General features: G+C 47.1%; 1 protein-coding gene across 2 annotated transcripts; it reads right to left on the minus strand.

Annotated features, from left to right (window-relative positions):
• Nucleotides 1-38,666: 38,666 nt before the first annotated feature.
• LOC104035998 (gamma-aminobutyric acid receptor subunit beta-4) lies at nt 38,667-112,143 on the minus strand. 2 transcript variants are annotated; one of them, XM_009489459.2, is made up of 9 exons: nt 112,064-112,143; nt 107,879-107,967; nt 84,882-84,949; nt 62,071-62,291; nt 48,845-48,927; nt 44,457-44,594; nt 42,690-42,842; nt 39,548-39,792; nt 38,667-39,044 (listed from the first exon to the last, which is right to left on the minus strand). In XM_009489459.2, the coding sequence occupies exons 1-9, from the start codon at nt 112,141-112,143 to the stop codon at nt 38,667-38,669; spliced, it is 1,455 nt and encodes a 484-aa protein (XP_009487734.1). The 2 variants fall into 2 exon arrangements, with proteins under 2 accessions (XP_009487734.1, XP_009487732.1); XM_009489457.2 differs by having other exon boundaries at nt 39,536-39,792.
• Between the last annotated feature and the right edge of the window lie 9,753 nt (nt 112,144-121,896).

Consider the following 121,896-nt stretch of genomic DNA (forward strand, 5'->3'; position numbering starts at 1 on the left):
TAACAACAACAACAACAACAACAATAATAATAATAATAATATACAAAGCAAGTGATGCACAATGCAATTGCTCACCACCTGCCGACCAATACCCAGACAGTTCCTGAGCAGCAATCGCTGCTCCGTGGCCACCCCCCCCTCCCCCCCCCCCCCCCCCCCCCGAGTTTCTATACTGAGCATGACATCATATGGTATGGAATAGCCCTTTGGTCAGTTTGGGTCAACTATTCTGGCTGTGCCCCCTCCCAGTTTCTTGTGCACCTGGCAGAGCATGGGAAGCTGAAAAGTCCTTGACTAGCACAAGCAGTACTTAGCAACAACTAAAACATCAGTGTGTTATCAGCATTCTTCTCCTACTAAATCCAAACCACAGCACTATGCCTGCTACTAGGAAGAAAATTAACTCTATCCCAGCTGAAACCAAGACAACAGCCCAGCTCTCTCCCTTGCCCTCCCCATCCGTGCTGACAAGGGTGGCCCTGCACAGAGCAGGTCCTCAGCATAACTCAGGGTCAGATCCCTTTTGCAGGGGATTTCTTGCGATTTCTGCCTCTCCCTTTGCAGCATGCAAGGGCTCCCTGGTTACTGCTGTGTTTGATGACTTGGTTGAAGAAACTTTCTTTCAGCCAGTCTTCAGAAGAGTCCCTCCTGGAGCAATTTGAACTTTTTTTCTCCTTAAGTAAGGCTTTGGCTGACAGCAGTTGCTCCACTGTCAGTGATGACAAATGTAGAGGTACGTGGAGCCGAACATGAAGGAGGAGCAGAAGGAACAGTAATGGAGAGCAGCAGCGTTGCAGTGGCTTGTTAGTTTTGGCATCAGCCAAACTGCAAACGGGGACACGTGGGAAGCAGGGTCAGGAGAAAGTGAACAGCAGAGAAGCTGCTGAACATCTCAGCCAAGACTTTGTACGGTTGGTCAGCACTAGCACTGCTGGTGCTGTTGTGAGGATATTTCAAGCTGTTATTAGTCTCTGATCCTCGCAAGCCTGGCTGCAGCAGTGGAAATGGGGTGGGAGCAGGGTTTCTCCAAGACATGAGTCAGAGCCTCTGACTGCTGCCTTCAGAAGTTGGTGGTGAGTGGTGCTGGTGTCCCCCATGCCTGTGACTGAGGTCAGAGCCTGACCGAGCTCCTTTACAGGCCATAACTAAGACCATCTATGTTGCATTGCATCCCTTGTCCTTACAGATGTGACAAGGATGTATAGGCTGATGGGGTATGAAATTATGGTCTCAGCCATGCCTACAGTCCACTTGGACAAAACAGTGCTCTGCCTTCTTGTCAGGGAACAAATGAGGACTCTTCTGAACACATGTGGGGTCCATACTTACCACACAAACAAACCCTGTGGACTACAGAGACATACTGCCTGTGTTCACATGGACAGGAACTGTTAAATGGGGACAGGCAGTGGCACTCAGGAGGATGGAATACCTTTTTGCGGGAGACTCATTCCCCATCACATACACATGCAGGAGCCATGGTCCCAGCCAGAGACCATCTGTGGCCTTGCTAATGCTCAGTGGAAAGCAGAAGAGGTGGAGGAGGCGTGGGTGCACCCTGGACAGCAGCGCAGGTGTTGGGGGCTGTAAGAACTCATTTGTGCTCGTTTCCAAGCCTAACCCTGGCTCTTGGACTCAGTGCAAAGAGCCTCAGACATCAGGTACATTAACAAGTAGGCTTTAATGGTCCTCAGCAGGAAATCTTGGCCCTGCCAGGCTTCCTGCAGCACAGTTGGGAAGATCAAAGCTGTCATGCGTGAGTGCCAACCTGATTGATGGTGACACGGGGGAACAAATACAATTAAGCAGGAGGGAAAAGGTTCTGCCCTGACAGCAGTGGGAGTTTGGAGAGCAGCTGGTTTGATCCAATGTCCTGTCCTGGGTCAGGAAGGGTGAGGAGCAGGTACAGGAGGAACTGGTCCCCAGCCCAGTTTCACACTGTGCTCTGTAGGAACAACTCAGCTCCTGGCACTGCCCTTCCCTCTCCTCTGAGCGCATGGGGACGGTCTCTCCTCCTCCCCTCAGTCCCCTGCTCCATAATTCGGAGAGGCACGATGGTGCACACTGAGCTCTGGTCTTTTCAAACCCCTCATTGGGAGCCTGAGAGGGGGATGGGGAATTTCTCTGCAGTGATCCCACTTCTGATGCTGACTTTGTAACAGACACTTATCATGAATTAATTATGCATTATTAGCATCCATTATTCATTCCTATTATGTGTACATACATGTGTGGCGCTGCATAATAAGGGAATTATGCCAAACAATTAAATGGCCCTCCACCGAGTAACAGCCTTGAGAGGAGGGAGTGTATCACAAACAGAGGGGGTTTAGTGAGGACTGGCATCAAACTGGGTGGGGGAAGGAGGCAAACAGACCATGCAGGAGGAAAGCCAGGGCAGAAGGCAAGAAACCGGAAGAGACGTATGAAATACAGTTGGTGGAACAGATTATTTTTCATGCAAGTGGCTGAACCTAAAGCAATCAGAGGAAATTTGGGTCAACCATTTTGGCAAAACAAAATAAGACCCTAAAGATCATTAAAGTCAAGCCTAAGTGGTTCCTTCAAAAGGAAGAGAAAAAATTCTGTTATCACCTAGTCTGGGTTTTAATGTTAAACTAAACAAAATTTGCAACAGTTTTGAAATTTAAAAAAAAAGGCCATATTAAAGCATGTCTGTTTGATGTAAAAAAAAAAATGTTTCAACATGTCCTGCATGCTTTTCGCTGAAACTGGTTTTGGAATTTCACCCAAATTTGCACACAGGTTGGGTCTACCTCAAAAAGGAAATTTTACAGCAATTTGGCATATTTGTTTTGATTATTCATGGCATGGTGGGGAGGGGAGAGGAAGGAATCTCCCAGTGCTCAGAGGAGAAAAGCAGATCAACCACATGGCTCAGAGGTGCAGTTTGTGTGCGAAACACCAGAGCTGCAGAAAAGCCGGAGAGGGGAAACTCAGGTTTTCAGAATCTGTCTCAATTGATGGAAATAAGTATAAGTGCCACATTCTCAATTTCTTCCTCTGGGAATTCTCTTCTTTAATAAACTCATTCTAACAAATTGATCACAGCCTCTCCAGCACTCAGCACATATCAAAGCCATTTTTAAATTGAAGAGAACAGTTTGGGTGAAAAATAGGAACCAGTGCCAGACTTTGTAGAGATCTAAATCTACGTCAGTTGTAATACAATTGAATTAACTTACTCTCTTCACATGCCCACTGCTTAATATGTTCATGGATGTCTGCTTCTGAGCTTTGGTCAGTGCTGAAACCAGAGTCAAAAAATCTCAGGAGAAGCAAGGACCAGCAGCAAGTTCCCTGAAAGCTGCACCTGAGCTGGGGAGCCCCCAGCAAGCTCAGATGAGTAACACTGCAGTCACCTACCCAATGCAGCTTGGAGACTCTGTGCTGTTCTAGGCTGAGTGCAGTAGGCTAAGCCCAGAAGGACAAGTACATTCATGTAAACCTTCTGGAGGGGTTTGGGTAGATGACTGCTTGGTTGGGTCTAGATTACTACTTGGTCCTTTCCAGTTCTTTTTTCTATATTCTCAGTGAAGTGTTTGTACCAGCACTAATTCTAGTGAAATAACTAGACAAAGAGCAACCTTTTCACAAGATCATCCAACATGCTGAAGACTGTGTTTTCTAAACCAATGTAATTAAACCAGCTCCAAACAGAAAATCAACAACTGCCTACGTGACCTTTAAACCTAGGCTTTTAAGTGCATTTCATTAGACCTATGCAAATGCTCTGAGGATGCCCTAATTTCCTATTGCAATTTAGTCTGAGCCCATGAGGAAAACCTTACAATCAACTCCCCTGCCTCCAAAATAAACACTTCTTAACCCAAACTGAGAGCACCCAGACCGGCATTGTTCACTTGAATCAACCAGCAGTTCAGGTAACTGGTGTAGGCAGAACCTGAGCTATGTGGAGATGATTTGCTCTCCACAGAGAGAGCAATAACCCATTCAGGTATTTCATCTGTCCCATGTTCTTGCAACAGTCCATGTTGTCAGCTCTTTACAGGAAGTAGAAATACAGGGATAGGGCTTATCCTGGACTGTTTTCCTGGTGTCCAGTTTAAAGAGTGTTCAATCTAACATGGGCTTCCCCTTCTGCTCTGTAAGTAAACCTCGGGATGAGAAAATGATTTACATTCCTCGAGGAGGCTGAGAAGGATCAGCTGAGGTTTGCTCTAAGGGTAACACATCTGAAGGGAGACAGAGGTCCAAAGCTCAGAATTGCACATTTGTCTGATGCAACTATAGCTGGGTTTTGTCATAGTCAGGTCCTGTGGGGAGTTACAAGTCACTTTTCCCCAAGACGCAGGAGCTTTTTTGAAGCTGCTGAAATACCCAGAGTGATAAGGGCGGAATCAGAGATCCCCACCCTCCCCTTTCTGTTCCTCATGCTCTCCCAAACCTGCACCTCTCATATACCCTTTCTGCCCAGCAGAGGCTTCATCTACACAGAAAAGTTGCATCAGTTTTACGTAACATGGAGTTGAAGCCAAGACAGACACCTGCACATACCCTCTTCTTGGCATTTCTTGTGCAAGCTTTCAGTGCCAAAAGCATTGCCTCCTGCTCCTTAATGACAGCATTGGTAGTCTCAGGGCTTCGTAGTCAGCCCCAAGAAAGGGAACAGTCACTCTGTACCTCTCCTTTGCACTCCTACCTCCCTTGGTCAGCAAGACTCAGGTACTGACTGGCCCCATTTCCTTTCAGACTCAAGAGAAGGGCGCCAGGAACATCCCCCAGTGTCCTCTGCTAGGTGGCAAAAGCAGCCCTGCTGGCCTTGTAAGGGGCTGTGCAAGCTCCCATCATGGCCACAACTGTGACACAACATTAATAGCTGGAGAGAGGGATGCGGAGAGCAAGGCACAAAGCCAACTGCCAGCACCACATGCCTTTGGCTGGCAGGAGCTCAGCACCACAGGCGAGTGCATGCAGACCAGGGGCATGGGGAGCAGCATGCATGGAGCAGCCAACAGTGGCTTATCAGCAAGATGCTTCTTGCGGCATCCCACTGAGAGATCAGGCCTTTGTGCAAATAGCAGCAGCATTTTGCAGGCCTGGGACTGCAGAAATGAGCTGCTGGCAGACTGCTCGTGCCCAAAGGGACTTTGCAAAGAGCTAGGTGGGTGGCTGACAGCCTGGGAAAGGAGCCATTCAAAAGCAGAGGGAAATATTTTTTCCAGTTCAGGTGTGGTTTTGATGTTTCATATGCATTTTTTCAGCCCAAATGAGGATGAAAATTTCAAATGGAAAAATAAGTTCTAAAATGAACCAAATAAGCACATTTGAGCTGCTGAAACATTGTCCTGGTAATTTTTGTGTTTCGTTTCCCTGTTGATCTTTTAAATGCCATGTATTTTGAGCTATGAGTGGATACAAATTTATGGAAAAAAGATTCATCTTTTTGTTTAGAGCATGTTTATATAGGGGGGATTTTTTTTTTTTTTTTAAATGTATAATTTATTGAGACCTTCTCTGTCCACACCTACTTTTGGCTTTACAGAATTGTTCTTTGATTACTAAAAAATAAATCAATTCACCAAGACACTCACAACCCCTCTCTGGCCTCCTGCAAGGACTGTGTAAGGCAAGGCCATGACTACATTTATATACCCAAGGGACCCTGTATCTAGACTCCCAGAGGAAACGAAAAAGTCAGAGGCCTGTGACGTGAGGCTCATCTTCAAGTAATTCAAAAGTGCTTGGTGAACTAAGGCTAGATTTCAGCTTCATAATAATAAGTGAAGGAGGGTAGACATCATTTGCTCTGTTGGTTTTACCCAGTGGCAGGGATCAAAGGTAAAAACAAAGCCATGACTGGGTTAAAAACAAAGCTCCCAAATCCAGAAAAGCCTGGATTTTGGTTTATAATGGCAGAGGGGAAAGCTGGTGGAAGACCAGACAGCACATTTGCTACCGGGAACCGGTCTACTTTTGCCTTACTGCCCACCTGAAGCTCCATGAGAAGCATTAGGGCAGCACCAAGAAACCATGAAACAAATCCAAAACATGCTCGTCATTGCACAAATGTGAAGGAGAGAGACTGCCTTGTTCCTGAAGGCTTGCAGCTGCACGTCACCCACTCTGCAGCAGCCACTGCTGTGCTGCCCTCTCGGGGACACCGCATCCCCCTGGTCCAACCCCAACACGGTGGCAGTCATCTCCCTCTCCTGGTGGGGACAGCAAGAGCAGGGCAGGCACCATGAACTGCCACAGCAGTATTTGGGCAGAAAAGGCCTCTTCTGCTTTGCAGAGCAGTGCCCAGCCTTAGCGCTAGCTGTGCCTGGCAAGCTGAGGGACTGAGAGCTTTTTGCTGTATATTTATGAAGATGCTATATGGCCATTGCTCTGGTGCCTTTCCTTGCCACTGCCCTCATGCAGCCTCTCAGCCCTCTTCTTGTACTCCTCTGTGTCCTTGCCACCACCCTGCTGCCAGTCCCTCCCTGCCCACCAGCACCCCAGGCCTGGGGGACGGGGCTCAGCTGATTGGGGAGGAATGCTTTTCAGAGAAACTCCACAAGAGACAGATGGCTCGCACCTCCAGTGAAAGCGAGCACACAGGACACCCAGCTGTACCATTTCCCCTCCAACATTGCTGTACTCTTCATTTTTGGCTGGGGAGGGGGGCCAGGGGGAATTTCATTTTGCTGCTTTAAACACATGCAGGCTCATCTGAAATGAGAATATTGCTATGGTCATTAAAAGCAAACAGAGCACGCTGACTTCCAGCATCAACACTGCCACAGAGGGACAAGGTGAGAGCTGGCAGCGTTCCAGGGAGTGTATGACTTTTCCAGGATGGGGACAACTGACCTATCTGACCAAGGTGAAGACACTCTCCAGACCAGCCTCCGGATAAGGAGCCCAGCCATTCTCTGGAGAGCAGGAGAAAGAGCAAACCATCTGTCCCCAAGACATAAATAAACAGTGCAAGATCATCAGCTGGAATAAAAGCACGCTATTCCCTTGGCTTCCCATTGCCACTGCTGTTTCATCATTTCACAAGACAAAGCCACACTGACCTGATCTAGTGATGGTGGCAGCCCTGTGCTGACGTTGGCCTGGATGGCCCTCCCCACCAGTGCCTAAGGCATGGAAACCCGGGGGTCACCTGAAGGGGACCCCTTCACCAGACCCCAGCAAGACTGGCCAGGCACCCTCAGCATTGCTAACAGCAGAGAGACAGAGGGTTCTACCAAGCTGAGCAAACCCTGGAGCTGGTGGGCTCTTCTGCACTGTCAGCTTGGCTCACAACCTCGTGGCAGAGGATACATTATGTCTGTGACACAGCAAGGTTGAACTGTGGTGTGGTAAGGCCCCAGATTAGCAGTGTGTTAGCAAAAAAGCACTGGCACTGTGCAAGATCAAGCAAGAAAGGTCAAATCTATTACATCAACTTCTATTTTGGCTGAAAATGTATTCGCTTTTAGCATTAAAAAAAAGTTTCTCCTGGGGTTAGTATTTTTGTGGCATTTATAGGAAAATCAGACCACCTCTGTCTTGCTTTTCAGGAATATTTTTGGATTTGTTAAGGCTCCTGGGGCGTCCAAAGCTAAAAATATTATTTGGGTTTTGGTTATTACTGCTGCCAAAAATAAATCAAAACCAAATCCCCAAACAGAATCTCATTAGGGGTTGTTTAAAGGTCGATTTAAAGAGTCCCTACAAGATGGATTATTAAGTTTATGTTAGGACAACCTGGCCTGGAGCTTGGCATGGGTCTTGAGAGGTGCAAGTTGCCCTCCTCTCTGAGAGCACGCTCCGTTGCCCTGGTGCCTACCAGAGCTGAGAGCCATCCATCACTGGCTTAGAGCAGCAGTGACAGCAAATAACAAAATAACTAAGTAAAAAATCTGAGCGCCCCACAGGGCTGCTGGTCGCCCAGGGCGCGTGTGAGCACTGGCATTTGGGAACAAGATGAGCACATGGAGAGGGAGCTGGGGGTAGGGCAGGAAGAAATGCAATGGTGCAGATGAGCCACAGAAGCCATGGTGGGACATCACAAGTTCCCCCGAACAATCTGGTATATGCAGAGAAACTCATTATGATGAATTCCAAGTCCCAAATTTACATCTTTGAAACTATCATCATAAGGGAAAAGGTTAGACTATTTTTTGTTTGTTTGTTCATTTTCTTAAGTGGCAGCTTAGATTAGAGCTGACACCACAAGGATAAACACTGAATCCTGGACTAAATATTTCATTTCCACAGATGCTGACATCCAGTTGGTTCCAAAGAAACTCTTTTGCGTTGTTTTATTTGTTGTTGTTGTTGTTTCTTGTTTGCAGGCTTTCACTTAAGGTTTTTTTTCTTTTCACACAACCTTCTGCTAAATTTTGGGGTGGACAAGGGAAAAGATATTTGAGCTCAAAACATCGACTTGGAACTGGAATGAGGCAAGTTACAAGGAAAAAAAAAAGGCTGTAGAAGTGAAACCACATTATCTCTGCCTTTCTTACAATTTTTGATGTGCTCAGCTGATCTGCCTCATGCAAAGGTCAAGGAGGGTTTTGCCCTAATTCATGGCAAAAACGACTTTTTTCTCAAGTATCACCAGAGATGGGGTTCAAATTTAGGCAGAAGGGACTTCAGCCAGGGTCATGGTAGGCCTTCCAGTTTCTGTTGCCTGTGCTATGACACTGATGTCAGGGAGCTCACCTAGGACATGCTTGGCTTTAACAATCCCAAAGACGTACTCCTCTGTGGCACTGCACCTCAGACACACAGGTAACATATTGCTTCTGATACAATCAGCAAAGGGCAGCTAAAGAAAGAAATGATGCTGAGGAGCCGCAGCTTCCTTTTGTTATATTTCAGAGAATCACTATAAAACTTCACAAGGGAAATTATCTTTATGCTTCAATACAGTGAGCAAAAGCATCCCTTTTCCCTCCTGTGCCATTCAGGCTAAATTCGGCTCTCCCTGACACTGGTATCTTTGGAACACATCCACTGAATTTATTCTGAATTTCTACAGTGGCATCGGAGAACAGAACACGGAACCTTATTTATTAAGGCTATATGGGTTTGAGATCCGTTGCTGCAGGAGGAAACTTCCTTGCATTTTTTGTGCTCATTTGCAGAGGATTCAGTATTACATCCAGAGGAACAAAGCCAATTAGCAGAGACAGGGCTGCAGCCGCCTGCACACCGCAAACCTCCCATGCTGCTGCTGAGAGCGCCAGCTTCCAGGAGATCCGACCAGGGTCTTTCCTGGCTGAGGAGCCTTTGACGTCGGCACTGATGCTGAGGCAAGGGAGACACAGATGGATTAAAATAGCACAGCTATTATCAGCTTCACTCAAAATTCTGGTTCAATTTAAATTCATTTGTCAGGAGAACAAGAAAACTGACTTTTTCTTCGAGCGGCTGTTCTCCCTCCTGGCTGCAGAAGCATCTCAGTACCAGGAACAGCAGACTCCAAGGCCTCAAAGCAGAGGCACCATTTGGCTCCCACGGATGCTCCCAAATTCTTTCCAAACACGGCCAGGTGCTGGTGGCTCAAGTTGCCTGTCCTACTGGACAGCAGTGAAATATAAGAGGCCAACGCTGTCCTCCTGCCCAAATTACTTTTGAGGTAAGGAACCAGCCCACACAAGGAGAAGTCCCATGGGTCTGCTGTGGTCAGAAGATATTCTCTGTGCCAGGAACTGGAGTGCCAGTTTCACCTTCATTTTGGGGCAAGTGGCTCCTTCTCTCTTCCACTCTGTTGCAATTAGGAAAACAGCCATTAATGGCACTTTCCATTTTGCAAAAAGTGTCATCTCTAAATGTAATTCTCTCTGCATTTGTCCAAGCTGGGATGATCTCAGATTGGTCTTTAGGAGCTGGCACATTAGGTTTCCCTTACAAGAACATTTATGTACTTGGTGCTCCAGAGCTTGGGGACATCCAGTAGAACATCACAGTTGTACGTTGGTCTAGCCCATGAGAGTGATCCCAGTGTTTCCTCCTCATCCCAGCTCTGCCCTCCTGCCTTCTCACATTATATTACTGCAAGGAGACTATTTACCTCCCTTCCCTCGCCACTCAAAAAAACAGGACTAACATCAGTATGGGGAGCCTCAATACAAACAAGCCTCTGAGGAAGTGGTTGAATTTTTCTTGCTCCTTCTGAAAGGAAGACATCTCTACAGAGCCCAGTATGATCCTAGCACTGGGTTGGTTGCTTACTTTCCCTGTGGTGTCTGGAAAGTCCCTTCATCACCCAAGGCTGCTCTCAAGTAGTTGACTTGGTAATGGTGCTGATGTGTCCTTCTGTGCTTCCACTTAGGTGGAAGGGGGTGTGGTGGGTTGATCTTGGCTGGATGCCAGGTGCCACCAAGCTGCTCTATCACTCCCCTCCTCAGCAGGATGGGGGCAGGGAGAAAATGAGATTGGAAAGAAAAACTCATGGGTGAAGATAAAGGCAGTTTAATAAAAGCAAAAACAAAGGCTGTGTGCAGAAGCAAAAGGAAAACAAAAAATTCTCCACTTCCCATCAGCAGGTGATGTCCAGCCACTTCCCAGGAAGCAGGGCTTCAGTATGCATAGCGGTTGCTCCAGAAGACAAATGTAAATAACGAATGCCCCCACTTTCTCCTCCTCATTTCTCTTAGGTTGTATTGCTGAGCGGACATCATATGGTATGGAATATCCTTTTGATCAGTTTGGGTCAGCTGTCCCAAGATCTTGTCCACCCCCAGCCTACTGGTGAGAGGGGGGCGGAAATGTTGGAGATTAACTCCATCTCAGCCAGACCCAATACAGGAGGGAAAAGAAATATCCGGGACTTCTGGACAAGAAGGGTTTGCTTCTTTCTTCCTCTGAGTTTCCCTTCAGGAGGAGGGGTTGCAAGCCCTCATACCCTTTAGTTTAGAGCTTGCCTCAGCAGCACCTGGTTTTACAGTGGTTTGACTTGGAACATTAAAAAAAAATTCCTTCCCTTCCAGTCCAGCACATCTCCATTAAATATCTCCCTCCTGCTTTGGAGGCCATAGGGAAGTGAGAGCTGTGTGTAAAGTTATCTCGCCCCCACACCTCATTGCATGTGGTTCTTGCTTCAGTCCTCCCCACTTGCTCTGCCTGGCTGTTTGGCAGCATCACCTCAAATACACCTGCATGCCCAAAGGGAGTCAGTCCTGGGCACAGCCAGCTGAGATGCCCACCCAAGTGGAAATATGGATGCCACTTGCAGTTGCTGCATGCCTGTTTGACTATCAGCCTGCCAGCAGGGGCCTGGCAGGTCCTGGGAGGAAAGCAGTGACAGAATTGCAGGGCAGCAAGGATCTGGGGTCCACCAGCTAACGCTGCAGCTTGGGTCACACCTTCAGTGCAGGAGAAAGCACAAGAGGTGGCTTGTGGACTTCTCAGTGAGGGCAACCTGCTCCCAGGACTTGGATCTCAAACTTTGCCTCCTGTTTCGAGCCAAATTCCCATCTCTTTGGGAAGCTTACATAGGAACAGAACAAAACCTGCCCCTGGCCTCACACAGCCTGCCTCCAAGTCTGAAGTAGGATAGGATCTGCTGAGTAACAGCAGCAAGGAAGAAGCTAGCACTTGATTCATTGTTGCACTGCTCCCTGAGTGCTCCGGTACCATGAGGGATGGAGAACCATTCCAGATCTGAAACCAACTACTAGTCCTCAGTGTGCACGTGCCAGAGCCAGTTTCTACAGCTGGGTTTTGGCCATCCTCCCCACCAACAGGAAGAGACTCAATGCTCGTCCTGCCCTCCTTGCTGGAGTGGCATGGCTCCTTCCTTGGGTACCTCAGACCCCAGGATGCCAGCTGCTAAACAACAAAAAAATACAGAAAGGGTGACGCCAGTGCCCACCATTTTACTTCCTGAACATGAAGGTACTTGTCCCCACCATCCCCAAGCAAGGAAAATGACAGGAATATGACATGACTCGGAGGCAACTGTTCCTCCTTTCAGTATAAGGTATATTAACATCCTGTGTTCAGCGGTGGCTGCCTCCAGCTCACAACATGTGGGCAGGACAGGGATGTGCTGACAGGCAGAAACCCAGCCAAGGAGGAGTAATGGGTAGACACGGCTGGACCTGGTTCTGAATGGGGCCCATATGTGGCTCAGCCAGGCCACACACACACATCACAGCCCACCCAGGGGAGCTTCATGCACACAGCCATCCCCTGCTGCAGCTGACACTCAACTCAGGATTCAGGGTGGTGAGCTCCTGTATCCCATGAGAGGCAAGCTCTGCCTGTGGGGAAACAGGGAGAAGCATGGGCAATGAAGGAGGAAAAACCATCACAGACAACAGCCAGTGGGTTCACAGTACCTCTGCTCTAACAGCTACACGCTTCCTCAATTGCCCCCCCTTCTCTCCTCTCCCTCCACAACTCTGCTTCCCCCTCACCCAACCTCAAGATCAGAAGATATTTTCCTTTCTCCTTCCTCCCTTCCCAGCAGTAATTCTTACTGAATTAGCGAAAAAAAGATGAATACTTTTCATACACAGCTGCCCATCTCCGGAGACCACTGGAGTGAGAGTAGGAGCTGCATTGCTGGGTACTCTGCAGTGGAGCCCCTGGGGCCCGTCCTCCCCTTCCCCAGGGACAGGGCTGCTCTGCTGACGTGCTTGGCTGGGCATGAGAAGGGCTCATTAGGGACAGAGGACTCCCGCGGGTCCTGGCCACAACGCAGGCAGTGCATTCCCAGTGCACCCCTCGCTCGCTCTCCTCTGCACGTCTCTGAGGAGGATCCACCTCCTCTCAACCCTTTCAGAGCCACTCCTGGTCTCCAGTCAGAGACGGACAGTTCCTGGTCATCCAGCCCCCGCAGCATGTGGGCAGCCTGTCCAGGGAAAGGGCATTTAGGATGGGGAACCTGGGTTTTCATTTAAGTGCTGGAGATAATTCCCAGTAAGGAAATACTGAGCATGTGAAATGTCTGCCCTCCTCTAGAGCCTTTCAGGAAGTTTGTAGAGGACCACTATAACCCTCCTCTGAGGAAGGACTCTCCAGGACCATTTGCCTTCCCAAGTGGCTGGTGGCGCAGCCCACAACTCGCTGCATCCCTGGCTCTCACTCTGCCAGTCCTTGCTGTGCTCTGCAAACCCCTTGCCTCTGACATGATGGCTATCAAGGCTCTTTCTAGGTCTGCTCCCTAATGTCCTGGAGTCACCTTGTTGGATTTCAGATGTGCTCTGGGCCTCACCTCTCCATCAAAAAGGAGGGGGTAACTCATCACCATGTCAAGGGGCTGCAATGGGCACAAGCAGAAGGCTACCAAGGAGCATTCAGCTGCCTAAAAGATGAGTTCAGCAGATGGCAGTGATTTTGCCCAGCTCCCGATCACTGCTGGCCACAGCCCTCTGCAAAGCAGAGCTGACAATGCAAATTTTGGGTGGGGATAGCTGCATTTGCCCATAATGGCACTTGATGCTATTCTTTTTGTGATGCCAGTGCCTCAATGCCTCTGAGTCTTGACCCCACCATAAAGCTGGTCCCCGCTGGGTGTTTAAGTGTGGCCCAAAGTAGAGCTGACATCAGGAGCAAAGTGCACTGGCTGGACTGCTGAACTGGCCCCATCACTAACTGCAGTGACACTACATTTAAGACGCTTCCCCAGACACCACTTGTGCATGAAGAAGTCTCCACTCTGTGCTCTTTTGAATGCCAGAAACCTTAGATTGTTCCCTTTCACTGTTTACTCAGATAACCCAAGCAGGATTTCCGCCTTCCAAACACAAGAAGCATCGTGCTGATTTGGGGCAGCTATGTTGGTGTGTTAATTTCTCCCCACATCTACCTTATGAATGCAAACCATGGGCTGCTACTTGCTTATATGAGAGTATATGAAAAGGCTGGTGTGATAGCTCTTCAGCGGCTCTCTCCAAAAAACCAGGGACGTCACCCTTGAAAAGCACCCATTGGTGAAGAAAAGGCCTCTGGCTTCTCTGAGGAACAGTGCTTTGCCCCAGACCACACACTAGCTGCAAAAACATGCAAACTCTTGACCAACCCATCTCATTTGATTAAATCCCAGAGCTGTTGGACGAGAGCTTAAAAAGCAAACAGGGGAGAGGAAAGCAGGATTATTGCATCCCTTTGGAAAGATTTACTCCCTATGCAGGGAAAGCCCCATGCTTCCCATTCCCCCTCAGCTTTGGAGGAATTGCCCACAGTTTTGATTTGTTATTTCCCACCCTTCTCCCTCATTTCAAATTCTTGGGCCAGCCAAACCTTCTGCACTGGAAACAAAGCCTTAAAATAGATTAGAGGAGAAAGGGAAAAGAAAGCACACTGATCCCCCAGTTAGCACGGAGCACTTAGGCAGTCAGATCCTTGCATTTTAATTGTAATCACTCCAAACACAAAAAGCTGAAGTGACAAACCCCACAGCTATTCCAGCTGATTAAGTCACCCCCCCATCCCAATGCTTGTGTACATTTCTGGTTTAATTCCTTGGCCTCTAGACACAGCACATTGGTAAAGTCAGTGCTTTATTTTTACTCTCCCCCACACAAATCAGTTTGCTTCACTGAATCCTATTCTAGAGTCATCTCTGCACATCCGAGCTCTTTCCCCTGGTCTGGACCATACCTTTGGGTCTTGTGGTACCAGGGACATCCCCAGCACTGAAGGCTGGTGGTGTGGGGTGAGGAGCAGGTGAAAGCAAGGCAAGAGCCAACACAGAGTTCACAACATCCCAGAATAACTCAGGTGGGAAAGGAGCTCTGCAGGTCTCTGGTCTAACCCCCGACCAAAGGAGGACCACCTTTGAAGTTAACTTAGGTCCTCTGGTCTGTCCAGTCAAATAATGAGTATCTCGAAGTACAGAGATCCCACAGCCTACCTGGGCCTGTGTTTTGATGACTAACTGCCTTCCCCATGGAAATTTTTTCCTTTTATCTAATTGAATTTCCTCTGTTGCAATTCTGCCTCTCATCCTATTACTGTGAAAATTAATTAGGACCAAATCAAATCAGAAAGGGAGTACATAGACCCAGGAAGAGCTCTTAATCCTCTGTGAAAAGCAGGGTGCACAGCATAGCCTTAGCTTTGAGCACAGCAGACTTAAACCAAGTCACAGATTCAGTAGGCATCTGCTACTGACCTCCAAACCACGATGATAAGGCAAACGAAACAAGGTCACTTAAGCAAGATTCAGGTCAGCAGAACCTGGTTCTGATGGGTGACTTCAACTACCCAGACATTTGTTGGAAGAACAATACAGCAACTCACATGTCATCCCTCAAGTTCCTGGAATGCGTAGAGGACTGCTTCCTCATATAAATGTTAGATGTGCCAACCAGGAAGGAGGCACTGCTGGACTTGATACTCACAAACCAAGAAAACCTGCTTTGTAATATCTTGGTTAGACATAGCCTTGGCTGCAGTGATCACAATATTGTGGAGTCTGGGATCCTGCTGAGCATGCTGAAGGTTAGTACTAAGACAACAATTTTAGATTTTAGAAGAGCAAACTTCAGCTCGCTCAGAGCTTAGTTGGGAGGATTCTGTGGGAAGCTTCCATGGAGGATAAAGGAGTCAGTGAATACTTGGAGATTTTCAAGAATGCTCTCCTGGAAGAAAAAAACCAGTTCATCCCCTTTAAAGATAAGGGAAGTAGGCGGAGCAAGAGACCCCCTTGACTTAACCGCGAGCTTCTCAGCCTGCTCAAAGCCAAGAGAAGTGTACCAGGGATGGAAAAGTGGATGAATATCCGTTGAGAAGTACAAGGGCATGCCAGGGCGTGCAGAGATGCAGTTAGAAAAGCAAAAGCTGAGCTCAAATTGAAATTGGCGAGAGATGTCAAAACTACAAGAAAGGGTTCCTCAGGGATGTAAACAACAAACAGAAACAGAAGGAAAATATTGGCCCACTGTTAAACAAGAGAGGTGAATTAGTCACCAACAACACTGAAAAGGCAGAGGTTCTCAACACTGTCTTCACCTCTGTCTTTACCAACACTGTTGGGCTGCAGGCCTTGGGAACATAAATCCAGGTTGATGCAAACACAGACCCACCATCAGTGAAGGAAGAGTTGGTATGCGAACTATTAGAGGAGATTGAGTCCTACAAATCGATGGGTCCTGACAACACCCACCTGAAGGTGTTAAAAGAGCTGGATGATGTCATTGCAAGGCCGCTCTCCATAATCTTGGAGAAGTCATGGAGATCTGGGGACATCCCAGAAGACTGAAAGAAGGCTAATGTCACCCCTTATGAAGTTCAACAAAGAAAAAAATAAGGTCTTGCACCTGGGAAAACAATCCAGGAGTGCAGCACAGGCTGGGGTCTACCTGGCTGGGGAGCAGTTCTGTGGAAAAGGACCTGGGGGTCCTTGTGGACAACAAGCTCAATATGAGCAAACAGTGTGCTGCTGTGGCAAAGAAAGCCAACAGGATGCTGGGTTGCATCAACAAGGGCGTCACCAACAGAGATAAAGAATTCATTATCCCATTCTACTCGGCACTTGTCAGGGCACCCCTGGAATACTATGTTCAGTTTTGGTCCCTGCTATTCAAAAAAGATGTGGACAGGCTGGACAGGGTCCAGAGAAGGGCCACAAAGATGATCAAAGGACTGGGAAGCCTGCCATATGAGGAAACAGTGAGAGAACAGGGTTTGTTCAGACTTGAGAAAAGAAGGCTTAGGGAAGACCTTATCTCTATGTTCCAGTATTTAACAGGTGGCTACAAAGAAGATGGAGACTCCCTTTTTACAAGGAGTCACATGGAAAAGACATGAGGTAATGGGTGCAAGTTACTCCTTGGAAGATTCCGATTGGAGACAAGAGGAAAATTTTTCACAATGAGAACAATCAGCCATTGGAATAATCTCCCCAGGGAAGTGGTGGACTCCTCAACATTGAACGCTTTTAAGATTCAGCTGGACAGGGTGCTGGGCCATCTTGTCTAGACCGCGCTTTTGCCAAGAAAGGTTGGACCAGATGATCCTTGAGGTCTCTTCCAACCTGGTATTCTATGATTCAGACTTCTTGAGGATTTAGCTCCAGATCAAGACGTGTAGCTACATACACCAATAGCTATGACTCTCAAGAAGCAGTCTTTCCATAGCCTTCCCCAAAAGGGGCTCTTCTTTCCTGTATTCAGCATAGATACAGTGGTGGATCTTCTGAGAGGGTCAGGGAACTCTTCCCACCCCCTACACAACACAGTGCCACTAGTTACCCTTTTAACCACAGGGACACTCTATTTGAACCTGATGTGCTCTCCTACTAGCCACAGACTCCTAAGGTAAAATCAGGATGGAGACCAAAAACGATGATGTTTGTCACCAGTTGAATCAACATCACCAAAGCAAAACCGTGTGTGGAAGGACATGCAGCAGGGGATTGCATATATACCGGACCAGCGCAGAAGGAGACGTGTGAAGAACCCAAGGTAGAGCTGCACATGCCAGGTCAGACTCTTTGCATTATTATCGCTACATCAGGTCCTAAAGATGCCAGATGACGTCACGTATCAGAGCAGGATCAAGGTGCGGACCTTCAATTGTGAGGCTGGCAATTCTTTTTGAAGGTCCTGACTGAGAAAGCTGGGACAGATAGTGAGAAGAAAAAGAACTAGGAAAACTGTGTAAGACTATACAGAGCCCTGTAACCCATTTATTAAAGAAGACAGTACAGAAGCAGATAGGAGGTGTAAATCTAACGTGACATTACATAGGAAACTCCCTCTGAAGTGGAATCTGAAGGGCAGAATGACCAGGACCCCACTGTTTCATGACAAGATGTTCTGGGGTAACCATGGCCCTGCTCAGGAGAAGCCAGCTGTTGAAGGACCTAGACGTTTTGCATGAAGGTTTACATGATCTCTCTGGTCCCCATTATTCCTGTTGCTTCAGCACAGGAGCCAGCATTGAAATGTCAAGCTGGTCTTTTGAGCTTAGATGCAATGAGGTTCTGCGACTGTTGTACAGAGCTCACAGAAGGGTTTTCTTTGCTTATTGTTGCTTTGTAAATTATTTCTTTTAATCAAAGTGTCCTTTACCTAAGGAAGCAAAAGCATAAGTAGATGTGAGGGCTCAGTTCTCCTTTAGCACACATCCCTCTCAGGTCCTGCAGCTGGATGCAGGGGGGCTGGTGCAGCACAGCTCACGCCAATGAGCAAGGGAGAAGCAGATTCCTGGTCATCACCACTTCACATGACAAGGGATGCAGTGTCACCTCAGCTCTGCCATTTCCAATTCTGCAGGCGCTCAGCCACACTTAGCATTAGGTCTTGCATAGTAAAACATGCACTACATGCACTTCAAACATACCCCTTTCTGTAGAAGGGATGGCTTGGACTCTTTATGTTTAGCACACTGTGTTCAAGAATATCAAAGCCCAAAACCATGGGTAATGCTGAACTTTCATTTCCTTCTGTAAGTAGGGCTGTGCTCACACAAACACATTATTTTTTTTTTAGTCAAAGTAAAGAAGAAATTCTCACAGAAGGGTGGGAGATGAAGAGTGTATGACTTTACACTGAATCAGACATTTTATATGAAAGGTTTAATTCTTTTTTTTTAGCCCCATAGGAAGAAAAGAAATAAAGAAACGAAGCAGTCTCACAGAACTGGGGTGGGAGGAAAAATCCTCATCCCAACATAGGCTCAGTAGTTACAGTCAGGATGTGGGCAGACTCAGCTTCCTCCTCTGCCCAAAGGGGTTTGAAGCAGCAGGTCCCACATCTCTTCAGTGGGGAGGGCATACCAGGCTGCTCCACCCCTCCCATTTTGATGGCTTTCCAGTTTGCAAGAGTAATAAATGTTCACTGTCACAGGAGGTAGAGGCCATGAACTGCATCCCCAGAGCATGTTCTCCAGCAGCGGGTAGAGAGTGGATTTGACCTTGTGCCTAGGAAAGGATCAGGAAACTGTAGGAAGCAGGCAGACTCAGTACCTCCTCTGCTATTCCATTGCCTGTCTTTAAGTCCTTTTTTGCTGTGTGTTCAGGGAAATTCCATACCTGTGGAAATATCATGAGATTGCCCCATAGAAAACTTGCTGACCGAGAAGAAAAGCACCTGCACACACCCCCTTCCTCCCCACTAAGTGGAGTGAGATGCTTAGCATGATAAATCCCAAGATGCTCAGGAAAAGGCCACATTTACTGCCCAGATTTCTCACTGCACAGACCAGCTGGAGCCAGACCAGCAAGTCATGCAGGCTTCCACCACACATAATACAAAGTAACCACATCCAGGAGAGAAGTCCTCAAGCCTTTCTGCCAAGGTCCCTCAAAAGAGCTATTTGGTCTACGAAGAACTGAGGAGCAACCCATACACTTGGCAATATTGATCCCTCACCTCCTGATTAGGAAGACAGGACTCCCCTGTGAGCATGGCTTGGGGAGGAAATCAGGCAACCTTCAGCGATCGAAGGGAGCCCTCTCTGCTTCAGTCCCTCTCACCACTTTCCTTCCTTCTTGCTATGTACTTACAAAAATAAATCATTTAATTAATCAGCCTTAAAGGAGAAATACAAACCCATGTAGGTAATGGATTTTAACACTATCTGTGTTTCTAGGGACAGAAACACAAATCAATTACTGGAGCTCACCATTCATTCATCTACATTAGCAAGTGCATTTGCCTGCTTTTCCAGGTCCTGACCACCCAGGTGCAGTGCCTGCAGGAGTTGTGCATGGTATTTAATAATGCCTACTGCCTTCACATTTTCCACCATTTTATGAGCAAGAAGACAACAGATTTCAGCAGTTTCACTATCAAGAAACACCCTGTGCAAATCTGAAGTGCTGGACACCATGGAGGACATTCAACATGCCTCAGGAGGTCTCTTGCACAATTCAAGACTTCCTTAGATAACTTCTTCCGCCCCATCCCTTCTACTAGAGCTCAGGGCCTATTGCATCCCAGCCTCAGAGGGCAGGGCTTTCATCAGATGTGTTTTGGCTGTCTCAGATTTTACCTTTTTAAAGTGAGTTGTCCCAGCAGTCCTGCTACCAAATACCACTAGATCTTCTGTGATGATGAGAAGCAGCAAGAGCAGAGCTGCTCCATCAGTTGCGACAAGGGCAATTACAGTCCCACAGTATCCAAGCAGAGCAGGGCTGGCAATGAGATCAGCTGACAGCCTGGTAACTGTGAGACACATATGAGGTGAAAAGACAAATCCAATGCCAATTCCACCAACAAGGCAGGACAGAGCTAAGCACAGACCCACCAGCAGCACAGCTCATACCAGGACTAGGTCCCAGGTGAGGCTGTTCAGGCTAATTAAAGCCTGTTAGTGCAGACAGGGCCCTGACACAGGATAACAAACAACATGACTCAGGTGTGCATCCCTTGCAGGTACCCGGTTTGCTTTAGCAGGTTTGCCTGCTGGGCCCCAGCATGCAGCCTGCTGCAGGAGGGAGGCCCTGCACCTTCTGTAGCTCACTGCGGTAGCACAGCAGCTTCAAATACCTGCCAGGGAAACAGAGAAAAGCCACCTTTCTTCCTTTCTCTCTTTGGCTTTAAAGTCCCCTATGCCAAGGTCTGGTGGGAATGAAGGTGTGTTGGTAAAAGGAGTGGAGAAAGGGCAGAGCATAGCAATGAGCTGCATGGCTTAGTCCCTACAGCTGAAATGGGGAGATGTAGGGCTGGGTTCACAAGAAGCTCCCACATCCCAGAGACACAAAAGAGAGCAAAAACCAATCTCCATGGGCAAACTTGGTGTGTGTGTGAGTCCACTATGGTATCGAAAAATTCACAGCACATTAAAGAAAACAAAAGTATTCAACCTGCCAAGGGACTCTGGCCCCTGTAACCTGGTTAGCTGTCACTGGTACCAAGTTCTTCCATCCCCAATCTTACTCACTTATTTTCTAAGTATAACTGATAACTATGCATCTCCTTTGTTTCATTCATAGTCTTAGGACCCTTTCTCCTCTCTAATTTTTATTTCTGCTCTGTGTTTTGCCTTGGTATAATGCATCTTGTCTTCTCCATTTGCCTTCTGTCTGAAACACTTAACCAGCTGAGATTTCCCCCTCCTAAGATTTTTCCCTCCTCCTGGAAACCTTACAGAAGTGCTGAGGCTGCAAGCTTTGTCCCTTCCAGGAAGGTGCATGGAGCAGGTAGCGTTGCTGTCCTGGGACTGTGGAGTACTCTGAGGTTAATTTGTGAAATTAACTTCAGACTCAGCAGCTGCTGTGGCTGCTAGTACTTCAAGGGAGAAGGAAAATGCTGATGGTAACAGCTGCCTCTATAATTTATGAGCCATAAAGGAACATCCGGCAAGCTCTGGAGAGCTGCATATGGAAGGGGATATTCCTGTGAATGACCTTCTTTAAGAAAAGATACTAGGCACATGTTTGAGAGGAAATTGCAAAAGACTTCCTCAGGGGTGAGCAGTTTCATCTTCCTTTTGACCATCTACACATCACCCCCCTCTCTGCCATAAGGAATTATGACAAAGTGGTGATCTGAAGACACTTTCAGGGAAAGGATCCTCTTCTGTAAAACACTCTCCACTCACTTCTAAGGTCTGTGAAGATGCTTTTCACTATCCCAATACCTCAATGTGACTTTGTCTAGGAACTTCGCGTAGTGGCAAGTAGGTCAATATGTGTGCAAATATGTAGGGCGATGAGAAGACGGGTGAAACATCCTCTTTTGTTTTATCCTTCTTGACACCCTTCTGTGGACAGCCTTTTCATACAATTAGGGTGACCCAGGGTGCACAACAGCTTCTGCCAATGCAGCACTCACATTGTCATAATCGGTTGTAGGAGTTTCTCCTTAAGTTGCACAGCCGATACCTTATCCTACCTCCAAGGACAGTGCAATGCTTCCCCCCACTCCAGCTGGACAGCTCTACCAGTAAATCAAGTCCGCTGATTGGGATGACAGTCCTATCTCCTCTTTCTGAACCATCACTGGAGGGGGAGCAAGCTCTTCTCTGCAGCAGGAATCCTTGTAAATACTCCATCAAGACCACAAATGCTCTCTGATTCTGCCATGCTCCAGTGGATAGGGTACTGCATCAGGGGACCTGGAGACCCGAACTCTACGTTTCTGTTTTTCTTGTTTATACCACTCTTGGGTGCTCCCTCTTGCTCTGCTTACTTACCTCCTGGGGCATTCACATGCTCCTGTAGTGTGAATCATCATTGTGGTTTCATAACATGAAGCCAGGTGGAAACTTTATCCAACAAAAAAGTAAAAATGAGCAGTCATGTACTTCTATGCCACCCTTGCTTCCACTGCATAAATTATGGTTATTTCTTTGTCCAGCAAAGCTGCTTAGAAGCACTGTTGCGAGAGAGTCCCAGATGAGAAAGTTAAATTCTTCTGGGGGGGTGTGGGTGGTGTACACGTATAGGTATGTTGCAGGGGAAGGGAGCTCAGGAGATTTTGGACTGGGTACAGAAATATCGTTAGACACAGATAGTCAATAATCATTAGTTATTTGCATTTTCACTTCTCCAAAATCTTGATTTTGACTTGAAATTTATTACCTGATTAATAAACATTTAACGGCAGATTCCTTTAATTTACCTTCTGATAACAGGCTCCAGCAGTCACATTTATGAGAGCTTGTCTCCATGACAGAAACTTACTTTTTGTTTTTAAATGCAAACACAGCCCTGGATGTATTCCCATGAATCGAAGAACATGTTGTTGCTTTTTTGAAGAAGGACTTAGAACTAGGCTCATGATTAATTCACCAAATTAAATTAAACAAGTTGGCAACCCTGATTTAAAGTTGGCTCATTTTCACTCATCTGACTTCAAAATGGCAGAAAGGATTTTGCTCAAACTTTAGGGAAAAAAAATAGAGCTTGCCTTTGGGAAAAGCAACAGAGACTAGAAATAGAAATATGAAATAGTAATAGTATTTGTGTATCCTTGGTCATCCAATGTTAAGCAGAAGAACTGGCTTGCCAGCGGCTCTGCCTGCAGGTGTGTGGCAGGGGAGGGATGTCTTTGTCAGCTGACAATGATGTCCAGGTGCGGAACTGAGATGCTGCAGCAGTTGCTGTTCCAGCAGGAGTGCGACCAGCCGGTGCTCAGCAGAGTGCTGACTTTCCACCCCGCTCCTAAAAAGAGGTTCCGCCTGTACCTGCAGCACCCACCTTTAAACTCAGTATTTTAACAAACTGGGCAGCAGCTCCTGTTGTGATCTTCACAGCTCCCTGAGGGGCATGTGTCTCTGCATAGCAACTGCAACATGAATCCAGCTGAAAATGTACTCATCATTCACCAATAAACCCACAGAGGGAAAGAACATACAGTGTGAGGATGTGGGTGGGTGAGGATGGATCTACCCTGTGGGATTGGGTACATGGTAGATGGGCCGTCTCAAAACAGTACTGCTGTGGGCTCTGTATCATGCCGCCAAAATGCTGGCTTTTTCTGCATGGGGAGACTTCTTTCCTGAGGGCTTGTACAGCAGAGATTTTAGATGTGGAGCATGAAGAACACAGCCTCGTATCTGCCATATCTGCTCATACTGCTTCTGATTTCAATGACTTATACTTTCTAATTGGTCTTGCATGTTTACCTGACAACATCTAAGAGAGCGGTGTGAGTGCTAAAGCTGAACTCTTCTGTTGTCACATGAGTGGAAGTGCAGGGGAAAGTGATGGGTAGATCTTTTTTCCATATAGTGGATACAGGCTGAAGTAGAACCTTCCTTGACACAGTATAATGAGTTTTAAGGAGCTCTTCTAAATCCTTATTTAGGACCTGACCTGTAAATACACAGCACAAACGAGGGTGATATTTAACATACAGACTATCAGCGGTAAATTTTCAGTCCTAAAACTGAGATGATCATACAAAATCACTGTCCATAACAACTTATATAAATGACATTTTTAACCAGGAACTCCTCTGGAGACTATTTTTCCAGCTACAGACCTTGCTATCATAATTTGTGCCTTCATTATTGCAAGGCCAGCCTCCTGCACTGTGCTTAGTATGATGTCAAAACTTAAACAAACCCATTAACCAAAGCTGGTGCAAATCCTAACGTGATGCTTGTCAGCGAGATCCTGACAGCTTGGGCTGTTTGACCCCAAGCACACTAGTTTCCTGGTGGTTTGTAGGAAGCAGGTTTTACAGTTTGTTTTTTGGGGCTAAGTAGCTGAAGGCCTCAAACCTACGTGTTTTGGAGGTAATAGGTGCTCAGTTTCATGGAGAAGGAGCCTTCAGCCCTTCAGCAGACATGTCCTGGGATGCCGAGTTACTTTTGCCTTGTATTTGCAGCAGCCTGCCCAAACAGACCCTGCAGTCATGAAAAAGGCCTGTCTCCCTACATAGCCCTTTTGCTGTAAGAAATGGAGTGACAGAGCTGGCTGTTGGAAGGGAATGTGGGCTATCTCCAGGCTGTTCATGACTGAACAGCTCTATTTGGGGGGAAAAGTCCATGAGCGGGATTCAAGGTTGAATCCTCTGGCTGATACTGCATTTCCCGCGGGCTGGTGAGAACACATGGAACAGTTAATATTTAAACTGTTGACACAGTGCCCGATTTAGACAGCTGCTTCAGTGTCACCCTCGTTTGGAGAAGTGTATTGTCTGGGGGAAAGCTGCATGATCTAAACAGCAAGCACAAAAAGTCTAGGCTCCCTCAAACCACGTGTTTGGGTTGCAGCTGAGTCGGCTCGGCTCCTTCTACTCTCCAAGCAGAGAGTGACTTTCAAGGGCCTTTCGGCACAGGGTCTATTAGAAGAGACTTCATGAGACAACTGGCTGGAAAATGTTTGTCGTTCTTATTTTTTCCTTCAAAAATCTGCATGTTTTTCAAAAACTGTAAAAAAACCCTGAAATCATGGTGATTAAAATGAAATGCTTTTCAGATGCTTTGAAATAAAATACTTTATTTCACTTAAGTTTTAGTATCCATTTTGCTCTCAATTTTTCTTTTTCTGAATTTCCCTCCTTCTGCCTCTGCCTGCCTGAAATTAGTCAATGAAATTTGTGTTGATACAGGTCAAAACATAATTTATTCTTTGACACAAAATGCTCTGAAGGTATATCAACAAAAAAATTAAACCTTTTTGACACTGAAGTTTTCACATGCATTAAAGACATTAGTATGAAATTTCCAAAACAACTCTTTTTTTTTTAGAATCTCTGTTCTTTCTCAAATGTAGGAGGCTATGTATTCGCTTTAATGCATGACAGCTGGCAGAGCAATGCACTAAACTCTGCCTTGTTGCTACCTTCCAAACTTTTGGAGGTTGATCTGCAGTGGCATTTCCTGCAAATAGAGTTAGGGGGGAGTATACTGATATTCTTGCATACTGTTATACAAACTGATCTTGAGGATTTCTTCTTTCCAACAGCAAGAGAATTTCCAGAGTAAATGAATCTGAGCATGCTATTAATGTTTTTACAAACTTTCCTTATCACTTTTGATATTACTATTACGCAACTTAAATGCCCAAGCCATTGAAAAGTCAGAGGAACTTGGATGCTTTAATCACTTAAGGGCTTTTGAAAATGTGGACCTCTGTCATTAACTGACTATTCAATAAGTTTACTAGCACCATCAATGATAACATTACCCCTGCTGTTATTACAAAAAATTCTTTCAGTACCGTATAACAGAGGTGGGCAGGTATTGAACTTAATGGGGTGTTTGTTGCTGCAAACAGTGTAGACCTGTCCTATCTGGGCTTTCAGGATGTTTGGGTATATACTGGTGCCAATAACTAAGGATATGGATTAATACAGCAAATTGCTGAAATTCTAATCTACACAAAATATTCTTCATAAAAGGACAGAGGGTAGTTGTCTTGGGCAGGTGTGAACCCTGAAGATTGCCTATAGATGTAAAGCAGTTATTAGCACCTTGTCCTGAACTATGACTAGAAGAAATCATTAAAGCTTTTTCCCTGTTGCAGTATGAGATCTTGTCATGGAAACCCAGAGGACAATAGATTAAACAGAAGCGAACAGGAAGGTAAAGTGAGATTAACAGGGCTAAAATCTGACTTCAAATTAAATGAGATGGCAAGATGAGGAGTTTTCCCAGCAGCTAAACATACACACAGTTATCTCTTCAATAAAATGAAGGCAAGAGGAAAAAGAGCATCACAGAAGCTCTCCACAGTGGCAGGTGAGAGGAACTGTACCTTACCATCACAGCTTGAAAAGATTTCCATTGTTCTGCTCTCCTCTGTCCTATTCTCCCATTATTTAAGCATAAACATGGCAGACACTATCCACTTGCTATTTCTCTTTTAAAGCTACCAAATAATTGGCTTTTACTGTTTCTGTTGGGGAGCAAAGCCTCTTTAGCTTTCATCTATGATTTTGGTGAGGCTGAGATCCTCAAGAGTTTGGACATCCAAGACTGAGACCAGTCATCTAGCTCACGTGTTAGGTTTCAAAAAGCTCCAGCTTTAAGCAAATACAGGGTCAGTAGGAGGGAAGTCCAAGAGGAGAGGGCAGCAATGCTCCCAGGGCCTCCCCACTGCTGCAGCTGTGCCAGGAAAGGGCAGCCTCTCAGCTCAGCAGGGCTTCAGAACATTTAAAGAGAAGAACTGTCCTAAAGGCTGGTGAGGAGAGCTAGAAGTTGAATTGTCATATTTGAAGAAAGCAAGGTAATGTTTCTTTTATTTTGTACAGACTTCAGTGAAAAAAAAATCTAAAGGCAAAAAAATACCTTCCTCCCCATCACATGCCAAATATCATGCAGTCAGTTTGCTGAATGGGTGGTGGTTTCAGTCAGTGTTGGAGAGGGGAACAAGGACTGGATTTCACATGTTGTGTGCTGAATGCAGTTCCTAGCACAATTTTTTTCCTGACTTTTCATCCTTGCACCCACACTGATCCTACTGGCAGTAGGTCCCAGCTAAGAAGAGATACAGATACCTGAATGCCCAGCTGGAGCATATCAGGCAGTGTAAATTTTCCTATTTTCCTGCCTGAGTGGGGGAGAGACAGCATCTCTCTGCTTCAGGGATGTAAGCATGGTCCCATCAGTGGCAAACAGACTTACATCATCCCACCAGTGTCCCTGCACTAGTCATATTCCCTGTATTTTTAATCCTTAGATATTGCTTACAGCGTAGAGCCACAGAGGCGTGGAGCAGACCAAACTGTGAGGAACGCAGCCAGGATGGAGCATGGGCACCCAGTGAAGCTGCGGTGAGGGACTTCGCGTGGTAACATCTCTTTGCACCACAGGGAAGTGGGGATTCAAAGCCACCTCCCTCCTTTTACCTGCGGTCACAGTTGACCATGTGTCCCACCTCCCTAACAGCAGCCCCCCATGTCCCCACAGTCCCTCGCTGAGTGATGCTGACATGCTGCAACACCCCGGCCGCTCAACACACTTGCCCACTCTGCAACGGCTGGCTGAATAGCCTTACTTGCACATCCAAAACTTCTAGATGACCTCAAAAGGCCAAGTCTTTTAAACTTTTAAAAAGAAATTTAGGAGCTTAAGACTCAGCCTATTAACATGGAATACCTCAATGTCTTACTGTAAGTGGACCCGGAATTTCTAAAAATGGTGCTGTCTAATCCACTTTTGGTTAGCACGGCAAAGTCTAGAAGTGCTTGAGTACTTTATTTGCTTGTGGAAATAGGACTCAAGAGCCTTTGAAAATGTAATCTCTGATCTTTGTTCCTCAAAGTTAGGGTCAGTTACTCACCTTATGGTGAAAAAATAAGACTGAGGACTTAGTCTAATTTTCCCCTCTGCTCTAGGCAGTGTCATAGAGCTTGTGAGTATCCCAGCTCTTTGTTCAACCCAGCAGAATGCTTGGACATGCAGGAAAATTTGCTTAAGTCTTAGCATTGGACACACACTTCAAATGGCATCGCTACAGTTATGTTTAAAGTTAAGGACAAGTTTGAGTCCTCTGGATGGTAAGGTTGATTAGCTTTTCAGAAGTCAGTAATACAGGTTTGGCCTAAAGACAGTGCCTTGAACATGTACCAGCAGAGAAAATGTTGACTGTTTCCCCTTTAAAGGCTGTATTTTATAGGTGTTAGTTTTGTTCTGGGTAGGGAAAAAAAAGCAAACCCAAAAAGCCCAAGAAAGATTCCTAACCAATTAATAATTAACAGCGTTCAAATACATTTATGTCCACATACAGCATTTGTTAGAAAAGAAATATTTTCTATGTTTTAACACCTTTTTTCAAAAAAAAAAAAGAGAAGAAATTAATGTTCACATTACATTATTTTGGTACTGGTATGGACCATTTTCAAAAACATTTGTTGTTAGTATTTATAGTGGTTTGTACAAAATTGTAAACTATTTTCAAGTTTGTTTGTCTTTACTTTTGTTCATCATCACCTTTCAAAAACTGTCACTGCAGGAACAAAAATACCCCAAACAAAACCCCAAAATAAAATCAAGGCAACTGTCCTTGCCCCTTCCCATTCTTTCCCCTGCCCTCCTGCCCACTCTCCCTAAAAGAAGATGAAGGAGACAGTTTTTGAAAGCACCCAGCAGTAATTGGTGAGCACACCCTTCCTGGGAGCCCTCCGATGGCATGGCATGGGCTCCGGCGCCTCTCCAACTGACACACTGGCTCTAAGAGCAGAAAGTGCCACCCACCAATCACACCTTCCCACCTCTAGAGTAGACAACGATGGCTCTTTAGGTCATTTTATTTTATTTCTTTGTTGTTTTTCCCTTTTTTTTTTCTTTTTCCCTTTTTTTTTTTTACAAAAATTTCTACATCTAAATCACTTTGCTAGAAACATTATTTTTCTTTCCTTTTTTTTTTACATTAGTTAAAGCAGAATCTGCTTTTGTGAAAAAAGACAAGGATCAAGGTCTTATTTCATGCAGAAAATGCAAATTAAAGATGATAAAAATGGGTATTTTGTTCTGTGGGGTTTTTTTGTTTTTTGTTTGTTTTTTTTTTAACACTGTACAGGATGCAACACAGCCACTCAGAGTATGTTAAGATGGTTCACAGCAGTCCTTTTGATAGTATACATTGACATTGCCATTGATCTCTCTGTCCTGTTGTCATTGTTCAGTTAGTGTTTGTCTGAATTTCAGGCCGCATAAGATGTCCCCAGTTAGTGAAGACGTTGCTGCTTCTTCGTCTTTGAGAGGAAGATGGATGAGTGCAGTTTGAGAGGATGCTACATTGGCATAAATGGTCTAGATTTTCCTGGGAAGGATGCCCTGGCCTTAGAGGTCTAATCTTGTTTGCTTTCATACCTCCTGGCATAACATCCCTGTGGTGAGCACATTGTGAGTGGGCATTTGTCCTTCAGAAACCAGTTTCTCTTCTGAAAGGGGACATGATTTCAAACAAAGACACAATATTATGACATGCCAGGCAATGGGAATTAAAAATACCACAGACTGGACAATGGTCCTGCCACCAGGGTCCTATGTACTCGCCAACAGATGGGATTTTTCTAGGTAACTCTTGAGGCTCTCCTTTATTCTCAGGTTTTCCATTTCTTCTCCAGCACCTAGCTATTCATCTTTCCAGATGTTAGAAACTCTTCTCTGTGACAACTGCTGAGCCTTTCTTGGGCGTTGCTTGCTAAGAATCTTCCCTTTTGGTCTGCCAAGAACATTGGCCCCAACCCAGTGAAGCTGTTGGATCCAGGCATGATTTTAAGTAGATGCACAGTTGTCAGGACTGGTCCTGTGCTCTGAGTTGAGCAAGGGATGGGGCTTTGCTGGACTGGGGCACTGTGTGGGTTTAATCCCGCTGTGTTTCTCTGCTTTGCCCATCCCCTTCCTGCTTCAGTGTGATTGAAACGGGAGAGGGGAAGGTTAGGGCAACCTCACCTCCCTTGCTAACCTCTTCCTTCATCATCACTTAGCCTTGGTGGGGGCTGGAACTTGGGGATTTATGTCCAGTCTCTGTGAGAGGCTCTGGGACACATCTCCCTTCTCTCTGCCTCCAAACTCACGGAGCACAAGGCTGGTAACATGTCTAACAACAGCCTGGAAGCTGCACTAGCAAAAGATATATCCCTGTTCAAAACACCCCTGATGGGTCCCCAGATATCCCTGAGGCAGGTGGCACAGTGGGCCGCAGAACTTCAGGTCCTGTGGGCCACTGTCTCTGGAGAAACAAGGTTAAGCATCTCCAGCTATGTCAGCAGCAGCTCTCTGATGAGGTGCGCCTCCTCTTTGGCCTCACACCTGACATGTCATGATATTGCGCAACAGCCACTGTTGCAGTGAGGATTTACCTGCTTGCCTCCTGCACTCACCACTGAGACCCTCTGGTCTCGTTGGGAATGGCCATTGCCTCAGCAAGGCTTGGTGCTGAGTCCTGGGCTCAGTCAGGGGATGGTGATGAGAAAGAAGAGACCAACCAAATGCACCATCCCCTACAGGTAAAAATAAAGAGGACCTGCTCAAGGACTGAGTGGGGTCAAGTGAGTCCATCCCAGTGTGGGGCAGAGCATCTGTCAGCGAAGAGGCAGTGCTGGTTCCTTTCTCTGCAGAGGAGAGTTGAGATCAGCCACAGAGAGAAATGCCTTTGCTAACCTGAGACAGGGCATTCCTGATGCTGAAAAACAGGCCATTGCCCCTTGTTTCAGTCCTCAAGCAGCATTGACACCACAACAAAAGCAACCACGTTTTCCTTCCTTGCTGGCCTGGCTTCTCCCAGCCTGTTGGTCCCCAAGCCCTCCTCACCAGGCTCAGCAGTGCCAGGGCTATCTGTGCAGCTGGGCAGCATGAGCCACATGACGGCATACCCAGTGAAGCACACCGTGGTCAAAGACATGACCAGAGGGGTGGGAAAGTCAGGGAAAAGATCTCTGACCCTCCTGCCTGGACACTCTATCCACTGGATGCCCAGCAAGGTCCCCAAATAAGGCCTGGACCCAGCATCTAACTGAATATGGCAATTAAACCTGGAGCTGCCCCATGTCATTCAGCTGGCATAGCACTGAGAGCTGGGAGGCATTAGCCTTTACAGAAGGCAAACCAATACTGATCCACTGTTTAAAACACATAGTGGAGGAGAAATTATCACCCTTTTCAAAAAGATAATGTTACTCACCACTGTGCTATCTCATCCTTTCTGGGGAAAAGTCTGCAGGTATAAATGCCAGGCTCAGCCTGTGCAAATGATAAAATGTGCAACCCCGCATCACAAATGGGTCTACCACCTCTCATCTCCCCACTTTGTCATACACATATTCAATATTACTCTGTGCTTTCTGCCTGTGGCATAGGCAAGTCCTGGCTATCTTAGACGGGAGCCGGCAGCCCACAGCATGGAGCTGAGAACAGGAGGTTTGGGATGGTTTGGGTCCATTGTCTATAGAGTGGGATGATGACAGCATAAGCTTCGTGGAGCAAGGGACTGTATTTTGTTCCAGGGTTTTCTAGTCTAGAGCACAATGGGGTGCAGGAGGTCATGCTCACACAACTCCTCCTTGTTTTGTCTCTGCAAAACACCTGTCCTTGCTTACCCACCAGTCCTGCTTGGCCTGCTCATCAGCAGAAATGGCTGAGTCAGGGCTGTGTGGCTGCACCATACTGATGCACTCTAGCTGGAGTGGCAGCTGCAGTGGAGAGAAGCCTTATTGCTGAAGAATGGCCTTTCCTAAGAGGATGGAGACTTCCCTCTGGTCTGCCTTCCATGTAAAGTTTTCTTCTTTTAGCATCACTTTAGTAACACAAACAATACAATATTCATTGGCCCAGCTGCAGAAAGAAGCCACACTTCTGCCCCATGGAAGCAAGACTGTCCTCTGCTTTTCCAAAGCACTAAACATAAGATATGACAGGCAGGCAATTGCTCATATTGCTTTTTACCCTTGACATTCCTCCCAGTCCAGACAAAGATGGATTTTAACACAGAGGGTTACCCATGTGTCTCAGACCTACTACCATCATCATCCTTGGCATTCCCCATCATTCATTTCTTCTAACTAGAAGCTGCACAGAAACCAGGTGTCCCTCAGTCCAAGTTCATTCAATGTCCTACACTTGAGCCCACTCATTTGTACTTCTGGCCTTCTGTACTTCTGCTGAAGAATTTGTCTCTGCAAGGTCAATGGCCACTAAAACAGGTAACTAAGCTTATCACAAGGTCCCTGCTTTGCAGTTTCTTCCAAACCAATCTTTCACAAACAGCCAGGAACCCACAGGCAAGGTTCTATTGATTTGTAAAGGGTCTTAAGATAAATCTTTTCACATGGAGGGCTTTCTTTGTACCTCTTCTGAGCAGCTGGACATTTCCTAGTACTTGTCACCCTGGACTAAGTCACAGGGTTGAAAACAGCAGAAGCAACAACAGTTTCTCAAAGAAAGTTCAAGCTCATGCTGCCTTTACTCCATCTGCATTACTTCACTTATGTAAGTGATACCTGATATCATCTTCTCCCCCTTCACTACATCCCAAGACACAGTAAGGCATAGTGCAGGTTAGCTCTCCAGGAAGAGACCATGTCCACAAGAGATTAGGGTCTAATATATAGCCTCCTCCCGTTGGCCTCAGGGATGGTGGGATGAAACACTGAAAAGTTACTTACATACCATCACTTCCACCTCTGCTGCCCACCTCTTCTTTACTGAGCTTGGAGGTGGATCAGGGAGCCAGCCCTAAGGTCACCATCTCGGCGGGCTGCACCTCTGTGCAGGCACAGGCACAGGTTTACCCTCCAACCCCTGTGGGAAAAGTCTGGGGAAATGCATTATAGTATCAGCCTGGAGGACAGTGCTTCTTTATTACACTTGTCACTTTTCAGCTGTTCTTTACTTCTGAATGTACAGAACCATTTTTATTTGGTTTACATCAAGACATTAGAAATCAAACATCTTTTTTTTAAAAAAAAAAAAAACAAAACCAAACAAAACCCGAATGAAAAATAAAACCCAAGCCCCAACACTATATACATCTCCTCCCCAGTCTCTGCTCTGCTCCCCTCCCTCCCTCCCTCCCACTCTTCTTCCCTCCCTCCCTCCCTCCCTCCCAGCATCTGCGTTAAGTCCTGCTTCCAACACATAGTTTTCACATCTCTTACCCGACCCATGTCCCCGACCCAATTTCTATGTCTACTGTAAAGACATCCCACCCTGCTTGGTAAGCCCAGTCTCATCTCCCAGATAGCATTTGGTAACCCGCACAGCGTTTCTTGCCAGTTGGCTCTGATCTCTGACACCAGGGTAGAGCTCAGCCATTGCCCCAGCTTGGCACGGCAGTTGCTCCCCTGCGCATCCCAGCCCAGCTCCTGCAACATTGTCTAGATGCAAATGATTGTCCCTGCCCAAAGGGACTGAGCTCATACTGATGGCAGAGCACTGTGAGTCTCCCTCCCTTCCCCATTCCTAACCTCACCATCGCCCGGAGACCGGAGACCGCAGTCTCCACCCACCATGGCTGGGTTTCCTTGAGTGCTGCCTGCAGCTACACCCAGCCTGTCTGACTCAGTGGAGGTCCCCGGTTTTCAGTGCTCTAGTCCCTTCAAACCGATTGTATTGCAAGTATATTTTCACTACCTCTCTCCTGTTTGCTCTGCTTCTGAAGTTACAGCTCTCTCCCAACAACAACCTCTTCCTCATCCCATCTTCTCCATTAGTAACCACCTTCCCTAAAGCCACTGTCCTTTGGTCTGCAGCTGCAGAGGTTTCTCTTCTGCCTGATAACAGCTCAGAGATTTAAAACCCCTTCCTCTTCCCCATAAAACCAGAAAACAAAACCAACTCCCTCCCCCACCCCTTATCTCTTCCTGCCAGAGCCTCTGGAGCAGATCTGGTCAAACAGACTGGCCAGATCAGTTCCCCATGTGGCTCTGTTTCTGGGAAGTGGATGTGCTGTCCATTGGACAGAGGAAGTGCCAAGCCTTGGCAGGTTCCCTACTTATTTGCAAGACATAAGCTGCTGGCGTGGTGTCAGATGTGCATGCAAGAAAGCTGGATGTCAGTTAAGACCTACAGTCCTGTTTGTTTCATGCACTGTGAACTTATCCTATATACACTACGGGCTGGTTTATGCTTGAAGACATGAATATAAAGGTATACATTTTCCTTTTACCTTAGCAACCAAAGCTTTACTTTTTCACCCATGGGATAGCAGGGTTTTGCTACCAGGGCTCTTACTGTCCTCTTTTGCTCTTTCTCTCATTCTCTCTTCAGTTCTTAATACTCAAGGTGAAGGGGGGATAGGAGGGGAACAGGTAGGATTACAGTCCCAAGGTCCTAGTTCCTAGAGGTCCCTGAGTGACAGCACTATACAGTATCAGAAAATGAAGTGATAGATTTGCGTTGGCCACGTATATCCTGAGAGACATTTCATTTCTATTTCTCCTCCTCTTTCTCCTCCTCCACATGCCCATCTTAGGCTGTTATGCATGGGAAGGGTGCAAAACATTCTCCCCCAGCCCAGCTCCGTCAGCCAGCCTAGACTGTCCCTTACACTCGTGTTACAGTCTCTGCTAAAAAACACAACCCAGCAAGCAGCAATCCTGCCCCAAGCTGCAGACAAACCAAGCCCTCATCAGAATTGCCTCCTGCACCACTGCAGCGAAAGTCAGAAGCAGCTCCACTCTGGAACAGCACTCACACTCTTTCCTCCCTCTTTCCCCACGGCTCTCGCTTCATGAAGAAAAGGTGGACAGCAGCAGGCACACAAGCTGCAGCATGGAAATCCCCTCCACCTTTCCAATAACATGAGCTTTGTATCCATTGCATGAGAGGTTCACATCTTTCCTTTCCTCATGCTTGTGATGGCTTGAAACCTCTGAGCCTTGAGTATGATTAAAATACCTTTTTTTCTCCACTCTCTCCTTTCTGGATCACTGGACCTCAAAACGAGACATGGGTTTGTTGCCTTTCTCAGGGGTGGACACAGGCTGCTGTGGAGGGGGAAAATGGAGGTGCCACCTCAGTTCTGGAGGAGGGCATTTCTAAAGGCCTTCAGCATTCTTCCCTCACCCCTGTATGGGAATATATTTTCTATTACTCATTACTCATCCAACTCACAGGACACAGGAGTTTTTTTCCAGCACTCCACCCCGTCACCAGAAATTATAAGGCAGTTCCTGAACTGTGAAAAGTCCTGACTGCACACTCTTTGGCAAAGATTATTGTGTAGGACCAAATAGTCCAGATGTCTGGATATACTAAGACTGACTCTATGAAGTAAAACTGACCTGGTAATACCAGGTCAGAAACATTCAAAGAGAGAAACTAGGATGACTCCTGATAAGAAAGAGAACCCAGCCAACAGAGAACCGAGGCAATAGCAAAGGAGTCTGGCTCCCAGTCCCAGCAGGTGAAGAAAACAGCTGAGCAGTGCTTTTTCCCTGGAAAGATTTTGGATTGTCACTATGAAATTCTGGGCTCAATCTCTGATTGAAGCCTCAAATTTTAAACACAGCCCCCCTGTGCCTGGTCTCCAGCTGCTGGAGGCCCTGGGCTGTAACCTGCAGGGTGCTGGATGGGGCTGGTCAGGACCCCACTCCATGTGGGGCTCAGCATCCGAGCAGCAAAGAGCATAGGTGGGTTTTGCATCATCTGTGTGTCTCTGCCAGTCTTTGGGATCAGCTGAAAGAGCTCTCAGGTGCCTAACTCCTACCACACATTTGTCAGGCTTTTACTACAACTATCAAGTTACTGGAGTTCCTGAGTCATTTCCCTCAGCTTCATAATTTCTTACCACATGGCCATTTGTTCTCCCTCCAGTCTTAATAGGCTTCTTATAACTGTCTCTTTTTTTTTCCCTCCTGTTGTTCTGACCATCCTTTACATTGCAACCACATATATAAAGGGTAAGTGTTTAGATATTTTATTTAATCATCAATCAGCTGGTTAGACTCCCCTTGAAAACTGAACCTGCTGATAGGCAGCCTCCATCTGGGAACTACAGTCATCTGACATGCATATATCCACCTACATTATACTGCTGATGTCATAAAACACAACTTTATGACTTCCATTAAAACATTTAAAAGCCATTTCCAAACAGAATCCCACTAGAAAGCGTAACTTCCTCCATTAGCCAAGCTTTAACTTCCTGCATATCGGGTAGACAAAAGTACCTGATCCTGCCCTAGCCGTATCATCCAGCTCCATTCACTCTTCAAATTCTTATTCCTATACAGACCCAGCTAGACTGTAAACTGCAATAACATTGGGAAAAAACATTTTCAACAGCATCACTCTTGAATGTAGAAAACAGCAAGAGACTGTTCTGCAGGGCAGCTGGGAATCTAAGTCTGACTTAACAATTGTGCTAAAACCTTGGTGAGCCCAGGGAGGCCTGGACCGAATGTGTGCATGCATGAAGATGAGAAAAGGAGACAGAGATTGGGGGTGATTGGGAAAGATGGATGTTCTACTTTTATGCTTAGGATTCTATTAGTGTAAAATGCATAAGACTCATTACCGATATAAAAATAACAATACTTATTACTCTGATGAGGCCTGATCCTGCTTCATCCAAGTCAAGGCAAAACTTTCCATGACTTCAGTGCTACTAGGTCAGGCCTCCAGTGATTCAGATTTTCATAGCACTCTACAGACATAAATTAGTGAATGAAAAGATGTGCATTAGATGCATCTGTCATCTGAAAAACAGGAGTTTCCCTGGTCTCAGAGAATCGCTCTGCTCTCCCAAGCAATGGGAATCAAGGAAAAAGGAAGAGAATGCTAGCAGGAAAATAAAGGAATGGTTGGATTCAAGGCAGAGAGAGAGAGAGTGTGTGTGTCTGGCACGTAAAAACCTCCATCAGGTAAGAACAAGGTTCTCATCATTACTCCAGAAATGGCAAAATGACCCTAGGGTTAAAGTTTTGCACTTGTGAATTCATTATTTTCATGGCTTTTATTAATATTATAAGGGAGATTATCAATCATCAGTGATTGCCAAAGTGGCCAATAATTCGGTGATTTTCCTGAAAGTCACTGGCTCCTTTGGAAAAAGGTGACCTTGCTGTCCAAGGCCAAGTTACCCTTCTGTACCTTTATAATGAGTGCCTGTGGATGGAAGCTGCTACAGACTTAGGGGCTTCCACAAGCACTGACAAGCTCAGCATTTTCATTGCAACCTTCACCCTGCCCAGTCTTTGAAGACCATCATCTTCCAGTGGGATGATGCTCCATGGAGCTCTGCTGCATCCTTAGTTACCTCTTATGCAAGAAGGGACACAGGGTGCTCTTCTCTACCCTCTACACGTATTAACAGACATAAAGCAAGGCATGACAGAAGCAGTACAGATCAGAGGGTGCCAGCCCACCATTTGCTTCTGAACTTCTTAGGAAAGGGGATAGTTGTCATTTCTGGATATTTTTATCCTGAAGCACAACAAAGTTAAATGACATCCACCCTTTCCTGCACTTTGCTGTAGACAATGGTCACTCAGTGGGCTGGAGCATGAAGTCCCTTGTCTGGCACAAGGAACAGGTAGAGGAGGAGAAGGGTTGAGTTTTCAGAGTCCTGCAACTGCTTTTCTCCCCAGACTCAGTAAGAAAGATGCAGGGTGGGAATGATTAGGAACAACCCCTCCTTTCAGGACTGAATCAGCTTAGACTACTAGAGATCAGATGCCAGCAGTGAACAGCAGCACTGTCCCACTGCTGATCCCCAAAGCCCTCTCTTTCCTCAGCAAGTGTATATTTGCACAATCTACCTCCCCAGCTCTGTCTCTCTAACACAAGCTGGGACTCTGACCTCCAACATCACAAAGTTGCAATGATCAAATAAAACCCTGCTATTCCCCCAAAACACTGCCGGTTAAATGTCATCTGTGTTCTCTTTCTACAAAAGACATTACAAAACCCCCCTCCCCAGTTCCCCTCCCCAGAAAACATGCTTGCACACACACATCCGTATCTACATACATACGCACATACACACACAGAGATGTGCCCCCCCCACACGCACACATTCATACAGGAAAAACAGCTTGCAAACTCCTGAAGGTGGAAAAAGGCAACTTGCAAATGTGCCTTTGTTTTTGATAAGCTCCCTCCTCCCCCCCCATAACCCCACATTGTCCCTTCCCTCCCAAATAATAGCTTTGTCCTCCCCCCTTCCCAGCTCTTCCAAAATAAATATTCTTTTATTTGTTGGTTTAAAAGATTCTTTTAGGCTTGTAAGCAAGAGAGAGGGAGAGAGAAAAAGAAAAGAGAAATCTCATAGCATGAGAATGAAACCCCACCATCTCATGAATCCAGGAAAGAATAAGCATGAAGGGGTTAAGAGCAGTGACAGAAGAAAGATTAAAAAAATATAATAATACTGAGAAGAGAAAGATGAAATTCAGTAGTGAAATGGAAGTGAGGATAGCGCATTAGTGAGCACAGCCAAAGATAACCCATCCCTCCACCAGTTTTTGACTCAATTTCTTTAAATCTCCCTCCCCCCCTTTTTTTTTTATTTTCTTTTTTTGTTGTTTTTTTTGTTTGTTTTTTCTTTTTTCTGTCCTTTTTTCTCTTTTTTTTCCTTTCTTTTTTTTTTTTGTTTTTGGTGGTTTTTGGTTTTTTTACAATGGTTTAAGTCCTTCAGCAGGAAACCAAAATCGAGACAAACACATCCCTCCCTGAAACCAAACCCCCTCCCATATACCCTTCTCTCCCTTACCGCCCCCCCACACTCCATGGTTCTACATGTGCTGAAAAGAGAAGAGTAAGCTTAGAATAAATCTAATGAATCAAAGGAATAAATGATAATGATAGTAAAGAGTAAAACCCAAACCCAAAAGACCACAACACTCCTGTGTTGTCATTGTCTGAGTGTCTGTCCCTATCTCTCTCAGAGGCTGCAGGCATCAATTTACATAGTACAACCAGTAAACAAGGTTGAAGAATCCAAAGGTGATTGGAAAAATGATTCGTGACCACTTGTCAATGGTGCTGACATCTGTCAGGTCTGGGATTTTGAGCTTCAGCTTAGATGACCGCCGGCGGAGACGGCAGTTGGCACGGTTGCGGGCCGCAGCGTGGTGGGTCAGCGGGACGTGGCGGTCCAGGGTTGGGTGGTGACCAAATCCATCCCGAGAGGCCAGCTGCTTGCGGAACTGGATTCCTGAGCCTTCAAAGGACATGACAGAGTTTCGAGAGTCGCCAACGCTGCTCATCATGTCCGTGGCCAGCAGCTCGTTGTTCATCTCCAGAGTGCTGAGGAGGATGTTACCATAAGGGTCAACCTAGAACAGGGAAGACAGAGAGAAAGGTAGCAGAGATGTCCTGTGCACAATGTGCACAGGGCCACACCATCAGGGATGATTTTGAACTGTTTTCTGTGTAACAATACCACTGGTTGTGTCATTTGTGAGCTCTGAACCTGGACTTCTGCATTTGAAAATGTTGTCCACTGATGCTGGAGTTGAAGGACTAGCCACATGTGCTCGCAGCAAAATTTTGAGCGGGGTAGTGTGATTCTGCCAACACCGTAGGACCAAAAGTCACAGGGATACTTTTGGGTACACCTTCCCTGTGCAAGAGGATGGTCCTGATGAGACTGGCTTGAGGATGATGACAAAATGATCAAGGAGAAAAAATTCCCAGTAATCACCAGACAGGGGAACTGGAGTTCATCTCTCATGATGAGGAGAAAGGCTGCTCCACAGCTCACCCAGGACTGAATGAACAGTGGATAGTCTGAATTCTCCTGCCACAATGAAAGAAGGGGACAAACCTGCTCTCTCACCCTCTTCTCCTCATAACGGTGGCGCTCATTATTGGCCTTGCTGATCCGTTCACTCTGTTTCTTTTGCTGCCGGGGGCCTCGCCCGAAGAAAATGTAGTTGACAAAAGCATACTCCAGGAGCGCCAGGAACACAAAGACGAAGCAGCCCATGAGATAAACATCAATAGCCTTGACGTAAGGGATCTTGGGGAGAGTCTCCCGCAGATGGGTGTTGATGGTAGTCATTGTAAGTACCGTGGTGACCCCTGTAAGGAGAGGGTAGGTGCTCTGTTACCAAGGTGGGATGGTTTCCTGAAATGCCACTCTCAGCTTCCCCATCCCTCCTCCCAGCTGGACAACCTCAGGAGGGATGGGAGCAGTGCATCTAGCAAGAAAATTGTCAGTATTCTAAGCCCAGCTGCCCAGTACAAATTGCTGCAGAAAATAAACGAGCTGCCAACAATGGGAGAAAAAGTCAAAGCTGAGTATCATCAGGACGATGGGGATCAACATCCTCTGGACCTTGGTTCTTTAAGTCCTCCCTGATCCTCCTTCTTTCCCTCAGAGTTGTAGGAAACATTCAGCTTTGCTCTCAGTCTCTCAACCTCTTCTCCTCCCTTTTTTCCACTTCATGAACTCATCAGGCCTCCCCAGGCACTACTGAATGCATCAGTATCCTTGACACGAATTTATAATCTGCTGTGTCTTTCCAGTGCTATGAATAGGAGAAAGAGTGAAGAGATTCCCTCTTCATGGCTCCCTCTTTTTTTGCCTGCCTCATAGGCTTCTGTCTACATCCTTGACCCCATCAATTCCACCTTCTTCTCACCAGCTTTACCACTCACTATTCAATTATCAACTGTACACACTCCTCCCATAGTTCTCATGCTCTCCTTTCTAGGCCTACTCATATTTCCTACATCTTAAATAAACATTTGTTGGTCTCATTGAACACTTTTTTCCCCATCTACTCAGTCTCCAAGAGCATGGTGCACCATGATTACTCTCACAGCTTCAGTCCTCTTCTTCAATTTCTTCTCAGCCTCTTCCATTCTCTGGACTGTCAGAGTGGCCTCAGATCTGTCTCTTTGACAGTCTTCTGCCAGCTTCAAAAAGATGGCAATGAGCCTTCATGCTTCTTTTGGGGTCAGTAAGTTTTCCTCTTCAACCTAGTCTTCTTTTCCCACTTCTCTATCTCAGCTGCCCTGCTTTTCTTACTACCTTGCGGATCTTTTCTTCTAGTGTCCCTCCTCCTCATCTCTGTTGGCAGGTCTCTTAGTCTCCATGACCCTAATTTGCTCTTCTGGTTTCAGCTCTACCTCTACAGTGATGGCTCTCAAACCTCTCTGGACCTGGACCAGGACTTCTGCTTGTCCTGTTATTCCCCTTCACCCTCATCATGTCTTTAGTGTCATTCCTGATAAAAGATTTAAAGAACTAATAGTCTTCAGTTCACAGAAGAGTAAACAGAAGGGAGATATATTTATATACATACAATGTATTATATTGTCTATATTTAAACAGTAATCTAAATATTCAGAAATCTGGGGCAAAGAAAGGGGGAATAGAATGTTCTCCACATCTCCATTAAGAACTGGACAAATTGCAATGGAGACTTAGGACAGAGGCAAAGAAGAGCTTTTTGACTGTATGAGCAGGTAAATCTGGGGATAAAGTGCCCAGAGGAGGCTGCAGAGTCTCCTTCTTTGGAGGTTTAAGGACAAGTTAGAGAGCTAAGGACAAGATTTAAGGACAAGATAGCTTTAAGGACAAGATAGAGAGCTGTCAGGAATAGTTTAGGGAGATCTGTTCCAGTCTTGATCTACAATGTTTTTCTTCTGTCTTCTCCTTTGAATCCAGATGTCAGCAGAAATTCAGCAGCTGTGTATCTCATGTCCACCCTTCTGCTTGTACTTCCACTGTGCCAGCAATGCCTGCCATGGTCTCCTTTTCTTCTCTCACTGATTATACTCTTGTCAATGCAACTTACCTTTTTAATTTACCACGTTCTTGTTGTTCCCTCCCTGTCTCCCTGCTCCAGCCTCTCCAAGCAAGCACAGCCAAATCATCTATTTTATATCTTTGTACAAACCATCCCTCCTCTGAGTCTTCTCAAACTCTGTCTTCTCAGAGCTAATTTAAGCCCCCAACCTTTTCTGTAAGACCCAGCCTCTACGTGTGCTCTATTGCCCTTCTGAGCCTTTTCCCACTCACAGATTAAATCCTTCTCCCTCCTTGGCTCTCCTATTTCATTTGAACTTTCTATCATGTTGCACAGCCCCATTCTCATATGCCAGCCATCCCCCCTTTCTCCTGTTCCTTCTTCAAAATCCTCATCTGCAATCCACCCCCACTTCCCTTCTGTTGCTTAAAAGACTTCATTTTTTTCTTCTTATAGGAAAACATTCTTATTTAGGGGAGCATGTGCTTAAGAACTTGGACTTTAACTGCTGTCCCACATTTGCCTTGGTTATGAAGGTCTTCAGCTACAAAAAGTGTCTGTATGGGGCCTAAACTATCATTGTGTAATGCCACTTCATTTTCTTTTTTCTTTTTTTTTCTTTTAGCCATTCACTCACCATCCTTACTACTCTTTGGGTACCCACCCTCAGCATTTATCATCCAATAACCAGTCCTGGCACACCTGTTGACCAAGAGGTGCCCAGACTTCTCTTCTTAAGAAAACAAGTACAAACTAGAGTGAAGGAACTGGTGGGCTCATGGCACGTCAGAGTCTCACATGTCTGAGAAGCTGTGACCATTATATACATACAATATATTATATTGTCTATATTTAAACAGTAATCTAAATATTCAGAAATCTGGGGCAAAGAAAGGGGGAATAATAAAACCATTTATGGTTTTGTTATAGAGTTTAAACTTGCACCCACCAAAATTTATGGTAGAACTTTTACTGATTCAAGTAATACAGACTCAAGCTTGGGAAGCACTGATACTTCTGAACAAAAAAAGTAGCTCTTCTGACTGAAAATTTGAAGTTTGCTCTTAGAAAAAACGTCCTCCATTTGGGACAAATTTGACAGACTATGTGGCTTGCTTAGCTGCCTCCTCATAAAGAAAAAGGTATTTTCTTTCTTACATCCATCCTAGCTGATCTCCCTCAAAGACCACCTTCTTCAACATACAATGAAAAGGTACATACCCAGTGCCACTCGTGCAGCAGAAGCATCGTAATTGATCCAAAAGGAGACCCAGGACAGGATGGTGATGAGAATAGATGGCATGTAAGTCTGCAGGATGAAGTAACCAATGTTCCTCTTAATCCGGAAACTCAAGGATAAGCGTAGATATGAACCTGTCAATGAGATATTAAAGGGAGACGTTGTTTGAGAGGAGGGCAAGGCTGTATTTATGGTAAGAGCTTAGGTTAGGAATTGAAATTTTATTTGGCAAATGGTCTCAAGAGGCAGGGATAATGAGAAAACTCTCTTTTTGTCTTCATTTGGTTTTGCAGACTCATCAGTTTTTGGAAGGGAGCTCTTCAGAGTCTGCTTAGTTAGCTCAGAAGATTAAGAAGAAAGGAAACTCTACATGAATTACATTATTATATCAGACATCACAGGAGAATGTCTGTTCAGTGCTGAAATTGCTATTATGGTACGTACCAATTTGATACAGGTTTACACAGGAGACTTTAACCCTATATCTGGATGCAGTTAGACGATTTTCCAGTGTTTCATGTGCTAGCTTTTCCACCAAACAGCAATGAAGATCTGAATCATATTTTTCCCATGCTGTTCTAAAAATGGGTTATGGTCAGACTGGGTAAATTCATATGCAAATAGAGTACTGTTAGTTAATCTGTAGGTCTTTGTTTTTTTCCAAGTTGTTGCAACTTCCTCCTAATCTTTTAGCAAACCTTATGGGGATAGTGAAGACAGTAAGTGTTTTTACAGTCCTTCCACTGGAGCAGGGTCATTTTGACAGGGACAAAGCAGGGCCTCTCTCACTGCTGTGAAACAAAGTCCAAGTCATTCCTCCTTCCCACCTCCGTCCCTTAGGCAACACAGCAGCCTGAAATATGGATGTAATCGTGGGCTGGCAGCTAAATAACAAGAGAACAACGGTCTTTAATGATCAAGGAGGTAGACTGGGAAAAAGGAGGTTATGTTCTCTCACCATTATGTGCCATTTGTGTAGCTTGAACACAGTACTTCACCAGTCTTTTTTTGAAGGTCTTACCTATTTAGACTGCAAACATCTTTTGGAGGAATATTGCCTCTTGTTGTGGGTCTCTAGATTACCATTGCAATGGGACCCTGCTTCCAGCATGTCCCAGAGGCACTATTGTAACAACATCACCATCTGCCACCACTGCTGATAGACTCAGGCTGTGATTTCATGGCATTTCAAAAATTGTCCTATATAACAGGTGTGTGGCACGCTGTTTTGGCAGTGAACTCCATGCCAGATCAAAGTGAAGATAGCAACCAAAATCCAAATCCCTCCAACTTTCCAACTGGCAGTTTCTGAGTTGTCCAAGGTATTATCTCCAGGTCTTTTTATTGCCATGTACAGATGGGTTTGCATCATTTCATAGACCACTTGCTTTTCAACTGATATATTCTTCTGCTTACTATTGCACTTACATTAGCTTTGAGAGCCAGTTGCAAACCACATAAAAATAAGGTAAAGGCTGAGAAACTTCTAAAGAGGTTCTGTTTTGAGCTCAGTTGGTGTTTTGACTAAGAAATGAAAACAACTGCAGCAAAAAAATGATCCCATAAGTCTCCAAAGAGAAACAGCCAAAAAAAAGCAAACTTGGTGGACACAGAAAAGGAACAGGACCCTAAGTTGAAGCCTAGATCCTAAGTTAGTGCCTCGGCATCTGAATCAGAACAACCACCACACTGATGTTGATTAGCAGAAGGTTTGCACATTCCATCGCATCCCTTCAGCAGAGACTTACCGGTGGTGAAGACCACTTCCCTGCTGACGAGCCTCTGCTCAATAATGGTGAACTGGGGCAGTTCTAGCACCTCCATCCCTGTGACAGCAGAATCATTTCCTTGCCAGAAGAAGACAATGTCATCAACCGTGTAACCATCTGCAGAGGTGAAGAAGCACAGAGAGAGAACTAAGCTGACAAGCTGAAGCAGATGACAGCCCCATTTTCACTAAGGTGATCTGGAAGAGGATCCAAAGGAAAGCCCACACCAAAGCATAGCCCCTCCCTGCTGACGTACTTTTCTTCTCAGCTGAGCCTGGCAGTACAGTCCCCAGCAGAAGAGGAAAAAATTGGTCAGAACTCCCACTTCTGGCTAGAACTCAGAAAAAAATGGTGAGAAGTGGTCCATCAAGCCTTGACTTGCACTACATAATCTCCATGGCTGACATGACAGGGACTTGGGCATCAGAAACTTCTGTCAAATGCACCAAACTCAGCACCTTGCTTTTCAAAAAACTGCCTACTTTTACCAGAAGGGGGAGACCACACAATACATTCTAGTGGGGACTAGGTAAACAGGGCATCAAAGTATTAAAAATTTCCAGAGAGAAAAAGATTTACAACAGTGGTTGAAAAGAAATTTGAGCATCAGATCATCTCCCTCTTCTAAGTACTCTCAGTCAAAATTTAGAGCTGGAAAGTGGACAGCATCCCTGAGATTGGGGTCTGCTTTTACCAAGTGCTGTCTGAAAAGAGCAGTAGTGGGAGAAAAGAGGAGAGAGAGACAGGCTGGTAGCAAATACTCATCCCTTGTGTTTCAGGGTAATGGATTTGTTAACTCAGCCAAGGGTACAGCCTCTTACTTTAACCCCAAACTATACATGCCAGACAGGGCTGCATGGGCTGGAAGTGCTGAGACAGTCCCAGGAAAAAGAGTCCCCACATGCTCTGGACTCATGGGGAATGAAGCCCAGGGGATGAAGTCATGCAGCTCCCCTCCCACCAGTGTGACCTTCAGAGCCCTGCCCGCTGCCCTTGTGGGAAATGATTAATTTCCACTTGAAAATTAATGCCACTTGTGGCAAGCTGGGTTTTGAAGCACTGTGGCTGTTGCTACACAAGGGGTGGCCTCTTATTCTAAGCAAAGTGCAGAGCTGCATGGGAGCACCTCTGTGTACAGGCTTTGGTAGGGCATGGTGCAAGGCTTCTTTTAGAGCATGAACTTCAACTATGCCCACAGACAGCTTTTATTCACAACCTGTACTGCAGCATGACAGCCTGCCTTGTCCAGAAGCCCTTGCAGCAGAGAGGCAGTTGGCTAGCAATACCCAGCAAGGCTAACGTCTGCTAGGGAGAGCTGCCACCAAAACCAGCACCAGTATAGTAGTGGGATCAGGGGAATGAAGAGCTATGGAAGAGAAATTCTTCTACCTAGCCTTAGGGGCAAGGGTTACCCCAGATCAGAGCTGAACCTTTGAGGGTGGTGTCATCCTGCCGCTCCCGAGTGGACAAAGAGCTGAGCAACCTGGTCCGATCTCATAGCTGACCCTGCTTTGAGCTGGGGGCTGGACTAGAGACACCCTGAGGTCTCTTCCCAAACTGAATTATTTGATGACTGTGTAGTCTCCAAGACCACATCCTGTGGTCTCATTACTGCTTTTATTCATGGGTACGAAAAAAACAAAACAAAACAAACAATCTTCCAAATGCCATGCTAGATCTGCTTCTGGTATAAATCACCTAAGCCAGGGCTCCACTTCCTCCCACATAGCATGCTCCTACTCCCATGGCAGTAAGTGGTAGAGCACTCATACCCACAAGCCCACAGGTATTCAGGACCCTTAGGTCCACCTTCTGCAGGCACTGGGGTGTCACATGCTGTTGCACTGACTTGAGTACTCCAGCTTTGTGTACAGGAACTGGTATTTGCATCTGGCTGCAGCGTCTCTCCCAGAACACTGAGACCAAGTGTGGAAAGCAGCAAGAAACAGCCAAGTCCCCCAGCCCTCCCAGTGGTTGATTCCAGTGGCTCAAACACTCTCAAAGCTAAAAACATTGTGTGCAATTTTACATTTGAATTCATCTGGCTCAGACTTTCAGGCTCTGGTGGTTGTTCTGAATTTTTCGAGGAGGTTACCAAGCCCTTTTCACCCAGCCCACCCCCTCTGCAGAGGTGCACCCAACCTGTAAACAAGTCACCTCTCCACCTTCTTTGCAGTAAACAAGCCAGATTGAGCTATTTAGGTTTCTTACTGCAAAACATCTGCTTTAGCCCTTGAACTGCTTTTTAGCATCTTTTCCCAACCTTTTCTGATTTCTTGACTTTCTTTCGAAATTTTGGAAACCAAATATAGATAGAGTCCCTTTCCCCATCTCACCGGCAACATATTCAGGGGCCAATCGATTCCCTGCTCTGACTCACGGCTCCCCTGGTTTATATAACCAAGGCTCACTCCAGCCATTTCTGTCATAGCCCTGCTAGAAAACCTCCAGCAGCGGTGCTCGGGGCTGCCATCCCTTTATCATTTCCCCCAGTCGATACCCATGTGGGTATGAGTCCCTCAGTCTGGCAGCCTTGCCTGCACTCCGGCACCCAGGCACAGACCTCCACATTTATCTGTATTCAAATGCATTCTGGATGTATTCAGATTGGGAGGTATTCAAATGTGCAGCAAGCAAGCCACGCAGACTGCTATCTTCATCATCCACAAATTTAACAGCAGTGACTTCAAATTTACTTCCTGATCAGCAATGAAAATGTCAAATTACAGTAACTAATTTTAGGAGATCTAGCAGTTAACTAGCTCTATTCCATTTATTCTATGATCTGCTGGTATTGGGTACCAATTTTTGTATATTTTTTTTATTATGGCATTATGCAATATGAAATCAAATGTGTTTTTTGGGAAGCCATTTTTTAAAGTGATTCTAAAGGGAAAGGTTGTTCAGTCTAAAAATAAATGCTTCACTTTGATTTCTAGCTTTAAAAAGAAAACCAAATTTCCATTTTACCTTTAAAAAGTAAAAGAACTTTCACAAAGACAAGTCATTTCAACCTGAAATATCATAAAGTATTGATACGACGTCTTAAAACGTCAGATTAACAGCCTGTTTGCTGCCTGCCTCATGAGGTTTTTGTTGAATCCTGGCACACAGCTAGGCAGGGGTATGCACAGTGAGGGCTATTTTCGGGATGGAGGGCTGGGATCAACAGGCAGTACCAGCACCGGCTTATCTCCCGCAGATAAGTGCCCTGAACCACTGTGGGGAAGGAGACCCCAGCTGCTCGCTGCTGCTTTACAAACCCAGCACCCCTGCACCACAAAAGGGCTAGTTTGGTGGTTTGTTTTTGGGGGGGGCTTATATACTTTGTTTTTCAAGCCAGCCATGAAAGGACTGTTATTCCAGAGTTTTGTGGACTTGGAAGCAAACAAAATTAAACCCTGCGGATTTCAAATGTGCAAGTGTTTGAAAGACAAAAGCTCTGAGGAAGGAAACGATTGAATCTTTTCATCTCTGCGTGGATCTTAGAAATATTGTAAGGAAACGTAGCTCCGACTAACAAATTGGCTTGACATGTCCCATTAAGAACAAAATTGCAACATGGGGAACTGTGGGTAATTCTCTGCCTTCTGTTTTCTTGGTTGTACCATGAACTATTCTCAAAATGCTAAGGAGTGCCAGAAATGACATGTCATTAGTGTCTCCAGCAGGACCTAATTTACATCCCATTACCCGCCACGCCAAGTGCTGCGATGGCTGCACATCCCGAGCAACCCAAGCGGCGAGCAAGAAGGGGGCTCCCAGGCGCAGACAGGGCTGGGGAGGCGGCACGGTGCCTTCCAACTATGGATGCTGTGGGACCTCTTTTATGAAAAAAGCAATTCTCTGATAATCACCACTGAAGCTGCATCATCATTACTGTGAGATCTGCTGCTCTGGACCGCTCTTGCGGGGATACTGCAGTGCATTTTTATGAGGGAGAGCCGGACCTCGTCCATCAGTGCAGTTGGGAGAGATTTCCATAGGAGTCAAGGGAAGATCCAGGCAGGGAGGGACTGCGGGAGAGCTCGGGTCCCACCTCCCATGAGGAGCGGGGCCAGCCAAGAGCAAGGGCTGGCTCCCAGAGATTTCTTGGAGCTAAGGGAGGCTTCCACCACCCTTCTGAGGGTGAGAATGATTTTAATGCCTAGCCTGCTGCTAGACCTCCATTTTCCTGGGCATTTCACCCACGAGGTTCCCTCAGGATGGAGTTTGGATGAGGAAGCCTGGTCCTGCCCCAGGGGACATCCTCTAGGAGGGGTGGCCCATAACACCCCTGGGAGGCATCCCATGACTGGGAAGCTGCAGTTGGGGTAGGTGGCATTGGGTGGCACCACGTGGCGGAGGTGGGCACGAGGCATACGCACAGCTCTCGATCTCCAGTGTGCAGTTCTGCTGGTCCAGGGGGTACCTCCGCAGGTCCATCATGCAAGCAGCTGTGGTGGTGATCCTGAAAGGGGGAGGAAGAAAAAAAATTAGTTGTACATTTTTTCTTACAAAAAAAAAAAAAAAAAGGAGAAATGAAAGGCAGACATGAAAGTCAGGCAGCATTTGGGGCCGCTGTTTCCCTGGAAACCAGGGAGATCCATGGTGGGAGGTGTGCGGGGCGGGGGGCTGGATGCAGCTTACACTCAACTGCACAGCTTAAAACCTTCGTGACTCACGTCAGCAAGGCAGTATCTCTATTAACAGTGTAGGGAGGGATTTGTGTTCCTCCTCTGTCTCTCCCTTGAGAGAGACAAAGAAACTGGGAGTAGGCAGAGCTACAGGCAGTGGGGGGAAGAGGAGAGGCATGTCAGTTTGTAAGAGGGAGACAGCCGACACGTGTCCATAAAGCAGAAGATGAATTGATTAAATTGCCCAGCAATGACCCATGGAGAAGAAGAGCTGACCACATTATCACCCCCCTTTACTCCTGAGTTGTCCCAATGACCCTGCTTGCAGCCCCCCACCCACCCATGCCCCGTCCATTGCACCCACTTTGGCATTACCAAATCCAAAAGCCCAGACCCCACTGACGGGCCCTTTCTGCTCCTGTGGCCTCAGGGCTCTGGTAACGGAGTCACTCTTGTGCAACCGACTGCATGATCAAGATTCATGAAAGACACATGGATGTGTGTGCATCCCCCCGAAAAATAAATATGGGGAGAGAATGAGGGTTGGTGTTGCTTTGGGGGTGTCAGAGCATGGGGTGGGGCAGAGTGGCACAGTGCCCGCAGTGAGGTTCACATGAGGGTGCGAGGAGGGTTTGTGTGTGTTACATGTTGTACAAGAAGGAGCATCGCTCTCTGGAATAGCGAATTTTGGGGTGGGATAGATGAGGGAAGAGGGCAAGAAGTGGGGACACAGCAAATCAACGCCTAACTCACCAGCCTGGCAGCATTGTCCTGGAGTTAACAGGCTGTCCCTATTTCTCAAATATATTGCTCCCCTCACCCTTTAATGCAGTTTTCTTCCTGTGCAATGTATGTGTGCAGAGTGCTGAAGAGAGGGGAGAGATGGTGCATTCCCCCCCTCTTTTTTTCAATTAACCATCTGGAAGGCATTAATCAAGCTACACATTTTTTACTATGTAGGCATAACCAGTGAACTGTTAACGAGAAAGCTTTATCTTCTGAGCCCTGTGGCCTAGGAGAGAGAGAAAAGAGAAGAAAAAAGGAAAAACAAGAAAGCAGAGAGGATGAGATGGCAAACCAGCAAAAAAGAAGGGAAAAAAAAAAAAAAGAAAAAACATCAATGAAAGAAAAACAGACCAGAAAGGGGAAAAGAATGGGTGAAGCTGGACAGAAAACTGGAAACAGGGAGGGAGAAGAAGGGGGTAAGAACCTGCAGGAGAGGGCTGCCCCGGTGGGGGGGGTATCAGGGTGGGGGCTGTAGCAGGGCAGGCAAGCAGCCCCGCAGAGCTGCTGGCTCTTTAAGAAATCTCGTGTGCTAAATTTATCTCTCTGCTGTCTGTGAAGACTGTTTGTAGGAGATGAAGCCTTGAGGAGAGCCTTTGCCACTGCCTGCCGTGCTATAAATAGATCCAAAGAGACGGAGGGAATTTATATATATCCTCACTGGGTCTAGATACAACATTGCAACTGCCCTCTCTCTGAGCAGGGGGCTCAAGTGAGCTCTTAACCCTTTTATCTGTAATGCAGTTGGGGTGGAGGAGAAAGCTCAGAGGGGGAGAAGGATAACAGGACAGGAGCCACTTAAAAATTATCACCATGGCTTTGGGATTGCATGTATTGCTTTTACAGCCTCCCAGTTTGGCATGTCTAAGAGGGCTGCTGGAAACTCAATGCCTCTCCCACCCTAATCCTACTGGACCAGGGTAGCTGGACACAGGAGACCATGGTGGAGGAGCAGATCTGAAGCACACCTTGGGGGAGCTCCACCTTGCCAGGAAAGCCCGAAGTGGCAGGTGCAGAGTCCATCCTGGCCAGGCACTGAGACCAAAGAGTCACGAACGGGTATGACTCATCCCTCTATGCCGCACACGGCATATACTGTATATATTATACTGCACCCGTGGGAAATAGCAGTTACAAATGCGTTCTCCTGTTTTCCCTAAAGTGTGAGATGCAAAAATGTATTAAATGAAAATTTTCCACCCCATTTGTGGGACCCTGTGGGCTAAAACCTTTCCACAGTGTCCATCCCAAAATTGCAGCCTGGCTGGCTCATTTGGCCACACAAAGGACATCCAGAAGAAGCCTCTTCTGGTTCAAGAGGGACCCTCTCGTCTCTTGACAGGATTTGCTTATCACCTGCAGTGCTGGCTGGAAATGCAGAGCACGACACAGTGAGCTATGGCTACCACACTCCATGCGCCAAATCCTGCTCACACTAACAGCCAGCATAAATCCAGCGACACTCCAACGATTTTTGCAAGATCACACCAATTTATATCAGCAGAGACTTACATCAGGGCAGAATTTAGCCCTGTTGATTCAAAAAGAAGAGCACCTCAGGACAGGTAGGACAGAAAGGAGAAAAACAAGATTAAGAGGGCATCTGTCCTCAAAAGTCAGATAATTTCTCTTTCCTTCTGATTAAAGGGCGGATGTATCCACACTGTACAGTTCAGCATCCTCCAGAGATACCCCAGTTGGCTGCAGGTCCCAAACTCCTTCTCCTGGTGATCTGCCTATAGAATGCTGCTCGGGCGGGTGAGAATTGGGACCGTGTAGGGTGAAGGTTTTGTTCTGTTTTCAGAGCCGCACGCAGCTGTCCTGGGCTGTAGCCACCTGCTCATATGGCACGTTTCAGCTGTGATGCCGTACCCATGGTGAGGTGCACCCGACAAGCCCGGAGACACCAGTATCACAGGCCCGCCTGGATGTGGGGCACCTGGATGTGCAGCATGACAAGATGCAAGGGGAAGCTGGCCTGGGACACCAGGTTCAGCTCAGGCCCTGCCTCTGGGCTTCCTAAACCCTGATCAACCAGCCCTACTTGGGATAAAGCAAGTGGTATCCCAGAGAGGAAGGCGGTGTTTAATTCTTTAGACTTCAGATCTCAAAAAGCATCCTGGGCACCAGCTTCCTTTTGCCATACCTTGTCTGAAGTCCATGGGTGACCCTGTCCCTGACCCTGACCACAATCCTGTCATTGCTTTATACAAGCACCTGCCACTGTTGCTGAAACATCCACCTGTGGCCTCTGTGACTGACTCAACATCCACTTGCTCCTAGAGAGGCCAATGAGATTTCTCTAGCTCCTTTGGTGGCTGTGTACTGTGGGCAGGTGGGACTCATAAAGGGATGAGAGGCTCCACTCATCTCTCGCAGCCAAAGGGGAATGGGAGCAAAACTCAGGCACCCCAGCAACCTTGTGGGGTCACAGCACATGCCACCTCTGGTCCAGAAGGCCATAGGACCAACCTCTCCCTCATGCTTTGATGGGTACAAATGTATTACCTTGATATGCTCTGAGCTGTTGTGTGAAGAGATGTGTTTGCTTGGCACATAGAAGACAGCATGGGGAGGGCTGGATGGAGAGATAGATGGTGGGGATTGACACTAAAGAGCTCCTGGGTGTCTCAAGAGAGTTAATAGGCAATAAAGGTGGAAGGAAAGTAAGAGGTGGAAAAATGAGAAGATCAAAGAGTGATGATGGCATGAGCACTGATGGAGGATGCAGGAGTGGAGATGAGGGACAGGAGAGCAGATAGTGCAGGACAGGAGGTAAGGGGTAAGGGAACACAGGGGAGGTATCAGGGGAAGCAAGGGGTAAAGCAGCCTGGGGAAGGAGAGCTGGAGAAGAATGAGAGGTTAAAAGACAGAAAGCAGAGGAGGAGTGGATACTCACTCTGTGAGAAAGGAGATGAGGAGACAGAGAACAAACCATCGCCCTGTAAACAGCTCTAGACAGAGCGCGCTGCGCCTCCAGGAGATGCGACCAAAGTGAAAGGGAGCAGGGAGCGCGGAGGCCGGAGGGAACACTGGGGAAGGATGCCACCTTCCCTGTGGCGTTAGCAAGAGGCGCTGGCACCTGGCCAGGCTGCGTCTTCTCCCTCTCCCTCCTCCTCTCCCACTTCTCTACCCACCTCCCTCCCCTTATAAATTCAAAAATTTGTGTGGTGTGAAATTTCATCTGCTTTGACGACGATTCACAGAGACACTGCCCATCGGAGGGGAGAGGCTCGCCTGCGCTTTGCACGATGTGCTCAATGAAGCGGTCCCGCTCCCTCCAGCTGCCGAGCCCAGCCACCATCACCATGTCTCCAGCTCCCCTTTCCTCCCTCAATCTCTGCCCACCCAGTGGGCCTCTGGGTCAGCCCCCTCATATGTCACAGCCTTTACACCTCCTTCCCCACAAAAAAGACATTCATGCCCTTGCCCTAATCATTTCTCCTGAGGTCTGTAGACAGTCATGCTACCAAGCAGCCAAGTCCTCACTGCCCTGCTATTCTGCTTCACAGCTGGCAGGCAGACACAGTTCATCTCGGGGGAGACAGGGCTGTGGAGAAACCACCATACATCTCAAAAAAAGAAGGAAAAAAGGGACATGCATGCATGAGATGTCGAGCATCTCTGTCAGGCTGTTGGCTGACAGAGATCCCCCTTCTCTGCCAGCACCCAGTGGATCCAAGCAGAAGCCAAAGTAGCACGGAAACCTCACTCAGGAGAGCATCCTTCAACCCCAGGAGAGGTAAAGACCATCTCTAGAAAAGCAGCCATGAAGCTTTAAGTCACACAGGGTGAGTGCTTGGTCTCTGTTACAATGAGGAAAGCTCTGCCCACCTGAGGCTGCTCCACAGAAAGGGTAATGCAACCACACCCTGCTGTCCCTCCACCACTGCCTGCTCCACAAGCTGAACCCGGCAGCGGCAGAGGACTGTCCCACCACAGCTGCAGCTCAGAAGGGAATGCTCAAGTTTATGCAAGCCATCAGTCCTCCACAAATATTTCAGTTCTCTGACACAAACACCACCAGCCATTTCATTCCCTCTCTGATCCTCCTCATCACTGTTTACTTATTAATGGCTTCTTCTGTCTTATTTAGAATTATTATATAAGTTCACAGACACACAGCAGCATAGAGCTGCAACCTGCTATTAAAACCTGCCATAGTTGAATGTCTTTTTTCCATCTCCTCCTTATCCTGTTGCTGGCTGCCTCCAAGGTAGCTGCCCTTTCAGCTCCTGCTCCAGTCAGATCTCCCTCTACCAAACTTCATGTCTGAAGGCCCTCAGCTACCCATTCATCCTCTAGATCATCTCCATTCTTTTGGTAGAACCAAATTCACCAGCTACAAGTGTAAGAGGCAAAACCCAACTTCCCCAAAATACCATCTGATTTCAAAAGGAGCAGGTCCAGACTCTCTAAGGAGGACTGGGTGGGAGAGAGGGGAAAACTATTACTCTTGAGGGGTTCCTAAAGCAAGTGGGGTCCCTTGCCCCTTAAGCTCATCCTTACAAAATAAACTACTGTGCTGTCTGCATCATAACTGTGTCTATACCAGCAAACTAAACATGCCTGGCACTGGTTTCTGGGCCAATGTCAATTGGTACGGAACAGCCTTTGTCTACACTTAGATTCTTACCCTCCAGAGAAAGGGTCTGGCTGCATGCAAAATGCCTATTGAGAATGGTCACCAGCCTCTGCTGTGCTCTAACTGGGAAATGCCCAAGAGACTGTGGACACAGACCAAAACCAGGAAACAAAATGACTATGAGGCCACTGATGTCCAGTGCCCAGGAATGTTCCCTGATACCTTTGGCTTCGAAAGGATGCTACCTAAAATTCAGTATATGGATGAGAATAGAAGGCGTATAACACAAATACCCCCACCATTGCCTTCCTAATTCAAGGGGAGACAGAGCCTGCAGTTCAGGCACTTACCCTATTTTGCAGGTATGGGTTAAGTGTCATTATGCAGGGACTAACACAAACATTCTCACAGCAAAAGATAAACAATTTTTTAAGTTGCTGGTTGCAACTTTTTGGATTTCAGAACTCCCAAGAAGCTGAAGATGCTCCTGTCCCCTGGGATACAGAGTCCCAAAGCTCACAGCAGTTTGCAGCAATAAGGAGAACGGATGGAAGCAGCCTGGGTTTTGCAGGACTTGTGCAGGCTCACCCCATGGGGCAAGTTAGACTCGTAAGGGAATTCTGGTGACTAAGAGGAGAGAGAGAGGCAAAATTGCTGTTTTGCTGAACATGGGGGAAAAAAAATGGAATTTTTACTCTGTACATTCTGAAAGTCAGTCACAAAAACATGCTGGCAAATGTCACCTTCTTCCTGGCAGTAAGCACAAACTTTGAAGGGCCTGGAGGGATTTATAAACCCGTGGTGAATTTTGCCATTCTTTTGACACGGTCTGATCTTTGCAAACTCCTGGAGGTCATGTTAGAACCAAGAGCAAGGCAAGGATATGGAATATTTTCCCCTTGTGTCTGTTTGCCTAAAACTGACTCCATAAGCCTTGGCACAATCCTGCTAAGGTCACTCTGTTTCCAAAAGCATCTGTGCTTGCATAGGCATCCTTTGACAAATAACAGTGTGCACTGCACTCAGATGGGGGAGGAAAAAAAAGCTCTTGTAAACTAGTACTCAGGGTACCAGTCATCTAAATCAACTGTCTTTCCACCCTGGGAGTGTACAAAGCAGAGTTACCTTGGCTGCAAGGTTCTGCTTTTCTGCCTCTTTATTCTATTCCAAATGCACTGTGCGTCTGGCAAATTGTCAGCTGGACTAGGGGACAAGAGAGACCCAAGAGGAACAAGTTTAAAAAGAGACTCATTTGTTACAGTTGCTTCAGACAACAGTGACCTGCACTTAATGGAGCAGGTGGTCTCTTCCTTCAACATCAGGCTGAGATGAAGTTGAATTAATAAAACAGTAACCCATGACTTAAACATGTGGGCTTTGGCCGAAGAATAGACAGGGTCTAGGGGTGGGCTCAGATGGGTAGCTGGGATAGGATAAGCAGGAAGACTAAGAGGTGCTGCCAGGGTGAGATGGGGTTCAGGGCATGCAAGCTGTTTCAGTGATCTGTGAGGAGACAGTGAGAATCAGCTGTTTGTGGATATTCCTTGACCTCTATTTTTGCTAATAAACAAGTCAGACTTATAGGAGATATAGCACAGGCAGCAATTCCAGCCAGGCCCTGATGATGCTTGCCTCTCTTCTTGCAACATTAAGGATGGAGAAGCAGCTCTGGCTTGCTGCTTTATCCTGTTTTAGTGAGCTCCAACTTCTTCCACAGCTTCTAAGATTATTCTGAAATTCCATATTATTAAACTTCCTTCCAGTGTTTCCAGCTAAGTCCCTCATCCCAACCCTAGGAGCCAAAAATGCAGAAGGGGATCTGTCCTTAACCTCAACTGAGGAGCTGAGCTCCTAATTAAATTCTTGTTTCCCCTCACCCACTTAACAAACTCTTCTCCCACCCCCATATCTTTATGCTAAGGAGCTGGCCCAAAGCAGAGGTCCATGGCGAGAACAGTACAAGGCTGCAGGACTAGCTCCAAGGGGCCAGCTGGATGGACATAAGCCCAACTCTTTGCACCCTAGCTGCCAAATGAGAGATTTCTGTTGCCTTTGCCTAACCTGTGGAGGGAGCAGGCAGAGCTACTAAAGACAGGTAGAACCTGAATCATCTCTCACATTTCCAGAGAAACCTCTCTCAGGGAGGGAAGAGGAAGCAAAAATCATGGATTTCTTCCCTTCTGGCCTGTGAGATGGGAGAATAAAATTGCTCAGTGGCCTCAGTACAGAAAAAAATCCTCTGTCTTAACTCATCAGGCCATTTTCTCCACAGGAAATCAAATAACACCCACAGAGAGAACAAGGCCATGGCTGCAAACAGCAGGCTTCAAGTGAGACAGGAGCAGGAGAAACCTTTCTACCAGCTGGAGAACCCAATAACCCCAGTCTGGGACCTGGGAAATGTAATACGGACAGGGCTGGGTCCTGATCAAGAGAGGTGCTGGAGATGGGAGCTATGAAGAAGTCCCCAAGATGAGCTCCAGCAGAGCCCCAGCCATGGGGAGCAGGCAGGGCAGCCCTGGAGGCATCACACAGCAGGGTGGCATGGGGGCTCTGACAGCGTACCTGGTGCTGGGTGAGCAAGCAGGTGGGATGCTTGACATACATCTGTTAACCTGCGTTGCTTCCCTATGTAAGGTGAGCTAGAAGTGCTGCTCTAGCTGCTGCCTCACCCAGAAACAAGGTCTGGTCCACAAGTGGGTCAGCAGCAGCTTGCTGCAATGCGAGGGCTGATGTCCCCCAGGAGCTGCTACCTTGTGGGGAGCAACTGACTGATGGAAGCTGACCCCTGTGAAAAGCAGAAATTAAGTGCTGCCAAAGCAGATATGCCCAGTTTCTCTCAGTTTAAAACGGGAGATTTTGAGCTGATTGAAGTATGACAATTCTTTCCCCCTTGCTCTAAGCACTGAACAGGTATTTACACTGATGAGGATAGCAGGGGTCTGCTTCCCCAGGAGAGCACTTCACTGGGCTGAGAGCCCCACCATGCCTTGGCACCTTTGCATGCATCCAAACTGCCTCATCTCTAAAACACACTTCATTGCAGTGAATATCATGGACAGGAATAAAAAACCCACAAAACACATGTACATGATCCCCACCACCACTACCACCTTCACAGGAGGAGATCCCTCATTCTCTCTGCACAGGATTTAGTCTCCCTCATCAAATTCCTCTGCAGTTCTTCAGTTGCTCAGTTTACATTGCCTGGGCTCCTCGCCAGCCAGGCACTGCATCTCGCTTGCTGTCCCCCCGGCTTCGCGCCTGCTTCCCAGAATCCCAGCCCACCCGCTCCCCCTGTGAGCTCAGGGATGCAGTCTGGACTCCTCAAAGCACCTGTTTTGCTGGAATCCAGTTTCGTCCCTAATTAGAATGAAATCAAATAGCTTCAAGATTTCCATGAAGGATGTTTTAAAGCTGGTTTCTACAATACAATTTTAAATACAATTTCCATACAGTTGTTTCTAATTTTTAGGTCTCTGAAAACAGATAGCAAAATACTGATGACATCAGCATTTAACAAGTGTCAACTTGTTTCACTACCAAATGGATGCTACATGGTCTAGAGAAGGAAATAAAAATCTCAGACCGTAATGTATAGCTTGTATGTGTGATAATGTAAAGCTTATTGAATATTGTGGCAAGGCTGGACTAGACAGTCCCTGGAGGTCCAGAGAAAGCCTTTGACAATTCTCTATGTTACTCTCAAATGTCAGTAGCGGTAGTAAAGCAGCTTGAAATAGTGAGGGAAATATTGACATAAGTGAAAAATTCCCTACATAAAATTAGGAGTGAAACATCAACATTCTCTGAAATGCTTTTTCTTAAAAGAAAAATTTCTCCCTAATTTTTTGTTTAAAATTTGATGAAACCAATGCAATTTGTGACAAAAAGCCATTAGGAGGAAAAATATATTGAATTCAGCCAGTGCTATCCAGCTCTTCCTCACTATTTTATCTGCCTTCCTCCACTCCCCAATAGTTGACTGCTTTGTCTTTGTGGGTAGCTCCTTTAAGGCTCCCTTCATATTGCAGACTTCCCACATCATTTTAGCACTTCTCTGCTGCGTGCCACAGGTGACCAACTCTCCTATGCTTCACAGGCACTTTTAATTCCTGCAAGGTGTTTGGGGGGCAGACGAGTTCAGGCACCATCATGCCAGGTTACACCTCCTAAAAACCCTGTCAGCTCTGCCGTTTTGTATCCTCCCATCGCAGACCACACATCCCGCTTCGTGTTTGCAGAGATAAGAATACCCTCTGGGTTGGATCTGGGCTCCAGGCCCCCATTTGGCCTTCTGGGATTTATGCGATCTGCTAACTCATTGGGGAAGGGGGTCGGGAACTCCAGTCCTGACTCCAGCCCCGCAGCAGCCCAGCATCAGCGCCCCGGCGCAGCCTGCTGCTGTTTATGCATTTCTTTTGTTGGAGACCTGGCAACCTGCTTTTAATCTGAGCCCAGTGTGAATTAATTTTGGAGTAAGCTGTTGTATCGAATGCTTTCCTAAGATGTAGCTATATTACATCTGCTGCACTCCCTTCATCCACTAATTTGCTAATTCTACCAAAAACAAGCATATGCTTTTCTGACACACAACTTTCACGATGGAGCGGAGCGGGGGAATAAAGGGCTTCATTTACTCATGCAAACAAGTTATCTGAAGCCTAATCTGTTCTCAGTGAAGTCAGAAACAAAATACCCATTGGCTTCCATGTGAGCTAACTTGGACCTTGGGGTCTGATCCAGCACTTGAGCCTGATCCTGCCGGTCACTTGAACGCTTGCTAAAGGCAGGTACCTGCCAGGGTGTCATCCTCCCCAGTCTCTGACATCAGAGACTGCTGGAAAGAAAAATGACTGTTGTGCCACAAATAGCATGATTGAGTCACTTTGCTACAGGATCAGCTCAGAGGAGGGGGAAGCGACTGGTGAGAAGGTAGCAGGAGATGGAGTAAAGCTGTGGTACCTTGCTCGGGGAAAAACAAACAGGCAAACAAAGGAAAAGAAACAGAAATTGCCTCCTTTGGCCTTCTTCCATCAGGGCAACTCCATTTTATGAATCCTTCCAAAAAATGCAGGAAAAGACAAGGACAGGCTTTAAAACACAGGGAGGACCTCCACTTTTCTTCCTGTCTGCAGGATAAGCATGGGTGCATTTTTACAAAAATAAAGGGAACACAGGTGAATATTCAATGACTGTTTTCTTACACCTGCTGTGCACATGGCTATGTATTTTTGAATAGGATCACAGTTATTTGCACCTGCAAAACTGCACCTAGCACTTCTGTTGTCAGCAAAACCACAGGTGCAGGAGTCAGCACAGAAAGCAGCCCTAAAGAAAATATTGCCCATACCACTATGAATAAAGCTAGAAGGACTTCAAGCATTCAGGGCACCTGGCTTCCTCCCCCCTCCTCCCCCGCAGTGCTTTCAGGACAGTAAAAGCCAGCCATCCTGACCTAAGGTACAGTTCAGGAACAGAGCCACAGTTGCTCAGTGCTTCATTTTTGCAATTGCCATTTTCTCCAGGGGCAAGAGAGCAGCTTCCAGGAAAACCAGCCAAAAGTTAAAACAACACAGGCAGCTCTTACTATGGCCCTGGAAATAACAGGGGCAAACAGCTGTCATTTTCTTTCTTTTGGCCTGGATGCAATTTTCCTCCTCTCACCCATTTACACAGATCATGCGAGGGAGCCAAGCTCCCTTCCCCACGCTGCTGGGCCCTGCAGGAGGGGAAGGGAAGGCACAGTGCAGGAGGTGCTTGTGCAGTGTCCCAGCCCAAGCCAGCTCGAGTACAAACCCTCCAAGGACTTCCACTGCCTGTCACCTGTGCTGCAGGGTTCATACTGCTCATTATTTGAGCTGACTAAATGGCAGCTGATAAAAATATACTAGCATTTCTGCTTCTTTTGCTGTGCAGGTGTGTGCAAAGATTTCCTACCAGCGTGGGGGAGGCAGCTCTATGCTCAGGTGGGCTGGCTCAGCAGCAAAGAGCAGCCTGAGCTTAACAGCACTCTTTGCCCCCTCATTCCCAACAGACTGAATTTATGCTCCTACCTACCCCAAGCCAAAGCATCTTCTTGCCTAGCCTTCACTCGTGTTAACACAATGAGGAAATTTGGGGTAGTCAGCTGTGGAAGGCTGCAGTCTTTCTGGTGGGTCAGTAAAGCTGGCTCAGAGCTCCCTGGCAGCATCAGCCAAACAACATCACTGGCCCAAGGCAGAGAGAGGGATGTACGTGTCCTGTGAAGGGAGAGGCAGAACTGGGACAGAGTCACACTGTTGGCCTTGTTGCCCCTTTTGCTGTCTCTGGGCCTGGAACAAGAGGCATCCACTAATTGGAAGGAAAAAGTAGTACATACATCACCCCATGTAGCGCAGCCTGTCCCTCAGCACCAGCAGTGATTGCTGCTCTTTTGGCTTCCCAGGGCTCTGCCATAGGGAATGCACTGGGCATAGCCACCTTGCTGCCCTGGCAGAATGATGCCCTGGGCAGCTTCCTATTTTGCTATGCCTACACCCAGTGCTACCCTCCCCAAAACACCCCTGCTACTTAAAGATGTGGGAAAAAAAAATCATAAGAAATCAGACTTCACTACAAAACACGAAGCAGCAGAAGAGCTGGTACCGTAAATGGGAAGGGTGGGTGTACCCTCTTTGAAGGAGAAAGGTCTTTCCTCCCCCTTTGCTGCACTGGAATGTAAGCCCAGAGCTGCTATCACAATCATTTGTGAATGTGGAGGCAGGTCTAAAAAGCCAGCTGTAAATTTTGGTAGTCAAAAAGGAAAAAAAAAAAAAAAAAAAAAAAGGAGAAAAGCTCGAAGCAGACAAATACAGGGTTGGGAGAATTATTGCCTAAATTTCAGCTACAGCATGCAAAACCTGCACTCTTATCTACAGCTGCAAACTCCCCTTTTAGCCCTCTGCCCCCTCCACTGAACTTTCTTACCTACCCTGGCATCTACACATATCCAGATAAATACAGTAAGGCCAACCTTTGCCACCTCCACTGCACAAAAGTACAGCACTTTCATAGGCTGTGGACTTGCCTACGTTAATTTATTCCAGACACCACAAAAAGCCTCCTCACTGAGGACCATTCCCCTACTAAATATCAACTTTCAAGCCTCAATCTTCAAAATTGCTCTGGTAAAGAGACTTTTTTTTTTAACAGTACAAAAACATGTCTCCTATCTCATATTCAAAAATGACTAAAGTGATTTGACTCAAATGCTACACAAATTCGGCGTTAGATACGAAAGTAACAAAGTCTCATCTCCATAGGCCAAACTTGCAGAAAATTATAAGCAACGGAAAATGAGTGTTTCAAATGGAAGTGTTATGCAACATGAATGACAGTGACCTGAAACACTCAGAGCAGACTATTCCCATCTCCAACATTTGCCTATAGCAGTACAGGAAACTTTGGAGGCCTGAAGGAAACAACCATTTCCAGCTTGGAGAAAGAACAGATATTTAAAACCGTGGAACACTTGAGTATCTTTTGGGCTTTTGGGTCCTTGCCTTACCAGAATATCTTTGGAAATGGGGGAAGTTTAGATGAGATGTCATTCTCGACCGCAACCAACAAAGATTCCCCTTAAACTTACCTCAGGCCATACAGGACAGTCCCATCAGGATGGAGCCGAATCATGCGATTCTTCACCGTCACCCCATGCAGAAAGGACTTCTTGTCGTTTAGGAAATAGGTGTCAGGCAGCCACAACTGGTCAGCCACCCGGTTGTCCAGGGTCAGGTTGAGAGGAAGGTCATTATATGCCAGGCGTTTGTCCCGCCAGCTCTGCTGGAAGTACATGGTGATGGTATAGTCCTGGGAGAGAAATATGCAAACATCAGCCTGGCTCCAGGGTAGGGACGTAACTCAGTCCCTTCACTACTGCCACTGCCGAGACCTTTGGTGAGTCTCCAAATTCCTTGGCACCCAAATGTTTGCGTCCATACCTCCCATGGTTGTGAGGACTGTGCTTTGTTCTGGGAAAATGGAAACAAGCCTGAGCGTCGTAGGGGACAAAATGACATTACATGACTCTAATCAAACAAAACTGCATCCCAGTCATGTTGTCCCAGCCTGCTTAGAGTTTGGCTGTAAAACTAGCAGTAGTTAGGACTACAATAGTACTAAAGGATGTCAACCAACAGTGGGCTACACTGTGCCAAAGACTTCAAGGACTGATCTGCCAATAAAGTCACATAAAGGTGTCTGGACACAATGCAGTCATGCTCAGCCACTGCCTGTTACCACACAATTGGTAAAAGCCAATTTTCTTTTGAGCAGAAACTCAGGAGATTCCCAAGGGCACATGGAGAACCTCACCTCGAGGCCAAGGTTTCAAAGTCAACCCAGGCCAGCCGTGACAAGCTATTAGCACTTGCCTTGTTACATGAGCTAAGTTGGGAGTTCATTATGATTCTCAGGAAGGGACATATGTGGAGGAAATCTGTCACCAGTGGAGCATAATCCACTGGTAAAGGGGCAGTTCCCTAACCATCCCCAGCTAGCCCAATGCCATACATATCTCCTGCTTCTCTCCCACTCAATAGTAACAAGTTGACACTTAAAACTGCTGCTAAGACAGGAATTTTATGGAGGGCAGGGAGGGCTGTGGCCCACAGCTGTAGCTCTGCAGAAACCATACTAGCTGCTGGACAGTAACAGCACATCCAGGGGAGATCCAGAGGCCCCAGATCAGCTTGTTCAGAGGCACAGTATTGTGGCACCATACTAGAAGAACAATTATTTCTTCTCAGGTAAACAGTAGTACAGGAAGGGGTCTTGTACACACCAGTGACAGAAAACATTCTCACAACAGGTCTTAAATAGGCTAGGAGACAAGATTTTTGGGGGTAAACCAGCTAGCATTAAAATAACAGGATGTTGGTTAGAAAGTGGACACAAGTCTTGCTCACAGTGTGGCGTTACAGAAGTCAGTGATTTTTCACAAGTCCTTAAATAAAAAGTGTTTTTGCAAATGCTTGCAAATGATCTAGAACAGGTGGGGCTAGAGACGCATTGTGTTTTCCCAAGCAGATACCTACAGTGCCACAGGAATCCTCCTGACCACACAGATTTGCATGACGGGCTTTTCTGCTCTGCAAATTCCAGCTCTGTTCAAGGGGCTGGTGAGAACCTTGCTCATGCACTAACATCTGGGCTGAGCACAGAGGCATCCTGCTTGCCTGTCTTCTCCCACTGACTTCACTCAAAGCCAGGTTTGATTAGCACCTCTGAAAACAAGCTCAAATAATCCCACATTATGGGCATGCCAGCTTTCGGGTATCTAACTATGATTCAGAAATCTAGACCCACATGCCTATCTGAAAGGTCACAGAGTAAATCTGTGATGTAGACTGGATACAAAAGCTATATCTGTCACTTTCTGTGTTATATTGAAAAGAACAAAAACACAGTGACAGCTTTCTGGCCAAGAAACTGTTTTGCTTTGCTTTTTAAAAGACTGCTAAACTTCTACCTCAGAAGCCTCACAGTCCATCTCTCAGGGGCACAAACATTTTTGTTTTGGTCAAGACCTTGCAAAGGAAAATGTTCTCCCCTGTACCCCTTCCAGGGTGTTTGGACCTGCATTGCAGTCAGAGCACGGGGAGCAGAGCACCTGTTACTCTCCTTGGTAACAGACTCTTCCCCTGTTTGTGAGAAACTCAGCTACAGAGGCATCATTTCCATTCTTCCCCTTTGAGAACTCCACCCGCACGTCTTGTCAAGCTGCTTTACTGACCTGCATTTTCCTAATCCTTGACAGAGTCCTACACCACCTCACCCCTAACCAGGCCACCCTGCTGTCATTGCAGCCTTCAAGCAGCAGCAGACAAGAGGTGGCACTGATCTCCAGAAGTCAAAAAGGGCAAGCTACATACAAAGTGAACAGACATTAGCACCTAAGTGTTATGCCTTCTAAACACATCTTCTGTATTTCCAGGATTGATAGGAACAAACTCAGAAGCGTGCAGAAATAAAAGCCTACACCCTAGCCATCAGGCTAATGATGTTCTTCAGCCACAGAAACCTTTCTGGGGAAGAACAGCCAGCCCAGCCCTAGGCTGAGCTCTGTTCTCCAACCTTCCTGGGCTTCTTGGCATAATAGACTTCTCTAGGCAGCATCACAGAAGTCTGGAGCATGGGATAATCATGGTTCATCTAGTGCCTGAGGTTTCTCTCAGCCCCTCTCCCTGCTGATTCCTGTGCTCCACTTCTCATTCTCCTGCTCTCCCTACCCCATCACATTGTTGAACAGTGGGCAGGATTTCTGGGCAGAAGGAAAAGAGCAGGGCAAGTGTCCATCCCAGACAGGTCGGTCTTCCCTGGGAGGACAGGTGCCGCTGACACAGCCGGTAGCTCACAAGCTACTGTGCCCTATGGGCACACCCAGTAGCTCACAAGCTGCACAGCTCCAATGCTCCTTCCAGCCCTTCCATTCACCACAGTACTCCTGCGTTGCCCTCCCTGCCGTGCAAGGCAGACCTTGCGGCCCAGCTGCGTGCGGGACAGCACTCAGCACTACGGCTCCCCTTCAGCCCCTCACGAAGCCGAGATGGCACCTGAGCCTGCTGGAAAGCTGCTCAAGCGTTACCATCCCCCTGGGGCCCCCCCTCCGCATGCCTCCATTCAGTCTGCTCCTGCCAAGCAGCTCCTTGTGAGCTGTCAGTCCCAGCCCCCCTCGCCTCCCCCACTCCCAGGTTTTGCAAAGACTTTGCTCTCTTTTTCTCTCCTCCTTGCTGCGTGTGACGCACGCAAAACAGAGGTGAGAGTAACACGTGTACCCAGCAGACACTTCGTGTTGCAGAGGTGCCTTGCTGCGAGGAGGGAGAACAGCTCACCTTAGAGGCCCACAAAAGCCCCAGAGAAGGAAGAGGAGCCTTCTTGAGGGCCTTACATGCTGAAATGACAGTGCATCCTACCAGATACTGAGGACACAGCTGCTAGCACGCATCTCCAGACAAGAGAAGGAGACTGATAATTACAGCCATTCCTGAAACTCAGCAGAGACCCCCAAACCAAAGAGAACTGAACAGTGAAAGGCTGAAATGTTGACGTAAGAGGTGCATGGATGGAGGAAGGAATTTCCTGCAGTACCCCAGAGGCAACAAATTCAGTCAAGCATGCACAGGAATTCCCCAGTTTCTCAGAGGACAGGGTAGATACATCTAAGGGAACAACAGCAGGGGCACAGCAAGAAGGGAAATAAGCTGGCACCATGAGTATGAATTCAAGAATGAATTTCCACTGGCTTACATTCCAAACACCTTTATTAGCATTTACCATAGGAGCCCCTCCACATCCATCTCACAGAGCCCCTTTGGGAGTCCAATGCTCACCTATCCTTAGAAAGCAAACCTGGACTCACCCTGGACCCTTCCCCACTTGTGCTGGCTCTGTGCAGTCTGGGAGCAGAAATGAGCCCACTGTCACAGGAGACCAAAGCTGCCTCTGAGCCTAATGGGAAAAAACCCACTTGTGCAGAGGAAGGGAAAGTTTAAGGAGGCTGAGTCAGTGAAGAGGACATGTGGGTGCAGGAAAGGGGACTAACACAGGAGAGCGGATCACTCCTGGTGCTGTGAGCACAGGTTGATTGCTACTGAAGCACTGACAAACCACAGGGCAGGAGGAAGCTGGAGCACTTGGGGGTAGCAGATACTACCTGAAGCCACCACAACCCAGCTGAGGACACAGGCATGTGGCCAGTTGCTTGTGGGCCAGCCACATGCATTAAGCAGCATGCAGGGATGTGCCCAGACCACCAAGGGAGACAACCCTTCAGGGAGTCAGTTCAGGGTGGGAACCTAAACTTCCTTGTCTACAGATCACAGAACAGCAACAGGTAGAGCAGGACCAGTTAAGGCACCTCAGTAACAAGGGTAGCACTCTGCAGAGAGCAGCTTCAGTCTTTAGCAGGAAAGCCACCTAAGGCACTCCTCCTTTGCACACAGTAACATGCTGTTACAGTCCCTAGGCTCAAGCATGCCCCTGTGCAGGCATCCTGGTTTCAGCTGGGATAGAGTTAATTTCCTTCCTAGTAGCAGGCATAGTGCTGTGGTTTGGATTTAAGATGAGAAGAATGTTGATAACACACTGATGTTTTAGTTGTTGCTGCTTATGTAGCAGCTTATGTACTGCTTATGCTAGTCAAGGACTTTTCAGCTTCCCATGCTCTGCCAGGTGCACAGGAAACTGGGAGGGGGCACAGCCAGAATAGTTGATCCAAACTGCCCAAAGGGCTATTCCATACCATATGACGTCATGCTCAGTATGTAAGCTGCAGGGAGTTGTCTGGGGGGCAGTGATCACTGCTCGGGAACTGGCTGGGTATCAGCCAGTGGGTGGTGAGCAATTTCATTCTGCATCATTTGCTTTGTCTAATATTATTACTATTATTATTATATTGTTATTATTATCATTACCATTTTACTTTATTTCAATTATCAAACTGTTCTTATCTCTACCCAGGAGTGTTTCTCACTCTTACTCCTCTGATTCTCTCCCCCATCCCACCAGGACAGGGGGAGTGAGCGAGCGGCTGCGTGGTGCTTAGTTGCTGGCTGGGGTTAAACAACAACAGGAGAATAGCATCATGTGTCCCTTTCTGCTCACTGTAGTGAGAGAAGGGGTCCAAAATTAAGAAGCCCCTCTTCACCAGAAAGAGATGCCCTTCTCCTGCACAGTCTCATGTCAGCATGCAGAACACAAACATGGTGCATGTCCCAAGTGGTATTCTTACAAGTGTGCTTATGCTGATTTTGGAGACACAGTTGTACTGTGTCAGACCATAAGTCTTTCTACATTAGTATCCTCTCTTCAGTAGCAGTAAAGACAATAGCAGGGAGGTTATAAGCAAAACAGGGTCTCTGTTGTGATACTTAATTCTCCAGCTATTTGAGGCTTTGGGATCTCCTGAGCCAGAGCTGGTACCTTCTTAATTGAAGATACTCAGTTTCTCTTCTGAGAGTTTGCCTTATCTTGGAATATTCAGCCTTTGTCACCTGCAATCTTGTCGTAACGAGTTCCGCAGTTTAGCTCTCCACTGTATTTACATCACTTTGAAACAAGTACAAATCTGTCTTACTCTTTTCTGATTCCCTGCAGTGCTTGCATTAAGTCAGTAAATAATCATAACCCTGTGCAACTCAAGCCTACAGGGTCCCACCCGTTTTAGATACTTAAGGGTTACTGAGCAGAACACAAATAAGTACATGGACTTTCAGAAGTAGTAGAAAGGCTCTGATAGAAGCAGGAAGCAGCAAGGGCAGGGGAGAACTGCTGCATGGGTTAAACACAGAACAGAGCTGTATGATGACAGTATCTGATATTCTGCAATGGGTTGTTGCACGAAAACAGACTAAATGCAAGGTAATAGAAATAACTTTCCACAGAGCCTGTGGAATTTGCTGTTATAAAAGCATGACGTCAGGACCTTAACGGTATTTTGGAAGGTCTAGGCATTAATGTGGAAAATACAGTCCAAGTCATAAAAGGAAGGGAATAATAGGAAAGAATAGCCCAAGGACACAGAGCCTCCTGCTGCAAGGCAGAAGCTCCATCTTCCAACAGAAAGTCACCAGAAGCATTCCTCCTGGGCAGGCTTCTTCATAAACCCTCAGCACAGCTCCTGGGAGATGTGGATCACTGGCAGGTTGGGTCAGATCATTTTCCTTTGTGCTGTGACCTAGACAGGCCCCAGTACTAAACTCATCCAGAGGCAGAATTGTGCATGTTCATTGGGAGCTACACTAGACTCAGAAGCCAGGTTTAGAAATGGAAGGAATAATGTATGTGAAAGGGTCAAATCTTTGCTCAGAATACAGTATTTATGGCAACATGGATGTCTCCTGTGCCTAGTCCATTTTTGTGTATGACGAATGACTCGGATACCTTTTGGAGGGGCTTTGAAAGTGAAGGTGACTATTCCAGGCTGCTAGTGGGGGTTGTGTTTCACCAAGCACTTGTAAGGTACTAGAAACAATAACATTTCTGCAGGGTAGAATGCACACTGTTTTTCTGCTGCTGCATCACTTTAGGCATGAGGGATAAAGGAGGTTTTGCAGCTTGCCTCTACCACTAGCTGTGCCACTTGACTTTTTTCCCCCATTTCCCCTCCACCCCAACTTTGATAAAGCACCTCCTTTTGGAGAAGTGACCAAATAAAAGTCCTTCCCCATATAAGCAAATGACATATGGTCTCCTTGTCCAAGATCACAAAAGAACATTAGGAAAGCCAAGATGCTCCAGAAAGAGGGAGAAAAATGGAACATCTGACTTAGTAAAAACCAAGCTGCCACTGCCAGAGACTAATGAACAGTTTGTTGGCTTCAACTTCTTTGATGATTAAACACCAGCTCCTGTTCCCGTCATTCTTGGGAGAGAAATTAAAGGACAAAGTAGTCCTCAAGTATGTTTCATTTTAAGGACGGGGTAGGGGAAATAAGAGAAATTATTTTTAAGGGGAGGAGACAGGATGTGCCTGCAATCAGTTGCAAAGAATTGGAGCAGTGTAAAATGTACAGGAGAATACATGAAGGACAGAGCAAGACAGCCACAGTTCTTCCTCAGCAAGCTTGTTTGAGAAAACTACTTTGCCCTCATAAGGGATTGTCCATTTCCACGCAGATAAATCAACGGGTCGCAGACCTTAACGAGCACCAGTTAATCTGACATAAGTAAATACCTGACAGCAGTCTTTCCAGCCCTAAGACAGCACAAAGTCTGTTCACTCTCACCTTTGCTTAGGGCAGGAGGAAGCAGGCTCTTGTACTTACTGTACTTTTCATGGGGAGAGTATTCTGCCAAAATGCTGCTTTTAGTTTCTCTTTTGGTGCAAGTCAGTGCCCAGTTTACAAGTACAAAGTTCTGCATGATAACTGTTCTACATAAAGTGACAACTATTTTAGATACTGCCCTTCTCCCTCCATTTGGGCTTAGCAGGTGAGAAAGCCACAATCTCTTTCCACCTCCCCTATTTTTGAATAACCAGATGTCAGCACTGACTTGGGGATCAGGAAGAGCACCTTCCACCTGCAACCTCTCTGCCAGTAATGCAAGGGGACAGGAATGTGTTGGCCTCTAGGATATGCTCTGTGCCCTTCTGTGCTGCAGGTCTTTGTGCTCTTGAACTCATTTTCTTTAGGACCTGAGAAGTACTTTGCATGGAGATGTTCCCCTCACTAATCTGATCTACTTTTGTAGTAATTTGCATGTGTTTAATTGCTGAATGCATGTCCAGAAACTGGGACAGATATCAGCTATATCCTCAGCAACTAGGGGTGTGCAAGTAAAGTGCCACTTTGTTGCCCTATTTCTCTCCTGCCATGCCCTATCCTTGCAGCACCTGGATTGGTGCTGGTCCTGCAGGTATAAGATAGAGGACATACCTAGCTGGGTCCTAAGCCAAAAAGGCGTTGATCTGCCCATGACAAGGCTTTCAGACTTCTGAATCTGTATATTAATGTCCTATCTGAGCAGGAGGCAGCACCGTATGTCATCTGCTTAACAGCCCCAGTCATGCTGGAAGCAGAGGTCAAGAGGAGAAAGGCAGAACTGATGGACACAGGGATGAATATCACCTGCTCTATGAGCACATGCAAAACAGCAACCTTGTTCAGTGCTACAGGCAGCAATCCTGAAATCACCACCTGCAGCATGACATCTTCCTCAGGCAAGCTCTTAGAAAACAATGCCAGGCAGTTTCTGTTCATAAGCCATAAAATCTGTGAGCTACTGCATACCATTTCTGCTGGTCTGGTCTCCTCACTCGGTTCTCCATGAACTAGTAGCTGGGCAAAACCCAGAGTCAATTCTATCCCCAAAAGCAGGATTGTTTGACCTTCCCATTTCTGCATCACCAGCTAGCTTTCACTCCAAATCTCATGATAACTTGAGAAATTGTCTTTCCCAGAGAAGAACCACTTAATGAGAAATGGTCAAGCTCATTTTTCGTTCCTATACCTTCCCATGCCAAACCAGCACAGAAGGGCATGCTTTGTCCAGACAGCCAACTAAGGCCAGAGAAGCAAGGCCATACATTAAGTTCAGAAAAAGGTGATGCATGAATTTAATCAGCTTTCAGGCAGAAAGTCAAAGGGATGGGGCTTACATTATCTTTGCACTGACAGATGGGCTGGGAACTGGTAAGGACTCAGTGTAGTACCAAGAGAACTAAAAACAGGTAAGATGCTCACTTAAACAAAGAGGGAGCTCAGGCAGCAAGTCCCCAGCTGAGTAATTTCCTCCAGGAAAATGGCAAGTTAGAGGGGTGACTGGCTTGAGATACTGCAGGGAGGGCAGCAAGCTGACACCCCCTCCCACCATAAGAAGTACGATGTATGCTTTCCCAAGTGAAGGATGTCCCAGGAATGACATGAGTCCCAGACAGTGCAGGTACCATGGGTTCTTCCCCCTCCTGGAGATCCTTAAAGGCTTATTGTTTACATCTATGTTCTGCTAGTGCATCAGGTGTCTCCAAATGGCTTCATTAAGTCTTCCCAGATCCCTTCTCTCTCTTACCATATTTACTTAAGGCAAAAATCTTAACTTAGCCCCTTTTACTGGTTCTTTTAACCTCTCTCTAGGTATGCACAAGGTCACCCATTACCACGGTGTAAGATACACAAGCATTAGTGCACTATCTCTGTGGAGTCTCAGAGAAGTGCTATGATCATATATTGCATAGCTGGGAAAGGGAGTCCGAGAGCATGCTTATATTACAACAAGCTTTCTGGCTTGAAGTACTTGGTGATTTGAAACAGATTATGCTGCCATAGGCTTCTGCTGACCCATGACTGGGAAAACATGGTGCTTTCAGAAAGGCCAACTTTACCTTCCACTTTGCCTTCACTAATCTAGTATGCTACACAATTGCCTTCTGCACACCTACAAGCAATGGGACAGTGCTGGGTGCCTGTATCCCACCTCTTCTCCTCCCCTCTCCCACCTAGCTTTGCCCAGCTCATCTTTTCGTACTTTCCTGGCACTACCCTTACTGCCTTACAGCATGTGTTGCCAGTGCCCTCCTGCATACACATATGGGCATATCTAATATCCAGCCATTAAAGCTCAAAAATGTTTTTAATAATCACGTTGTATTTAATTAAACATGCAACAACTAGCCTATTAGAGTAAATTGAATTAGACTGAGACATTAGAACAGTGACTGGTGAAGATATCAGTTTCTAAAGCCCTCGGAAGGATGGGGGAAGAAAAGTGGATTATGCCAAGGGAAAGGTGATGCTGGAAAACCAGACCTTTTCAAAGGTGTTTCACAGGCTCTGCATGTATCTTCAGAGAATTTTCACCCTGTAGTGACTTTCTTACCTCTTGCTTGCTGAGATGCTCACTTCAAGTGGTTAAAACTCAATAGGTTTTCTAGCAGGAGCAATGTGGTAACAGAAAAACGTAATTTCTCCAGAACATTCCCAGAACTCTACTCCTCTGTACCTTTCTTTTTTTTTAAATGAAACATCCTCTTCACCTTACCAAGAGTTTTACTGGACACTGATCCAGTCAGACTCCACCCCAAGCAGGAGAGGTTCTGCAGCCCTCCACATAGACACTGACTAGTAGAGATCTTAGGGAAAATAGGCTGGAGGAACGTGGAATTAAAGCAATTAAGGGGCTTAGTAGCCCATTGGAATTAGGTACTCTAGAAAACACCTCTGGGTATCAATTTCAGCTCACACAGTGATAATTCTGTAGGAAACTTTGGGGCACTTTCACCTATGCCTCATTTTCTCTTATCTGTAAAAATAAGACACTGATGCTAACTTGCCTCCATGCTGCAGTTTGGGATCCCCACATCTCTAGACAAGTGCTAAGAGTGTAATGAACAGAAATGACTTTTTAACCCTGGGGAAAAAAGATTAAATAGAGCTTGTGGCAGTCAAGACCACCAACGAAGCTTGGGGCTGCATAGGTAGGGAATCATGCTAAGAATGGAGCAATATTACTACTTTGCATGGCAGAATAAAATTCTGTATATACAGCTCTGAGCACGCAAACCATGAGACTCTGCAACAATATTAAGGCACACAGTGCTTTAAAGACACTGTTTTAACTTATAAAAGGAAGGTTTAATATTCCAGGTTCTGAAACTGCCACAAAGATGTCATTTCCCAGGAGGTAGCCAGAGGCAAAGAAATTCTTTAAATGGTGTAAGACCACTAACATGTCCTGGGTGGCACAATCACCTCAGCTAGGCTGGCACAGATTGGTTTGACCAAAAGGTTAGAATGGTGTTTATTTCCTGTAGAAAGCAAAGTTTGATCATGTAGGAAGAATAACTGGCAGTAAGCAGATAAGATGGTGAAATGCAGAAGAGCAGAACTTCAGAACTTACTTCTGGCAATAGGGTTCATTTAGGTCAAGGGTGGTCTCCTAAGGGTAGAGGATGGCAGCGCTGTGGTTTGAAGAACAAGGCCTACTTTTCAACAAGTCCAAGCAAACTGGATGCAAACTATTGTGCTTGAAACTCCTAAGACTCCTGCACACAGAGACCCAGTTCTATATCTGGGGTGACTGCTTCTACATATGAATATTCTGCATAGCTGCATCTGTGGCCCCTAAGTTGACAAACTCAGTAAGATTGAGTTATCACTACAGAAAAGGGCTAGCAATCAACTGTCTCAACTGTGGTGTGAACAGAGCACTGTATAGTTGTGCTGGGACAACCAAAAAGTACAGGAATACCAACTGATCTGTTCCAGGAAACCATTTCTATTGTCAAGGGTACTGGACAGACAGTGTATCATCATGGATTTAGTCTACCTCCGCCTCCATCCATGGGTTAGTCTGCCCTGGGGTTGTTCAGGCTGGAGAAGAGAAGGCTGCAGGGAGACCTTATTGTGGCCTTTCAGTACTTAAAGGGGACCTATAGGAAGGATGGGGACAATCTTTTTAGACAGGCCTCTTGTGACAGAACAAGGAATAATGGGTTTAAACTAAAGAAGAATAGATTCAGACTGGATATAAGGAAGAAATTTTTTACAATGAGGGTGGTGAAGCACTGGAACAGGTTGCCCAGAGAGGTAGTGGAGGCCCCATCCTTGGAAACATTCAAGGTCAGGTTGGATGGGGCTCTGAGCAACCTGATCTAGTTAAAGATGTCCCTGCTCACGGCAGGGGGGTTGGACTAGATGATCTCTAAAGGTCCCTTCCAACCCAAAACATTCTATGATTCTATGATTCTTGGTTATGCCAGGGTAAAGCCAAGGGAACCAGTCCAGGCTGACACCAGCAGCAGTGCACACAATATGGCCGATGCTATCATTCTTCCACATCCAAGTCTTGGCTGTGGGATCATAAACCCAATGGACGGGTGCAGTATAGTTAACTGACAATAGCATTCAAAATGCAGCTGTATGAAACACTCCTGATTCTGCTGAAACAAGTCAAGCTTATTACAGGATGCATGAAGAAAAAGATTTCAGCAGGCTGTGGAGGTCCACAAGCAAGCAGACATGGACTTCATGGCCAAGTGGATGGCAGAGAACAAGCTGCAGTCTCTGTCCATGCTGAGTGAGTGCTCTCTGCAGTACCAGGACCAACAGTCCTGGAGCCAAGGATCTCTATTTGCAGAGCTGGCTGAAAGTTATTGGCAGGGAGCCCATGTGAGCTCGGTAAATAAAGTATCCAGATAATAAAAATACCCAAAGGCACTGTTTAATTTTTCTGAGGGTTCTGATACAGCCAGTAATATTGAGAGGGAACAGAAATCTTGCAGACAGGAACAGGAGCACAGGGCAAAGCCATCCTTCCAGAAGAGCGGACCACAAGGCATGTGGTAGGTCTGATAGCCTGTACAGCTAAACACCTGACATTCATTTATGGGGGGAACAGCTGAAAAGGAAGTGGGTTTGTGTTCAGGAACTAGACTGGGACCCAGGAAAACTAGGCTCAGACAGGAGCTTGTGTACTGTAAAACCTCAAGTCCCCTTGAACCTTAGCTGCACACTCTTGATGGATAAAAGGGTCAACTTTCTGTATCCATGACCTAGGAATGCACCAAAGGGGATGGACAGGGAGATACAAGCCACAGACTGCCTTCCCCTGCAGTCACACTGAAGTTAAAGGACATACTGTGATAGCAGGTTGCTGCAGTGGAGAAGGGAGATGAGGTCCGATCTGTAAGCAGTGAGTATGGTTTGGGTTTGCTTCCCTCTTTACTAGAGCCTCAGATGGGAGCTCAGTGCACCGTGCAAAGTGGGGGCAAAGGATGTATAAGACTGCATACTCCAGCCTGTTGACCCACTGCACTGTGGCACAGACAGCAGGAGGCCAGCTGTGCACACCGTGCAAGCAGTGACGTGGAAGGGGGCCTTTTACTTGATCTTGCCTTTTACTCCCTCCTCTGCCATTTTTCTGGCTGGAGCTGGCCTGAGACTCAGCTTGCATCAGGGCAGCAGGGACTGCCTGCATTTCATCCCACATGCATGCACACCCTCCTTCCCCAAAATCATCCCTTTCATCTGACTAGAGGACCTTTCTGGATCTCCAAACAGCTCAGCAGATCCTTTTCCTTTTACCATCCCTTTTCCTTGAATGTTCATTTTTATCTGTAGCCTAGCAACTCAGCACAGACTCAGAATATTAACAACTCCTGTCCCCACACACGATCTTCTCCAGAGGCCTGAAAAATGTGATAGCAGAAAGGCTGAGAGGGGTAGGAGCAAGCACGAGAGATGTAGGGCGCATGCAGGGAACTTCTACCAGCATTCAGAAACAGCAAAGCTATTCAGCTGTTGTATCTGCCAACTTCACTTAACATGTACATAACATATAAAGCTATATATAACCCCATTTATTTACATATTCAAATAGCAACATGACACACATGCACTTGTATTTGGATCTAGGTTCTATATTGAGGTGCTGGCACTCTTGTGCACATACACACTTTATTGCTAGATGCTTTAAACGTATATATGACAGGATGTCAGAAGGTCAGATTCTCAAGATCTAATTTGGTTTTCAATCAAACCAGATGAAGCTTTCACTTGTGGGAAGATACTTTAGCATTCTGCAGTAATCCTCTCCAATGCTGGAGCATTGCTATTGAAACAGGTGGCAATTTGGAACATTGCTTTCAAATACAGACAGCTTTTTAAATATATAGATATAAAAAAATATATATAAAGGCTGTGGGAGTTCTGCCTGTGTAAAAACCTGAATAAAAACTTAAGCAGGAAAATAAATAATTAAAAAAAAAGACACTTTTATCCTGGGCAAAGTTTTCTGCAGTAGCAATTCTAACTACTACAGGAATGCTGGGGTGCAAGCTGAAGTGCTTCATACCACCACCATACAACACTGGCATGTTCAGATCTAAAGATAACTGGGCTGATACAGGAACAGATGGAGCACTGCAATACATAGCACTGTTCAGCTGAAAGCATGCTGCAAACGATACAGCCATGGACTCCCATCCTCTCCAACATGACTTCTCTCCTGCTGTGGGGTGGAGTCGCCTACGAAATGCAGAGTGAACTTAGCCTCTTCACTGAGAGCACAGAAATGTTCTCATTTGGGAAATAGCCTAGTGAGCAAAACATGTGAACTCTGTTTCTCAGTACTGGAGCAGCTTTGACTCAGCCCTCCTGAGGCTTGAACTTGTGATACTGCAGGACTTGCAGAGCTGCTCCTTAGGGATAACAGCATCATGGAAAGATGCACGGTGGGGATCATTTGCAACAAGCATTGCCACCACATTTTATTTGTGCTGCAAAACCCAAGGGCTAGGCTAGGAATCAGCCAGTCTACCCAACAACTTTCCCATAACCAAGAATTTCCAGTTAGGCAGACGAAGAGCTTTCTGCAAACTCTCCTATTAAGATATCATGTGAATGCTACAAGATCCCTAGAAAGAAGCCAGCATGGTAGAATAGAAAGCCTCAGGGGCAGAGAGTCATCCTCTAGTCCAGCAGTTCACAGTCTTTCTTCCACTGAGAGCTTGTTTCAGCAAGGTTTCCACAGTTCACCATTTTCCAATCTATACACATGGCAAAATCATGCAATTGAGCCAACAAAAATATCTCATTCGAGGACATCATTAATGTTCAAAACCTCAGAGCCCTTCAACACAAAGCATAGGGGAAGTGATAAAGCTGTTCCCTCTCACATGAGGGCACCTCCAGGCAGCACAGTGGCAGGGACCTGGCAGGACTGCTGCTTTACCAGGCTGCTCTCTGCTACACATACACTGATTCCTTGAGACCTCTGTCTCAGAAGGAATTGCTGGTACTCTGTGCAGATCCTAGCTTTCAGCTGGCCACAGCGTTTGAAGAGACTGTATGGTGATCTTTGGGTTGTTACTTAGCAACTTGACTCTAAGATGTAGTGAATATATTGGGCTGTCTTTGCAGTGAAGCAACACCAGGACCAAGGGCATAGGGAGAATTTTGTCATGGAAATGGGATATTCTGTGAAATATTATGGAAGACAGATAAGATTTTTCCCTTCTACAAGTTGCCATAAATGCAGCAAATATTGACATATGAGTCACATTGACCTATTTTCTAGTTTTTAAGCTGGGACAATCTCTTTGCGACCCATTTCAGAACCAGTGAATGGAGAGTACTTCAGGCCCCTTCACAAGTTTGCTTTATTCTTAACTATTTTGTGCAAGAACCCTACCCTCTTGTGGAAGGACCATCCCTGTCTTTTGGGCAGAAAGGGGACCACTGCTTGTTTAAACTTGAGCATCCACTCCCCCATACCAGCATACTGCAGAGCGCCCCTGAGGTCAGATGCTTTACTTGTCCTCACACGCTACCTTAGTCCAAGGGATCTTTCAGCACAATCAGTGGGATTTCTGTTAAAGAAAAGCATAATGTGGTGTGAGCAGATATCCACATCTGATTCTTGTTTTTTTAGACTGTATCGGTGCTGGTGAAAGTCATGCTGAGCCTCAGCAGTCACAGGATGTCACCACTGCAAGGATAGACAAAGTAACCTCAAATCTAGCAATGGCAGATAAGATGGGTCCCTGACATCTGCCTTGTTGCAAAGATGTTTCTAGGAGTTCAATAGATTTCTACTCTTACCATCTATCTGGATGAGCCACAGAGCAGGCAGTTGTACCTCCTGCCTGCAAAAGAGATCAGCTCAAATCTGCTATGTCTAGAGTGGTTTGGATGTTACTCTGCAGCCCACTACAACCATCTTTTATTTCTCCAAACATCCCTCTAGCAGAAGGAAAAAGCATCAAGATGCTGTCTCTTTCCTTCAGCTAGCCAAATGGTTGTGTGTTTATGCACAAGCTACTTCCTATTGCTGGAGAAGCAGAGATGTGAGAAGGCCACCAAGGTGACCATATGTAACTGATGGCAGTGTGCACAGGACACTCACTACACACAACCATTGTGCAGGACTGCCCTTTGCATCCCCTGGTAACTCTCCCCTTCAGGAGAATGCTGTTTCACATGTACAGAACTGCCACTGTTTGATTTCCCACACAAACAGCCATCCAATGCATGGTGACCCTGCACACCAGGACTTGAAGCGACAATAGATGCATGACCTAAGTTGTACTGAAACAATCATGAGCAGAGGAAGGCGCAGACACTTGCCAGCTCTGAAGAAACCTTCCATCTCAGCTGCACGTTTGCAATACCTTAGTTTAAATCACAGCACACAGAAGCCCCTAGCATGTGAAGAAAGGGCATAACCCCTACCTGTCCATGCCAGCACAAAGCCTGGGGATATCTCACCCTAAGTCAGAACTGTACCATTCTTACCATGCCACACTGGTAGGATCTGGCCCTTCTCCAGCATCAAGGACCCACCGCATCCTCTGCTACCTGCAACATTACATCCCAGGAGCCTACAGCAATCCAACAGGACTACAGCCCCAGCAGTACCATTGCAGCACACCATCATTAGCTCAGTACCAAAGCTGCGTCTTAGTTTTACCATATTTTGGTAGTTTTCAATATTCAGCAGCCTTAAATACCAAGATGTAATGTACACACACACTCTCAGTTTAGATACTACAGTGTCACAGCGCTGGAGATACCCTAGGCTACACAGAAACATTTACAGCACTGGAGTGTCATGTCATACTTGTATCTCATAGTACATAACTCCAGAAACCTCTGACTGTAGGATTTAAATGCTTTAACCTTTGCTTTTTTAAAACCTTTGAGTATCCAGGGACATAGAATAGACTGACTGGGAAATATCTGTATATCATTTCTCCATTGAAAAGAGATGGCAACAAAACAGAACACTTTCAGTTAAGAATAAGAAAAATGCTGATATATTTGAAGAGAATATATGGTAGTATAAGGTACAGTATAATAGTAGAAACCTCTTCTTAAAAATCTTGGGTTTTAAAGCTCAAGACATCTATACCAATGGAAAATCCTTTTCGGGGCATATTGCAGCAAAGTTGTTTCTTTCTGTCCATTATTGCAAGCATACAGAGGGTCTGCTGAGGGTCCTCAAAGGCTACTGCCAAAGCTGCATCAGCCCCAAGGAAACAAGGGTTTTGCATACATAATTTGACTGTCAGAACAGTTCGAGAATGGATTGGACATCATGCATCCAGATCAATGATCCCACATGGGTATACATTTTCCCGCCTTTCCCTTCCCCTTTCCTGAAAGGGCCCAAAGGTCAAGAGCTCTGACCAGGAGAATGTACAGCCTAAGAGGCTGCTGTGTTGTGTACCAAATAAAGCCTCTTTCATGGAGCCTAGCCATCCACACTGCCTTCTTTGATCAGCTACACCCAGCATAGAGCAGTCAAGCATACCTATTACTGTGCATGGGCTACACTGAAATTGAGATTCAACTCATCACTGCATATTCATACTCCAGTGAAAACAGAACTGCAAAGCTTGATCAGAACAGATTCCACTACAAAGCATGCCTAATAGATGGAAAATTTTACATAGTGAGAAGAGCGATGCCCCATGGATGATGGCATAACAGGTTGTAAGATGAACTGTCCAGGTCAAGAACACCCTCACAAACAACCTGATCCACTTTCTTTTGGGTTAAAAGCAAATTGAAAACCCTTGCAGCTCATCTCTGTCTTGGGACATGCTTACATCTCTCATAAACAGGAAAAACTTCTTTGCCAAACAAGACAGCTTGTTTTTCAAGCAAGCTTTGGGAAGTTGGGAAATAGCAGACACGATGCTTCCTTCCATAACCCTCCAGAGATCCAGTGCAGTATGCCAGTGCAAGTGCAGTCATTCTGACAAGACAGCAGTGTGGCAACAGGTGATACAGGAGTAGGGAGCAGGAGGCAATGAAGCAAAGCATCAAGGTCAGCTTTGCCAAGTGTCCTGCACCAACCTCTAACCTATCTGCACTGCAGACTGTCCCCCAGCAAAAGGTATTGCCAATCCCACAGGCATAGTTCCTTTGACACATATATTCCTGCAAACATTTGTATTTGGAAGCCTTATTTCTTACACTAGCCCTCTACAACAATCCTCTTGTAACTTTTCAACTTGTCACCAGGTTTATAAAACTTTAAAGCCAGTGCTATAACAAACTGAAACAATGTTATTGCAGATGTAGGAGAGCATCTTGGGATGAATAAATTATAGGAGCCACAAAGAAATCACAACTATAACGGCTGGATGCTCCGAGCTGTCTACAGTGTGCAGATACACAGGAGGGAGCAGGTTTAGGACTGCACAGATCATAGGGCAGGAAAATTGAAGCGTTATGAAGGGTAACCATCTCTTATTTCAAATGCATACAAAACTCCTGGTTGTTTTCCTTATTGAAATTGTTCATTAATGCTTGAAGGGAGTCTGAACTGTCTGGTACTAGAAAAATATGTCCCCAAAGATTACCTAGAGAGAGAGAAGGCTACAGTCTGAAGTATTAGCCTCTAGTCCCAACCACGCAGCAAGTACAATATACCCTGAACATGCCAGTACTCAGCTGTCTGTTGAAAGGACATGCAGGAGTTGGGGAAGAGTTCCAGCTCCTTCTGAAGCCCTTGGTACCAGATACCATCAGAACTGGGTCCACCAAAGCAGGTTGGTTGAACCAGACCATTAAGCTGATAGTGACTTTGGGCAGCATTCAGGCCACGTACCACAAGGACAGAAGCCCGCATGCTGCTTCAGCTGCAGAGTGACTTGAGCTCCATGCTGCCAGTGCTTTTCATTCTCCTGGGTCAGAAGTACTGCTAGACTCCTCAGTAACTTGGGTACCGTACTAAGAGTTCTGAACATAGCACTGTCCAAGTACCACTGTACACCAACAAGCATCTATAAATACCTGCATGTTGTTCCATGCTTACTGCAATTCAGCCACCTGGAGCAAAATGGCATTTACCAGATAACTTATCCAGCCCATTTCCTTTAAGAACTAGGAGATACCATCCTTCCATTCTTTGCAGATCATCTGAGCTACTGAACATCATTATGAAGACGTTCTTCCTTTCAGCCTGCCTTTAAATCCCCAACTTGCAAATTCATACAGGATATGAAAAGACTCCAGCTAGGCCTTTCATCTTCATGGATCAGCACTTCCCAGAGGGTCTGCCAGTCAAATGTACCCTCCCCAATACCTATTTGTCCTGGTCCTTGGCAGCCTTTCCCAGGCATTTCAATTGATGTCACTGATCTTGGCTCAGCAAATAATCCTTCTAATCACTGACAAGAACAGAAGCTGCAGCTCAGCGTTGCTTAGCAGGGCTAAGGGGAGTACACAGTAATAAAGCATTACTCTAGCAAGTGAGCTTGAAAATACGGCTGACCACACACAGGCAGCAGCTGCGATGAACAAGAAGGTGCCATTTTTTTTAAAATAAGGACTGTAGTTTTGGTCCCTCATCATTGGGAGATCATTACAAAGCCAGCACTGTGCCTATGAACATCCTGCACCTTGGCATGACTCCATCTTCTGAGCTGTACCATGGCACAGTATTTGGGCACAGCCCCCAAGGAGATGGAAATGCATCACCTTTGTATAGCAAGGCACCAGAAAACACGTAGCATGTACAGGCAGCTGCAAAGCATTCTGTATATCAGAGTGTCTGGGAACTTCCAGCATGAAGACATAACTGTGTTGCCTTTGCAGAGAGCCCTGTAGCCTCCAGGATTGAAAGGTCACCACATCATCATTTTGGGAATACAGTTCCCATGGGAGTGAAGGCAAGGAGTGCTTCTTAGATCATGGGTGGAGCTGTATTCCTCCACAGCACTGCATCCAGCTGGACTCTTGTGGAAAACAACTTTTTGAATCATGCAATGGCTGGTCACTGGCAGCACTTATTCCCCACCATCATGCAGCCTGCAGACACCAAGAGTTCCAGGGAAAGGCATGAGAGAGCTGGGGGCTCTCCTCAGCCTGCCCAGCACCAGGGCCATTGTTCCCAAAAGGATGTCTGAGGATTAATTAATTATCCTACAAGGGGCAGTAAGTAATAACACTCCTTGTGGAACAATAGAAGCTATTTGGTTGCCATGGCAACCCAGCTTCACTTGTGTGCCTTTAATTTATTCATTGCACAGTCCCTTTCCCAATCACACATGATGCCAAAAAATGCCTTGTTTTTCTTGCCAGTATCCATGTCCAGAGCAGGGGTAAGACATAGCCCTTTCCCCAGGGCATCTGTCACACAGAAGAATGATGCACATAAAATCCCTTCAGCTTGGAAACTTACATCACATGAGAACTCTTCTGCTCCCTAGATGTTTATTCTTTAAGATTATTCTGATTTTTTTAACCCCTGTTTGAAGCTGCCTCACCATGGTGCTTATAGATCTTGATCTTGAGTAGGTTCTCACATATAGCCACTTTGTCCCCTATTCCCCCACCCACCCAACATATGTAGAAGAAGGATGGACAGGAGATTATGCTTGTCAAGTCAAACAGAGAGCGAGGAGGGATAATCAAAAGCCCAGAAGTGACATGCCTTCGCAGTATCAACAGGAGCAGGGCATGGATAGTGCCTGGTGCCCAGCCTGATTACAGCCACGCCACAACCATCAAAACACTCAATGTCCATCAATAGTGCTGCCCAAATTCTGCAAGATCCAGAGCAGCATGTGGATGAAAGTCCATGCCAGGAAACCTGCTCTCCCATGCACCCTACAGATATTATTGTTGCTGTTTCTCCCCAGCCCCAAGCACCCTGCAGCAGAGGAAAGCAGGTGTTCACTGGAGGGGAGAGAGCATCGCATTCATATGGCAAGGGTTGAAAAGTGTTGCTAAGAGAATGGCTGCTGGCCTAGGACACAGCATGCCTCACCACAGCTGCTCACAACAGGTGTATGACACAGCACTTGATCAGCCTTTATAGTCCATAGACACATCTCCATCAGGAGGTTCATCCTGAACCAGCCTCTGCAGTGCTCAGCTATCTCCTCAGGTCTACAGAGGAAGATCAGGGCAGTTGTTACAGGTAAGCTGAGAACCAAATCCCTCACTCTCCCCCAGTTATGTTTGTGCAATCTGGGGTCTTAAGCTACAGGCCCAGACACCAAATTGTTCATGCTGGCTCTAGCAAGGAAGGTGACACCTGGTTCACCACATAGGAAAATGCAGGTCCAAGTTAGGACTGGGGGAGGAGATGACCCAAAGTTGAGCTCTGCCGTGACATGCAAGATAGAAGAGCCAGATGGCTCCATTTAAGTTGAGCCTAACCTCAAGCACAGCTACCCAATGCACTGGGGACATAGGTCTGTACCTAAATTTCCAATTGTACACACTGTCCAGTGTCACTGTTACTAGACTGAGGTGTAACATGCCATGCAGATAATTACAATATTGGTGGGATGATAGCAGAGAGTCTGCAAAAGAAACTGTTCCATATGAGAACCTGAAGGTTCATGGTTGGCCCTTCACCCTGGGTCGTATCAATATATGCATTCAGGATTTTCAAGGAGTTTGGAAACCAAAATGACTAGTCAGATTGTCTCACTTCCCCTCCTCCTCTCCATGCAACAGCAGAATAGCTGGTAGGCCAGAGAAACAGGGCAGGGGAGTCCAGACACAGATAAATAGGACAGGAGCATTGGGAGACCAAGCTTTTAATTGACTTGAACAGCAAGAGCTCCAAATCGGCCTAGGATTCTCCTGCATGCATCAGGAACCAAGGAACAGGACAGCTGGTGCCAGGAGATCCCTACCAGCCTTCCACTCTACTCAGCCTCTTGGAAAGGAGAGGTGTTTGGAGGAAAAGCCTCTGGGCAGGAGGGAGGAAGGCAAGGTTAGGCAATGATAGGCGCAATCCATGTCCACTGCTGGGTGCTAAGGGCTTCTGAGAGACAAAAAGCACAGGCCTGGTTGCGTACCCAAACCATGACCAAAACAATTAACAAATTTCACCCCAAACCATTGCTACCTGAGCAGATAAATTTTTTCTTCTCAGTGGTATGAAAAGCTCCAGTTTATCAATGCCACCCAAAACCAGATCTCCATTAGATGCCATACCTTTCCAGTACAGATCTCCAAAGAAATGCCAAATTATCACCAGCAAGCATGAAAAGCCACTGACTGTTTTTCAACTTGGTAGGCACAGGCTGACTGTAAAGCCACCACTGCCTTTGTGTCAACTGAAAAACACAACTCACATCTACTCTTTTAAGGCATAAGCATTAATGGCTCAGAGAGGTGGCTGTGCAACCAGCACAGAAGGATAAGGGATGAGAATCTACTCTGGATAAGATGCCACTAGCTCCAGAGATGCCAGCAGACATCCTCCATCCAACTGTTCACAGATAACACTGGGGATACTTCAGTATGCTGGTATAGACACTCACTAACCCTACTAGAATTTACCCCACATTAGGAAATGAACTACAGTCTTTCAGCATGTCCAACCACATCACAAGTACCACCAGCAGCGGTAGAGGTCCCACATGCCAGTCCTGTCTTGCAAGTGTTGTTTCAGTGAGTTCAGGATTGTTTCAGCCTGGGACTGGGCTGAGGGGACAACGGACAGGCAGTCCCAATGACACAGGCCACTCAGCAGAGGTGGAAGGAGCAAGGCTCAGACTGAAACCAGTATGCTGAGAAAGAAATTTGGAAAAAAAATAACCCTCATTTCCTACAGCCCAGTTAAGTGTTTGATTTTCTTTTTCATCACACTACACAAGGAGAAATCATCCTTGAATTCCTTATGCTTTAGTGAGGAAGAATTCTGTCTTAAATCGGAGTTCCCATCACCCCACAAAATTCTGTGTGCAAAGCAAAAGAAAAAAAAATACGTCTTCGGTACCAGACAAATGTCACTCTTCCTCCAACAACTTCCCAGCTCCAGGGAAGATATGTAGTAGGAGGTGAAGGAGGCAGAGGTGTGACTACCCTGCTTTTCAGAAGTGTACCCTGAGATCTCGGGTGACTCCAAGGAGCCATTGTCTTGGAAGCACATCTCAACTAGAAAATGAAAGAACAGTTTATTAGGCTTTTTGTTTGTTTCCAAACTTACCATGTTGACTTCAGAAATCTGGTCAATGCTGGAGATATGGATGCTCATTCCCACTGTGACAGGGTTACCTGAAACACAAATGGACCAGGTTAGGACCAAATTCAAGCCTTCCTGTCTTATCTGATATTAAGGAATTTCCTAGAAATGCATGGATATGATTTGAAGCAGCCTCACATTCCCCAAGTATCAAGGATTTCCAAGTCACATGTGCTCAAATGATTAGAGTAGATTTCTCTAACTCCTAGCCTTACAGACTCACCCCTAGGAGTAGTGCAGCCTAAGCTTGGTTCTTTAATTCCTGGAAGTTAATTACCCCCTAGTTATACAATTATCTCTGGTTATTCCAAATAATGCCTTCAGAGACCATCAGTAGGCTCCCAGTGGGCTTGCATAAGGTGTTACTGATTGACCAAAGAACATAGCAATCAAGCCCATGCAACACATGGGCAGGAAAGATACTCCAGCTCACTCCTCCATCACTCTGTCAGCTCTGAGTTCTCAGTCTGAAAACCCAAGTGAATTTTAATACCCAAGATACCAGACAAATACAGGGACCAGATCTATGAAGTGAGAAAGCAGCATTTGTATAATGGCTTTTCAGAGCAGAGCAGCACTTGGATTAGAGAACAGATTCCTCATTTTACCATGGGTATCAGGGCACATGTGATGCCACAACCTCTTGCCTGCAGCCACGGAGCTGTGGTAGACATCTGTGCACAAGTTTGCTGGGAAATTCAGGTATTCCCTTACCCAGTGACCAAGCTACCCTCATATGGCAGTAAGAGCCACTGACTGCGGCATGCAAGATGAGCTTGTGAAGAAACACCATACAAGGACAGTCACAGCCAGACCTATTGCCCTTTCTTGCCCAAGTGCAGCAAGAGCTGTATTACCACTTCCCACAAACCTGTAGAGTCAGGGCAGAGACCAGGCATTTCAGCCAATTCTTCCAGGTGTGTGGGCATCCAGATGCATACCCAGTTCTACCTAAGACCCTCTGACTAGCAACTCCCACAGCCAGGCAACAGGACAGCCCTTTCAGTGGGATTTAAGCCACATAAAATAATTTGCAGAGATACACATCCACTACTAAAATCAGCAAAACCCCTCCTGTAGCTTGAGATAGAGTTTCTAAGTGCTACCCCTCTCCTGTCATCCCCACAGCCAGAGCACAAACCCAATCCCACCACAAGCAAAGCCCCTTTTCTCACACATGCAAGGTGGAAGATGATTCCTTGTAATGCAGTACTAGAAAGGGAATGGCAAGAAGTTATGCCACTCAAGGTATTAACTCTTCCATGGACTCATTAGTAGATCTAAGTGCTGAAATATTTACAGATAATCATGAAATGGCTTCGAAAGCAATTAGGAGATTGGGGGAGAGGGGAGAACTACACAACTGGAAATGAAGTGATTTTTTAATTATGTGTTACCAGAAGTAGGGAAGTAGTGTCATTAGGGCTGCCTTGTGATTGGGTGTACTGTTAACCAAGACCCTCTGCTGCAAATTAAGCGGCATTATCCTTTAATGGAATATGAACAACACTGAAAACATCAGAATCAACAACTGTAATTAGGCCCTGCTATGTAAATCTCCTTAAAGAGGCAGTGCTCTTCTCCAGCACTCCTGGCTCGCTGTCAGGGGTGCCGGAGGCAGGGGTGCTCAGGAGACCTTGCAGAGCCTCTGAAAATCCCTACACAGGCACACTCCTAGCCACATCTTTGCTGTACTGCTACGTTCATCTTTGACAAGGGAACCAGGTGGGAAAATAACCAAGAGTCACTCCGGGGAGAGCCAATTCTCCTGCATCCTCCCTTGTGCCAGAGGCTGACAGTGGCACAGGAAAGCTTTTAAGGAAGTCTCACTTTGGTAGCTTGTCTTTTTTCCTGAAATCAGGGCCTTGTGATAGAAGCCATAGCAGGAGGAGGAAGTCACTGCTGCCCTGAGGATCTTACAGACTAATTGGCTACAGGAGGAAAGACGAGGCCATGCACAGGGCTGCAGCAAAACTGGGGAGAAGCCAGCTCCCGACTCATGAGCCTTTCTGCCATGCAGCGTTGTTTTCTCCAAGAGTTGCCCTACTACCTGCTTTGCTTCCAGTCTGTCACCACCAGTACTTGTGTCACTGTGGTTGCATCCCCTCCCTCCTCAGTGCAAAAAGTGGTCCTTCCCCCCACTGCTGTGTAGGAGACCCACTGAAACCACCAGGCTGGGTAGTTATAGCAGGGGAGCACTGATAGTGGTGATATACAAATATTTGTCAAATACAGAGTCTATCCAATCTAATCTGTCTAGACATTTGTGCTGTGTTCATCACCATGGTATCTGAGCGCCTGAGGTCATGCAGTGACTCAGTGTCAGCAGTGGATAAGATCCAGACCTCCCAGCTCCAAGAGGAACGCTGGATCAGCCACGCTGCTCCCCATCAGCCAGGGCTCAGCTGCACCCAGCTCCCATGCGCAGTCAGCAATGTTCCTCTTGGCCACTCTGGGCACTGCCAAGACCTCTACACCCCATCTATCACTGCAAATGGGAGGCTCCACTGCCTGCTTGCAACCCCTGGGGTGTGTGCCCATCAACCCACAGGCAGAAGCATGTGACTGTCATACAAACATTCCAAAGATGAAGGTGGGCAAAGTCCTGCCTTTACTGGACTTTCTCTTAGCTTGATCACAGGGAACCCATTTCACCTTCTCCATCCCTGTTGTGAAGATTGGCTTGCAGTCTCCTCAGAAAAGGGGTGCAAGAGCATGTACACAGCCAACAGGAAAAGCACACCCTACCTCTTACTGCAGCCCAGTGAAAAACTAGACCGTCTGCTGTCCAACATTCAGGCTGAAAGTAGTACACAAAATAAACAAAGGACATCAATTCTGCCAACGTTAATAGCTTCAGGCAAGAGGGATACAAAAGTAGGGTATTTAAAATATGGGATAACGTCATCTGTAAATTTGTCCAAAAAGGCAGAACTCTGCATTTGTAGATCTGAGACAAGGCAAAAGAAGCAAACCTGGTAGTAAAGGTCCATGCTTTTATCTGTACCTTGCCAATGGGTGCAAAAAACTAGACCTTCTCCCCTTAAAGAAAAAGCTCATGCCCTGAAAAGATTTGTAGGCAAGATCACAAGTGAGGGAGTGTGAGAAATTCTGCCACTTTCACGAGTGAACAGCACCCTCACACATCCCTGTTTCTCACCACCACTGGAGAAATCACCAACATTTTGTCCTGAAAGTAGTTTGATGCCTGTGAAAAATATACTCGGGAAGTTAGAAGGAAGCAGACAAAAGAGTTATAATAAAACCTGTCCTTTTTCTGCAAGTGATACTTGTCAAATATAAAAACAGTCAAGGTAGAGAACAAGTTGTGCTAATCTGCAATATTTTCCCAGCAACCAGTTATTACTTTCACATTTTATTTTACAATGCTTAAAAGCCCCAGAACCTAGAGTCATGTTGCTACAGAATTAATTCCTATGGCACGACTGCAGAAGAAAAGTTGTGTTTCCAAGCCTGTATCTGCCTGCACTACAGCCAGAGGCAGGCCTGGATCAGGACATCTCTTCCAGATCTCAGCCTGGTACCTCAGCTGTGGAGAGCAGCAAAGACCATAGCACAAAATTCAGTATAATAGGTCTCCAGGCAGTGCATGCTTACTTGGGCAACTGCCCTGTACTAAGGTCCAAGCTGCCCTCTCTTCACTTCTACCCAAGAAAGTTAGACTAGACCAAGCTTGGGTTTCTCTGCCATCAGATCGCCAACTACAATACAGACACAGCCAAAAAGACTCAAAAACAGTGGACAGATAAACAGAGCTTACTTTATATTATCATCCACTGAAGCCACGCCATTTTTATGAACTACAGCCAATGCTTTGAAGAGTCTGGTTCATGCATTTCTGACCACATGAACTTGGCAATGCTGGCAGAGCCAAAGCTTGTGGTTGCTAAGGGACAGGCGTCAGCCTCAAACCTATCCTTTAGCAGGAACAAAGGCACTAAACAGAGATCTCGGGAGGCTGCACAGCCCGTATCTTTCATGGAAGCAGACTGGAGTTTCTTTAAACCACCAGTGTCAGAAATTCCAGAGCTCCCTTGGACAATCTCTTCCTGTATTTCACTGCACCGAAGACTTTTCCTAAATACCCAAACTAAACCTTCTCTGCAGTATAAAGGTAGTTTTGTCTCATCATTTCCCCCCAATGATAATAAAAGAATAAATTAATCATCCTTCCTTAACAACAGCTTTTATGTACTGAGAAACCATTGCATCCCTCTCCCTCCCCCACCAGTACTGGCTTGCCTAGATTAAATGCACCTGATTTCTTCAACCTCTCCTCAGAGGTCATGTTTTCTAAAGCTCTGACAATTAGTGCTGCTCTCCTCTGGCTTTTTGCCAATTTGTCTACATCTCTATTTTAAAGCATGGTATCCAGAAACCAGCCACTGAAGCAAAGATGATATGCCACCAGTACAGAGAAAAGAAAAAGCAACCTCCCATGTACAGCATTCTCATAAAACCACAGAAGCCTCTCCCAACTCACTGCACCCATCCTGGGAGCTCCTCATTTTGTGTAGGAGGTTAGAGATGTTAAAGGGGCAGCCTAGATCTTGCCATTAGAGTGCATCACACATGCAGGAAGAGGGAGTGCAGCACTGTCTCTTTTGGACAAGAGGGAAGATTATTCAAGACAGCTTTGTGCATGAGCCCCAGCGTTCCGTGCTTGCACCCTGCCTGTGGCGTCACCAGTCTCTGAGATCCCTACAACAGCAGGAAAGTCACTTTAAGGTCTTCTGCTGAGTAAACAAAGCCAACCAGAGAAAATTAGAGGTTTCAGCCACTAAACCTATGTATAGAACAGGTCTGTGCCTTACCCTGCAATGGTAAATACCCACAGGCATAAGAAGCCTCAGTCCCTACAAAACCCTGCTCCTCATTCCCAGCTCTCCAGAAGTCAAAGGACAGCAGTGGCACTAGAGCCCAGAAACAGCAAGTCCCAGACAAGATTGCCCTGCACTAGCTGGCAGAACTGTTTCTGCAAATGCAGGGTGATACAGGCAGGCACAAAGAGGGCAAGGTTTGCTGATATATGGAGCTACGGGACTGCGGTGCCTTACTTCCATTTTCAATGACCCCACACACCAAACAGGATCAGCAGTTAGGATATTCTCAGGCTTGCCAAAGGTGTGACCAGCACATAGACTGTAATTTCTCTCCCAGGACTTTTTCCTTCAGTCTTATCCCCGCTTTCCTGAACAAGGGAGAACTGTTCAGTATCTACTTGCTCTTTCTGCAGAAAATGGTTTGCCCAAGCTGCTGCCTCTGCCTTGTTCACAGCACTGAACCTCAGGGCACCCTGGCTTTATGTTTACAACTCAAAACCATGACCCACGTCACTGCTACGTGCAGCGATGACTCGGTTACACAAGGGCTGATGGACATGGTTAGTTAGGAGGCAAGAGCTCCCAGGTAATCAGAGGTGCAGAAGGTGTCACATTCAGCATGAGGCTTGTCACTAGCTGAGGAGCTGCTGCCTGGATGCAACCATACAATCTCTTAAGAAATCCCACTCTGTCCCTCCCAAAACAGATACCCTTGAATAATTTTCAGCTGATAGACTAATTAGCCCTGAGCCATAGTTTTTTAAACCCACCCAAAAGATAACTCAGAGGCCAGCCTACTACCAGGACACTCAAATTCACTGTGGAAGAGTCTATACCTACCCCGAGGACAGTGAGAATGGAAATGCTCCTGGGTTTTCACCATATAGGAGGATTATAAGAGGAGGTCACAAATTGCTATCTGCATAATAGCTGTGCTCACAGATCAAGACTGAGGCTCTGCTATAGCACTTAATAGGAGAATGTCTAAAAGATGCCATCCCAGCAGGCTACACAAGCCAAATCACAAAGAAGTTTCCCAGCACTAAGTCTCCTGTTCCTTTTTAGCTTAGGTACAGCATCAAGCACAAACTCAGTAAGTGTTAACATTGCTTCAGGAGCAGGAAATGTTGACCATCATGAAAGCAGAATTGTTTTGGGAACCACTTTCATCCAGCATCTCTGATTTGCAGTGACATCTAGAAGTGCCAAGTTCAGCAAGGTCTCTTAAGAATCTACTTAAACTTTTCCAACAAAATCTAGGTTTAAATACCCATTAAACATACTCCAACCCTTTTTCCACCTGTGGGTTGGTTTTTTTTTTTTACTCTTATTTCCATAACCTCTCCCCCACCCGCAGCCAATGCTGTGCACTAAGCTTGCCAGGCTCAGCACAACAGCCAGGAACAAACCCATGCAGAGGCTGATATCAAAGCTTTCCCCCTATTCTTAGCAGGTCACTCCATGACATCCATTGAATTTAAAAAGAGCAAAGCATACCATGAAATTATGCTTTTGGCCACTGTTATACGCTATCAGAAAGAGAGATGGCCTCGTGGCAAGTCAGCAAATATGACATTGCCCTCTTGTGTGTGGGGGAACAGGGAGTATGAGGGACTTGCTTCTGCTGAGGAATCTTTTCCACATGAAGCAAGCATGGTATTTTGGAGCTGAAAGACAGGGCTCTGGTCTCCAGAATATTTGGGGCTGTCAATGCCTGCTACTGCCCCATGGACTCATTGTTCTGCAGGGGCAGGAGGGGTATCCGCCACCACTGATTTGCATGGAGATTGAAGCTAGTCTCCAAGTAGGTCTGGCAGAAAACAGTTTCTTCTGCCTGACAGGTTTCCTGCGTTTTACCATACTTCTTTAGGGAGCGCTCAGCACTTTTTAAACTGCTGAGCCTGCGCACAGAACAAGACTGTGCCTAACCTTGCTAGGCTTCCCATTCATCCACATCAGACCAGATACAGCAATACCCTGTACAAGGAGGCTAATGAGGATTTCCAGCCTGTACCATTCTGCTCTCTCGGCAGTCTGGCTTTTCACTTCATCCAGTCAGATGACCGAGTCTGCACTGTTCATTTAAGAAGGGGGAATACTAGGGACTTGCCAAGAGAAATGAAAAGTTAGAGCAAGCTCTGACCAAGATGGTGATATCAAGGACAGCACACAGGTTTGATGGAACATCTAAGGGAGGGTACAACCATAGCAGAGCTTTTGAGCAGACCTTTGAAATATCCAAACACTGAGCAAATCAAGAGCTTCAGTAAGAGACAGCCTTTCCTCCGAGCAAGCAATGAGGCCAATTCCTCAACAAGGAGCCAAGAGACACAGCACTTGCAGAGCAGGCAGAACTGACCACTCAAGTATTGCTATCCTGTGATGCTCTTTGCAAACACACAGGTTAACCTTGATAATGGCAGCCACATTTCCAGCATGTTATCAGATGAAGCTGTCCCGGTAGATCTGAATAGATAAAGAGGATTTTCTCAAGCAAGCTGGGCCTGCTTGTGAGCCACTGCTGAGGGATCCTTTTGGAGGAACAATGCTTTCCCAATGCAGATGTAGCACTCATTCTGTGACTGTTTTAAGGAAAGCAGAGAGCTAAAGAGCACAATCTGTGAGGTACAGTGGATTACCTAATCTATCTCATGGGTATTTTTAATGGATTAGTAGGTATTAGAGTGGGATATTGCAAATATCCCATGGAAATTTGGAAGTGAGAGAGAACAATGAACCGGCTGCAAAAACAGCGTAAAGGTTGTCCCAGAGGTATTGAAGGATTACAGAGGAAGCTAAATCAAGGATGATTTTAAAAGATGTTGGTAGACAGCTACCCAAGCTGAATAAAAACAAGGTCTCAAATGTACAGGCTTAAAAATGGAGCAAGAGAGTAGACACCAACCTTTACAGCATCTGTACTACTGGTGGACTCAGTTTAGCAAAGCACCTGTACACACACACAGGGCTTTCAGCATTAAGAAAAATCACTGACTACTCAGAATACCATCTGTTCTTGGGAGAGGCCTAGGTCAATATTCAGGAGACAGAATTTTAAAGCTGCTTCATCCTCAGTGATGAAAATAGTCTTCCAAAGCCTTCCATATGCATTGTCTCTTGCCTGGGTGATGCACACTTGGTAAGGTTGCAGCAAAACAAGGGGAAAATAAGTTCCCAGGTTTATCAAACTGCATATTTGCTCTCATTTACAGACATACACAACTGCATCACCTTACCAGACCTGATCATTATCAACCTGGCACCACCAGTGGGTCCCAAGCAATCAACTCTTAACAAATGACTTTACCAGGAAAACCAATTCCCAACTACCACCCATCCCTTGAAGTAGATAACACCCAGCTCAGACCACAGACAGTTTATTTTGCAGGGCTTCCCCAGCTATCAGTTTATTTGTCAGAGCAGGGTGGTTGCAGAAGGCAGATCCAGATCTGACCATCAGGAGATGAAGACAATGCCCTGACCTCCTGGTGCACTGTGCTGCTAGAGCAAGGATTGGTTACCTGCCCTCCCCCTCCAGGGACATTCCTCCCTGTGTCCTCCAGGGCACCCACACAGACCAGCTCCACACAGACCAGGCTTTGCAGTCTGTAGGGCACACACTTTGTGTTTTCTTTTATATCCCTCCCTGCAGAGCAGGGCACTGCTATGAAACACTGCATTTCCCTGTGGTTACACTGAGCTAACCCTGGGAAAAGCAGAGGCATAGAGCATCCCAGATCCCTTCAGCTCTCACTCACCATCAAGAGTAGTAGCAGGAAGGCAACAGGGCTTCCTGAGCAAGCATATATTGTAGACTGACAGCAGATCGACGCAAGCCAGGCATTTTTTCCCCAGCAGCAATGGGAAGCATCAGACCCACACTGATCAGCCACCCCCACATTTGTCCACCTGAGAAGACTTCCCTCCTACCTCTGTCAGGATCCTGGCAGGCAAGTGCATCTCCCCTGTGGACCCTGCCAGTGCAGCTGTGGGCCACAGCTCTGCCCACCTGGGAAGCTGTGGGAGACTTGGGAGGAGTCCAGCCCTTTGATTTTACTCAGGCCCTCAGAGCTCATGTTTGCTCCATCTCCTCACAGCCAGCCTGGGCACTTGTCTGCACTCCCAGAGCCACCACTGCCCCAGCTCGGGCAGGCTCAGAAGCCTTTGGCACCCTGCTGCTCCTCATTTCCTAGTCCACCACCTGCTACCCTGCTTTTTAAGGTACACAGAAGAGGGCAGATCTTCAGAAAGGATTGCACACAGACACTGAGTATTTTGAACCCCATAGGTAAATGTGCAAAAGGGGCAGGGTATTTAATTACATCCCTACAGCTTTCCACCAGAGCAGACTCACCACAAGCCTCAGCACAGGCAGCTGCCCCCCTCCTGCCTCATCTCCAGCTTACCAGCTTAGTCTCAGAGCACACCCACTCCCAAGTCTCCCTCACAGCCTGGAAAACACGCTTTACAACACAAAATGCTGCATTCCTGCACAAGCTCCAGTGCTGCAAGGTCCACAAACACACACAGATTTTAAGCAGGGCTGAACCCCTAGTGACCCCCACAGCACCATGACCCTCCTGGAGTAATTCAGCAGGTAGGAATGCAGCTGAGGAAACCACAGGACCATCCTCCTACCCACAGCCAAACAGCTCCCAGTGGCAGAGGTGGTGCAATTTGTGGGACATCCCATCCCAGCACTTGCTGGGGACTGACACAGGATCCTCCCCACCCACCTCAGGTGGGGCTGCCAGGGTGGCACACATGTGAGGCCATTTAGCAAATTTTCCTGCATACCAGCTGGCAGTTGTGGAAATTTCTCCCATGTTGCCCATCAGTCTGTCTCACTTCTCATCTGCCCACTCAGGGCACAAAGGTCCTGACCCACCTTTTTGGTGGTGGGCTTTTCTGGCACATTACCAATAAACGCCTGCCACGTGGAGGAGCCTCTCTCTTATGTGCACTGGAAATATCATCCCCCAAACAACTGCAGACCTGGCCTGTACTTGAGTATGTGACCTGTCTGGGAAAACACTCACACATTACCAAATCCTGAGCCATCTAATCCCCTTAGCTGAAAATGAGCCAAACCAAATTAATTTAAATGGGTTAACACAAGCTTCTCCATTCATGTCAAAACCATTACTCTGTCTTGGAAGTATTTGTAACAAGAACAACTGGACTTGTCTTTTTTATCAAAGTGACAAGAAGAAGGTGTTTTCCTTTTTTTCCCTCTGTTTTCAATTTTTAATGAGTTAGTCGCACCTCCTGATCACTGTTTACGGACTCTTGTCTTTAAAGGATACCACAGCATCTAACTCCTGGATTGAATCCAGTCAGACATGCACAGCATGCAGGGAAAAAAGAAAAGAAACAAGATGGCCAGGTCAGGACATGCCAGACTTGCACAAATAGAGAAATCAGGGCTGGGACATCCAGGAGCAGCAGGGGACAGCCCTGCTGTGGACCCCTTGCCATACCTCCATGAGAGGATTTTTTGAGTGCTGGACATGGTTCTTCATCCCCCAACACAGCACAAAGTCAATGGCTGGGGTCTCCAAGGGAGAGAAGGTCACTCCTTTCTTGTTAGGTCTGTCAAGTCTGTTGTGGAGATATAGTGCTTTCCTGGCACCCACCTTATCCTTCCCGATACAGCCTGCTATTAGGGCTTTTGTTAATGTTGTCTTCAGAAGCCTCCCATCACCACCTCCCCATACTGTGCACCTGGTCTTTTCCTTACCCTATGAAGGGCATGTGGCCCTTTGGCTCAGCTTGGAGGCAAAGCTTTGGGGTCACACAGTGCCCAAGGTTTATGCTCAGTAACAGTCAGGACAATTTACAGTGCAAGTATTGAAAAAAAGGAGTGAGTCAGGCCTGAAAATATCATGACATTCACATTAAAGTAATGAGTCTGAGTTAGAAATCATGAGAAGCAAAGCACACACACAAACAAGCCTCCCCTTTTCCAAATGCTATACATGGGATTACAAGGATGTGCCTTGTTCAGGTTGTTCTGCTTTTTCTCCACAGTCTCAAGACAGAGAAAATCTTACAAACTTCAGTGATGACTACGAATTGCAAGAGTTTTGTTGGAAGAAGAATTCAAGTTTGTCTGTTGGTCACTTTTGAAAGACTGACCCCTGCACTGGGGTTTCCATCATTTTAGTAATGATCGATTTGCAAAAGTGTCCTGGAAATTCAGCAGGACAAAAGTTACCAGGTTACCTTTTACCCCAGCACCTCTTATTAAGAGATAGAACTAACTGCCATTTGTTCACCAAAATAATTGCTTTCACTCAGGATGCATGGATGAGCGAATCTTGCAGAGCTTTTACATATATATTCATCTTCAGCAATTCATCAACATAATAATCACGCATTATTAACTTGAGTATTCATCAATTTTTTTTCCTCTAGCTTCAAATACTAGCAAGGAGCTAGTGTGTAATAGGTAAGAAAAACACATAGGGGAACTTGTGATGACTGTTCTATTTTTGCTATGGGAGGAGGATAAGAAGAAAAATTCAGCTCATAGCCTACCCTCTCCCTCACTTCCAAAAAACACCTACCAAGCTGAGACCCTTGCCCAGAGGCCAGCAGACTGGGCTTTCCTGCAGACCTTCTCCCCAGCTGGAGGAGGTTTCCTTCTTCAGGTGACAATGTCCCACCAGTAAGCTCCCACCTATAACCTGGGTGGCCTCTTCTCCTGGTGTGACAGCCTCTGATGTCACACCCAGAGCTTTGCCACCTGCAATGGGGAGCCCCCTTCTTTATGCATTCCCTGTTGAACTGCCCGGTGCAGCCACCAAACCTGGCCTTTCCCAAGGCACAAGTGTCCCCCAACCTGGAGGATTCATCTGCTGTTGTCTCACTAACACAAAGCTCCTTAAAGAAAGAAGCCTGCAGGTGGATTTTCTTGCTGTGGCAAATAAGTAAGAGAAGAGCGAGAACACCAGGAAGCTGCCTGGTAGCTGAGAAGCTGTGTTTGGAAAGATGTCCTGATCAGAAAACCCATCCTGGTTCTGAGGCGCAGCTGCCGTTACAACCTGTGGAAGAGGAAGGGGCAGTTGGTGTTCTCACTTCTTAGCTAACTGATCAGCCTTAGTCCAAAATGCAAGCATGGGATGATAAACTGTCATAGAAACCAAGTAAGGCATACTACTTCTGGGTCATTGCTCTTGGTAAGGGTTGGTCTGCGTAGCAGATAAAAGCCTAGCCCAGATAAAAGCCTAGCCTACCACAGCTTTTATTGGCTGAAATGACCCCGCGAGCTTAGAGAGCGGAGTCTTGCACTGGGACAGGGAAGGCTCTGATGTCCCTTCTTGCTGACAACCTGTAGTGAGATTCATTACCGAAGCACAAGGAGAGTAAAGTTTGGAACTAGTGCAATAGCCAGGACACCCTTCCCACTTTTTCTACTATATGACATAATCATACACAGTGACTATATTATCTGCCACATAAAACTTTTTGAAATATTCAGCCAATGATCAAATTTTCAGAACTTCATTTTTTTCTGAAAAGGATGGTGGGGAATGCCTTCCTGCTCCATCCACCAGAAGGGGAACTATTTGTGAACAAAATTAATGCCCATTGCATGTGACAGCCTTTCCTATGGCTATACCACTTCCATTTCTCTGCAGCAAGAAGTGGGCCTACATGCCTGTTCCCTTTGGGAATTTCACAGGCTACTGCAGTTGAAGGAAAGGTCATGGTGTGATGACCACTGAAGGCACTCAGGTCTGTTCTCATGAATAAAGAGCAATAGCAAGAAGCAGAACTTCTCAGTGCTATTCCTTGTGCTGCCACAGGTTTTCTGTGTCATCCCCAACAAGCTGCCCCCTCTTGCGTCCCTTAAATGTAAAATGGACCTAGCGGTGGCCCATCATCCCACAGGTAGTGGGGAAGATTTGTTAGTCAGTGTTTGTACAGCACAGGAGCCTTGCTGCTATGTCACACAGAGCCCGTAATACTACCTGAGAGCAAATTATATTTGTGCATAATCACAATCACATCCAGCTCAGCCCTGACTCGAGAATCCTTTTTGGCTGGTGATGATGTCCAGAGCAGAGAGAGCACAGCTTGATTTCCAGAGCCCAGGCTGAGCTGGCAGAGCTGGCAGGTAGAAATATCTTGTTTTGACTGGTAAACAGAGCAAATTTGACATGGAAACCACTGAGGGAGAATAAATATGGAACAACAAGATGCAATTTTTACAGAGGTTCTTTTCCAACTATAACTGTACTCAGAGCCATCCCAGACTTGAACTAAGAGGTCCTGAGGTCTGGGGAGGGAAATTCAAGCTGTGGTAGGTTTGGCTGAGGCTAACCCCTGTCACAAGCACAGACATCAATAAGTGCACAATTACTTAATAGCACTATTCCTGCGGGAATGCAAGGAGCAGGAGAAACAGGAAGGGGAGGGGGGGGAAGATCAGAGAAGAAAATGAGTTTTTAGCTCTGACACAGAACCAAGGATAAATGCCAAAACCAGAAGACCAGCCTATAGGAACTGCATGGTCAGTGTTCCCCAAACCAGTCTGAAATTCATACCCTGCTCAAAGCAAACAGCAGTGCTCCTACAGCCTGGGAGGAAGGGCTGACTGAGAAGAGCTTTGTTTCTTTCCATTTAACAGGAATCGGATCAATCACAAGACCTCCAGAATACCTGTTTATTTGACCAATCTGTTTGTGCTATAGGGCTGCACCGTCTAAGATTTCTCTTTCTCATATATGTGATGTGAATTCCTTTAATGGGCTTTATGCCATCATTAAGCACATCATTTGTCTTGTCCATGTTTCTGGTCATGTTTTAACAAGTGCATTATATTTCACATGAAATATCAAGATATAAATAGACACTTAACAAACCCCACCAAGGGCTATCTGCAAGAATGGATCTTACAGACTTCCACACCAAATGCTGTCACAACTGCTGAAGAACCATCTTACATCAGTTCAGCCTGACACTTTAGTAGCCTCCAACTTTTTTTCTTTGAACCAGACATAGGTGAGAAAAGTGACATGCACAGACAATCTGTCTTTCATGTAGCAGTAAAACTACAGCATATTCCTTGGCTTTTATATTTTGTGCTACGTGGGTTAAAAACATTTTTCTGCCTGACTGGAATATTGGGAGTCTTACGAAATGAACAATGCAGATATGTAAAGCTGCTCTGATGAACAGCTCTAGGGCTGTGGGAATATATTTTGAGTAATCAAAAGGACTTGTACTAATGGGTTTTACACTCTTTTTACATTTTGCTTTTAATGGCAGTCCCTCGAAGGCAAGTTTACCAGCAGGAATAATCTCAGAAATGGTGTTATGTAGATGTTAGTCAAGGAGGGAGATGGGTCCAGGTGAGATGGAAGACATCCTCCAGACTGGCTATAAACAACAATCTGCTTTTAATCAGTTAATTAATTAAGAAGTATTGGAATTATTCTACTAATCAATAACTTGACTGAATTGTATTCAGTCACAAGAAATCTATGACTAAGAAAAGAGGCAAAATTCATTGAATAAATGCTTTTTTAAAATGATGATGACATCTTTCTTTTAGAGAGATAGCGCAGAGCTCCTCTCTAGCCACGGTGCACTACGCCTTGCTAGCCACGGTGCACTATGGTGGACTAGCTCCAGCAGCGCTGGAAAGCGGCTGTGTCAGGGGCTGAGCGGAGCTGCAGGGAAAGACTGCACCAGCCAAGGGTGAAAAGGAAGGAAGGGCAACTGGATGCAATTATCCAACATGGGCTTTGGCACAAACATGAGAATCAACATCTTCTCCAGTTCCTGTGAAACTATACTGGCTTAATGGATGACAGCAAGACTTCATGTCCTCCACCAGATACCAAATCCAGAAAACAATGCTTGGTACTGCCAAGCACAGCTCTAGGGCAGGCACACAGATTGCTCAGAAACCCAAGTCCAGTTTGACTCTGGGCTGAGACTCGGGGGAACTCATCTTTATTGCTGTCTCTGTCACACCACCCAAAACTCCCTCCACTGCTGTGTCAGAGCTTCGTGTCTCTGAAAGAGGATAATAAGGATCTTGTGGGGCCACAGATGAAGGCACAAATATGTTCAACATCCAGCAAGAACTTCACAAGCTCTATCACATTGGAGGAAGGGACTGGTCTCATATTCTAAAATATTATTGCACTCAAAAAAAATGCATGAGAAAACAAAATGGATGAAAGTTAAGTAGAAGGATGCCCACTGCTGAATGGATGTTATGGAGGCAGTTCCACAGGATCCTTGTTCATTCCTTTTTCTTGTTTGACAGAGGATGGATTTACTCTAAGGATGATGCAGGATTATATACTGGAGGACAGCCCTGACTGTGGGGTCCCTGCCTGATTTGCTGAAGAAGCTGATAGCCATGTAGTGAGTGAGAGGGACGCCTCCAGGAAAGGAAAGAAGATGTTTGTGTAGCTGAGTCCTGTTCTCCAGGACTGGATGTGTCACAGGGGTTCCTATGTGCACTTTCTTATGCAAGTCACCTAAACCTCACAGGTTTTCATGAACTCTGCATGTCTCTCTCTCGGGGCACTGGGGCTGAGCACTTACAGCTGTGGCTGAAGTCAATAGGAGTTGTGCTTCAAACATGCAGTGTGTTGACTACAATGCCACTAGGTATTCTGGAAAATCAGATGTTTTGGCTGGGCACCCAACAGCACGGGATACCTTTGACTCCTCAGAGGGGATCTGTGAATGTGCTGTACCAGTGTGCTTGACAACAGTTATAAAAACAACTAATTCTGTGTTGTGAGCAGGTCTGAATACAGAGCAGTCAAGAAAGCATGAGTCCAAGATGGTCTTTGCCTGCTCAGTCCCAGGCTTTACATCACATATGCATGTCACTCCAGTCTGGCTCAACCTGTCCTAATCACCTGCCGTGACCACCTCAGCTAGTCCCCACCATCATGCTCCCAGCCTCTTGAATGAAGGGAAGAAAGATCAGCTCCATGTGTAAATGGTATCTCTTGTGTGCTCTGTAGAGGTGTTCAGGAGGAAGAAACTGTTGGACCTTGCCTCCTGATGCACCCTCACAAGGGGACCAAATATAGATTCAGGGAGAGACCCCAGTTCTGGCTTTCCTGGAGTCCTGAGTGTCTGACTTTACAGCCTCAAAGTGCTTTTCACAGCATGTATTTCCTATAAAAAGAGCAAAGTGAAAAAAATAGAAATTCCATCATGTGGCAATGTGTTAACATCCACATATGTCCCAAGAAGGACTGGATCCTTTCATTTCCTGCCACTTCAGTTAATGAAGTAAGACACAACAGCAGGAGGTTGTCATCTTCCTTCTGGATTAGCCCTAGAGAGGATGTGACCCATGGTCTGGAGCCAGAAGTCACGTAAATGGGCGAGGAAGTAAAGGCTGCACAGCTGCAGTCAGTTTTACTGACCAAGAACATCCTTTTCTTAACACCCTTTCCTCAGGAAGGCAAGTGGGACTACTGGCAGCCCTGGTGGCATATCCACCTTTTCTTTGGCCCCAGGTGACACTGGGGTTTGCAGACTTCTCCAGACAGCTCCTGCCTCCCTCAATTTACTCCTTTACGCAATGTGATCCATATTCTCACCTCTGCTTTCAAATCCAGAGCTGCTCGTCTGCCCTGCCAGGTTGTAAGGAAGGAAGGGTGATATTTCCCACTGCAGTAAGGCTCTGTGAAGTGCAGCATTTCAGGTTAACCCTGTGTCCAGCTTTGGGCAACTTCTGCAGACAGTGAAGGAGATGGCCCTGGTGGGAGGAGTGCCTTCCTGCTAAGTCTCAATTCCCTGCCCCAAAGTGTGCAAAGGAGTTGGCTCAAGGCATCTCAGAGGCGTAGGGGAAATTCAATCTGGCTGCTCTGAGATTTAAAGATTTTTGCCACAGAAGTGGAGAGGAAGAGAGCTGGAGAGCCGAGGACTAAGCCCCAGAAAGGCACATTTGCAGCTCCTACTGGCCCCAGGACAGGTAGCCCAGGACCAGTGCCTGCCCTCCCCGCTGGGCTTCCCCCTTCCCAGCCCCACACCCTGGCCCTCCTGCAGCAGCACCATCACTCTGGGATGTTGCACCAGCACCGGAGATGGTGGGCCCACAGTGCTTGTGCCAGCTGGGTCACTGGCAGCCCCGGGCACCTGCCTGCTAAACATGCACTTGGTCCAGCCCTGCTGGAGGTGCTGCCAGTTTCACCCCCCAACATTTTAGGAGAAAAAAAACCCAGCACATATGTGCCTTGGCTTGTTCTCAGAAATGTCTGAATCATTTTGCCTAAAATTTCCCCCCTCCCATTCGAAAAGTCAAAGCAAGCTAGCTGCATGGAAAAAACACATCCACTGTGGCTGAACCTTATACGCAGTGGGAAATAGGGATATTTTCAGCAAGTCTTAACAATGTGTGATATCACCAGTCTTGACTACATAACAAGCCAAATTGCCATTCCTTCCAGGACAGGACCACTAAGACCAGCTGTTCCCAGCCGCACAGGGATGGTGGGCCAGGGCTCAGGCCCCCCCTCCGCCTCCTGCTGCATTCGTGCCAGCCAAAGCAGCCGCTCAGCCTGCCAGTTTCGGAGCCCTGAACTACTGGCGATGCTTCACTGCAACACTTTATGCATCAGCAATCATTTATTTTTACAATTCTGTGTTTTAAGCAATGCTGTTATGCAGGGAAGGGCTGAGGATTTAATTCCCAGGTCCACTGAATTTGGAGTGGTCTTTGAAGAAGAAGCACTGGGGAACAAGCAGGATGTGGGAGCGGGCTGGGTCCCCAAGAGGGTGCAGGTGTGATGGAGCAGAGAGGGGCTGAGGGCAAGAGGGGCAGGGGAGAGAAAGGAGGGAGGCCAAGATATTGCAGCTAAGGGGGAGTTTGGGTGTCAAAGGAGAGGGGTGAGACTGGGCGAGGGTGATGAGAGCTGGGAAGCCAGGTCCATGCCGCAGAGCAGATGAGGAGCTGGACACAGGCTCATTTCAATCCAAGACCCCCTAAGTGCTAATTCTCCTTAGGGAAGTTTGAATTAAAAATGGGGCAGGGAAAGCTGCTGGATCCACAGGCGTGGAAACACAGGGTTTACTGTGTAATCCTGAGGGCTTCCCAGGCATTTTCAGACACTGTACATACCACCCAGGAGAAACACTAGGAACCCTGCATTCTAGGTGGGCTGGGGACAAGGAGCAGAGAACACCCTCATCTTGTTTTTGGCTAACAAGATCTCTAAATGATGCTAGGAAACCATAAAGGGTCCCACTTCCATCCGCTCCTGGGAAGCAGAGCCATCTGCTTGAAACTCTTGCAAAGTTTTGGGCTGGAAATGTTGCACCAGCAGAGAGCAGCTGAGTCACTGAGTGCAAGTGGGATCCTCCTGCCATTCCTTCATTGCTTTCTCTACCCTGGGGCAATACAGTCTTCGTTTGCTTTCTCTTTTTTCTTTCGGTTTTTTTTTTTTTTTCCTCCTATAGAACTAATGCTTCTGAAAGCGAGTGCCTAAGAGCACTTACAAGATCCAGGGTGCTACTCTGAAAGCTCCCTCTCTCCCCCACCCGTGGCCCTGCAATGCTTCCCAGACCTGATCTGCAGCATCCCCTGCTCATCCAGTCCTAAATCATGAGCATCCTGCTTGCCTTACTGTGATCTGGCTTGCAACATACCCACCAAATATTGCCCCCCGTACTGTCCACCCCCCAGGCCAGGGCCAGCTGGATGACACCCACCTGCAATTTGATGTCCCTGTCAGATATGCTGCCCTCATCCCCCAGAGCTGAGCAGGCTTCCTAGCACACGCTACCAAAAGACCTTGCTCTGCATCATTGCTGATCTTGCAGTACCAAGATCTCCCTCTTCAGCAGACCAAGAGCCCTGGCTGGATCTTCTTCCTATCCTGCAGATCCCTCCTCCAAGGCTGTTCCAGATCCCCACCACAATCCTGGCTAAACCCTTAGACCCACTTTGCAATGACCCCCTGCACTTTCACTCCCAGGCCATATCCTTGCTCAGCCCATGAAAACTGGGCTTTGTGGTCCCTACGTGTCCCACCCTGCCACTGTCCCACATCTCTCCAACCTGGTGTGCTACTCTAGGGCTTGGGGGACTGTGGCTGAGAAGTAAGAGGGGACTGTCCAGGGCTCCCCAGGCTGGAAGGGTTTATCATCTGCACCCCAAGGACTGATATACCTGCTGGCCCTTCAATGCCACCCCTCCACACCACCTCACCTGGTGCCTGACCCCCTTGGGTTGTCCCCACTGAGCCAGGATTGCTTTCTGGAGTTGGGGTGGGATGGCTCCCACATTTTTCTGTCACTTCCACATGGCTCCAACTTTCCCCCTTTCTCCCGTGTGTCCCCCCATTCAGCCCAGCTCCCCAGATGAGCACGTCACACTCATTGCCACAGCACCACCCCTGAGAGCCGACCTGCTCATCGGCCTAATGGGTTTCCAAGGGGGTGGGGGAGGATAGGGGAGGAGAGTGAGTGGCTGACGCTTCTCAGCCACTCAGCTTGGCCCAGAGCTAACGAGGCATCTCAAAATTAAAAAGTGAACTGCAATCCCCAGCAGGCCTGTCCTCCTTTTGGCATTAGTTGGAGTTCTCTTTCTCTCTCAAAAAAGAGGACTGGGGAGCTGTGAGTTGCATTTGGAGCCATTGAAGCACCACATCCTGGGGACAGTGGGGGTGCTGGGATGAGGAGGGCAGCCTGGGTCTGCTGTGCCATGGAAGCACTGACTCTCTTAAGAAAGCTTGAGAAGTGCGAGATCTGCCTCACCATGGCAAGGAGTACAAATGGTATAAAGAAATACACGCTCTTCCAGTGCCTCTACACCCAAAGGTCCCCAGCTCCCTCCCGCTCTGTGGACAGCAACTGTGGGTACATGGAGGAGTGCCAGGATGCAGAGGTGGTACCCTGCCCACAGGGATGAGCGGGTGGGGGACGGTGCAGGGATGATTGCCACCAGGCACTGATGTGGGGAAGGATGGCAAGAAGGAAACAACGCTCCTGTAGGAGGAAGAGATGGGGAGAGTGAGCAGGGAAAGAGCAGAGAAGGAAGGAATGGGGGGCAGCCTGGTTTATCGCTTTTGTGGGTTGCATTTCTAACATGGTAATCTGTCTGGGAAAGGTCTTTCTCTGCATGTACCTCCAGGGTGCCCAGCACCGGCTGATCTGATCTTCCTGCCCCCGGTGCCCTCATCCTTGAGCTGCAGAGGGCTGAGGGCTCTGGGTTGTAGAGCTGTTCTCTGGAGCAGCTCAGCCTGGCTTAGAGGAAACTGAGCGGTAGCTGTTTTGCTCCAGTCCTGTCCACTCCTCCTGCAGGAAGCTGCCTGTCCAGCCAGACCCCTCGGTCACTGCTGGGCCAGCTCCAAGACAGCCCCATGCTGTTCCTCTGGGGCAGATGGTTCTAAGCAGGACCTGCCACCCCTCCAAGATGCTGTCTTGGACATTTGCAGTGCACCCTGACTGATTTTCCCTGGGCGAGAGCACAAGTGGTTGAAGAGTGAGTGTCTCCCCCAACAGAGATGGCTAACACCCATCTTGCCCAGCTGGAAGGCAGCCCGGTGGCAGGACAGTCCAAGTGGAACATGAGAGGGGCTGCAGGGCAGTGTTCTAGAGAACAGCCCAGTCCTCAGGGTGCTGGGACTGGGGTTCAGTCCAGTCCCACGCATCCCTGAGAGATGGCAGGTCTGCATACACACATCTTCCAGGACTTTGCCCAAAGTGTGCCTTTTCCAGCTGTGCACAATTTATTGGGGGGAACTTCACCCTCTCCACAGCAGGGCTGCAGATGAACTAGAAGCCACAAAGGGTTAGATGCATCCTGGTGTGATCCCACTGGATTTCTCCTAGGAATGGATTTGCCACGAAATCTCAGAGAACTGGTGAGCTCTGGGGACAGCAGTGGTGCAAGGAAACTTCCACCCCTTTCCCCTGGGCTGGTAATGCTAATGATCTCCAGCTTTCAGACTCATGCCTCAGCCTACCCTTCCTTCATCTGCAAATGCTGCAGCGGAAATTTTGTCCAGATAAGCTTATCCTCAGGGGGAGGGGGCCAGACATGCTGAGAGTTAGGGCATCCCTGCACACTGAGCACCAAAGGTACTGCCAGCCAGGACTTTGCACTCAGAAGCAGAGAGAAGGACAAGAAAGGGTGAAAGGCTTACCATCATCTTTCTCTTTCTCTGCTTGAATGAGGGGAAAAAGCAGTTTACACTTTGGGAATTCAGAGTGAAATCAAATGAAATGCAATGGTTGCCCAAAAACATCCATTTTACAGTCAGGAAGGACACAGTGCCTGCCAAGCCCAGCCCGTGCACCACACAGACCTGGCAGGGTCAGGAACACCACCTGCACCAAGCCCCATGCCGCCTTGCCCAGCCTGAAGGAAGGGGTAGTCCGTGTCCTTGGGGGACGGTAGGATGCCCTGGAGACCTGGCATCAGAGAACACAGGTTGTGAAATGGACCTGGGCTGCTGGACCTCCAGCCCCACAGCTCCCTGCTGCACCCCTCTGCTCTGTGCCTCTGTGAAGCCAGATCACCTACTGTTTTACTGTATCATAATCATCTCAATGGCTTACAAGATGGTTTTCTTGCAGTTTTTATGTCATATCTGCAGTTCTCCCCCTCATAAAATGTGACTGCACCAATTCCTGTGATTGGGGCTGGTCAGCTAACAGCAATATTTGCTGTTTCCCAGACAGAGCCTTTAAATCAAATCCCATGTTCAAAGGAGAGAAGGGAAAGGGGAAACCCCTGCTTCCTCGCAGAGCGCTGCAAGCCTCCCTGAAGCGTTCCCCACTGCACTGAATTGACCTCCCAGATGCCCCTTGTGCACTATGGAGGGATGATCATATTTTCCACCCCACAGTCCTCTATGGGGCCAGGGCCAAGCAGCACTTTGTGCTGCTGCCTGAAAGCCCCTGCTCCACCCTGGAGGAGGGTGTGGTGGCAAGGGTGGTGAGGATGGTGTGCGTGGGGAGGGAAGGCAGTCTGTGCCAAAGGGTAAGGGGCAGTGAGTGGAGGGCGGCAGGTTTGGGGGAGGTGCAGGGAAACCAGAAGTTTCAGGGAGAGACAGATTCATTCATGGGGTCATGGGAAACTGGAATACACTGAGGTGACTTCAAAACCTGATAAAATCAGTGGGCACATTCCTCCACCCCCAGCTTCAAGGAACTCCGGATCAGGCCCTTTGGGAGAAAACACCTCCCTTGTATCACCATGGACTTGGAGCTGGCATCTCTCCCCCTCAACAGCACAAGCATGAATCTGCTTCGCAGCAGTCATCTAGAGAAGGACATCTTAATGTGGTTCCTGTCCTCCTGCAGGCTGAAGATCCCCCAATCCCACACATCTCCTCATGAGGAAGAAATAGCATTGCCCAGAAAAGACTGAAAACAGCCAAGCTCAGCAGGCTGAAAACAGAAGTCCTCCACATCCCCCTCCCCTTGTGGTCAGCTGTTCTTCTCCACCGCCTGTTCCTCTCCAACAAATAAATGGACCTCAGCTGTACCCTGGAGTACAACAGTACCCAAGGATTATTTCACGTTTCATCTCCACCAGGACAACAAAGAGAAGGCTCTTCCCATTCTCCTTTTTACTCACAGGACACAAGAGAGGAATTGCATCTCCTACTGAATAAGCAGCGAGGCCACCAGTTCCCCACAGAATATTTTATCCCATATTGTTGCTGAGAGGGCAGCCTGGCAGACCGACCAACAGCCCTGCCAACAGACACCCCAACCCTCTGCAGGGAAAAGAGGTAAAAAATCTGGCATTGGGAGCAGAAGAGGAGGAGGGTGACCTGTTGTCCAAATGGAGGAAAGTTTGGAGTAGAGGAAAAACGGAGTGTCTCTGTCCCAGCAAAATGTCTCCAGAAACATCACACCATCGACAACCCCCAGCTGTCTGCAGAAATTGGTTTTGGCAGGAGGAGAGGAGCTGATGACAGGAGGAGGGAAACCAGGAGGCAAGAAAGAAATGTGAGGGAGAAGGCAAGAAGGAGATGGGGCTAGCAAACAGCGGTGGGGAGAGAAGTCAGGTGGGAGCGTTTCACGAGGTCAGTGCGTGTTGCGAGCAGCCGAGCCGGCAGCACAGACACGTGATGGCCCCCGTGCTCTGCTCCCCGCAACCGGCCATCACCATACCTCCAAAGTCAGGCCTGAGGCGGACGTCATAGCCCTTCAGCAGTTTGTCCACAATCTCTTTCACCACAGAAATATTCCCAGTGGATGGGCTGAAAGACAAAAGAAGAGAGTCCTCATCATCCTGTGTGCCACCAGCCCTGCAGGAGGGGGTCCCAGCTGGGCAGCACCACCAGAGCATCCCCCATGCTCCATGGCACCAAAGTGCCTGTGTGTGCTACAGACACCCCAGCCATGGGCACAGCCTCCCCATTTCCTTTCTCACTCTTATTTTCTGTCCCTGGCACAGCTTTTGGCCCCTGGCCTGCACACGAGCCCTGCGGGACTGCCAGGGGTCCTAAACCATCCTTGGGGGTGGCACAGGAGTCTCAGCAGGTATTTTGGCTCCTCTTCTACAGCTCCCCCTGACTGCTGGGTACTCTGAACTCCACCACCTCGTTCTCACACCAGGTGCGTGCCTGCATCCCAGCGGTCCCGTCGGGCTGGTACCCTCCTCAACATGAGCACCACTCACCATGCACACCCTCTCCCTGGCCACTGACATGCCCGCTCAGGACGCCTCGCTGCGCCCTGCCCATAGATGGGTGCACACCCACACACATGCAGGCAGAAATTTTCCTTTCTGTTCTACCAAGGCATGCACGGGATGGCTGCAGCCTCTCTCTTGCAGGGCTCGCCCCCCTTCCCCTGCCATGCTGGGCACTTGCTCCTGGTTTCAGACCACGCTGCACAGACTTGTCACACACTGAGGTCCCCACTACACAAGTCCCCCCCTAAGCAGGCGCCTTGCACTGTCACACATCTCAGTGCAACCTCTGCTTCTCAGTGCACCCAGGTATTTCTTTACATTATTGAAGTAAAGGAAAAAAACAATGATCCTTTTATCCTGTGGCCTCAACATATGGCTGATATTTGGCATGTAAGAATTCATTTTCTGTCACTCAGCATCACCGTGACTACTTAGCAACGCAAATCAAGAGACAGAGACAAGGAAGGAGAGTCCATGTTTTGCTCTCTGTGCCAGGGCAGCGATCCTTTCCCTCCCAACCCTCTGACTTGCACACAGGGGAGGCAGCTGTCCTCCCTAACACTGATCCAGCTCCTCCAGCCATTTCAGCAAGAAGGGAGCTCCCTTTAATAACAGCCCAAAAGCCAAAGCAAAACAGAAGGTGGGAAACCAGAAAGCAGAGGATGCTAAAAATATTGAACCTATGCAGTGTTGTGGGGTATATAGGTTTTCTGCCTGAAAACCCAGCCTCTCTGCCACCCTCGTCCCCTGCTTTGCATGAGAATAGAGACCCTGCCAGTGACAACTGCTGCTCTTTGCAGTCACCCACCACAACAGCATGTCTCCCTGTCAACACTGCCTCCCACATCCATCCAAGTCAAGCTGGAAAGCTGCACCATAGCACTCCCTCTGCCAGCCAGCCCCGTGCCTCACTGGACACCAGGCTTTGCACTGACATGTCCATGTGTCTGCAAACACACACACACACATACACAGAGACATGCACGCTCTCCTGACTGTATGAAGGATGTACAGACTCCCTGCCTGTGTACACAGACATGCAGACACATGAAAGCGCTGGAGCTCAAGGGTACAGCTGTGAAACGTGCACAAACGTGTGTGCATGTGTGTGACCACATCCAAGCCTGTGTGGAGGTGACTGTGGGTGCAGATCTTGCTCCATCAGGTTATGACGAGACACTGGGCTATGGACACATTTTATCCAGGAGCACAGAAACAGGTATTTGTGGGTACCTGAGACTGGGTTCCCAGGTGCCCAGACTCTCTGTATAGGTGTGGGTGGAGGCATGTGGGACCACTGGGGAGTCTGGGCATGCATTAAGGCTCTGGATGCACAGGTTGTGTATGTGCAGGGATTTCTCAACTGAACAGGGATGTGCAAATGTGAGACAGCACACTTCCCAGGCCCAGCTTTGGTGCATGGACAAACCGTTCAGCACCTGTGCTGGGGGAGGGAAGTGTCTGAGCTGCGTTCCTGAGCATCCACCTTACAGGGGTACAGCTCTTCATTGCATTGCTTTATTCACTGTAAAAAGGCCAGAGAGGTGTACACAGGTGGACATTTTCACAATACTGTGTCTAGGCTTGCAAGGTCCACTTGCACCTGTGGATTTCTATGCAGGTATGTGAGGTTTTGCAACATGCTTATGTATATATGCTCACTGTGGATTGATAATGTGCACCACTATTTGTTCATCTCTAGACAGTCATTCCTAGGTACATAGATTTCCATATTCATAGATTTCCATATTCATAATATAGATACTATGTATTTCTCAAGGGATTTATACACTTCTGTTTAGCTTCACACAGGACATAAACTCAGGAAGCAGTGTCACCTCCTTAATATAGGCAAGAAAATTGAAGCAGAGACAGTAACCAACGTGCCAGGGGCCTGGTAGAAAGTGGCAGAGTGGCAAGAGGGATATAGGGGCTCTTTCCTCCTCATCAGCTACAAGCTGGACCAGTGAGGGCATAAACTGGCATCATGATTAAGGGCAAGGTCTCTTCCCTCTCAGTACTCCTTTTGATCCAAAAAGCCATGTCCCTCCTGCTGAACAGGCAAGTTGTGCATTTGCCCAGCTGTGGGTGAGCAGCTGCATGTAAGTGTTATTCCCGGCAAATGTGGGTCTGCATCCGCTTAGGGAGCACGTACACCCAGCCTGTGAACTGATTTTTTGAAACTGTGTCCCTGACTCTGTGTGGGTGTGCATGTGTTTTTCATATACACGTACACTTGCAGCCAAACATCTACATATATGCGCACCATGCTGCTGCCCAGGGTGTATGGGAGTAGCTGAAGGCATGTGCACATAGGAGAGTGTTTTGCCCCCAAGACATGCACAGACATACATGCAGACTATAGGTGAGTATCAGTCCTGGACTTAAGCAGATATAAACACGCATGCAAGTACATGTCTGAGCAAAGGCTTTTGATATGGGCATTGCTCTTTACACATTTGCTTGGACACTGCCTCTAAGCATGCCTGTGTATGTGTCCATACACAGTAGAACCATGCATGAATGGTGTAGGTAAGGTGGGTGTGGATCTGCGCATGTGCATGTTTATAACTATGGAAACATAAATCTTTGTATATACAGATCTGCAAGCCTGTGCAGGGACCTGCATGTGTGCATCGGGAACACACTGCTCAGTGTGCATGGCTGAGCAAGGAAATGCCACAGATCTCTCCCCAGCAGACTTCATGCACGCTGTCAGCACAGAGGTACAAACCCACCTGCCCGCATGTGTGAAAAGGGAGGGTGAAGGAGTAGGCAGCGCTACTTCTGTGTGTGAAGGCAGTGCATAAACGCCTGTGTCGGAGCAAACAGGTGTGCTCTGTACACCTTGTCCAGGCTGGATGGGTGCCTGCACCTCTGGTTGCTTGTATCACTCAGAGTGCTCAAGGCACATATCAGGAATAGCTGCAGCTTGAGTATGCAGGGTATTAGTGCAAACATTTACATGGCTACATGCAGAGCAGGTAAAGCATGTTGTGCTCTGTAGTTGTGTTGTGATACACGTGTGTGCACCCGAGTGGGCATGGATGAACGTGCACATGCAGGGATGTATCTGAACGGATCGCGCCCACAGATGGTTATGTTGCATGCCATAAATCTGCGTGGAGGCACAGACGTCGGCATTGCCTCCCGTACACCGCAGAGCCAGGGCTTTGGTACAGGCACAGCACGCTTGGATGCGAGTGTGGCTGCGTGTGTACTCTGTGTGTGCAGACACAGGCATGGCCAAGGCAGCCCTGTGTCGGGATGCGTATGCACACAGCTCGGTGCCATGCACTCCACCATGCACTCCGTCGGCTCCTACGGGCACCATGTTCCCCAGCAAAATGCTTCGTTTTGCCATTTTCCCCCAGGTCGTGCACGGCGGGGGGGTGGGGGACGACGACACGCGCTGCAAGTGGGCTGCGAGGTGGGCTCCGTCTGCAGAGAGCCTGCTCCACATCTCATGTATGAGCATCCCTCCTCCCCCTAAAATGACACGGACTGGGAAATAACAGCAGCAGGCAGCAGGGGAAGCAATTTGGGGAAAGAACCCCCTGCCCTTTTCCACATACAGATCAATGGAGAAAACCCCGAGCAAAACAAACAAATCCTGTAGCAGCCCCCCTGTCCCTGCAGCCTGGGATCGCAATCCTTACCTTTGCGCACAGCAGGCGAGACAAAGAGCTGCTAAAGCAGAGACAATTCCACTCAATCTGTCTGCCTGAAATGTCCACATTTCCACAAAGACGAAGGATGAAAAAAAAACCTTTGGAGGGGAGGGGAAAGAAGGATGGATCTTCTGAAATCCCCCTCCAAAAAAAGGGGGGGATGGAAAAAAGAAACCAACCCTCCCCCCCCCCAGTTAATGATTTCCTAGAGAAAAAGAATAATGAAAAAACCTAAAAAATGTGGGGGAAAAATATCCCCCCCCCTCCTTCAGTGCCAGTCAAAGAATTCGTTTCTTCTTCCTTTCAGCATCCTCTCAACAAGAGACATCCTCTGGTAATGGAGAAAATCCCAAGAGAAAGAAAAATAAAATGCCCCAAAATGGGCTCAGCAAAATGTGAAATTGAATCTCACAGGTACACAGAAGAAGGAGAAGAAGAAAAAACAAAAAAAGAAAAAGAAAAAAAGAACTCAGTGTCCCCTGAGCACTCCACTTGGATTATTTTTCCTCCTGCTCTTTTGCCATCCGGTTCTGCAGATGTTGCATGGCTCCTGCTACCCACCTTCAGAGAAGAGGAGGAGGAGGAGAAAGAGTGTGTGTGTGTGTGTGAGGGGGGAGGTGTGAGTTATCTACAAATATGATTTTATTCTGGATTTTACCTACTTGCCCCCCCTCCCTCTTTATTTTCTGAGGGGGAAGGGGAAGCAACGCAATCCCACTGTGCTGTTTTTTTATTTTAGGGAAATCTCAGGCTCCTCACTTGGATGGTTTGGGGCTTTTCTGAAAGGGTTAAAAAAAGGAAAAAGAAATGCAAACCAGTAAATAAATAAATACATATATACATGTGTAGAAAAAAAATAAATCCCTGTCTGCGGAAAGAGCTGCTCTCCAAGGGAGGACTGGATGTCTCCCTAGTGCTGTTGCCGCAGCTCCTGTGGAGTTTTGCTGTTCATTGCAAAGTCACAAGTAGGAGGGGAGGAGAGAGGGAGCTTGTGGATGGGGAGGGGGACTCTCCGGGCAAATTGGGATCCTGACGTCATGGCTGACAACATTAACCCCTGCTGGCTTGCAGAGGGGATTATTTTTTTTCTTTTTTTTTCCCAGGGAGGTGGGAGCAGGGGAGAGGATGGGAGAGGTGATAGCATTTTGGCAAGTGGGGGGACGCGCCTGGACAAGAGTGGCCCAGCTGCAAGTGCTGATGGGTGCTGTGGTTGCCTGAAACAGTGTGGTCAGCAAAGGCTGAGCTTCTTCCTTCAGCCACAGAGGTAAAAAAGAGGTTATTTACTGAGGCTCTCTCCATGCCATGGGACAGAGTGGCCTGGTGGCCTCCTCCTGGGGTTCTGGGGAAGATCTGAAGCCTCTGGCGGGGCTGTAGAGTTCCCCAGGCCAGGAAAGCCCAGCTCAGCAGGGGTGTTCAGCTTTCCCTGGAGGGTGCTATGTTATGGGTACAACACAGTTTGTGGGAAAAGGGAGCCTGAACTTCCAGAAATGCTGCTGAGGATCAGCTCCTGGTGCTGTGCCTTTGCCTGCTGAAATGGTAATAGCCATTGAAATCTTCGGAGTCGCAATCTCCTATGTATCAGCTTCTGATCTTCATCTTAAAAAAGTAATATAATTAAGGAGCTCTACATCAGGCATGTAGTTATATGCTTCCATGGAGGATTTTTTCCTAGGAAAAAGAAGAGCTCCAGCAGCACTTTGAGTGCAGAGCAGAAGCTGTGGCTCAAGGAGGAAATGTCTGAGCTCTTGTGCCAAGACTGTCCCAGATGCCTTCTCCTCTGTACCTGCCTGGCAGCTCAGAGCAGACCCTCCGAGCAGGTAAATCTCCCCTCCCCTGGCGCTAGCTGACACCTGTGTGTGGATGGTCTCCAAAGCCCTCTGGGCCAAGAGGGTAGAGCAGATGTGTCACTGCAGCTGGGCAGGACGAGGTCCAAAATGCCTCTGAAGAGGCACAGGGTAATGTGCAGTGGCCGCTGGGCAGCACCCTCATGCTGCCCTTCCCTGCGTGGAGTTCTGCCCCAGCCCTGGCTGGGCAAATCCTTGGCCCTGGGGTTCATAATGCTCCCTTCCCTCATGCTTGGCTCTTCATGGTTTCCTCATCAGAGGCACACCACAGATCATGTACTCTGCATCCCCTTCTCCCTGGGATGAGCTGCCCTGGCTCTTTTTGGGTGCTGACAGTTGTACAGGTATGGTATTTACCTCATCTGCTGCTGCCAGCACACAGGTCTTCTGGCAGCAGTGTGTTTCTGAAGCACTTATTGTGAATTAAGCTGCTGGGTGCCAGGGAGGAGCTCCTGGGGAGACAAGAAGCATTTGCCTCTGCCAAGGCTCTGGACACCAGAGGCCCCATTTAGTCCCTCCTGGGCCCTTCCACTCTTCCCTTTTCTGGTCACTTAGCACTGCTCTGTCCCACCAGCTATGATTGAGCGTTACTGGCAAAAAGGTAAGTGGAAAGCAGACATGAGAGGCATACATGAAGAGGAAAAATTATGCTTAGAAATGGTGACATTTGTGCTTGCAAGTTCACAGAGTCGGGAGCAGAAACCATGTCACATGAATTATCTGACCACTCAACCACAACAGGAAACTTTGGAAAGCCGATTGCTTAGCAGTGAATACATTCAAAGAAGCTGTTGCGTGCTCTTCAATAATCTATGCGTGCTTTTGAATAATCTACCTGAAGCCATGTTCATGAATAAAGGACTGCTTTGGAATTAGTCACCCATCTCTACTGAGTATCATTAAGGCTGATGCACATTGATGCATGATGATGTTCACTGAGGTGCTTGTTTCTTGCCCTCCGGAAGATAAGCATCCTTGAGGCCCTCCCAAAATCCCAAATTCTGGGTCTCCCTCCCCTGCTGGGGGCTGTCTGCTCTCCAGTGAGAGTCCATCAATGGGTTTTTCTGAAGTTCGTATTCTGTGTCCAAAATGAGCTGTGAGAGGCTGCTGGAGATGACATTATGTGACTGTAATCACCCTGAAGAGGCCATGGAGGATTGTGTTCATGGACATTTGCTGTCCTCCACTATTAAGTCATTAATCTTCACTCCTCTCTTTCTTGTTGCTCTGCTGCAAGCTCCACACCCTGACCTCCCTTCTTATTCTGTGGCCACCGCTGACTCCAAGTCACAGTCAGTGTGACAGTGTTGTGCCAAAAGCCTCTACAGATCATGACTTATGGTCTACAGCCACCAGAGACAGTGCAATTTCCTTTTTTTTTCTTTTCTTTTTTACTTCCCCCCCCCTTTTTTTTTTTTTTTTTTTTCTCCACTGTGTCTAACAGTTGAGAACTGGCTGGGTCTTATCTGCATGTTACCTCCATCTTTGGGTTCATGGCATGGGACAGAAGTATCACTGCTGTCCTGAAGGGTTTGCATGAGTAAAGCAGCAAGGCAGTGAATCAGATTGTCTCTACGTTTTAGCAAAAAAACAGGGAAAGAGAGGGAGGCTGAGCTTTGCCAGCACCAAGGCATGTTTAGACCTCCTCTGCAAGCATGCAGATGCGCTCAGCAAATGGATTTGGGGTAGATATTTCAGCAGAAAGTATCCAACATTAGGAAATACCATAATTAGAACTAGTACTAGGGATCATCCAAAATACAGGTCCACCAGTACCACTTATCTGTATCACCTCCTGCCCCGAGGAGGTGTCAGGTCCCTCTTGCAGCAGGAGAGAACGAGGAGCTCTTTCCCTTGCCATTGTGATTGTCATGTAAGCACTTGCTTTTCCCAAGAGCTTGCCATCAAGGTGGAAAATCTTCCTGGTCCCCTCTCCCTGCTGGCAGGATGGCTGGCTCTTCTGTCAAGCCAACAACTCCCAGTAGAAGATGGTTGTTCTTCTAAAGCAGAAAAAGGACAAGAGAAGAGAAAGCAAAACAAACCAGGCACTAAACCAGAAATTTAATAAAAGCCCTACAGGAAGGGAGAAAATATTTAGCCTCAGAGCTGGCATTCCTGTGTGGAAGGTGGAAAACACCCTGAAAACAAATGAAGTATACCTCATGAGGTCGAAATAGAGAAGAGCAGAGGCAAGGGAAGCTTTCCCACCTGGTGTAGCGCACAGCCTCTGTTTCCTGCTGCAGCTGTGTCCAGGACTGAACTCACTCAGCCAGAGACCCTTTGCAATTCCAGTTCTAGGTTCCGGCAGGAAAGGTTTTCCTTCTAGCTATTCTGCAGGACAAATGTTCCATCAGCAATTACAGGGCCACCTAATCACCCTCAGGCCTTGGCAAGAGAAGACCACAAGTCCCTGCCCCCATGTACTAATGGGACTGACAGCCACCAGCAACTGCTTGGACACCTGGGACTGTTGTTTCGGCAACTCTGTCCCCTCTAACTCACAAATCACTCCTGATGTATTAGCCTGGGAGCCCCTCTGCTTGGACACACATATGCTAGATATTATATGTTCCTGAGGAAATATCCCAAAGACAGTCTATATACAGGGTTCCCCATCTTTGTTGAGTTAAAGATCCCTCATCACTTTGGAGGATAGTGCAGACTTCTCCAGAGTAAGTGGAAATGTTGACCATTTTTAGGAACTGTGAATGGGTGAGCAGAGCTTTGCATACAGTCATGGATCTCCTCTGTCCTCAAATCTCTTTAACTAGAGGATGTAAAGTGTGCAGGGAAGGGAAAAAGAATTGTCTGTGAAGATGGGTTCATGCACCAGATCCCATTCCAGGCTGTCTTTTAGCTTCTGAGGCTGCAGACACAGTCTAGTTTGGGCTTTCCTTCACTTGAAGAATGGTATGGCCAAGTGAACGTCCTTTGATTATAAGAATGCAGAAGTGCTGTGATAGCTGTGGTTGCTGAGGTTTAGCTCCTGTATCTACAATGAAAGAACAGCCTTATGCATGCCAGTCTCCCCATGCACAGGGACAATCTGCTCCAGCCGTACCTGCAGGCTGGCGATGGGAGAGGTGGGTGAGTCGGGTCTGCAGGGCAGCCTTAGGGCTGACACGCAGCTGTAGTGGAGCTGTGGTACCCTGGGAGTCATTAATTCGTTCCTACATGCATGTTGAGGCATGTAGACCTTTAGTCATCTTGTGAATGCATGTATGGCTGTACGTCCTCTGGCTACTGCTGCAGAGATGGGGTCCAGCTCCTCAGTGGTGTCAGCCTGCCTAGCCCTGCTTACTGCAGTGGTGTGGCACCAACTTATCCCACTTGCACATCTCACCTTTGGGCTGTAAACACAAACTCCTAATCTGTGGCAAAGGCCTGCTCAGGTTTGAGCTTAGCACGTAAAAGGCCCCAAGTTTATTTTCTCTTCACATTTCTGTGATGGTGGTTAGGAGCAGCAACGGTGCCCTTTGGGATGATGCCCTTTGGGACTGGCATTTCTGATCATATTATGACTGGCAGTGTGAAGGGCCCAAGGCAAGGAAAAGGCTCTTCAGCCCCTGCAGACAGTTAAGAAGTGCCAAAAAATGCCTCCCTGCTCATTAGTGTTAACGATGGAGATCTGCTCTGACACAGAGTGTGTCTGTTGGGCCCATGTCTCCCATAAGGCGTTACCATTTCAGAAGGTGTAGCACCTCTTCCTCCTAGGGATGCTCCTTCCCATCTACGCCACCAGAGAAGCCCCCTTCTGAGTCAAAGCTCCTGGTCTGAGTCATGGAGATCCAACAACAAGTGCTGGAAGCAGCAGTGAAATGGATTGCAAGGATCTAGGTAAAAAACTCCACTCCTGACCACCACTTGGAGGTGCGGATGGTTTCGGCTCCTCTTTCTCCTTCTGTCCCCGCAGCTCTCCTGCTCGGAGGAGGGCCAGGGCTCAACACCATCACCCAGGAGGCAGGAGGAGCTGAGAAACCCAGTTGTTGGTCCCTGCTGGCCACGGGGACAATGTGTTCCCAGAGCAGGTGCCACCTGGCATTGTTTCCTCCCAAAGCCCTGCAGCATCCACCACCTGTGCTGAGGGGCTACAGCAAATGTGATAAAAGACATTGTTCCTGCACACCATGGAGCACCTGCGCTCAATTCCCCCATTAGCCTCAGGGAGGTCAAGCCCACGTCTCCTGCGTCCCAGGCACATAGGAGAGAGCAAGTCCTCGTCTGTATTTTATCCCATGACAAAGCTCATGGTGGTGTCCTCTACAGGAAACGCCCCAGTGGTTGGAGACAGCTGGGGCTGTCTCCCATGACTTTCCTGCTGAGCAGGGACTGGCTGGGCCACCAGCTCAGGGTTTGCTTGCAAACAAAGCGCCCTTGCACAGAAGAGGCCATGCATAGGGGTTTGTAGGGGTCACCCAGGCAGAGTCACACTCTGGGCAATGGTAGGGAAAGATGGCCAGTGATGTCATGGGTAGAGGGCAGTGTCAAGTGATGATGTCATGGGGAGAACGTATAGAATGTGCCTGAGCAAGCATATTGCTGAAGGCAGCATTCCAAAGATGTGTGAGCTGCAGAGAGAGGTAAATGCTTGAAGTCCCCAGGCTGTGACACCAGTGAAGGACACACACATCAAGGTGCCCATCTGGGCTTTCTACTCTGAGCAGACCTGAAAGAAAGAACATAAAACTGCATTCAAAGTTTCCAAGGCTGAATGCAGAAGGAACAACCCTGCTTCTTTGTTCACCATACATTCCTGGTTTTATTTTTCAGGTGGGAAACCGAGGTAGATACTAGCTTAATTACCTCCATACAATGCACAATTTCAGTCCTCTAAAACCCCTGCCTCCTTTCTAACTATAAGAGTATTGTCTTTGTAGAAGATTTAAAAACCCTGGGCCTTTGTAAAAGGACATTTGAGATTAATAGGAAAAAAAAAAAAAAAAAACCCACAGTAAGAAAGAGAAGTTTTCCCTGAGTTAATGGTTTAAATAGAGGTCAGGAGGTTGTCTGTCCAGGGTGTCCAGGGGCAGCTCTGTGAGGGACCAAGAACCCAGGAAAGCACAGCCAGAGCAATGCCACATTACAAGAGCATCTCAGCCCCAAACACAATGGACTTGTGCAGTCAAAAAGGCAAGAGTTACTTCTTTGGGTCTTTCAGTCACTGGGATATTTCAGCTCAGTTTTTAATACATAGTTCTGGTTCAGAATGAAAAGTTGACATTTCTGGTGATCAGATGTACAAAATACTTCAGTAAGGGAGGAGAGGCAGGTGGCATGGTTGTGTCCTGAGGAAGGCTCTGATTTTGTTCTGAGATACAGAGACTGGGCATGGGTGGTTATTTATGTGGGGAGTGTAAAACAGGGTGGAAAAACTCCCTTGGTGTCAGGTGGCATCAATCCCAATCACCATTCCCTCCAAAGAGATTTATATCTCCAAAGAGATTTAGAGCATTTAGCACAGTACAGCCCTGTAGGCAGGGCCATGGACATTAGGACAGCAGAAGGCCCTGCACCACAGTGCTGTCAGCCTGCAGCTTTCCAGTGTCACACCGTGCTGGGAAGCCACTCTGCTCAATTGCTTCCCTGGAGCAGACCAGGACCCCCTTAACTATGTGCCAGATCGAGAGGTCCCCACTGGTAGTACAAATGCCCCATTCCCAGACGGGAGGTCTCTGACTTCCCAAATTTGGTCTCTTAGTTTTGACTGGACACCTAAGCCAACTAGCAGGCTTGTTTCTGTAATGGAGACAGTATACTGAGTCCAGTTTTTAGTGTGGATATGCAAGAGGACACATGTGAAATGTGCTTTCTGAAGGCATATGCTGCTTTGGGAAAGGCATGCTTCCTCTAGGACTCCTCCTGCCTGGGACAGGGTATTTGCAATACGTTTTCACTGGGAACATGATGCGTGCTCCTCATTAATTCAGCATTTTATGTGAGATAATATTCATGTATGCTTTCCCACGGTGTTTAACCACTGCACTGGTTGCAAGGGGCTTTGGCTGACAGCTCTAAAACAGGTGGCTGAGAGCTGAGTGACTTTTACGACCTGAAAAGGGTGATAATTGTGCCGAAATTTGCTCTCAGGAGTGTTATATGGCTGTCATGAAATGCAGTTTGTGCATTATAGGATGGAAGACAGTGAGATATGTATCTTGCTCCTGAAATAGGTCTGACAGTCCATCAGCCTGCTGACAAGTAAGCTCGTGTCATGCCTCAACTTCTGAAGTCATTGTAGCGTTCACTCTGTAGATGTGAAAACAAAACTCCTGTGTAAGTGTGCAAAGGCCCAAATTAAAGCCTGCAGACTGCCGGTCCTGTGCAGGCTGAAGGTGGGGCACCAGTTAAACAAATCCCTGCATGAGACAAGGATCATGCCAGTGTTTCCTGTCATTCCCAAGTGTCTGGCTTCCAGCTACCTGTGGGGTTGTGTGTGGAGGGATCCACTGCCTTCAAAGAAAACTCAGTGTGGCACTTCCCAGGTGCAAAACTGGCAGATGGGAAGCCAAAGCGAGGAGTCGTGTGTTAAGTATGCCTCCACCTTGGAAGAGAAAACAACTGCGATGGGCTCTGTGTTCCCTCTTACACTGGTAAGAAACTGCTTTGGTCTGAACCAGTGTAACAGAAAACACAGTGCTGGTCCCACAGGTTGGCAGAAGTCTTGCTACCCATCCCTTGTGACTGCAGCGTGGGAGGTAGATGTCAAGTGTGAGCAAGCCACACAGCGGGGACAAGGAAACCATGGTTGGTCCCAGCAGGAGTTACAGGTGTCTCGTCTCTGCCTTCACCACCCGACTCTGTCCCAGCTTTCCTGCTCCAGGCAGAGCAGCACCCCAGCAAAGCCAGCAGCTGACAGTGACTGCTGAAGACCCCTCACCCTCTCAGACCTGCCAGTCCCCATGTTTGCAAAGTCCCTCTTCGGAGGAACAGGAGGAAAATCCCCTCTACATACAGTTTATTTTGGAGCTTGGGAGTGAAATTCGTGTGATGCTGTGTTGCCCGGCAACAGACCGGGTCTGATGGAGCACAGGGCAAGTCTTCTCCAGGGTTGTGCTAGAGAGAAGCATCTCCATCTACGGTGCCTGCGTGTGTGTGCACATAGCAGAGGGAAGGGAGGCATGCTCCAGCAGAGAGGGACACATCTTGGAGCAAAGGCACAGACACAAAAATGTGAGAAGAACCAAGAGGGAGATGAAAGTCTAACTGAGGGTAAGGGAAAAGAGAGAAGTCAGAGAGGAAGAGAGGGAAGGGGAGCCCAAGGAAGACACCTGGGCACCCACTGAGCTGCAAGGGCTCTTGGCTGTCACCTCCCAGGGACAGCTGCAGTCTCTCTTCAGATGTGTCCTAGCTTTGACCCAAAGAACTGCAGGAAAAGGCATTTTTCCTCTGAGCATCAGTAGTGTTTCTTCACATCCTGCTGCCCTCACAACCCCCAGAGACTTCAGACAAGTTTCAAAGTTGATTGCACTGATTTGGGGTAAGGGACTTTTTCTGAGCAAAGAGCATCCACACAAGGCTTCACTGGGAATAACACCACCTTTCAGATAAATCCCCAGAAGGATCCCACCCCCAGTTCAGCTGTCCCAAAGGGACCACACTCAGGCTGAGGGGCAGGCTTGGCCAGCACAGAGGGTGTGAGTCTAATCTTCATTTTCTTTACTTTTAATTGCTTGGAAATGGAAGGAAGGGAGGAAGGGAGGGAGGGAGGGAGGGAGGGAGGAAGGAAGGAAGGAAGGAAGGAAGGAAGGAAGGAAGGAAGGAAGGAAGGAAGGAAGGAAGGAAGGAAGGAAAGGAGGGAGAGAGGGAGGGGGGGAGGGAGGGGGGGAAGGAGGGGGGGAGGAAGGAATAGGGAAAACAGACAAGGAAAGCACTTGGTTTCCATCCATGCTAAATGCTTTTTCTCTGGTTAATCCCTCTCAAAGCCACAGGTCTTCCTGCACCTCTGTCCTCTCATTTGCATCCACAACAACTTTTGGG

This window comes from Pelecanus crispus, chromosome 13, assembly GCF_030463565.1.
Source record: "Pelecanus crispus isolate bPelCri1 chromosome 13, bPelCri1.pri, whole genome shotgun sequence".
Lineage (NCBI taxonomy): Eukaryota > Metazoa > Chordata > Aves > Pelecaniformes > Pelecanidae > Pelecanus > Pelecanus crispus.

Excerpts from the sequence above, each read along its gene's own strand:
- LOC104035998 (XM_009489457.2), bottom strand. The coding sequence starts at position 112,143 with ATGTGGACATTTCAGGCAGACAGATTGAGTGGAATTGTCTCTGCTTTA. Across the intron at positions 84,950-107,878 it reads CCTCAGGCCTGACTTTGGAG|GTAACCCTGTCACAGTGGGA; the intron begins GTATGGTGATGG and ends TTTGTGTTTCAG. Across the intron at positions 44,595-48,844 it reads CACACTGGAGATCGAGAGCT|ATGGTTACACGGTTGATGAC; the intron begins GTGCGTATGCCT and ends TCACCTCTGCAG.